Raw genomic sequence first — 130,000 nt, forward strand, 5'->3', positions numbered from 1 at the left:
CCTCACAACACATTTTGCTATCAGGGAACTATCCTTAACACTAACGCACTTTTACATTCAAACCGCTCCGGGTCCTATGTGCAGAATGGGGATATTGCATTGGATCCACCGATCCGTACCGGGGTCTCCACCGACTCTAAAGGCCCCAGCGAGAGAACATGTGAGTGAGCTGTGATGGAGGCGGGTCTTGAAGGAGCTCTGCAACGCGATTGGCTGGGAGAGGGTACTGAGCGTGGATGCATGACTCGTTCTTGATTGCAATGGATTCAAAACGGCTCAACAGTGGCGGGAGCGGGGGCCGGTTCGCTACACAGTGCAGAGGTTCCAGGAATACTGAACAGAACCCGATCTGGTTCCTGAACCAGAGTTTGACTGGATCCCGGACGGGGCTGGTGCTCGGGTTCTCGAACCAGATCCTGAACGGAACTGGTTCCCTTCGCAGGGCTAAATTGTTGGGAAAAGGGCTGAGGGAGTGGAACCATGAGATGGTCAAGAGGGAGCAGACCAGGAGGAATACTTTTATTTTGGGGCGCCCTCCTCAATAGTGTCTGGCTTTACATTTGTCTGTTTTTCTTAGATCTCATTGTCAGGGCCATTGATGACAGCTGCGGCTCTTTGTTCTATCAAAGAGCCTATGATCCACTTGAAACAAACCAATGGACGAACAACAATATCATAACGACAACAACGGATTAACAATACAGGATCTGGACAGAGAAACAGACTTCAATGAACTCTATCTAATGCAATGTGGAGTGTGTGTGTGTATGTGTGTGTGTGTGGGGGGGTTGGGTGTGTGTGTGCGTGTTGCGATATATAAGCGTTTTTACTCGTACAAAAGAATATGCTGACGGTGCATTGCACATAATTTCTGTACGACACTTAGTGAAGAGGACACTAATTCATTGAGACAAGCACTATGTACACAAACACACACACCCACACACACAAAACACAAAAGACACCTCACACACGTAAACAATGACGAGACAAAGTGCTACAGTAAGTATTTTGTCAGTTGACTGAGGTCACTGTATATATGTGTGTGTGCGCGCGCGTGCGTGCGTGCGTGTGTGTGTGTGTGTGTGTGTGTGTGTGTGTGTGTGTGTGTGTGTGTGTGTGTGTGTGTGTGTGTGTGTGTGTGTGTGTGTGTGTGTGTGTGTGTGTGTGTCTATGTGTGACAGTGTGTTTGTGTGTAAGTCCCTGCCACAGGGGCTGAAAAACACAGGTCTAGGTGTATTTGCAGACACATAGACTGTATCACACACACACACACACACACACACACACACACACACACACACACACACACACACACACACACACACACACACACACACACACACACACACACACACACACACACACACACAAATACACACCCACACACAGAATCTATGTAGAAATGCAGAGCAAGGGCAAGCTCACCCCGTAAGCTGTAGTAAGTAGCAGAGAGGAGAGGAGGAAGGAGGAGATACGAGAGACGAGAGAGGGGGAGGAGGAGAGACAAGAGATTGGAGAGGTGGAGGAGAGAGGGAGGCGAGAATGATACAAAGAGAGGCATGAGGACGAGAAGAGAGGATGAAGAAAAGAGTAAGACAGAGATGGAAGAGGGAGAGAGAATGTTGGAAGGAGAGTGTGTGGGTGGGGGTGGGAGACACTCCGACCTCTCCACGCCACATTCCCCGGGGGTTTAAAAAACAAAAAAAATAGATTCAGTGCGAGGGTAAAAAAAAAAGGCAGAGAAGTAGAGAGGCTTTTACACCTTGGGACAGAGCCCAACAGAGTGCAGAGCTCTGGGGCTGTGGTTCTCGGTCGACAGTTCCGGTCCATGGTTCTGGGTCAATGGTTCTGGTCCATGGTTTTGGTTGGATGGTTATGGTCCATGGTTCTGGGTCCATGGTTCTGGTTTGACAATTCTGGGTGCATTGTTATGGGTGAATGGTTCTGGGTACTTTGTTCTGGGTCCATGGTTCTGGTCCATTGTTCTGGGGGCATGGTTTTGCATCTATGGTCCTGGGTCCCTGGTTCTGGGTTGGGTGCCTACAAGGTCGCCATTCTGCTTATACAAAGCGGTTTAACAACACTGCAGGGACCAGCTACAGAGCGATTAGCCTTGCCCCGCCCCCCCTTAACCCTGCCGCCAATAACCCCATCCAGCACAAAAACATCTGACAAACATTTGCGCACTGGGTGCAGTGTCGTGATTGTGTCAGCAACATCTTTGTGTTTTTGTGCGCGTGTGTGTGTGTGTGTGTGTGTTTGTGTTGGGGAAATTTTGTGTATGTGTTAGTGCGTGTGAGATATATTCTGTGCATGTTTTATTATGTGTGTGTGTGTCTGTGTGTGTTTGTGTGATATATTGTGTGTGTGTGTGTGTGTGTGTGTGTGTGTGTGTGTGTGTGTGTGTGTGTGTGTGTGTGTGTGTGTGTGTGTGTGTGTGTGTGTGTGTGTGTGTGTGTGTGTGTGTGTGTGTGGGGGGGATATGTGTGCTTATGGAGACTCTGTTTTGCCCTCCTGATAAACACAGCAGCCTCACAGCCGCCGGCTGCTCACTTTCTATCTTGCTTCCCTTTTTTCCCTTTCTTCTTAGCACAGAGAGCCTTGCCACAAACACACACACACTGTACCACACACAGAAACGCATGCACACTGTTTCACCGACAAACACACACACACACATGCAAACACACAAACAAATACACTGTGTCAAACACACAAACACAAACACACACACACACATATGCATACACACTTTATCACACGCTGACACACACACTGTAACACACACACACACACACACACACACACACACACACACACACACACACACACACACACACACACACATACACACACACACACACACACACACACAAACTATCTCACACACAGACAAGCGCATATGATCATGCACACACACATACACACACAAACACACATAAATGCATGCACACATACACACACACAAATAAATGCACACGCTATAATATGAAGGAACTGGGTTTATAACATTAACGACATCAATTCATATCCCATGAACTTTCGAATCACACGCCTCAGGAGGTTCCAGATGTAATCTATACTAATACAAATTCAACCACTCTCCCCAAGCCAAACATCGTTATATTCACGGGTGTTTTTCTCGTAATGAACAGCGCCGCAAGACAGTGTAGCTCAAGCAAGGTCGTTCATAAGACCCCAGTGGTTTTGTAGTGTTTGAAAGCGGTGCCGTCCAAGCAGAAAGCTGTCTACGTCCGTTGGATTTAGCCAGAACACATCTCACACACGTGACAGGGTGACACACTGATTTACTGTCTACTGTCTAAAGTCCTGGCGCCGATCCCTGACTGCTCAACCAGTTCTGATGCATGCTCCTCCTACTCCTCCTCCTCCCCCTCCTCTTCATCATCCTCCTCTTTGTTCTCCCCCCCCTTGATCCTCCCCCTCCTCTCCACTACTCTTCATCCTCCTCCTCCTCTTCCAAAACATCCCGACCCTCCACCCATTCTGAGGGTTGAGATAGAGAGATGACATGAGATTAAGATGGTGTTAATCATCCCATACCTCCACCCATTCTGATGGTTGAGATAGAGAGATGACATGAGATTAAGATGGTGTTAATCATCCCATACCTCCACCCATTCTGATGGTTGAGATAGAGAGATGACATGAGATTAAGATGGTGTTAATCATCCCATACCTCCACCCATTCTGATGGTTGAGATAGAGAGATGACATGAGATTAAGATGGTGTTAATCATCCCATACCTCCACCCATTCTGATGGTTGAGATAGAGAGATGACATGAGATTAAGATGGGGTTAATCATCCCATACCTCCACCCATTCTGAGGGTTGAGATAGAGGGATGACATGAGATTAAGATGGTGTTAATCATCCCATACCTCCACCCATTCTGATGGTTGAGATAGAGGGATGACATTGAGATTAAGGTGGTGTTAATCATTCCAGACAGGTATTCTCGTTGTCAGGTAAATGCTCAAATAGCAAGTGCTGGAATTATTTCATATCATCATTGACGGTTTTGCATATTTTATGTGTAACTTGTTCATATTTGTGCATTTTTGTATGCATGCGTATATTCTTCTATAGTAAACTGGCTTGCTTCAGATTGCATTTTCTATTTAATACTCCTACTTTCAATCTTAACCGTTGTTAACCTGAATGATGGAAATGAACCAAACGGAAGAATGGACTTAGCCAGGTGGGATGTTTTAAATCCGAGTGATGGAAGGAAAACAAAAGTGTCACAATTCAGATGGTATCACAGCGTTTCCTGCAGAACGGGGCAGTCCAACCCAAACAGCCCGTGTCTTAATGGGCACATGTTCAGGCGTGCAGGTGGAGTGCTGAGTCAGCATTGCACACCAAGCCAGCAGCTCATGATACGGCTGGACGCCTCTGGTAATGACTTCATGAGGACTACTCCCCAACATGAGGCCTGAGCACCGGGACTTCAGGTCTGTGTTTAGGTTCCTTTAATGGGAGGGTATGGCTCAATACAGGTGGAGGTAGGGTCGAGGTGAGTATAGATATATACAGGTGGAGATAGGGTGGAGGTAGAGTATAGCTCAATACAGGTGGAGGTAGGGTCGAGGTGAGTATAGATATATACAGGTGGAGATAGGGTGGAGGTAGAGTATAGCTCAATACAGGTGGAGGTAGGGTCGAGGTGAGTATAGATATATACAGGTGGAGATAGGGTGGAGGTAGAGTATAGATCTATCCAGGTGGAGGTAGGGGGCAGGGAGAGTAGATCTATACAGGTGGATCATGTAGGGTCGAGGTGGGTATAGATATATACAGGGGGAGGGAGGATGGAGATAGGTTATAGATCTATATAGTTAGAGGTAAGGTGGAGGGAGGGTGGAGGAGGGTATAGATCTATCCAGGTGGAGGTAGGGTGGAGGAGGGTATAGATCTATCCAGGTGGAGGTAGGGTGGAGGAGGGTATAGATCTATCCAGGTGGAGGTAGGGTGGAGGAGGGTATAGATCTATCCAGGTGGAGGTAGGGTGGAGGAGGGTATAGATCTATCCAGGTGGAGGTAGGGTGGAGGAGGGTATAGATCTATCCAGGTGGAGGAGTATAGATCTTTACGTGTGGAGGAGGTATGGTCGGTATAGATCTATACAGTTCGAGGTAAGGTGGAGGTGTGGTATACATCAATACAGGTGGAGGTAGAGAGAAGGGAATAGATTGTGGGTATAGATATACAGGTCAAGGTATTGTAGAGGGGGGTATTGATCTTTACGGGTGGATGTACTTTTAGAGTATTCCTTCGTTTTTTGCTTTAGTGCACAAGTGTAGTTTTGTTCGAGGACAGTCAGAGCCAGGGCTGTATTGACATTACCCTTTAACCGAGTTAAACTCACTCGATCCACGGGTGGATTTATAGCATCCAATTTAGCGCGCCCTTATAGGTTGACACACGTCTTTGGGCTGGACTTTATTATCTAGTGACTCAGCCAATCAGCTAGCTAGCCAGTCAGCAGTCAGTCCAGCGGCTCCGCTGGCTGCTTATTCACCCAGACTGCTTGTCAGAGTCAATCAGCCCTTCTGTTAAATCTGCTGCATAGTACGTTGATCCACTAATCAATGCCTTTCCCCAGACTCTTTAAAGGTTAATTTAGCTAAACAAATCAATCAGGCCTGAGCCACCGACCCACCGCAACCTGGTTGAGGTTTGGTACCTTTCTCAAAGATACTGTGGTGGGATATGGAGCAGAAATGGATTTCACTGGGAATTTGAACATGCAACACTTGTTGTGTAATTAGCAGTTAAACAGTCAATCATGTCAGTCAGTCTGCCAGCGTAGATAAGGCTGTCATATAAACTAACCCTGGCAGGCTGTCATCCTGACTGGGGCTGGCCTCTCCCTGCCTGTCAGAAAACAGCACATTTGGCATTTTGACCTCTGCAGGCCACTGTCCCTCTCTGGCTCTCCAATAACACAGGAGCAGGTGAATACTAACCAGCCCATTTGTTTCCCACAAAGTGACCCCTCGCATTTACAGTACAGATAGATATGAACAGATAGGTGTGTAGGTGTATGTATGTATGTATGTATGTATGTATGTATGTATGTATGTATGTATGTATGTATGTATGTATGTATGTATGCATGCATGCATGCATGCATGCATGCATGCATGCATGCGCGCGCGCGTGCGTGTGTGTGTGTGTGTGTGTGTGTGTGTGCGTTTGTGTGTTTGTGTGTTGAGGTAGGGGGTTGAGGGTCTTTTTCCTGTGCGATCTAGGAAGTGTCCCAGGTGGGTACAAAACAGAGCAAATGGAGTGTGAGAGTCTTCTGCATCGTTGAATTCTGGAAGGAACTACAATAACCCCACCAACACACAAACACACAAACACAAACACGGCCACAAACGCACACCCACAAATGCATAGCCACACAGATACACATACACCAACACAATCACTGGACAGTATTGTGTTGTCTTCTAACAACATTCAATTTATTATAAGCCAGTTTTCAAGGTCTCCTATTGTACTTTTGATGTCAATAAAAATGCATTACAGCATGGCATAGCAAAACATAATGTATCATAGTGTAGTGTTATGAGATTGAGTTCCAGAGTGATTGAGCGAGTGAGGGAGTGAGGGAGTGAGCAAGCAAGCCTTTGAGGGAGTGAGGTATTGAGTAAATGAGCAAGGGAGTGTGTGAGTGAGGCACTGATTGAATGAGGTCGTGAGTGAGTGAGTGAGTGAGTGAGTGAAACAACAGCCATTTTATTAGGAAAGGAAATATCTCTTTTTATGACTGTCTGGCTCTTATGCCAAATGGCCCAGGGACCAATGCCAAGGGCCCCTGGCAGCAGCCAGCAGAGCCTCAACCCAAGGGCAGGTCTAGGATGGTAACCAACGCAACGCCACCACAGACACGCACGGGCGTCCGCCGCCATCTTGGTGATCCGCGTGTAGTCCGTAACATTATTAGTGTTTATTCATGGTAAACCTTTTTTATATGAAATAATGTCATTTAAATATGTCCCACAGTAACACTACAAGGTAAAACCAAATTTTTCGACACATAAAAAATATTTATTGAAGCGTATATTTGCCACTTAATTTGGTTTTGTTAATCAATTGAAAAGAATGAGGATGAGGATGAGGTATTAACATTTTTGGATTGCATATTCAAAAGCATTCCTTACATGATACTAAATATAGTAACAATGCAGGTTCCCTTGGTAACCATGCTGTGTTCCTTACCATGTGTTCTTAGTAACCATGTGTTCTTAGTAACCATGCGGTGTACTGTACCTAGTTACCGTGCAGTGTTCCTTACGTGGTGGAACCATGAATTGTTCCTTAGGAACAATACAGTGTACTGTACCTATTAACCATGCAGTATTCCTTTGTTCATACATCATTATGTACCTAAAGTAACCATACATTGATCTGTACCTAGTAACCATGCATTGTTTTGTACCTAGTAACTGTGGATTGATCTGTACCTAGTAACCATGCATTGATCTGTACCTAGTAACTGTGGATTGATCTGTACCTCGTAACCACGTATACAACCTAAGACAATAAAAAGGAATCGCCTTCTGCATTTTTGCTTCTTTATCCCTTCATTGTACCAAACTCGTACCGAACCCTGATGTCTGAACCGAGGTATGAACCGAACCGTGACTTCAGTGTACCGTTACAACCCTAGTGACCATGCATTGCTCTGTACCTAGTAACCATGCATCGCTCTGTACCTAGTAACCATGCATTGTCCTGTACCTAGGAACCATACATTGTTCTGTACCTACTAGGAACCATGCAATCATACCACGGCATTATGGTATTCCAACAGAATCGACATTCGCTATTTGGGCCCAACATTTCATTCACCCAGCAGTGACAACATGCAGCGGGGAGGAAGGGAGGAAATGTGCCGGTCTGCTCATAAAGCCGCATTATGTAAGCCTGTGTTCCTCTTAGAAGAGTGTGTGTGCGTGGGAGTGACTGTCGGTGACTCAGTGATCCTGGACCAACGGTGACCGACGCAACAGGGAAAACACATGTCTCGATCATTCTTCCTGTGTAGCTCTGGGAAATCACCTCTCCTGACGTCCCCATTGGTCCCCATTGGTCCCCCCCCCCCCCAGTAACACCCGACCCTCTGGTCAGGGGCCAGGAACCACTGCTCAGGGCTATGTGGAGCTTGGCAGGAGGGTGCCCTTGGCAAGGACATCCTCCTCATCCCCTTCCACCTCACCTGCTCCCAGGTGGGGACAGCCAATCGGAAGTTTGCGACACAGCCAGGAACTCCCCACACCATCCATCACAGTGTGCAGGCAGGGGACACCTGAAGTTCACCGTCCATTCAGGATCAATGCTCTCACACACAGGAGCTGAGAACTACTTTGGAGCTAAAGGAAGGTTCCACAATGTGAAGTCCTCGGCCTATCATGTCTGCCCCTCTCCGGTGCTTTTTCCTTCAAACTCCTGTTTTTTTTTACATTTCACATTTGCATAATTCCAACGTTGGCTAAAGGTATACATGAAATCACATTTCATTGACATTTACATTTAGCTGACGCTTTTGTCCAAAGCATCAACCATTCATACACACTACAGTCACACACCGCGGAGGTGTCAACCATGCAAGGTGATGGCCCACAAGTGGAGGGAGGTTAGGGTTATGGGGCTTGCTCAGTGACTCCTTGACACTAAGCTAGGAGGCGCCGGGGATGGAGCTAGCAAGCAACCTTCCTGTAACAAGTAAAACTGCTCTACCTCCCGAGCTACTGCTGCACCCTGCCCCAATACTGTATTATACATGTTGTGTAATGTAGTTATGTTATGTATGTAAGATATTGAGGGTCATTATGTCATTCTTTATTTTCTCTGGTAAGCCACTGCGGCGCGTGTTTGTGGTTGATGGCTGATTTAAGCAGCCCGACCTGGCCCGAGTCAGGTCGATGAGACTCTGGGGCTGGGTGAGGCTGCTTTAACCTGCAATCCCATCCACATACACACTCCACAGCCAAGGGTCAAAGTGTTTTATCCTCATGTGCAGTATAAGCCATGGACATTGTGTACATTGAAACTGTAATGACTTAGGTGAGGGCCATCTACGCTCCCAGAGAAGTGATAATAAATAAACCAGGTAGTGTAGCAAAGGTAAGCCTCAGTACAAAGTGTGCCGTTCATATTAAATGTTGCATCTGGCCCTCAGAGTCCCAGCCCAGCTGTAAGCAGCCAAGGGGCTTAAATATTGCGGAAATTCATAATATATGACTTTATGCCCCTTCTGTGGCGGCCCCGGGTCCCGAGTCCCTATAACTAAGGGCCAAGGAGCAGCTGGACATAGGCAGCTGGAACCGATAGACTGGACTAACAGGCAGGACAAGCAGCCTGCAACAGAGAGCCGGAATCACCCAGCGTTAAAAAGCCTGGACAGACAGCCTGCAACAGACAGGACAGCCTGGAGGACCAGCCTGAACACACAGCTCGGACGGCCAGCCTAGGGAATGAGCCGGTGCAGACAGTCCCGAGAATCAGGGGGCAGGCTAGTCTAGTACGGCGTTTCCTAAACAAAGGGTCTGGACCCAAAATGGGTGACGACCCAGTTTGCGCTGGGTCGCAGCCTTATAAGACACAGACCTCTCACAAAACAGCAGAGTTTGTGTTTTCTGAGCCCTGCCCCGGTTTGGAGATCCTTTCGAGGATCACCAGATCCGGTGTGCTCAGAGTGTGAGGTTTGGGACACCATCAAAAAGATGAAGAACCCCCTGTGTTGTGTTTGAAGGTGTTCTGTATGCATCCTTAAGAAGGATGTTCTAACCCCTACCTGCTCCCAAATGACATGCATCTGAATTCCTTATAACAAAATAGTAAATAGTTAAATAGAATGAATCAGCCTTCGAAGAACTACAGACCAAATGGTAACCTGACCAAGCAGGCTGGGACAGACAGAACGCAAAAAGTCAGAGCAGGGGTGGATAAGGAGGAATGATGGATTGCCCGTTGCCTCTCTGGACCAGATGCTTCTTGACAGAACAGAGACGGCAAATTGTGACGTTGTGAACGCAAGCCTGCGGGCCGGCGGCATTCATTACCCTTTTAAACGTCCAGAACATATAAAATGACATCTGGGTAATCTGATTGGTGCCTGGAGACCAAACGAACTCAGACAGTACTCTGTGTTTATATCGCACTCACTCCCTCTCTCTAAGTCTGTCTGTCTGTCTGACTGTCTGTGTGTCTAGTGCCTGAGTGTGTGCTTCCAAGTGCCTGTCGGCTATCTTCCTTCTCCACCTGTGTGTGTGTGTGTGTGTGTGTGTGTGTGTGTGTGTGTGTGTGTGTGTGTGTGTGTGTGTGTGTGTGTGTGTGTGTGTGTTTGTTTGTGCATGCTTGCCTGTGCATGGGTGCGTGCATTCTGATTGAGTGCGTGTGTTTCCCTCAGCCTCTGTTTACCAGGAGCGTGATTTGCTTCGGCGATGGACTCAGGCTACAGCGTCTGCTGCTGATGCCCGACAGACAAACAGACGGACGGAAGGAGGGACGTGTTGAGCAGAGACCGGGAGGAGCTGCACCCTCGCTCTAGGGGCTGCTAGCGGGGAGGGTAGCGACCCCTTCCTCTTGCGATGGCGACGAGTGACATGGGGTCTTTAGTCAGGACCTCGGTTCGACAGACAGAAACCCGTGGTGTGGCACCGCATCCCAGGGGTCAGGCATTAAGGACAGGAAGGACCTCCTTCTCTTAACACCACAGCCGCTGGCTCGGTCATACATTTGACAAGTAGACGCGGGAATAACGAATGAACACTAACCCTACCCTCCCATTAAAGGAACTCTCGGCCCCATGCCTTCTTCACCACTTGGGTTCGGGGGGGGCCCTGTTAAGTTTTCCTGTTACCTTCAGTTGTTTTTTAGTTTAAGGAAGTCGATCTTTTGGTCTTTTCCAAATGAATTATGTTCCTGCCTCGCGGGTGGGCCAGGGAGAGGGGCCGCAACAATATCCAGCCAGGATGAATGCTCTATCTCCCTGTCTGTTTGTCTGTGGTCATTGTGTGAAGCAGTCATGCACTATTGAATATGTCCAATAAAACAGGGATAATAAAATAACTAGTCAGCACTCGATGTGTTTGTGTGTACAGGTCTAACTAATAGCAACATTACTTCTGAAGCCGTTAGGCTTCAGAAGCTGGCTGGCTGGTTCGGTCCCAATAACAACCAGCCAGCAAATACTGGAAAACACTGTAAGGGTTGACTTACTGTGCAAACAGCTTTAGCCGCCTGGTCTATGATTGGGCTGTCTGCATTTGCGATTTAGATGGTCCGGTACCCCAGTGTATGACATTCAGATGCTGTATTTCATAGATGTAAAGCGCTGTAGAAGAGAAGGTTTTGAACCCATACCACGTTTGAACACTTACTTACACTGACCAACCAATCAACCAACAGACAAACCAACCAATCCAGCAACCGACAAACCAACCAATCAATCAATCAATCAATCAATCAATCAATCAACAAACCAACCGTACCGCCGAAAAGCCAACAATCCAACCAATCCACCAACAGACAAACCAAACAATCCACCAACCGAAAAACCGACCAATCCTCAAACCAACCAATCAATCAACAAGCCGCCACTCGATTTCAGCCCCAAATTGGGTGTCATCCGCCGCGGGGAGTATTGTGATTGAAGAGTAAAGTATTGGCCAATCCACTGGCAAGAAAGAAAAGGTGACTTTGGGGTATGACCACATATCCCATGGCGACGCTCGGATTTTTGATGAGTTTAATACATCAAAAAATAAATCAAGAATCATACTATCATGATTCAATAAAAGCTGACTCATTGAAATGAATCACTATTTAATGTGTATATATATATATGTATAAATACATAACGCCATATTAAACATAGGCCTACATATCAGGTGACTTGTTCCACGCAGTATTGAATAGGCTATATTCAATAATTACAAAAATATTCTTGACTGAATTGTCCTGATCATCCAAAATGACAAGTTGGAAGTACTCTGGACAGGTGAAAGAAGTGCTTCATGGCACACGAGCCTTCTTACCTGGCTGTATGGGGCGGTACTGCGCCTACTGGACGGTTCGGCAGGACTGTGAACGGACTCCCGATAGCCCGACCAAGTCTTCAGGGCTCCCGGGCGAAGCACCTGTCGAACGGATGCGGCGGGTGGACTATCCGCCACGGGGCAGAGAGCGATGAGTGTGACAGGGGACAACGCCGTATCTACCAGCACAGCGGAGAGAAACTCCATCTTCAAAAGTCAGAACATCCCGCAAAGCTCTTATTTATCCGATAAATAATACGTTGCTGTATTAAAAAAGATTGATGAGAAAGAAAGAAGACACATCGATCTGCTCAACGCGACTGAAAGGCACTCTTGTGCCTTATGAATGTTCCCGGTTGATCCAACTGTCCAACATCAGGACACGCGGCGTGTCGTGTGCGGCTGTGGCTGATGACTGCGCTCCTGTGACGCCGGATGAGAGTGAACTGCGTGCGTAAGTTTCGCCCCCCCCCTGTGTCTCGGTCCCCCCTTTCTCCTGGATGCTGACGTTGACTTGTGCCTAATAGTCCGTGCACTTGGCCCATTCACTGTGCTGCGTTAGGGAGAGCGCGAGAGAGCGACAGAGAGAGTGTGTGAGAGGGGGGAGAGACAGACAGGCAGAGAGAGGGAGAGAGGGGTAGATCGGGGTTGGTGCAGAATTTAAAGGGGGGAGACGTTGCCGCGCTATAAAATTAAACGGTGTAGTCCACCAAATTGAATGCGCTATCAAGTGATTAAGCTGGAGGAGAACACACTCATTTCGTTGAGTGTAATCTGGAGTGGGTTCAAAATGGCAGACCTAAGGCCAAGGTTGTAAAGAGGAGCCGGAAGGTTATCGGTTCGATATCTAACAGTAAATAGAAAAGGAGATGACATGTCTAAAGCATCGTTAACGTTTCAGTAGTCCAAGTACTGCCATCCTCCATTTATTTTGAACCAATCCGCCAAGAGAGTGCATATGCTGATTATAGAGCCTAATCTTGACTAATAGCCGAGTGAAGGGTTTAAGGCTTTCATACTCCCTATAAACCTCCCCTTGACAAGTTGCTGGACGCAGACTAACTCACGTTGGGTTTTAGTGTATGACGCTATAGTTCCCTCTAGTGTTAACACCACAAGCTTTGCATCTGTACCGTGGACCCATGATCTGGGTGCATCCATTGGATACACCCAGCCAAGCACAATATAATTGGATTCAATCAAAATTTTCCCCTTGAAAGGTCCACACCCGGAAGACCGTGACAGATTTTAATATATAATTTACACCGTTCACAGATCAATGACGGCCATATCTGCTGACCGCATCATATTCAGTATCCTCCAACCGTATTGGCCTATACGTCTAAAAGGTACCAATATTCTAGGCACACATCAATACACAAAAGCGGACGGCGCTGTGCAGAGGCCAAACTTCCAAATCTGCAGGATTCCAAGACTCAGTGACTTCCTCTTTCCCACTACAAAGACCTGGTCAGCGGTTTGACCCAGATTCTGCAGAACTGGTGAATATCCAGTAAAGTTAGCTTAAACGGCGTCTGCTGGCAGCGGTCCCGAAGGCTTAAGTGCTCGTTCTGCAGACCTGAAAGCACATGAGTTATAAAGACCACTTAATCAGTCACTGTGGGGGGTGGCTTTACTCCCTCCTCTTCACGCACACCTAAAGCCGGGTCGCCTCTGGTCTCCCATGTAGGAGAAAGCTTTGCTGAGGCAACGTGCACTTATTTCCTGCTCCGCATAGTTGGTGTTTGGTAAGGAGGAAAGGTTGTACGTAAAGATGATGTCAAGAAGAAATAAGCACCTCATTTTAATAAGGATAATACAATTATTATAATAAATCATTAAACTTATAAGGAAGACAAGAGTTAGTTTTCTCTAAAATTCACTTTATTCTGGATAAACTGCAAAGAGACAAGGAATATCAAGGCATCTTCAACAAAGGACATGAAAAGAGTTAATTTAAAAATATTAAAATGGACCACAAAGGTCAAGCGATCTCGCCATTTTGGTCGAGTGTCCTTGTGACTGACCAACTGCTCTTTCTCTCTCTCTCTCTCTCTCTCTCGCTGTCTTTCAGTATTTCACACCATCATCTTCCACCCAGCGACCAGGGAGTCATACAGCTGCCTTGAATGATTCTCCGGTCTTCAGGAGATTTGTTCTGATTGGTCCCCGGTTACCACGGCGGCGACATCGGCTGAGGGTTCTGAAGGTATGACATCACAACCGCTGAGATGGAAAGCCTATCAAAGAAAGCACACAAGTTAGCGGGGGCGTAACAACGTTTTACTGTTTGAGACTGGGGCCCACCGTTTGGTGCGCTTTGGTGTCACCTATGGCGACAATTCAAAAATTATACACACACACACACACACACACACACACACACACACACACACACACACACACACACACACACACACACACACACACACACACACACACACACACACACACACACACACACACACACACACACACACACACACACACACACACACGTTAGTTGAGAAATTATCCTGTTGGGGTAACTCCACCCGCCCACCACCAGTGGGTGATGGAACACGCTTCATTAAATCTGAGCGGATGGGGCTGTTAATGCATGTCGCCACCAGTTTGTTAGACTGGTTTGTTACATTCGTAATGCCAAATCAGTGGGCACAATCCCCATCGTGTTGCCTCGTTAGGCGATAGATAGTGTCCTGACTGACAAGAATTCACATGAAAATCTGTGGCGATCTTTGCACCTTAGCTTTGAACCTCATGGGGTTAAACCCCTCCCCCGCCAGTGAATTGTATGGCTGGTACCACGCCATCGATTGAAAAAAATAAAACCCTTAACTCAGCCCAAACACACTCAACACAAAAAGCAAGCAAGCGCATACATCACTTGGCTGATTAGATGCAGAGCGTCCCTGCAGTCCCACCCTAGGAGGAATATATTAGTAGTTCACTTCAGTTTATTAGAAGAGATAGGGCGGCCGTTCTCAAGTTTGGCCCTCGCCGTCATCTCCTTACTCCTAATGCATAATTCCTGGCTGGGGTGTGTCTCAACCCCAGTGCTGACCAAGCGACTAAATCTAATTCCTCCTACATGCACAGATGTACCGTTGTTACATTTGACTTTCCTCTGAATGGCTGTCTTTTCCGACAGGTACGCTGCGAGAAATGTGGGTTTGAACCCAGAATCTTTAGGCTGGGAGTTAGACACCCTAGCTGCTCGATTATCCTGCCCCTAAAAGCTTTTTATGAGGCATTAAGCCTCTGTTCTTCCTTGTGTCAGAGGGAGTGGACCTTGGCCTGCTTTGGACGTTGCCTCTCTGTGTGACGCTCATAAACCAATGGTTTCCCCAGGGACCTTGGTGTGTCATAAGATGGGTGGGAAACTTACATGAAGCTGCTCATCATCTGTTTAGTGTCCTCGGAGCTCCTGGAGTTGGCGAAGCTGATGAACGAGCAGTAGACGGCAATCCACGCGCACCACTTCAACTGCAAGACACATACACACACACACAATTGGATGAGCTACACTGCTGTCATCTTAGGGGAGCTTAACAAAAGAAATGCTCAACGAGGCTTAATGTACCTAAACCAAAAGCCAGAACATTCAGCACAGATGAAGGTTACCATGAGTACTGACATGTCCAAAAGCACAAGAAAATGATTTAAAGAGAAATGCAGTGATCTGTCCTGTACATTAAGCCATGTAAGCAGTTTGTTAAGCAGAAATAATTAGTGTTAGTGAACCCTCTGTTTCAGCTTGAATCCAACCCTCGACAAGATTAGATTTAAGAAAATGAGTTCTGAGGTGATATATCTAAGGAGAGGGAGAGGGAGGGGTGTTAACCCAATGGTTACTTCCAACACCAACTTTGTGAATGTTTTTTAGTACCGTCGTTGTGTGGAAATCTAATGGTGCCTTCGGACCAAAAAATAAGGGGCGGCGTGAATCCAAAAAAATTGCAGAGACGCGTTTAGAAGAGAAATGATCATTTAGAGGAGAATTGAACACTGGTTTGTCCAAATTTTACTTGCGCAAACCACCTGGTTTACATGGATTTCGCGTTATTCTACCCGCAAACACTTCGCTCAAGTTGAAATATTTGAATGCTAACTCTGCTTGGTCGTGACAGTAGGGCTGCTTGATTATGAAAAAAAAAAATCAGAATCACGATGATTTTGGTCGATATTGAGGTCAAGATTATTTAAATGATTATTTTTGAGTTTGAAAACATTATGTATTTATTCAGCATGTCTCTCCCAAAAAACACATTGTAACTGAGAACCTTGAGATTTCGCCTTAAAAAAAAATACACATAAATAAAACATTTAATGAAGAAAATAAATAAAAATTGAAAACTCGATTATATTTATTTTGGGATTGTTTTAATTAGATTAATCGCCCAGCCCTACGTGACAGCCAATCAGACCGGGGTGAACCACAACATGGAGGAGAAAGTGATTGTCGTTTACGAACTCCCCGAGCTCTATATCAATATGATATAACATAGAATACAATTAAAATATAGATATCTATGTAATATATTGTATAATATCACTTCCAAAAGCTGTATACGCCTCCGGAATATATTATGAATCCTAAACGACGGCGTTGGGTTCTACAACGTCACTGGTACTTCCACAAGTTAAGACTCATAGTGGGTGTTATCTCGGCCATGGTTGAGAAAGAATTGGGGGAAAGAAACCTTTGCATTCCCAAGATGAAGCCCCTCCTCCTACACTCGCACGAGTAAATTTGTGTAATCACTCCCATGAGTAAAGTTTGTCTACTCGTGCAAGCCAACAGGCGAAAATATCCGCTTTTGGTGTGAACGCAGTTATGATGAGCGATGTTGCATAAGAAATGCTCCACACACCGTGGCGTTAGTTCTCAGAGCAGAGCGAAACGTTCACAAACTGGTTTCTCGCAAATAACATTCTCATTAGCATGAAGTGCATTTCTCTTGAAATAATCGTCTTCCTTAATTTTTTTTACTCTATGTATCTGTGAAAATTTGGGCTTCTAGACATTTGTTTAGGTGCAGTTAGCCTCATCAAGAATTTGTAAAGCATTATAGAAGCTCCCTCATCTGAGCATTACTAACAGAATGTGCTTTAAAATTGTATTGTTTGTCTATGAAAGGTATTGTATAGAGTTATGAGGATTCAAACGTCAGTGAGGAAGGAAAACTAGTTTTAGTCTGATTCCATACGTTTGAATTCCCATACACTTCCGTTAAATGACCCTCAGTTAAACTAGGATACTAACTGAGAGACTAGAAACATTTTCTATTATCAACCAGCCCTAGATACCCAGGCTAACCCATACCCTGTATCCAATCCTTTTCCCTCTCAACCGGCCTTTCCATTCTCGTATGGTACTGGAACCTGTGTTAACGTTTTGTGCCACTTTACCACTGTCACATAAGTGGACTGTACTGTAGTACTGCAAACTGGTACCATGTGTAGTACCTGTGCTGGTTTAGCTACTTGTTTTACTAACATATATGCAAGGTAGCAAGAGAAAGATGGTGAGAGATAATGTAAAAGAGAGAGAGAGAGAGAGAGAGAGAGAGAGAGAGAGAGTGACGAGAAGATGGGAATTGGTCTAGGGGTCACCTTGAGCATTAGTCCACACATGCTGAAGATCATGCCAAGCAGGTTCATATAGTCAGGGGTGGGGTCTTCCAGTGTAGGATTGGCTTCTGTGCTGGGCGGTTTGTACCTGCAAAGAGGGATGAATCATACACATACATTGTTTTGCCGTCCTACTTAACGCGTTAATAAGTGTTTTAAGTAAATGTCAGCAAGAATCCATCGTTGTTTCTGATCGTTTGAGGATTTTTAAATCCCTTTTCATTTTATGCCAATTCCTCTTCAAATTGTACTGTAGACAGACCAGCTTGGGTTTTCGTTAAATACTATTCAGTCACCATGTTTTGACATTCACACAATACAATTAATTTAAGCGCATTCGTAAATCGTCTCAGTAAGCACATATTCATTCAGGGGAGCTTACGTTCACTAAACTAGCTAGAAAGCTGCGAACTAGTACATTTCTATCAGATATACACACCGCAAAATCTTATTTTGTCGTCTCGGGTCGTTCATGTTGTTTGAAGTCATATTATTATATAAAGATTACACGTTATTATAGTTAAACTATGAATCCACTAGTGGGAAAACAGCTGATCTGCTGCTGATCGGCTAATGGCTAATGTCGAAACAGAGGATGTTCCGGGTCAGCACTTCAAACTAAGAGCTCCTTGCTACTTTGCAATCGCATAGGAACCATCAAAAGAGCTTTATTGGCATAGAATATTAATATCGATATGTTCGAGCAGTTTAATAATATATCTAAGGAAATAAAATACAATTTAGGCTTGGTAATTATACAAATTTTAATATGATTTAATATATATACTATTATTCTGGTATACATGTATAATCCCGGCATTCCTCTTGTACCGGAAGAACTACTATGAACTCAAGGAAAGTAAGAAACAATCAAAAACAGCGTGTTATAAACTCTTTGAATGGTTATAAATAAATACTACTGCTACAATCTAAGGAGGTAGCAGAATGCAAGATAATTGCGTTTGAACGGCAAAAGTAAGTCATTCATTGTTTTTAAAACTGCTAAGACTGTATTGTGGGCATCTGTTGTCATTGCACATTTGTTAATGTGTAACTATCTAGTTATGTATCTTTTAGTGTCTGACCCATTTTTCTTGACTATCGGGATAGAGTTTGTACAATCATAATATGACACCTTCGGCCCATTAATTAAAACTGACCGAATTTACAGTTAAAGTGCATCGATTAGCCTCAGTGATCCAAACGTTGACATGCTGTGTGTTTAGTTTAGTACCCAGAGCACAGAGAGTATGTCGTTCCCGCAGCCTAAACCGCAAGCTCCACAGCTGCCCCGGCACCTGCTGAGGACTATCGACTGTAACCAAGGAGCGGTCCGGGCCGTGCGCTTTAACGGTGAGCACAATGCGAGATGGAGCATTTTTTCAGTATTACGTTCGTGTTTTGGATCCAACATAACCACAAATGATTAAGGACGGAATTAAACAAACAGTTTGATGTGTATTCAGTAGACCTGTGTTCATTACATGTTAGGTTATGAACACTCATTCAAGATTATTCAAATGAGAAAATATTGGAGTGGTGGCAGATGCGACCTATGGTTGGTTTGAAGATGCTTCAGTCTAAATCTATACAGTTCTGGCATTTTTGATAAACACTGACTCCCATCAACCCAAACGTTGCGTCACATATTACGTTTGGCTATAAAGTTAGAGATTGTTAGTAGTTTGGTGTGAAAGGCAACGTCTCAAGGGGATAAGCACTAGACAAGTCTGTATCGTGGTGTGCTGTAATAGTGGGATGGATGTGCTGTTTGGCTTACTTTGTCCTCCTCTTGTGGCAGCGGACGGGAACTACCTTCTGTCGTGTGGCAGCGATAAGTCGCTGAAGCTGTGGAGCGTCACCAGAGGCACACCTCTGAAGACCTATAGTGGCCACGGATACGAGGTCCTTGATGTCGACGGGTACGGGTTTGCTATTTTGTTGTGATATTTGTTGTTAATCTGAGGTAAATACTCTGTAAATAAGTCACGTCAGGCAGGGGCGGAGTGGGGCACTAAAAGCCACCGGGAGAATTCTGACCGGCTCGGGCCACCAACGGCCCTCCTCCAAGTCTACGGATTTGGGGAGGACTTAACGAAATATGAAATCTGACAATAAAGTGTAGGTCTAAAGCTTTTATGGGTTTTCTAATAATAAACAGATGCTGAAATATAACATCAAAATAAAATGATACAACTACTAATATATATATATATATTAGCGCTGTCAGTCTAACGCGTTATTACCGCAAACCAATTTTAACGGCGTTCATTTTTTTATCGTGCGATTAACGCTCTTTTGGCTTGGCAGACGTTGTAGATTGTCACCTGCTGTCTAGCAACAACTAGTCACGTTAGAAAAACGACAACACCATACCGGATCTACACCGTAAATAAAACAACAAGCATGCCGCACAAATTTGTTGGGGCAAGCAAGGATACGGAGCGGGGGAAAAACTCCTTAAAAGTGTGTGTGTGTTTGTGTGTCACTCTGTTCGAGCCTGCACGAGAATTCAATGTTGTCATTAGCTGTCCCCGATCGCCGCCTCTGATGTCAAGGCCAAATGATGGTTTGAATGCCATGTTGGTAATTGTCATGACGTATATCTGCTGTTAACACAAACAGACAGCAAAATGCTGTTGAAACGATGTCAACTCAATTAAAAATAAACAAGACAAATCTAAAATTAACCTTGCAGACACAAAAATATATATTTTTTCTTACAAAGTAATAAATCATTTAATTAAAATGAGTAAATTGGATGAATATCATGTGTCGCTGCTGGTTCTTTTGAATAACCATTGTGCCCTTCCCACAGTTCCTTTGACAACAGCCAGCTGTGTTCGTGCAGCTCTGACAAGACGGTGATCCTTTGGGATGTTGCGACCGGGCAGGTGGCCCGAAAACTCAGAGGTCACGCCGGGGTCAGCTGAATTATATTACTCCTAATAATAAATACAATAATGAATTTGTATTAGAAGCTCCTTTTCAAAGCTATTTTTCCAAACTTGCGTGTATGTGTTTTCCAGATAGTCAACTGTGTCCAGTTTAACGAAGAGGCGACGGTAATCCTCTCTGGTGAGCGTGTTCTCTCTGGAGCCTCATCGTCACACACAAACTACAGTGCAGCCACCAAAGGGGGGGATTTAGTTCCATGTTATGAGGCAGCAAACATTCTGTGCTGTTGGTTCTGTTATGTGAATTATTTGGTTGTCTTATATTCTATTCTGTTCTACTCCACACTTCTCATGTGTTCTACTATATTATGTTCTGTGTTCCATTCTTCTTGGTTGGTTCCATTCTATTTGTTGCTACTCTTTTCTGTTGGATATCTTCTATGCTGTTTGACCCTTCTCTATTGTATTCCATGATGTCCTATGTTGGTAATGTGCTCCTTTGTTTCTGTCCTATGCTATGATGGCCTGTGTTCTATGTAGGAGCCGTTATTTCCTGCATGCATGCATGCATGCACCAAGCCGGGTGATCCAAACTTAACACCAGGTTGTATGTTCTGGTTCTCGCCCCTGTAGGGTCCATAGACGGGACGGTGCGCTGCTGGGACACGCGGTCCCGCAGGTTCGAGGCCATCCAGGTGCTGGACGAGGCTACTGACGGGATCAGTAGCCTGAAGGTGTCCCAGCACGAGCTGCTGACCGGGTGGGTCCTGTCGCCTAGCAGACTCTTGAACCCTTTTTTAATCGGTGTGTGTTTCAGCGGGTTGGTGGGACGCGACCAACCGCACACCTGAAAGCTCACTGGAATATATGATCCTTAAAGAATCATCCATTCTAATGTGCTCAGAGTTTTTTTTTTTTCGAAAAACACACAGTTGGTCGCGTGCCAGCGACTCACTGTAACATACTCTCAGGCCCCTGACCCAGGGTCTGAGAAGCATTCATGTATTAAAACAATGGGCGTTCTCCCACAACATTCACGTCCAGTCTTGCGATCCTAGCGGACTGTTGAGTGTACTCACATTGCTTGTTTTGGTGCTGTTGGGCCTTACAGGTCGGTCGACGGCCGGGTGAGATGCTACGACCTGCGCATGGGGCAGCTGCACATCGACTTTGTCAACAGTGGGTCACCCTTGCGTTGTTACAGAATCCTAGTCCTTTAGGAAGGGACTGGAATCAGTGATGAGCAGCGATAATATATTGTTGTTGTTAAATTATTGTCGATTTGTGATCATCGGTGGATATGATTAAAGAGTCACTGTCCACTGGTTTTATGATTCTAGAATTATATTAAAACAGAATTGAAATGTAATAAGGATTATTCAGTTAATTATTATAGAGTTATAGAATTCTGTTGCAACGCCAGTCAACGCCTATGTTACGTGCACTAACGCCAGTATGTCACATGCACCAACGCATGTATTTCCCGTCCACATGCACCTGTGTTTCATGTGCACTCGCTCCCTGTCACCATGTTGTGTACAGGCCCCATCACGTGCGTGTGCTTCAGTCAGGACGGCCAGTGCACTTTGACCTCCAGCCTGGACTCCACGGTCAGGCTGCTAGACAAGACCACCGGGGAGATGCTGGGAGAGTAAGTCCCTGTTCCTCCTTCTCGTCTTCATCCGTCCCCTTCTCCTCCTCCCTCTGCAGCAGGGATAACTTGGGAGAAACCAACAGTTATTGTAATTTTTTTTTTTTTTTTTACAAATGTCTCTTTTCTCAATGTGACAAATGAACAATACAGTGTGCGAGTCCCTACCAGTGGGTCCCACCCCTCTATAGGGGGTGGGAACAACTGACTCTACAGACCTATTAGAGCAGTGCCAGTGGGTGGGACTTCACCAGCAGAAACTAACATCCACAGCGTCTGAAGCTAAGCTAACAGAGGCTGTTGATAAAACTGAAGTACAATGGCGGAAGGTACTGGATCTGACATAGAAGATGGCACCATGCAAAAGTTCACCATTTCGAAAGAAATACAAACGAGGACTAATTCACTGAGTTCACCAACTAATACTCTTCACTAGAAATGTTGTGTGAAATGATTTTCAAGCAGTCTTGCGGTATCAGCTTGGTAGATGGAACAGCGAGGTGTCCGATAGGCGGAGATCTAGATCAGCGGGAGTGGCCAGCGAAGCTGTGCATCGTGGTGCATGGTGGGAGTTGTTGTCTTCAACCAACAAGCGCCAAAAAGTCACTTTCTGCCTTTTCTCGGTCAAGACGGCACCAAATTAGAATTTTATTTTATTATTCGTCTACATATAGGACCCAATTTCAATACATATTCATGCCTCCACCGGTGAAATGCTCCTTTAATGACATGTATCTGAACCCACCTTCAAACCCCTACCTGTCTTACCTGTGGTTCCAGGTACACAGGCCACAAGATGAAGGGCTACAAGCTGGACTGCTGTCTGTCCGGTAAAGATACCCACGTGATGAGCTGTTCCGAGGACGGACACGTCTACTGCTGGGACCTGGTGGAGGTCAGAGTCAACCGCTTTTTCCTTGTATCTCATCTTCCCTGCCCTCATTTCACTTTCATTCTTCATTCCAATGCTTTGATGCAAAACACAACGTTTTACATGAAAGGTGAATACAGCTTTGGAATGGGGAATGTTACCTTAATTCATCTAAAGGTTACATTGAAGTCAAGTGGTAATTGATCTACTTGTTACTATCAATGTATTCATTGTTATTATTTATTAATTTATAGTGATTCATTATTTGTGTGATGTGTGAAATGCACAGGCTCCATCTCGGACCACCCTTGACCTCAAAGCATTGAACCTTTTACTTCCAGTGAGGCAATGGTGTCATTATGGTTCCAACTGTGCATCTTGTCTGCATGGGCTCAGTTGACGCCTTGCACATGGGGAACTTTCTCTTCCTAATCTGGTTTTATTTCCATAAGATATCCTTCCAAACCAGGTCCCGGGGTTCTCCTCTCCCACGGTTTAACATTTAAATGGTCTTGAAAAGGTTGCACCCAACCAAGAGCAAAGCTTTGATCAACAGATATTTTATAAATAACAGACATGTATCTCGCGTTGCTTTGTGTTTATTTCATATTTCTTTCATTAATTGCTTCCAGGGCTCCCTAACGTTGAAGCTGCCGGTGGGGAAGGCCGTTGTCCAGTCTCTGTCTTTCCACCCCACCGAGACCCAGCTCCTCACAGCCATGGAGGGGCGTGTCCAGGTGTGGGGGGCTGAGCCTGAGGAAACCGAGGAAGTGGAAGAGGGCGGCATGATGGGGGCACCATAGAGAGTGCAGCATGTGTGTCTGCGTGTGTCTGCGTGTGTCTGCGTGTGTGTGTGTGTGTGTGTGTGTGTGTGTGTGAATGCGTGTGCATGTCAAACCCATGTTGAAGAATATCACATATTTTTGTACATAACAATGAATAAACTTTTTTTCTTATTGTAACAGTCGAGTCGACAAAGCCCCGTTTTGTAAATTGTTGACTTTATTTGGAACAGAACACTTTTTTTTATGATTTGCGTACAGAGAAATAAGTTAAGTCATGTCAAAGAATTAAAATAAACCAACCAAATAAATAAATAAATTATTTTACATAAATACATTTTACATTATTTCAAGCGACTACTTGGTCAGCACTTCTATTTTGCGCCACACACACAATGTACCCCAAGAGGATTATCTTTCAATAATTAAATACATCTTTTTAGCTTATTCATGAAGTCAAGTAGTTTTGTCTGTCCATTTGACCCTTTCTAGGAAACATTAGCAGTGTTGAAACTACAGACCGACTACTAAGTGCGGCAATGTGCCTTTGTGGATTGACCTCAATCAGTATTTTATATTCAGTATATTTATCTTTTGCAGGAAATATAAAAGGAACGCTTGAAAACAAAAAGCTTGTTTCCAAAATGCTATGTACCTGCATCTGTTGAATCCGTAAGGATACAAGTGTCTGTAACGCTTTGCAAAATTAAATTAAAAGCACCACTGTACACTGTTTGACAGCACTTAAAAAAAGCCTTAAATGAAGCATCATCCAAAGGTTTACAACCTTGGACATTTTAGAAGGCACCTGCTTTCAATTTTAAACCCGTACAAAGAAATAGTTTTACAAGCGCTTAGGAACAGACTTCAGACTTTCCTCTCCCACACACCAGCCCTCACCCTACCACTCAGCTACCCCAACCCCTCACCCTACCACTCAGCCTAGCCTACCCTCAGCCTAGCCCACCCAACCCTCAGCCTAACACTCGGCTCTCTGCCCAACTCACCCTAACCGACCTAACCCTCTTCCCCACCCAGCCCACCCTAGGCACCACCTCTCCTCCACCCACTTCCCTCCCTCACCCCCATACCACCCCACCCCACCCCACCTCCAGCCCAGCCCACCCTCCTCCCTACCCCAGCCCCTCAGCCCACACAGCTGCAGCCGGCGGCCAGCAGCTTCTCCACCTTGTGCCAGCGGTGGGCGTTGTCCAGGAAGGCCAGGTCCTCGTGGTGCGTGGGCCGGCAGCAGGGACCCCCCACCCCGCTGGGCCCGGGTCGCGGCAGCACCCCGCCCAGCAGCAGGTGGGCCCTCGTCAGGTCGTGGTTGGAGCGGACGCGCTCGCAGGCGCCACCGCAGTACTTGAAGAGCACCGTCTCGTCGGCGTCGTAGCCCAGCCCCAGGTCCCGCACCTGGAGCTGGACGGAGCGCAGGCCGCAGGCGGAGGCGGAGGCGGGGGCCGTGTCGGAGCTGGAGCGGCGGGGGCGCGGTGCGGGCTCTTGCTGGTCCGGAGAGGCGCTGTCGGCGCCGCCAACAGCGTGATCTGTAGGGAGGGCGGGAGGGTTGAGATGACATCACAAACTAACTCAAACACAAACTACTAGTGCACAAACTATCACACGCATTTGTTCAAAAACTACTAGCAGACAAACTATCACACAAATTTGTTCACAAACTACTAGTACACAAACTATGCAAACTACTAGTAGACCGACTACCAGCTAACTACTAGTCCAACAATTAAGGCACGCAAACTACTTTGTTTGCAGTTCTCAAATGGTGAGGAGGGATTCCTCATCGTGAGCGCATTCCGATATACACATTCAGAATTGACACCAAATAATCATTAACCATTCCGGAAGAACAAATACACCTCAGTGGAAAGCAAAAAATATTTGTTTTCTATTTCAGGTCATACAGTTCCAAATCTAATGTTGGCGATTCATTGATCCTTCTGTTAGAGAACTCATCATGGAAAGGTTAACCTTATTCAAAGGTCAGAGGTCAACCTACCGAGCAGAGACGGCAGCGCATGTCCGTAGCCCCGCTGGACGCAGAGGAGCAGGAAGAGCAGCGGGAGCAGGGAGCGCATCGTCGGGTGTGTCTGTCTGCGTTCGCCGCCGCTGAGTCCAAATCAACCCAATATGGTTTGCGTTGCGTGGGTGTGTGTGTGTGTGTGTGTGTGTGTGTGTGTGTGTGGACACGAGAAGGTGGTGCTGAGATGTGGACCAGCCACGACCTCAAATATATAGCTCTTCAGATAAGGGGGGTTGGAGGGGTGAGTGGAGAGAGAGAGAGAGAGAGACACCAAGACATGATACGCCAACAGAACGTCCCGCTCACCTGACTGACAGGAAGGCGTAGGAGGTCCGCCGGGCGCTTGACCGAGAATGAGACGCTTTTTGGGGATGGTTCGACGGTGTTAATCCCAGGGCCCTCAGCCCAGACGTTGGCACTTGATTAGCCCCAAGGGTGAAGGGGTCGGAGCCAGTTTGTGTTTTAATAGTCAATTTTTATGTTAGTTAGTTCAAGGAAACGTTAAAAGAAGATATATATAGGAAAACAGCAAGTAAGGTACGTGGATCACAAAGAAATATGTCTGTTTTTTATTCGTATTAATACATTTTTACAACTGAAGTTACAGGACAACAAATGACCATATTGTTAAAAAGAAAAAAGAAAGTGACGTGATGAAGAAAAAATGAAAAGTATATGGAAAATCTGGCGAAAAAGATACGATTAATAATACAGAAGAGAGGTTGAATCTCGGAGCATAATGGAAAGAGTCTGTAATTAGAGGCTAGAGAAAGGAAACATCTCTTATCTGAGGAGACATTCCACAGGGTGAATCGCCCAGCCCAGGCAGAACCTACAACCTGGTCCATAAATTAAGGGATTTCATCAGCAATGCAGAGATGAAGGAGAATATGCAGAATATGCATTGTTCAACTCGGGCAAGCGCCAGGGCAAATAGGTAAAGGGATGGAATGTGAAGGTGATTTTATATTGATATTTATCCATTCTTTGCAAAACGTCTATCACATGTCAAAACGTATTCAGATTGTTTTAAGGTGGTTTTAAAGGAAAGTATTGATTCCAGGATGATAACTATGAAGTATGAATACATATTATGTGTTGTTGTTAATAGTAAAAGCATCATTGTAGTTATTCAAATACTGTACATATATTTGACATCATACTGGAAGGATAATGTTTGCCTGGGGATGCATTCGTTTGGGCTCTCAACACTTCTAATTAGGTTAGATATTTTATCTTATGTTTTTCAAGATAAGATCCGAGAATAACTCAATGATCATACAATTATGCAAGAATCAGCATGGAACACAGATCGAGTTAACTGAAGAATCCATAAATAGAATGAATCCACTAATACGTTTCAACACAGGGGTACCCGAAACTTTAACATGTTGTCACCCAGCTGTGGGGGTCACGACAACCACCCAATTGTTCTGCTGGAAGAACAACAAAACATTCTCATTGCAATGTGTGAAAAGTGAGGTCATAAAATGTATTCCCCTTTTAGTCTTTAAACATACTAATGACCCAAATGAACCAACAAGGCATATATTATTTAACTTTTGCCATCCTGTGAGTAACTTCGGCCGCTGTTGCGACCCCCTTTAGGGGGGTGACCTTGGACTGTATGAAAATGTTGTGGCCCCCAGTTGAAGAACACTGTTTTTGATCGATACAGGTTGAATAACCTCTCAATTGACCTTCCAAGACAATTCCCAACACAATTTTCAACAACAATTGTTGTAAAACATTTCCAAGAAAATGTAAATCCAATCAAGTTAGTTTTAAATGTGTTTTGTGGTGGGTTTTCGAATAATTTTTATGAAGATGATCAACCGCCTAACAACTGATGGCCCCCTCCGTGCACGCTGGGGATTCATCCTGGCAGAGATGGCGGAAAGTTTGTTTTCCTGAAGAGAGAGATGGGTTTCGTCATGGGTTTCCCCTCTCATCCCGACCAGACAACGGAAGGGCTGGAAGGGACCCGTCACATTCCTTCCATGCACAGGCGGGAAAAACACATTTCAGAAGGATAGAGCCCTCTGGAATCGCAACTACAAATCAGGCCTGGTATTGCGAGTGGTCAGGTGTCAGGAAATGAAAGAGCGTTCTCGCGTGAGACGGTCTAAGGGCAGAATGTGACAGACGCTTTTTATATACTGGTTTTGTTGAGAGGCTCAACCAAACCGTGCACGTTTTTAGCTATCAGTTTTTCAGTTTATTGGAGAGGCTCATACACGCACGCCAGAATCCAGCCAATTAGGCAGCACTGTCTCTTCGATATAAGTTTCTGGTTGGCTCTCGCTGTCTTTTTTCTTTTTGATCCACTGCAATTATCTGTTTTCGCTACCGATTGGGTTTTCCAATGATAGTGTTTACTCTTTAACTGTCATACAACCATCCCATATTAATTTTCCCTTATGACGTCATTAAATTTTCCTATTTATCCTTGATCTACCACGTTAGTTCCTCTTCCCAGAAGCATAACGCCCAAAAGTGATCTTATACATCAGTATCCACTGCTTATTAAAAAGACTCCTTCCTCTCCAGCTGATGTACTGTAATTCATGTATGATTCAATATTTTCATGTGGTATTCGAAAATAGCAGTTCGTTCTATTTACTCTGTAGCCTGTAACCAATGCAGTAAAATGCTCTTCATTGTTATGAACTATAGTAGGAGCCACAAAGACTGGCTTTTGAAAGAGAGTTTCCTGCTAGCAGGATCATTAGAACGGATAATGTAAAGACTGGAAAGCAATTTTCAGTAGATTTATAACTTCAATATATCATCATTAAGTTTGAGGGTCTTGCAGCTCATTGGTGCAGCTGTGTCCATGCGTGGGTCCTTCTAGGAAGACACTTTTAGGAATCATATACAAAATATACCCATTAATAACTTTAATCATTCTGAGATTATTTAATAGAACTCTTAATTTTATCTGACTCTGATTTCATAGAATTCTGACTAAAGGACTGGTTTTATCGCATTCCTGATTTTATAGAACTGTCACTTTATAGAGCTGTGACTTTGTAGATCTCTTGAGTTCATTGACCTCTATATTTCATATGAATCTTTATTTCATAGAACTCTGTTTTTATAGGACTATATATTTAGTCCATTTTAACACATACTGTACATATCGTGCTATCTTTTTTGTAAAAGTGCTATTATTCAGTGATGCGTCACATGGATCTAAATTGCTTTCAGCTAAAACATAACTATGTAAATATGTGTAACCTTGCGGAACAAAGGCAATATTTCCAAAAATAAGGACGGTTTTAGCGATCCCTGTGGTGTAGTGCACTTTTTCCCCTGCTAAACCTGAAGAATTTCTAGCAGACGGCTTCTTATCTTAATCACATGAAGCAGGAAAACACATCTATCTTGACTCATAGATTATAAAGAATTTGCCCTGGGCTAAATCGCTGGTTGTCTCCTCAAAAAGACAAATGCTGGGAATAAAGATGAGGAATGATGTGAACGTCTGACTTTGACCCAGGATTGGTGTGTTTGTCTGAGCTGTCAGGATGCGGTCTGGGGGCTTAGGACTGGGCCGGGATCCAGTCTGGGTTAAAAGTAGCCAGACTCTGGGCCAAAGCAGATAACAGGTAAAAATAGACTTATGTATGAGTTTCATAATAAATAGATGTGTAGATGTTGAGTTGATGGTGTCCTCCCAATAGAATCTGATGAGCTGTGACTGGAAGGAATATATTCATTGCTTTTATTCAAAGGAACTTAGGGTCAATTAGGTTAGGGGCATCTTGGTCTAGGATTCCTTATTAATACCCTCTGTGCTCTCCTGGCTGGTTTCATATTGCTGCGGAGGGATGGCTTTTGCAAACTCGTTGTCGCAAAAGCAACTCGTGCGCCCTCTTTGCTGAAACAAGCTAGCGAGCACAGCTTAAATCTGGAGCTAGCTGCAGGGTTTACCCATAAAATAAAGAAACATTTCATGACCTGTCACGATAGCTTCCAGGCTTTCTACCCACCTGGCAGTGCACTACGGGCAGAAATGGCCTGTGAGTCAAGTAGCCCTTCATACGACTCAGTACCCTTGAAGTAACTCTCAGGTTCAAAAAGGTTGGTGACCCCTGGTTTGGACTCTTTGTATAAAGTGTTCTAAAGTTACAGCATTGAATAGATCGATACGTTCTTTGCTTATCCCTGTGGGGACCTTTTTGTTGTTGCAGCACAAGACAGGAGAAGACAAAACAACGCAACACAAATTCATAGACAGTATAGAAACGAGACCTACATAGTAAAAATGAAAATAAATATACACATTCTCAAAAGGTGACCAGAGGCCTGTTTCAGGTAGCTGGTTTAACATACTCTGAGTTTAATCCTGCGCTCTGAGTTGGTTGACTCAGAGTTCAGGGTTGAAAAGAAACTCTGTGTTTTCGGTTTCAGAACAGGTGATCAGCGTTGGGTTAATCAACTCTGAGTATGTTCACTCTGGGTTGAGGGCGTGCCTGTTGACTCTAAAGAGCCATCATCAATGGATCTCTGATAACATGATCAGACATGGACCAAAAGCGTAGATCCACTTACTTTCTCCCACGGAATTGAAAATTCTAATGAACGCGTATGCCGAGCAGTTACCCAGAGAGAGCTTGGCCTGAAATAGCTGAACAAGTCAATGTGTGAGTAAAATAAATAAGTAAAATAAAAAAAAATAAGAGGAAAGTTTAATATCTTCCACTTATTCAATATGTAAATGGTGTGTATGTGTGTGTGTGTGTCAATTTACGCAACCCCGAGTTGCCCCAAGAGGACTTGGCAGCAAATGAAGATGAAGTACAAAAATATAGTTCAAACAGGTAAACTAATGTTGAATTGAAATCAAATCAATTGTGCGGTTTTGCCTGCTGTACCTAATTTAACAGCTATATTCAACATGTGATGGGCCTATATTTAAGCAGTAAATGTAAGTAGTACATTTCCCAGCCACCCCCAACACTGCCTATATATATATGTATATATATATATATATATATATATATATATATATATATATATATATATATATATATATATATATATATATATATATATAAATAAATATATAATATTGCCTTCAAAATAGCGCTTACTGAATATTAGGGTAACATTTTCCTCCATGTTAGCAAATCGAAAAAAAAGCAGAGGCCACCTCTGCAGCCCTCACAGAGGCTGAGATGGCCCTCAGACAACAGAGTATGCGTCCTGTGGCTGAGGGCATCCCTGGGGAGAGCTCCTCTGACCCCCCCCCCCCCCCCCACCCCCCAGGATAGAAGTGCCTTTATAAGAGGTTGGTTATTCAAAATAATTAAATATGTACACGCAACCCAGCATGTTGCAAATTGGATGGGGCAATATTCTGCGCTCAAGTAATAATTTCACTGTCTAATCATCTTCTTCCATGGCGTCATCGCCCTACTTGAACCAGATGCCCTCACCAACCTCCATGCAATTGTAACAATTCAAAATATGCAAAAGGATGCTTTGGAGATCCAAATTTTGGAACATAAGTTAAAGGTGAGTGAGGTGCAAACTGGGATACTGTTCCCTGCTCTAAAAACATACCCGATATGAATGACTTTTTTTGTGCTTTCAGGAAATAAAGAAATCCTCATAAAAAGTCGATTGTATTTATTAGAACACGGGCTGTGGTGGGAAAAGTTATTTTGTTGAACAGTTTACTCAAAGGGTTTTACTTCAGTGAACAATGCAGACGATTATGCGGAGCATGTGCATGTAGAGAAGAACAGCTTAAAAGCAGTACCAGGGTCTTTTCTGCCTTGCATTCTTAAAATTAGTTTCTTGACTTGCAGCAGTTATGGGTCCGTGGTTAGTCAGCTACTCTGATCATGGGAAAGCCACAACGTTAAAGTGAATGTAGTAGCCTACAGAGCGGGCGGGAAGCACGGGGCGGATCATTCTGCACATTAATTGCGTAAAAAAAAACAACTTAAACTTAAAGCATGCCCCCGGTGCGTTTGACAGTTAACATGGGGACTGAGAAGGTGGACTAAATAAATGATAGATTGCGCTAAAAAACGATAGCGCTCGTGAAGAAAATTAGCAGGAAAAGAAAGTATATCCAACCGGGTTCTTAATAATCGTTCCTCACGGAGAGTCCTTCTGAGGATCGCAGCCTCTACATCCACAGGCTCTCGTAGAAAAGGACATGCCATTTCTAACACTTCCTTCTGTCGGAGAGCTGCCTTCAGCAGCCTTATAGACAACAAACTCAGAGTAGGTCTAACCACCTCCCGAGCAGGTTAGGTCCACGGCGTATGTTGCCGCAGCAACTAACTCTCGGTTGCGCTGAACCTGCCTGAAACGGAAAACCCAGAGCTTCCACTAACTCAGAGCGAACAAACTCGGGGTTGCCTCAAAACCAGCTACCTGAAACAGGCCTCGGGTACCTTGGTTTAGTTAGACTTCAGTAACGTTGGTGCAAAGAAAGCAGGAGTGCCATTACATGGTGCTTTCCAATTTGCGAAAAAGTTTTGGAAAATTTAGCAATGGGAGAATTCTCTTCCCATGCACTAGGTTGTGCATGGTTACATAGTGCTGTAATGAAGCACTCTGTTCTGCAACACAGTAAAGATACACAGATCCCTAATATCCCTTAAAAGGGACATATTATGAAAACAACACTTTTCCTGGGATTTGGGCTGTTGTTTTGGATCTCTGGTGCTCCCACACGCATACACAATTGGAAAAAAGTCTGTACATGATTGGGTAAGTACAGACCCAATCATGTAAAGATGATTGGGTCTGTTTGAGTAAGCTATGCATTTCTGAAATTACCCCGCCTACAGTTACCAAACGAGCGAGTCCGTTTCGGCGCCCCCTCCTACGTAGGAAGGGGGCACACTTGAATATTACCTCCCACTTCCCTCCAATCAGAGCATAGCTAAGATTTTGTGGACCAGCGGACGAGCAGCTCTGGCGGGGGGAACTCGGCTTCAGCCCGGCAGCTCAGCTCAGGGAGCACAATCCCTTTCTCTGTCGGACTGCCGCCGAGCTCCCCCCGTCGGAGTTGCTGGATTGCCGCCGCGGCGGTCCGGAGGAGGAGACATGGAGGAGAAAGGGATTGTACTCCCGGAGCTGAGCTGCCGGACTGCCGCCGAGCTACCCCCGCCGGACTGCAGTCCGGCCGCCGCCGAAGCTTCGGCGGCAGTCCGGCAGTATATAGATATAGAGCTCCAGGAGTCCGCAAACGGCAACAAACCCTTCTCCTTCATGCTGTGGTTCAGTCTGACAGCTCATTGGTCAAAAGGCAGCAGCTAATTTGCATTAAAGCTACAGACACCAGAAACAGCGCTTCCTGAAGGGACTGAAACAGAGGCGGGGAATAGCGGTTTTAGCGATTTTTTTCCTAAAAGCTATTTCCAGCAAACAGCTTCAAAAACATGTTTTCTGTAACTCAAATACTATGTTTACTTGTTGGGAAAACACCATAATATGTCTACTTTAAGTAGTAGATATCGCCCTGAAAGACAAGGTCAAAGCTAAATACGACATCAAATCTAGAACAAGGTTCGATACATATCGTATCGATTCCACCGGCATGCTAGGAATTAGTGACGCGACCCAACTCTGTGTCTGCTAATTGGATGTTGTGTACCGCATTCCTGGATGAGATGGTCGGGCAGCCGGTCCTTATAGGGTTTGTCTGGCCCGATCCGGGCAGGAATGTAAGGAGCCGTTACCGGGAAGCCTTCTGTGGGGATTTAACCTCGGAATCCCAAGCTTGCGTCGAAAGATGTTCTTATTTCTAGGCAGTATAACTGAAGATCCCGCTGCTTCCCGTCAGACCCGGGGAGCATCGTCTCCACCTGCCCTTCCTCCTAAATCCTTCAGCGGGAGCCACTTAGCGGCCTCCTCCTCTCTAGCTGGTGATGGAGTAGGGGGGTGGGGGGCACATGTGAGAGGATGGAAATGTTGCTGATCTCAAACAATAACGGAGGCTCTGCAGGGAGTGACAAACTACCGCTCCCGAATGAATGACATTGTACCTCTGCCGATTGCCCCTTTCAATATAAGACACCAATTGGTTTGAACCTCATGGGGTGTTCACCAGGGTGTAGTGAGGTTGCTGGCCAGGTGACGTACGTGTCAATGGTTTTTGGGCAGGTGTTTTGTGAAATGTGTACCTGTTTTTTTTTTTTTTTTAAGACACAGCTATTGTATGAGAAACATGTGCGTTTAACATTAAGGTCAACTTTGCATTTCCTGTTGTCCTTCATTGTATTTGTTTACAGTACTCAAGACGCATCATTGTTGAAACATTAAGGGACTTTTATTTTTTCGTCCTCTTATTTTACCAATTTGTAAACTCATTTTTTTTACACAACATTCAACTGACATCTGCAGAGCAAATTAACACATAACGGCACGTGACTTATGTACTTAATCACGACAACAAAAAACATGTCAATAAAAGTTGTGCTCGAAAAATAACATTCATTAAAGTCCCACGTCATTGTCCCAGTTCTATGGTGGTGTGTGTAAAGTTGTGAAGTGTGGAGTCAACGTGTAGGCCTACAGCAGTAGTAGAATGGTTCAACAGCGTCGTGTCCTGTAGAAGAGGGAACAATTTGATTTGCCCCTGGGACTGTTGCTGTTCTCCTTGAATATGGAGTGGACCGGACGCTGTGTTGTCCTTCAGTTCCTTCGTCTTTCTGGCGCTCTTGAACGGATTAACGCCGCTCAGTCGGGAGGCGAGAGACCTGGAGGGTCGGGGCTTCCGGATCTTCGGGATCTTGCGCCTCTCTGGATCGTGAGCAACACTGTGGCGGGTCAAACTGCCCTTCATGGCGAACGTCTTGCCACAGCCTTCGTGGGTGCAGGCGAAGGGCCGTAACTCGTCGTGGAAGGACTTGATGTGGCTCATCAAGTTGAACTCTGTGGTGAAGGACCTCTGGCAGCCCGCCCGGGGACACTTCAGCACAACTCGCATGTCGGCGTGCACAGCCTGGTGCTGGTGCAGCATCCACGATTTTCTGAACACCTTGTCGCACTGGTCACACGGGTAAACCCGCTGGTGCGCCTCCGTTCGGTGCTTCAGAAGCTCCGTCCAGGTCTTCCCCGTGAACACGCACGCCTCTTCAGGACAGGGATACCCGTTGTGTACCTTTTCATGGCGTCTCTGTTTACTTGGGCAGGGGAAGCGCATTTGACAGCCCTCGAAGGAGCACTGGTAGGGAGGCAGCTGAGTGTGCTGCTCGCACATGTGCAGATTCAGCTGCTTGTTCTTCTTGAAAACCAGCCCGCAACCCGCCACGTCGCAGCCGTATTTCTTCTGATCCGTGGCGTGTTGGCGCTGAAAGTGTCGCAACATGTTGGTGTTGGTGGTGAATGTGTCTGTACAGCCGTCGGCGGTGCATGGAAAAGGCTTCGTCCCGCTGTGGGTCAACTGGTGTCGGGTGAGGTGGTAGGGGCTAGGGAACGCCTTACCACAGCCGCTCTGCTCACAGGCGAAGGGTTTGATTCCCGTGTGTTTGCAGAGATGGGCATCGAGTTTCCATTGTTTATTGTACCTTGCGTCGCAGTCGGGATACGAACAAATGTATCGTCTCTCGGATATTCGTTTAGTGTCCATGTTATTCACGGGTTTTGTTACAATCTGTCACCCGTCCCGCACACGTTTTGTTTTTGAAGTGGCACATCCGTTCCCTAGAACGGACGTGACGTTCCGTTTTCACCCATCAGGCAATGCGCACGCAGCACCGATATCATCTCCGAGAAGCAAGAAGACAAACTTGTAAGTATTATACATTTATTATACAGTTTGATCTTTAATTTACTGTGCGTTTCTTTTTTGTGGATGTAAAACTCGTGTTGTATTTGATTGTATATGGACTTGCAAGAGAGACGGACGTGGTTGTGGGGTATGAATCTACCACTGTTTACTATTTGTCGTTAGCTGGTGCTAACAGGAGGTCAGCCATAGAGCACGTTCACAAGAAGCTGAGTAACACCTAGCTCTACATAGAGCTATATAGAGCAAGTGCTCACAGGGGGTCAACCATAGAGCACGACCACAAGAAGCTTAGGAATACCTAGCTCTACATAATACTGTCATATATTATATAAATATAGAGCTAACAGGGGGTCACCCATATGAAGTAACATGTCCACAAGAAGATGTCCACAAGCAAGAAGCCTAGTGGGTAATATCTTTGTTTTTCAGGAGAAGCAGAACAATTGATATCTAGAGTGGTCGACCAGACACAACTATGGTGAGTCTGCTGTACATCAGAATCTGTGGTACGGAATAGTACTCATAAACAATGTGTTCAAGAGATTGTTTTGTTTACCCGCTGTTGTTTCTTCTTAAAGGGTGAACGTAAAGGAACAAATAAGTACTATCCGCCAGACTTTGATCCGGTTAAGGTGTGTATTTTTACCACATTCTAATGACATTTCTGGGATACTTTTTAACTGACATAGTTTGGTTAATCCCTGTTTGGGTCGGCATCTTTTCAAATTTCCCAGCATGGCTCCCTCAATGGCTACCATGGCACACATGCCCTTAGGGAGCGCGCCCGCAAGCTGTCCCAAGGAATCCTCATCATCAGGTTGGTTTACACAGAGAAACACGCGCTCACTCACACTTGGAGAAACTCAAAGTTGCGGGTTGGAGCTAAGCAATAAAACCAGTGCCTCTGTTAAACGCTTTTTATACATGCTTTCTGTTTTATATATACGTGTTATGTGATTCATACAACACAGTGCCTGTGCTCAAGTCAGAGTCTGTGCCTAAAGTATGTGTGTGTGTATGCGTGTGCCTCGGTAGGTTTGAGATGCCCTACAACATCTGGTGCGACGGCTGTAAGAATCACATCGGCATGGGTGAGTCTCGGGATGATGTGTAGTTCTGACCGGATCAGAGGTTACCATGGACGCCGTTGTGTTTGAACTGTGCCTGTCCTCTGTGCGTAAAGGTGTGCGCTATAACGCAGAGAAGAAGAAAGTGGGGAACTACTACACCACGCCCATCTACAGGTAAACATACGGCGCAGCCGCGGGCCCACAGGCATCCCCAGGGGGTGCTGGTTTGATCCTCAGGCTATTCTTGGGCAAATTGCTCCCGACAAGGTGGTCTTAACAGAAATCATCTTAACAGAAATATTGGCCAACAGTCACTATCTCTGAAGATCAAAGATGATTAATATTGACGTATATTGTATTATTAGTTATAAAGTCATGCTTTATTAGGGACCAGGGGAGGTTAAGGTGTCCATGTTCAGCCCTTAACTGTCTCACTAATGACCTGGCTCTGTGCTGTCTCACCCCATCCCTGCTCACTAATGACCTGGCTCTGTGCTGTCTCACCCCATCCCTGCTCACTAATGACCTGGCTCTGAACAGTCTCACCCCATCCCTGCTCACTAATGACCTGGCTCTGTGCAGTCTCACCCCATCCCTGCTCACTAATGACCTGGCTCTGTGCTGTCTCACCCCATCCCTGCTCACTAATGACCTGGCTCTGTGCTGTCTCACCCCATCCCTGCTCACTAATGACCTGGCTCTGTGCTGTCTCACCCCATCCCTGCTCACTAATGACCTGGCTCTGTGCAGTCTCACCCCATCCCTGCTCACTAATGACCTGGCTCTGTACAGTCTCACCCCATCCCTGCTCACTAATGACCTGGCTCTGTGCTGTCTCACCCTTAATTGCTCCTTAATGACCTGTTTCTGCGTTCCTCGCTCGCTCCAAGTCTCTGGATTAAAGCGTGCGCTGAACGACTGAATGGTAGTCGGTGAACGTGAGTGTTGGTGAAACAAGCCGTGGGAGTCGGGTGTTTCATCCCAGGTTCCCCCCCTGTGTCGTCCCCCAGGTTCAAGATGAAGTGCCACCTGTGTGTCAACTACATCGAGATGCAGACGGACCCGGCCACCTGCGACTACGTCATCGTGTGCGGCGCGGCCCGGAAGGAGGAGCGCTGGGACATGGCGGACAACGAACAGATCCTCACCACAGGTGAGGGTCAGCCCTGCTCTGGTGGACCCGGCGCAGTTGTCCTGGGCTCCATGGATTTGATCATCTTTATTTATATATATATATATATATATATATATATATATATATATATATATGAGGGCTATTCCCCACTATTCACAGAGCCTGAGGTAAATAATTGTTTTAGTATATATATACTACTTGTGAACCCTCCAAAAATAATCGTGATAAAAAATTTGCCGGGATTTATTTGTTTTTATTAGCGTTGCAAAGAGGGACATTTTACGATGAAAACAGTATGATTGACATCTCAATCATGGGATACTGCCCAATATGGTTCACGTGTAGCATATACTAAGTATATATATTCTCTCCCTCCCATTCATTTTACATGTTTTTTCTGTTTAAGTATTTATAAAGACATGCCTGCTTATGAACAGCACTCTGAACGGCCTTTGTGTTTGGTTCTAATCACAATGCCTCTCTCTCCCTGTGTCTCTTGTCTAGAGCGGGCGGAGAAGGAGAAGCTAGAGACGGACCCCATGTACAAGCTGGACCACGGGGGCAAGGACCAGGAGAAGCTGAGGAAGGCCCTCCCCTCGCTGGCTGAGATCCAGGACCAGCAGGAGAGCTGGAAGGACGACTTCCAGCTCAACAGCACCCTCCGCAGGAGCTTCAGGGTACTACACGCTCATGGTTCATTACAGCCTTCAGCCAGCAGGCCTACAGTGTCATAGCAAGACTTCTGCGGGAGGAGGCACAGAAAGCCTGGGCCCCGACAGCATAAACTGAAAGCGGCGTCGTTAAACCTTGTTTCCTGTAAATTAGAGAGTAGGGTTGTCGCTGTTACCAGTGTTTGAAACCCCACTGGCGGGATTAATTCACACCGTCCCAACCGTCATTTAGCTATTTGCCAAATCAAAAAGTGTTGTCCTAATATTGACTCAATGGTCTGGGGTTCTCCCCAGGATTTAGTTCTCCATGGGGGAGCTCTCTCTAGTCCACTGCGGCCATAGTTGTAAGGGGTTTCGGCAAGCGGGGGGGGGGGGTTCAGAAAAGGGCTTGAGTTTCGAGGGGTTCGGAGAGGTCCCATTGCTCGCTGTCGGGAGGAGATCTTTAGCGAAGTCTCTGCCTCTCAGACGGAGAAGAAGGTGCGGGCCGACCAGGAGGAGAAGGACGACGCGGTGAGGAAGAGGACCAACCTCTCCATCCCTCTGCTGGCCGAGAAGGAGGAGGACAAGAAGCTGGCCTCGCTGCTCACCTACCAGGCCCCCGACTGTGAGAGAGACACACACATACACCTACCAGGCCCCCGACTGTGAGCGGGACACACGCATACACACACCTACAGGCTCCCGACTGTGAGAGAGAGACACACACACGCACATATATACACACACCTACCTGGCCCCCTACTGTGAGAGAGACACACGCACGCACATATATACACACATCTACCAGTCCCCCTACTGTGAGAGAGAGACACACTATCTCCTATTTCTCCTATCATGGTTCCAGTGTGTCAAGTTTGATTGAATCCCCTTCCCTCTCCTCCCCCTCACAGCGTACGACGCCCGGCAGCACAGCAAGAGGAAGGAGATCGCCACGCGCTCCTGGTTCAGCCCCCCTGGGGCCTCGGCCGGTAGCAGGGGCCCGGGGGCGTTTCTCCACAAGCTGAGCCTGCAGGGGAAGGGGGCAGCCGTGGCCAAAGCCCTCGGCCCCTCCCCCGCCATCTCCCCCGGCGCCGGACCCCTCATACGCCGCCGCACCGCCGGCCCAAGTAGCTTGACCCCGCCCTGCACCGCCACCGCCCGCAGGAAATCAGACCCCGGCCCCGCCAACATCAGGATCAGGGCGGAGCCACAGCAGGAAGAGGAGGAGGAGCCTAGCTCAGAGTCACGACAGGAAGCGGCAGTAGAACAAAACACGGATTCTGAGGGGGCGCCGGAGAGCAGCGCGGAGCGGGGACAAGCAGGAGAGAGAGAGGGGGATTGTGGGAAATCCACAGGGGGCCTGGCCTCCCTGGTGGCTGACTACAGCGACTCCGACTCCAGCTCGGAGTCAGTGTAGTCGACCTCCGAGCTGGCTGCTCTCTCGCTCTCTCTGCCTCGTCTCTCTCTCTGCCAATAGGACGAGTATTGACTATACTGGACTCTGTGAACATTAGGGACATGAAACCCCTTCATTGAGACGCTGCTGGTGAAGAGGTGTCCGTTGGTTGGAGCGCCCCCTGGTGTCGGGGAGGGGGTGTACGGTCGGGTTTGAATGACTGGGGGAAAGGAATACATGTCGATTGAGACGGTTTACTTATGAGTACTATGACAAACTGCCAATGTTTTGACACGCTAACACATTACGCCTGTGTATCTCTTAGCTGCTGTGTGTCATATCTGTGGGCCGAATAGGATTCACGATTGGGTCATTTATTCAATGAACATTATGTTGATAATTTCAAGCTAATGTATTAAATAAAGTGTAAATAGTTTGTCACTGCATGCTGTCTTGTTTGATATTGCATGTGAAAGAATGAACAAAACAGAACACTAAGAAATTGACAGAGATATAAAGGGAGTCAAAAAACAGAGTCAACGAAGGACCACATTCAGAGGGACGCCCATATGGCGCTCATTACACCTGACAGCCCTCCGAGAAGAACCTTGTTTATTACCCTGATACTACTCCAAGGGGATCCCTTAAACTATGAAGCCCTCTGTATTTGAAAGGCATTATCAAGAAGGCATTATGTTGCCCATATAAAGGAAATTAGTGTGGGGGGGAATCAGTCACTGAAGGCCTACATTCAGAGAGACATTCACGTGTCAATCATTTACATCTTCTGCCACCAGATGAACCCTGGCTACTAAGATGACCCCTAAAAGCTTTAAGCCTCTATATCTGTCTCACGCCATCCTGAGAGGAAGAGACAGGGAGGGCTCTAGGACGGCCACAGAGAAGAAAGGAGCCCCCTGCCGTCTCTCTTTCTCCTTTACTAATACTGGCTTATGTTAAGGTTAACTTGTTAATGCTACAGTCAAACCAAGCACTGCCCACTCTTTTAATGTATTCCCCAATCGCATACAGTGGTATTGTCAATTGTTTTTATGACAACAAATGTGTATGTAATGTATGCTTATAGACAGAGTAGAAGTGATTGTCATTATGCTCCTCCATGTCACGTCTTAATGATAACACATATGGGCTAAAGGTCTATACTCTTTGCTTATACGTAGCTGGCTACACATGTGAACTACCTCCAGCCAGGATAGTCGCCACCAGACGATTTCATCTCATAAGTACACCTTTATTATGTCTGTTTTATGTCAGGTTAATTTATTTAAAATGGGACTATTGGATTTAAATCAAAGAGTACCTCACTACTCTACAACTAATATAACTGCAATGTTTAAGAGGTCAATTCTTTAGGTTGTAGCAGGGTAGGTCAACTCCTCAGTGTGCACAAGCCGTAATCAGTCAGTTGGCCCAGTATCCAGAGGTCGTCACAAGAAGGGTTCTCAACCAAATCAGGTCGGTACATGGTGGGGGTAATCAGAATGTTCAGGTCACAACAGGTCATCCATTCAGTTATGTCTCTCACCCTCTCAGTCTCTCTCGTTGGCTGCTGGCAGGGACCCTGAACAAATGCTGCATTGTGTGTGTCTGAGTGGCTGTGGTGGGTATCGGTAAGTGTGTTTGTGGTCCTGTGTGTTTGTGTGTTAAGAGCAACAGCCACAGCAGCAACAGCCCGGTAAAGTTACAAATCGTTTTGCATGTGTTTACCTTTCACTGAGGAAATTTTTTAAAGTTGCAAGACCACCATGTGCCCGTGGACCGTGGGGGGGGGGGGGGGGGGGGGGGGGGTGAATGGCTGTAGCTCCACAGCTCCATGCCCTCCCTCCAGAACCTCACAGTAGGGCAGAGTGGGACAATGGGTTGCTGGGCTCTGCTACTGGTTTCTTTCCTCCTGCTCCTCTGCACGTCTGGGGGACAGGTCCCACACCGTCACAGGTGAGCAAGGCCCTCTAGTCACTAACTGATTCTTAGTTTAATTTATTATTGATTATTTACCTGTGTATTTGTTTATTCATTAATTTATGGATTTCTTTATTTTGCCAGGCACTGGCCAGGCATAAGGTATGTATGGATACAAACCTTCAGTCTGTTGCTAAGTCTTCATGATTCTACTGACCCCCCAGTCTGTTAATTAATATTCAATCTGTGTAGTCTGCATAATGTCACTAGGTCACCATAATGTTACTAGGTCACCATAGTGTTACTATTCCACCATAATGTCACTAGGTCACCATAATGTTACTAGGTCACCATAATGTTACTAGGTCACCATAGTGTTACTATGTAACCATAATGTTACTAGGTCACCATAGTGTTACTATGCCACCATAATGTTACTAGGTCACCATAGTGTTACTATGCCACCATAATGTTACCATAATGTTACTAGGTCACCATAGTGTTACTATGCCACCATAATGTTACTAGGTCACCATAGTGTCACTAGGTCACCATAATGTTACTAGGTCACCATAGTTTTACTATGTCACCATAGTGTTACTATGTCACCATAATATTACTAGCTAAATATTAAGGTTACTGAGTCAACATTATGAGTCTGCATTATGTTGCAAAGTCTTCATAATGTTACTAAGTCTTCATACTGTTACTGAGTCAACATTATGACTCAGTAACATTATGAGTCATAACGTTACTAGGTCACCATAATGTTAATGAGTCTTCATAATGCTACTTAGTCTTCAATCTCATAAGTGATGTCTGTATCTGCCCTTTAGAAATCTACCACACCTGGACTTATCGGACTTGTAAGACAATTCATTTTTTCCCAATTTAATAAAAAAACATTTTCACAACTCTGAAAGAATTCACTGCACAAAATATGTCAACACAGCATGCAGCGGTTATCAGACTACGGTTAAGTAAAAAGCGGTGGCTGTAAATGATTGAGTCATACTTTTTTGTTCCGATTATTTTGGATACATTATTTGTTCAGGTGATAATGATTAATTTACTTATTTATTTAACGTTGCAATGTGTAAAGGTTAAACTATCTTGTAGCTTAAAACAACGTGTAACCTGAAACGTATCTGTAAACCATGCTGATTGATAGTGATTTCAATATTTTATCATAATTGCATCCTATAATAGATATATTCAACAATAAAAATGCTGACCTCTCTTATTGGCATTCCTAAACCCCTCCCTCCCTTTCACCAGTCAGCTAGCCAAGCTACACTAGTGCACACAGTAACTGGGATTAAGGCCTAATCAAATAAAATTCACTTGACTTAACTTCAATGTGGAAAGATAAGTGCCTTGATTATGTCTATATACTTACCCGTTTCTATTATTTCCCCCTTTATTTTATGTGTTTTCAGCCATGGAAACCCAAAGGATCGGATCAGTAAGGAGCCATGGTACTGTGCCGTCCGCGTCTCTCTATTTACCCCTGCACCATGTAACTTTTCTACTGCAGCTATTTACGACGTAAAGAAATAATCTGAAAAAGAATGTTTCTCAGGAATAACACGTGCCCAGCCAAGAATCAATCCATGCAGGGAATTTATGCATATTAATAGTGGTCATCTGAATATAATTGTAGCTACAACTCATGCCACTAGAGAGTGCTATTAGAAAAACGTACATAGTGCATGTTTAACTCGTTCACGCTTTAGAATCTAGAGGACATGAAAGGAGGAATGGACATCCGCTATGGGGATAGGTTTTTACTGGTAAATATTTTGAATATCGCTTTGCCAAATTCTTTGAAAAATAAAAAATATATTAACCGACATATACAGCTCATATGAGAAAAAATCAAATTTCCCGCATATTCTGTCAGAGCGGTTCACTCACTCAAAGCTGATGGATGGCTGTGGCATTTCTAACATATCACACTCAAACTATATCTCTTATAGAGTCTACGGGGTCATAACTTCAGCTAGTCCACTGTTCTCGTACCCGATGGCTCCAGGTTCATTGTTGTGGCTCCAGACCTGCTGAGGGCCGACAGCCCGGAGAACATCTACTTGGAAGCCGGCGGCCTGCGCGGTCGGCCAACAGTCTCCATCTCCATCAGGGACTACACCAGGTCCATTGTGCTCTACGATGACACGTTCATGATGGACTCTGAGCAAGGAGGCCACACCCTCAGAAGCATCCAGGTTAGGAGATAGGATTACCCCTGGGCTACAAGATTACCTTCTATCAGAGCCCTTTCCATATAGGTCCACGATCACAGCCCGTCTACCTTCTTCCTATTAGATATTCTCTGCTAATATGAAGCTCTGTATTAATCCTAAACAGGAAGTGAGGGGGTCACTGCGGAAGGTTCAAGGCCATAACATGACCATTTTAAGTATGAATAAACTACAACTAACACACAGCAATAACTACTGGAAAAATGTTAAAGGTGAAAGTAAACATCAACGTTAGTTGTTAGATATTATTATCACTCTTCTACAATGGGAAACAGAACTGGTGTCCTTTATCAATTGAGGATTCTCTATAACTAAGTAAATAAAGGTTCCCTGTGAAGGTCAAAACGTTCCCTGTGAAGGTCAAAATGTTCCATGCGGGGCGTCCCGGTGGTTCACTGGGTAGAGCGTGTACCATAAAGGCTCCGTCCTTACGGCAGCGACCCGGGTTTCATTCCTGCCCGTTGGTATCTGATGCATGTCCTTCCCTCTCCCTACCAAACCTTCCTGTCTATCTCTCACTGTATCTGTCACGAATAAATCATAAAAATGCAAAAATATATCCCTTCAATATATATTTTGTCAATATACCCTTTATAAGGGTGCAATGTTCTGTTTGTCAAAATGATGTCCTTGATGGGTATCGACCCTTCCTCCCTCAGCTTCCCTCGGACCTTCTGGAGCCAGAGGATCTCAGGAACCGGTATGTGTACCTTGGGGTGAACTTCCACGGGTACCATCTGTTGGAGAAAGTGATTATGGTGTCCTTCCAGCAGGGGTACATCTTCGTCCAGACTGACAAGCCCATCTACAACCCTGGGGACACCGGTGAGAGCCCAACCCTTTGTCTTCTGATGTTCCTGTGGGTCACCTCTATTAATTACTGATTCTGTTCAACTGTATCCCGTGTATTGTATGTCCCATAATAATTGATCCCATAAAATGATATCTTTAATGTTTTCACAGTTATTGTGTACTTTAAGCTTTTTCACTTTTTTGGCTCTGTGTCTCTCTCCCAATGGCTGTATGTGTGTGTGTGTGTGTGTGTGTGTGTGTGTGTGTGTGTGTGTGTGTGTGTGTGTGTGTGTGTGTGTATCTCTCCCAGTGCGGATGAGGGCCTATGTATCTTCTTCGTCCTTCAAGGCATCTAACAGCACTCTGATGGTGGAGTTTCAGGTACATCCATCCATTCACTCATATTCATCCATTCATCCACCTTTCTGATGATCACAAAAAGCACACCGGACTTCGAACTGCTTGTGTGTGTATGTGTATGCGTAGAATCCAGAAGGCGTTGTGGTGAAGCAGACAATCTTGTTCAGGGCTGCGGACGGCGTTCTCCCAGAGTCCTTCATTCTCTCTGACCACGCCAAGTAAGCGCCGGCGTTAACCAATGAAAACCCTTTCTCTCCTTGGTAACCAATGAAAACCCTTGCTCTAGGCTAGGGGGTTAATGGGTAGAGAATAGAACTTGAACTGTTCACACTGTTTAATATTAACATAAGAGTACTATTTAAATACTGTTTACATAATAATAATAAGTAATAATAAGTCACATTTATATAGCAATTTACATAGTGGAAAGGAAAATACAACTACAAGCCTACAAAAACAATACTATACAATATAAATAATATAAATTAGGAGGAAAGATTGAGCTTTGGGTGTGGAGGAGAAGTGATCATTAAACCGAGAGGTTTTGAGATGTGCTTTGAAGAAAGGAAGAGAAGGACAGTCACGAAGAGGTTGTGTGGAGGGACTTGCCACCAAGGGTGGGGAGTCTGTTGAGGGGGATATCTAAAAGATTCTGGTCAGAGGATCTGAGTGAGCGGGAAGGCGTCTAAGGGGTCAAGACGTCGCGAATATAGGGGAGAGCAAGTCTGTGGGGGACTTTGAAGGTGAGCAGCACTACTTTGTATTTGATCCGGGACAGAACTGGTAGCCAGTGGAGTTGATTGAGAATGGGGGTTATGTGGGCAGATCGTTTGGAATGGGTGAGGAGCCTGGCTGCAATGTTACAGCAGTGAAAGAAGGCAGTCTTAGTGATTTGTGATTTCATATGAGAATCGAAGCTAAGGGTGGAGTAAAGTTGTCTGTCAGGGTTTTTAACAACAGGAGGTGGAGTGGACAAATGAACGATCGATGTTAAGAGTGCTTTTAGGGCCAATTATTAGTTTTTTCTATGCTGAGCTTGCGAAAATTGTTTTGTATCCAGCATTTTAAGTCAGAAAGCCAGTCAGTGAGGGAATGTGGTGGAGGTTCAGAGGGAGAGGGAGGGGTAAAATAAAGTTGGATGTCATCTGCATAGCATTGGACGTTAAGGCTGTGGCTGCGAATAATCTGGCCAAGAGGAAGGATGTATAAGGAAGAGGAGGGGCCCAAGTACAGAACCCTGGGGGACACCAAAAGTGACAAAGAGACATGCGGGATTGATGTCGACCAAGTAAGACCAACTGCTTTCTGTTGGTGAGGTAGGACTGGAACCAATTAAGGGCTGTACCTGAAATACCATTAGCAGACAGACGGGAGATTAAGACATTGTGGTTGATGGTATGAAAAACCGCTCTAAGGTCAAGGAGGATTAGAATGTTAGGTGAGCCAGAGTCACCCGACAGGAGGAGGTCGTAAAATACACTTAGAAGGGCAGTCACTGTGCTTTGACATGAGCGGGAGCCAGATTTAATTTAGCTATTGAAGTACATTGTAGCAGCTACTGTGTACTTGTAAAGAACTGTTTACATTGTAGTAGCGACTGTGTACTTTGTAGTACGTTGTATTTGACCTGTGTGAACCCCCCCCCCCCCCCCACAGTGAAGGTGTGTGGGCAGTGATTACGAAGTTTGACGCCCGTCCGCAGAACACCTTCAGAGCCCAGTTTGAAGTGAAGAAATACGGTACGTCTGTCAATCACACAATCAAGCAAACTTTATTTATACAGCACTTCCCCTGCAAAAGAAATTGCTTGAAGACGGAAAAAACAAAACAGAATAAATATGAACAAAACAATATAGGGCAAGGATAGCAGTAATATGTGGTCACATGAGCTCTTTCAAAACGCTATGTCTGTGGTAACCAAACCAGACAAACCCAACCAACTAGCCAGAGGCAGCATCCCCAGCGATACACAGCCGCATCAGAGTCTGACAGAGAGAGGCAGAGGAAGTGAGGTGCAGAAAGGTGTCCACATCAGACCACTTATTGGTCTCAACGAGTGAGGCTGAGAATAAAGCATGCATTTGAAATTGGAGTCGCTTCCATCAACGTGTAGGGATGCACAACCTCACTCATAAAGAGGGATTAACGATCACTTCGTACAACGAAAAAACGCCAGTCACATTATCAGCCTTTTTTCAACTGTTTTACTTTGTAGTCAGGTTTACAGACAGTCACAGCCGATTTCACATGTCACATTTCAAAGCATGTTCTTCCTTCCACAATGGTTCCTACATTTCAAGCATGGTGTTGATCAACAAAAGTGCCTTCTAGACTTGAGCAAGATAATCAGTTTGCTGATTTTTGCCTCCAGTTCTGCCTGCTTTCAACGTGACGCTGGTGCCCAGTAGCCCCTACCTCGGCCTGGACCACACCCGGCTGGAGGTGGCTGTCTCAGCCAGGTGGGGCTGGAGCTGCTCACATGGAAACTCATACACACACACACACGCACACACACACACACACACACACACACACACACACACACACACACACACACACACACACACACACACACACACACACACACACACACACACACACACACACATGCACAAAAACGCACATATGCACACCTACACACATACAGAGTGACTCATACTCATAAGCTGTCACACACACACACACACACGCACAAATACACAAACACACATGCAGTTATATGTTTACAACTGTGTATATATATATAACTGTATATTTATGTTTACATTTATATGATTTTGTGTGTGTGTTATAACATTGGCATACATACGCCGAGATCACATCTGTGTTGTGGGGACCTGTGTGTTCCAGGTACCTGTATGGAGAGCCGGTCCAGGGGACAGCCTACGTGGTGTTTGGACTGGTGATCAATAATGAGATGAAGAGGCTCCCATCGGTGAAACAGGTTTCTGACGTGAGTGTCGCGGGACCCTAAGCCCCTGACCAGCGATAAGGTAGTAAAACAGTTAGATGGGTGGTTTTGCGAAATGAAAGCTATGATAATGAGGTTGTGATAACAAGGTAGTGATGAGGTTGTGAACACAAGGTAATGATAACTAGGTGATGATAAAGAGCTTAGGATAATCACGATGTGATGAAGAGGTGGTGTTGATAAAGCTGAGGTAACATGTTCAACAAGGGGCGCATATGTGTGTGTGTGTGTGTGTGTGTGTGTGTGTGTGTGTGTGTGTGTGTGTGTGTGTGTGTGTGTGTGTGCATGTGTGTGTGCGTGCGTGCGTGCGTGTGTGCGTGCGTGCGTGTGTGTGTGTGTGTGGGTGTGTGTGTTTGTGTAGCTGGATGGGGGCTTGGCGACGCTGACGATGGAGGAGATCAGAAGGGCGTACCCTGACCTCCGCTCGCTGGTGGGCAGCTCCGTGTACGTGAAGGCCTCCGTCCTCACAGCTTCAGGTACACTCACACCTGGATGTGTGTGTGTGTGTGTGTGTGTGTGTGTGTGTGTGTGTGTGTGTGTGTGTGTGTGTGTGTGTGTGTGTGTGTGTGTGTGTGTGTGTGTGTGTGTGTGTGTGTGTGAGTGTGTGTGTGTATTTGTGTGTCTGTTTGTGAGTGTGTATGTGTTTGTTTGTGTGTGTGTATGTGTTTCTGGTTGTGAGTGTGTGTGTGTTTTTGTTTGTGTGTGTGTGTGTGTCTTTCGTGTGTGTGATTGTAAGTGTGTGTGTGAGTGTGTGTGAGTGTGAGAGAGAGAAAATCATAACAGAAAATAATGTGTGTGTGTCTGTGTCCGTGTGTGTGTGTGTGTCTGTTTGTGAATGTGTGTGTGTTTTTGTTTTGTGTGTGTTTGTGTGTGTGATTGTATGTGTGTGTGTTTGTGTGTGTGAGTGTAAGAGAGCGTATGCATAAAAATCATTACAGAAAAAGATACGTGTGAAAACATTTTAACCCAAGATGTTTTACCCCCCCCCACACACACATTTTTTTATGTAAGGATTTTTATGCATCTCTCTCACACAAACAGACACACATACAATCCCACACACACAAATCCCAACAATCAAGGTCTATGTGGTCATTCAAAACAAACCAAAGTTCAAATGAAGTTGTTTGTGTGTTCTCAAATGACCTTTTGTCCTGTAGACACACACACACACACACACACACACACACACACACACACACACACACACACACACACACACACACACACACACACACACACACACACACACACACACACTGGATATCCAATGCACACACAAATGCCACAAAAATTGCACAGGATATTCCCCTTGGACAACCCCAACCAGATGTTTCAATCTGACTTGCATCTGACAATTAAAAATGTCTTCCTTGTCTCCCAGGAAGTGACTTGGTCGAAGCTTCGAAGACCAACATCAGGATTGTGGATTCTCCGTATATTCTGACCTTCAGCCATTTGCCCCAATACTTCAAACCTGGCATGCCCTTTGATTTCACAGTAAGTTCCATCACCAGGCGTAGGCATAGAGTGAATAGAAGGATTTTAGATTTTAGCAATGAGAGCTGTAACCTTAGCAAGGCACCCAGCTGGGTGGTTCTGGGTTCAATCAACGATTGCTGCCTGTTTGCATTCTTTAGCAATGCATAGGCAGGGTGAATATTTTAACGTCAAGGACAGGAGGTTCAAAAATAATATAAGATAATAATAAATATATCAGTGGAGACAAACGTTTAAAAATATCAAGTGTTGAAACAGACCTCAGATGTGGTGGAAGTTCTTTCCAGATCTGTGGTTCATAAAACACTAGAAGCTGCTTGACGCAGTTTGGAGTGCAACCAAGAGAAGCCTTGTTTATTAATTGTACACCCCCTCCCTGATGAGTAGATCCAGCTCAACTACCAGGACGGATCTCCAGCCAGTGATGTCCCGATGAAAGTGGATCTGGTGGACAGTGTGCTGTCCACTAGCGCCTCGGGCTCCTTAAGAGTCAACATCAATATGCCCAGAACATCTGGACCTCAGACCATCACAGTGAGTTCCTCTGACACCCCATGCACATGATGATGAGGTGTGCACCAGCTCCAGAGCTGGAGTCTGGCACCATAGCGGCCTATTTAGGATTTATTATTATCAATATCTGACTGGAAGGGAATTGGTTAACACAGAGTATCGCAGGAAGGTTGGCGTTGAACATAATTGAACTCATCAACGCGAAATAGGCTCCTCCCAGCTTGACGCTGAGGTGGGCTGGACCTGGAGTCTTGCTAGTGTTATTATATTTATGTTGTTTTCAGTATTTATAGGTCCATGTTCATTGAATTGTACAATTGATTAGTTTTGAATATCATATCTCCGTATTATTTATTGAATCAATTCATTATAGTTACAATCGAATGCTTTTCTAATTGCATAATCCTTAATCCTAATAAACTCCAATAAGGAATGCAGTATTAGGTGGAGGCACTGCATTTACAATTTGTGTACTGATAAGACCATACAAAAACATATATCTGTGTATAAACATGCATGTACATGTTTATATATATATTTTGTTTATATATCCATACGTATACGTCCACTAGGTTGAGACGGCGGAGCCGGGTCAGAGGTCAGGGCAGCAGGCCCGACAGCAGACCACGGTGCTGCCCTACCAGCCCTTCAGCAGGAGCCAGCAGAACTTCCTGTACATGGCGGCCACCGACAGCATGGCGGCCACCGACAGCATGGCGGCCACCGACAGCATGGCGGCCACCGACAGCATGGCGGCCACCGACAGCATGACGGCGGGGAGCACGCTGAGGCTGCACCTCGTCATCAGCCCGGCCGACAGCATGCACCTGCAGCTGATAAAGCACCTCACCTACCTGGTGAGACACACACACACACACACACACACACACACACACACACACACACACACACACACACACACACACACACACACACACAAATAAACACACACACTGCACACACACACAAACAAATAAACACAGACACCTCACACACACACAAACAAAAAAACACATACCGCACACACACCCACACACAATACTTCAGCTTATTTTGTAGCATGGTTTGCTTTCGAACCAGGGAGACCGGGTTTGACTCCTGTTGTGGGAAGGTGTCGATGTTTAAGATCTGGGATGTGAATGAATGGATGTGGGATCCCTGCAGGTGATCAGTAAGGGTAAGATCCTGCAGGCCAGGCGTCTGAGTGTGGAGGGCCAGGTGCAGCTGACCGTGACACTCAGGGTCACCCAGGACATGAGGCCCTCCTTCAGGGTGGTGGCCTACTACACCCTGCCCTGGCTACGCCACATGGAGGTGGTCTCTGACTCCATCTGGGTGGACCTGGACGACGGCTGTGTGGGAGGGGTGAGTCTCCTCGGCTGGTGCACAGTCAAGCATAGAGACACACACACACACACACACACACACACACACACACACACACACACACACACACACACACACACACACACACACACAGACACACACACACACACACACACACACACACACACACACACACACACACACACACACACACACACACAAATAAAAACACACAAACACATACCGACGCACAAAAACATACATACACCCAAGTATATACAGAGACAGACATATACACTCACGAATACACGCCCGAAGTGACATGATTTCCTAGGTCCATTGAAGCACAGGGTAGCATGGTCCTCCTGTTCTGATGTAATCTGGAGCGTCTTTCCTCCAGCTGCATGTGGGACCTGAGGATGGGCGCCACCGAGACCTCCTCCCCGGTAAGACCTTCAGATTCAAGGTCAGAGGTGACCCGGGGGCCAAGGTCAATTTAGTCGCCGTCGACAATGCGGTGTTCCTGCTAAGCAAGGAGAGACTCACACAGAGTAAGGTGAGAATCAGGTGTGCGTGTGGGCATGTCGTCAGAGTGTGTGTTTGTGTGTGTGTGTGTGTGTGTGTGTGTGTGTGTGTGTGTGTGTGTTTGTGTGTGTGTGTTGTGGTGACCCGGCCCCGTGAATGTCTATCATTTGGTAATCACCACACGTCAAGGACCATTTAAAGCCAAAGGAGGCATTTATTCAAATGTCATGTGTTTGTTTGGGTGTTTTGTGTGATATACTACCTGCCCTCTAAACGAGATTGTAAATGTGAACAACATGCACAGCACCAACTTGACCTTTAACCTCAGATGTGGAGCGCGGTGGAGAAAGGGGACATGGGCTGTACCCGAGGTGGAGGGAAGGACGGGATGGGGGTCTTCAAAGATGCTGGGCTGCACTTCTCCTCCAGCTTAGGAGCCAATACCAGCCCCCGACAGGGTGAGCCAAGACTAGCCCCTCTAGCCCAGACCAGGTGGGCCAAGACTAGCCCATATAGTCCAGACCAGGTGAGCGAAGCCTGGTCTGTACTAAGCACCTCTAGTCCAGACCAGGTGAGCTAAGACTAGCCCATATAGTCCATACCAGGTGAGCGAAGCCTGGTCTGTACTAAGCACCTCTAGTCCAGACCAGGTGAGCTAAGACTAGCCCCTCTAGTCCAGACCAGGTGGGCCAAGACTAGCCCCTCTAGTCCACACCAGGTGGGCCAAGACTAGCCCCTCTAGCCCAGACCAGGTGGGCCAAGACTAGCCCATATAGTCCAGACCAGGTGAGCGAAGCCTGGTCTGTACTAAGCACCTCTAGTCCAGACCAGGTGAGCTAAGACTAGCCCATATAGTCCAGACCAGGGGCCGGTTGCACCAACTGGGCGTAACTAAGCCTGGTCGTAACTGCTAAGTAGGTCTTAGTTACGACCTGGCGTTAGAATGGAACTAACGCCGGTTGCACCAACGGGACTTACGACTGGTCTCAACTACGCCCGGTCTTAGCCATGCGCGGCCATGTGAATGTTCCATGTAATGCGCATATCACCGCGTTGCTAGGATACCTCGTGACAACAGCTGTTTACTATTTTACTTGACATGCTGTTGGACACCGAAATAAATAATTCATTCGTTCACTCATTGTCATTCATCAATTGTGTTAATGCCTAACAATAAAACACTGCAAATGAATATAATTAAAATATGTATTTGTAATGTCTGGTTTACGACGAGCAGGCATTTAGACGGGAATGGTTCTTTTTGACAGAAGCAATGCATTGAACATCATCAAATGACAAGGAGCTAAATTGAGTTGTTTTGAGACTGTATGAGAGATTTGTTTAATTTGTCGGCCTATATAAAACATATAAACATAGTTAAAACAACATTCGCAACTGATTATAAGTTGAGAACGGACTAATCGGCCAGCGATATCTTCCCGACAGGCAGTCGATCTGTGAACACTGATCATATCGCCGGCTGTGCTTTGAAATGCAGTTCAGTGAAGCGTACTGAGCAGTTGCATTGGATTGGATGTAATTGCTATAGAAACAGCCTGGAATTTCAACTCTACGCCTGCCCCTGACCAGGCGTAGGATTTACGCCTGGTCTTAGTGAAAAGAACGCTAAGCCCAGTTGGTGCAACCGGCGTAACGGTTAGGTTGGACTTAGAACGCCAAGTTACGACCAGGGGTAGTTACGACCAGGCTTACGCCCAGTTGGTGCAACCGGCCCCAGGTGAGCTAAGACTAGCCCCTCTCGTCCAGACCAGGTGGGCCAAGACTAGCCCCTCTAGTCCAGACCAGGTGGGCCAAGACTAGCCCCTCTAGTCCAGACCAGGTGAGCTAAGACTAGCCCCTCTCGTCCAGACCAGGTGGGCCAAGACTAGCCCCTCTAGTCCAGACCAGGTGGGCCAAGACTAGCCCCTCTAGTCCAGACCAGGTGGGCCAAGACTAGCCCCTCTAGTCCAGACCAGGTGGGCCAAGACTAGCCCCTCTAGCCCAGACCAGGTGGGCCAAGACTAGCCCATATAGTCCAGACCAGGTGAGCGAAGCCTGGTCTGTACTAAGCACCTCTAGTCCAGACCAGGTGAGCTAAGACTAGCCCATATAGTCCAGACCAGGTGAGCTAAGACTAGCCCCTCTAGTCCAGACCAGGTGGGCCAAGACTAGCCCCTCTAGTCCAGACCAGGTGAGCGAAGCCTGGTCTGTACTAAGCACCTCTAGTCCAGACCAGGGGAGCCAAGACTAGCCCATATAGTCCAGACCAGGTGAGCTAAGACTAGCCCCTCTAGTCCAGACCAGGTGAGCGAAGCCTGGTCTGTACTAAGCACCTCTAGTCCAGACCAGGTGAGCTAAGACTAGCCCATATAGTCCAGACCAGGTGAGCTAAGACTAGCCCCTCTAGTCTAGACCAGGTGAGCGAAGCCTGGTCTGTATTAAGCACCTCTAGTCCAGACCAGGTGAGCTAAGACTAGCCCATATAGTCCAGACCAGGTGAGCTAAGACTAGCCCCTCTAGTCCAGACCAGGTGAGCGAAGCCTGGTCTGTACTAAGCACCTCTAGTCCAGACCAGGGGAGCCAAGACTAGCCCATCTAGCCCGGACCAGGTGAGCCAAGGCTAGCCCCTACATAAGCACCTCCAGCCCAGACCAGGTGGGCCAAAACTATGGATTGGTACAATTTTGGAAAATTAATGTTTACGAAAAGATCAAAAGCCATGTTATTTTATATATTCTAAACAATACATATTATTAGTTGCTTCCTTAAGGTTTCTCACTCAGGAGTTCATTGTACAAATCCCATTCCCCACAGTATTTTGCCACCAGTATTGAAATCATTAATGTGCGTTAATTGTTTTGTCCACTCAGGGCTAGGGTGTCCTGCTAGTGCCAGAAAGAGGCGCTCTGCTGAGCTGTGGAAACGCAAGGCCCTGCTGGGTGAGGGATAATACCCTATCTCCATCCTGCACCACAACGACTGTGTTGGTCTGCTTATCGAATGAATAGTAGAAATGTTCATATTAAATATAAACTTATGATATATATGTAAATATTATATATTACTTCATAAATAAATAATTCATATTCTTATAATGAAATATGAAAGCAGGATATTCTAGTGGTTGTGTAACTCAGAACCCAAAGGTTCTGAGTTTCAAACCCCAACATCCATGGCCAATGCGCAGGACCCCTGCTTACGTATTCATATGAGTCAGAATCAAAACATCCCAGGATAAAAGGGGATTTTCTGAACAAATTGACACGCACTCAGCAGGAAGTGTGGACGTTTAATTCCGAACATGCATGCTATACACAATGAGTCAGGTACGAATGGGTGCACAAACAGTGAAGGTGTACTGAAGGCCTGGTCCCGTTGCTCCAGAGGCGCAGTACCGGGAGGAGCTCCAGCGGCGGTGCTGCCGGGCCGGCCTGCGGGACGTGGCCATGCCGTACTCGTGCACGCGGCGCTCGCTCTACATCACCGAGGGCTGGGAATGCATACGCGCCTTCCGCGACTGCTGCGCCCACCTGCGCGGCCAGTCGTTCGACACCAGCCGGCCCACCACCCCGCCGCCTCTGACCACCACCCCCCCACCTCCGACCACCACCCCCCTACGGTTCCCCTTAGGCCAACCATTCTGGAGGGAATTTTTTCATCACAGGGTAGAAGTTGTTGGACTTGCACTACCTGAACGCAGAGTACCACCTGGTCACAAGGCAGGACCTGGTCACAGTGGACACTCTGGTACGGTTACATGATTACCCGGAACAGAATTAATCCGCTGATGCATTAATGAGACATTGATGTAAACTCCATGGCGATTATACATGGGTTAGCATGTTATAAGCATGTACAACAAAACAGACAGACATATATTTAAATATATATACATAAATGGGTTATATGCATTACCTGAAGAATCCTACTCGTTAGTGAAATGACTTTCTGTATGTAGGACGGCAATTACTTCGACATCCTGGGTCGGGGACAATGAGGACGGTGGTAGACGATGATGAGGAGGAAGGAGAGTACATGGCGGAGGAAGGAGAGTACATGGCGGAGTACGACGTGTACCTGCGCTCCAAGTTCTACGAGTCATGGCTGTGGCGGGACGTCCGCCTCCCGGACACGCCGGACGGAAGGGACGGGTAAGCCCACCCCCTTGTACAAAGCCCCGCCTTCAAGCCCCGCCTCTTTGCACAAAGACCCGCCACCTTTGGACAAAGATAGAATTTTTATGGAAGCAATAAGGCATTCACCTAACAAAGCATTCAACTAATCAACAAATTGACCCATCAACCAGTCAATCCTCAATCCAACAGACACACTCACTAACCAACCAGCCACCAATAAACTAGTGAGCTACGCATCAATCAGTGAATTGCTCATGGAGTGAAAGCCACTGTGGTGTGATGCCAGTTTGGGATGCTGACGTGTCATGTGACATACAGGCTGGCCTCCATCACCATGACGACCGCCCTCCCAGACAGCATCACAGAGTGGAGCGTCATGGCCATCAGCGCATCCCACGATACAGGTAGGTAGAGAGAGAGAGAGAGAGAGAGAGAGAGAGAGAGAGAGAGAGAGAGAGAGAGAGAGAGAGAGAGAGAGAGAGAGAGAGAGAGAGAGAGATTTTATTTTGATTTTTGAAAAAAACTTTATTCACCGTTTCTTTCTTTTTAACACAGACAACAAAGACTTTAGATTAGACAGCAATAAATAATAAATAACTAAATGCGTTTTAATGAGTGTGTTTATTTAGTTATTTATTATTTATTGCTGTCTAATTTATTGCTGTAAAAAAAAATCACATTGAGAGTGGAAAATTTAAAGTGACTCATTAAAGCTGATGTTATGAGAGACACACAGGCTAGCATACAGCAGGCACACGGTTTTATATACCCTCTGCATCTTCAACATTGCTTAGCTCTTTTGCTAGTCTCTGTCCAATTTTTTTCAATCTGTAATACTCCTTCTCAGTGAAACCTCCCTCCCCTCTGATGTTCATCTGAAATTTTAGAGCATTTTTTTGTCTGCAAAATATTTACCATACTGGACATTCCTCTTATTTTTTGTTTCTTTCAAGAACACCAGTATACTATGTATGTACTGAGTACATCCCATCCAGCTTTGAAGCAGAAGCCAGTGTTGAGTCAGTGAGGGGCTAGTCTCGCAAAGCCAGACCAAACTACAGCAAGTAGAATGGTCTGGAACCACGCTACCTCGAGCCGTCTGTCCGTGGGGAAACTGGGCGGGCCTGTTTTTATTTCTTTAAACCAATCACAATCGTCTAGGGCGGGGCTAAGCCCGGGAAGCAGCAGCGGTATGGAGCGATTATTATTATTATTATTTTTTTTTTTTGGGGGGGGCTTTTGGGGGCCCTAGTAGTGGCCCGGGGCCCCAAGCAATTGCCTGGTATGCCTAATGGGACGCGGCGCCTCTGCTTACACCTACTGTCTTCCTCCTCCATCAACCCACCATCACGGTCACTCGCTTTGTTAGTTACAACATTTTCTTCTGTGATCTCAATGCTTGCAGCCTGCTGTTTTACAGCGTCCACATCTTTGGAGCAGCCTGCTATCGCCTCAGCAGGCTCAGCCCGATTTTCGGGGGCTATTCCCGGGCAAGCTCTGACTAAATGCCCTTCTTTCCCGCAGCTAAAACACTTCAGAGTTCCAGAGTTTACAAACACAGCATAGTCAAAGTCATCCACCCTTAATTGAAAAACTAAACTCAGTTCACTGTCCTTCTTGTTCAGAATCATGTGCACTTGCCGTCTGTGTGACACTACATGCCGCAGCAGGGGAGACTTGCATCCCGACGGCAGCTTTCTGATTGCAGACACTATTTTCCCGTGCCTCGATAGTTCCCGAACCAGAACCTCGTCGCCGATGAACGGAGGGATGTTAGAGATAGTAATCCTCGCTGCCGGCGGTGTAAGCAGAGACACGGACACAAACAAATCCTTCACAACAATCCCCGATTCCACCAATTGTTTGCCTTGGCCACGCTGTCCACAAAAATGACGACCCCTCCGTTCATCCGGGCCGTGGACCTGATACTGCTGTGCCCGACAACGTCTGCCACTGCCAGACTGCAGTCCTCCATTAACACGGGAAGGTGGTGGAGATCTTGAAGCCATGCCTGCGGCTGAGCTCCCCGAACGCCGCCATACTCCAGGCGCACCGACCAGCGGCCACTGGTCGATCGCCAAAAGAACAGCCCAAAGTAACACCAAAACCCACCAAACACCTCGCAAAACCTTTCATTCAACTATATTTACAACATTTACCGAAAAAAACTATGAAAAAAGTTCGCAAAAACTTCTCAAAATCGCTCTCACACACGCTCTGCAAAACTCGCTCCTTCCGCTCAGTCAGAGAGAGAGAGAGAGAGAGACCTTGAAAATGTATATGAAGTGGAGAGAGAGACTCATACCAAGATACAGGTAGAGAGAGAGAGGTTAGGAGAAAGGTAGAGTGTGAGAGAGAGGTAGAGATTGTTAACAGAGAGGTAATGAGAGAGAGAGAGAACCAGTTATGGTTTCAGGCTTAAAGCTTGGTCCAAACAGAGCCAAGGAAAGCCAGATCTTTGGAATGTAAACAACACGTGTGTTTATTGCCCTTCTAGTAAAGGACTTCAGTGTTCTTAGTCCAGTCCAGTTTGTTATCGATGGACACCCCCAGATATTTGTAGTGTTCAACGATGTCCACGTTATGACCCAGGATGGAAACTGGAGTCATTGGTGTCTTCTTGGATCTCCTCAGATCCACCACCAGCTATTTGGTTTTACTTGTGTTGAGCTGCGGGTGGTTCTGCTCACACCATGTGACAAAGTTGTCCACCACAGCCCTGTATTCAGCCTCCTCACAATTACTGATACAACCAACGACAGCAGAGTCATCAGAGAACTTCTGAAAATGTCAAGACTCTGTCTGGTAGCTGAAGTCTATGGTGTAAAGGGTGAAGAGGAAAGGAGAGAGGACAGTCCCTTGTGGGGCCCCGGTGTTGCTGACCACCGCACCCGACACAGAGTGCCGCAGGCGCACGTACTGTGGTCGGCCAGTGAGGTAATCCACAATCCAGGACACAAGGGGGGGGGATCGTCCAGCATCGTCGTCACCTTGTCAACCAGTAGAGCAGGCCTGATGGTATTGAAAGCACTGGAGAAGTCCAAGAACGTGACCCTAACAGTGCTCCCTGGCGTGTCCAGGTGGGCGTAGACGCGGTTCAGCAGGTAGATGATGGCATCTCAACTCAAATCCGGGGCTGGTAGGCGAACTGGAGGGGATCGAGGTACGGCCTGACCATAGGCCTGAGATGCTTCAAGACGAGTAGTTCCACTACTCATCCATTCACACACCCACTAATTCTCTCATCCACTATTTTTTCTTTTTTTTATTCACACAAATTAAAAAAACAGTGGTTTATATCTAAATATCTATCTATCACTCACTCACTCACCGACTCACTGACACTAACGTAATTTGATCCTCAGGCTTCTGTGTGGCCAAGCCTTACAACGTGAAAGCCTGGAAGAAGTTCTTTGTGGACTTGAAGCTGCCTTACTCTGTGGCCCGCCATGAGCAGATCCAGATCAAAGCCGTGCTCCGTAACTATGGACAACAGAGATTATACGTAAGGGCTCTGTAGAACCCCCTTACAGTACACAGCAAGAAAACAACGCTGTACAACATGATAGAAACTCAGATCCCGCTGACATACAAAGCTTATAACAAGTTTGCTTTACACCTTAAGAAACAGTCGTATACCAGAACACGCTTGAATCACACAACAGAACACACAGAACAGGCTTATACCACAACAACATGCTAAGATAAAAGAACATGCTCACACCTCAGAACACACACTAATACCACAGAACACGCTAACACCACATTACCATGCTCTCAGCACAGAACAGGCTAATACCTCAAAGAATGATAACATTAAAAAACGCTAACACCACAAAACATGCTAACATGAAAAAACGCACCCAAATAAAATAAACAGAACAGCAATGAACACATAAACAGTGCATAACATTCTAAAATACAGTACAGATACAGTTCAATACAAGTTCAAAGCACAAAGCACATATTTATCGATTCATTATTATTATTATTTGTAATAGATCATAAACATTTAACACAGAACAGTAACACAATAAAACACGATAGCAAAACGCAGAACATGATAACATCACAGAAGATGTTAAAACGACACTGCAATCATATTTCCCTATTTTTTTCGTAGTCTATCCTTCTGTTCTTGAATGAAAACTATATCCCACAACTGTTTTATTTTGACAAAGCACATTGAAGCTCATTTCACATATTCAGTCTAAAGGTGCGTTCACACAAAAATAAGGGCATGGTGCAAATTACCACTAAGAGGTTGGGTATGGGATTTGCGAAACGCCAACAGATTTTGAAAATACACAACTCAAATGGTCCTACCCCCTCTCCTTCAACGCTGACTCTGACTCCACCCATTCCAAGTACATGGAAGCGCAATCATGCACGAGCGAACACTGATGCGCGAGAGCGAGCCATTAGCTAGTTAGCTAGCTCCAGTAGCTACCGCAGGATAAAATCAAACAGAAGCTTGCTCTGGGTCACGAGCTTTGAGTACGTGCACGAAGGGGTCGCGCGGGGAGCGGGAGTGCAGTACGACCGTTTGATTGACGTACTTACTGTCCAATGCCACTCGGTGGGTCTGGAAATAATTGGCTGGAGTTTTTCGAGCCCTGCCCGTTCCACAGATGATTGACTTGTTTAATTTTCATGTCAGTACTTCTAACTCAGTGGCTGTAAGTGGGTTATGATAAGGATTTCAAGTAATTTTGCAAAAATGGCCAAAAAGAGAATTCCATACCCAACCTTTAATGCAAAGATGCAAATAGAGGCGAATTTTTAGCTAGAAAAGTCAGAGTAATTTGATGAATGGCGCGGCACAAACATCGCATTGATGTGGATTTCGTGTGATTTTACTCGTGCAAACACAAAGTTCTGCTTTATCGGGTTAGCATATCGGTGTTCACTCCCTGGATTCCAGATTGAGTGCCAACATGGAGGAGAACGTTTATAGGCATTGGCGGACTCCCAGGGCTTTATAATATTTTTATAATATAATATAATGTATAATATCACGGCCAAAAGATGTGTGCATTCCGGGAGATATTATGAACCCATAAACAACGGCGTTTGGTTACAAGACATTACTTCTATTTCCACCAAGTAAAGACTTGCAATAGTGGTTATCTTGGCCATGGTTGAGAATGAATTGGCGGAAAGAAACGTTGACGTTCACAAGAGAGCCCTTCCTCCTTCAATAGTCTTCAAGACACTTGCTCGCAATAGCAAACTCGGGGCTAATGTTTGCCTCTCTTTTGATGTGAACACAGTAATGATACCCTGATGTTTTTTTTTTGGATGTCTATTTTAATTAGACGCTACTGAGTGATCGAATGTTAATATCAGATAATGAAGCCCGCAAATTGTATGTCGGCTGGCATCCTCAACGTTGCATAAGCACCATCTAGTTGCTAGTTGTGTGTTTAAATCACTAGTGGCGCCTGCAATGTTATCCCAGTCATTTACCAGAAACAATGCGTGAATGGGGCTTAAAGGTGCATCTTCAGAATCCTATGCCCCCCGACCTCTCCGTCACAGGTGAGGGTGGTCTTGATGGTGACAGAGGGCATATGCAGCGTTGCCTTCAGTGAGCAACACACACAGGAAGTGGATCTGCCGGCAGGCGGGACAGTGGTGGTGCCCTACACGCTAGTGCCCCTGGTGGTGGGAAAGCTTCCTGTGCAGGTGATGGTGTTGGGACGGGACTTGATGGGCGGAGACCGCGTTGAGAAGATACTTCGGGTGGTGGTCAGTCACTTCCTGTTACAGACTTTTTCACGGTTCAAGTTGTGTTTGTTTCAAGTGTCAAAACTTAGTGTGTCCTGTTTACTGCTTCCGAACTGCTTCCTAACTAAGCCATTCCTTTCCACAGCTGGAGGGAGTGCAGAAGACACTTGTCCGCAGTTTTGTGTTGGACCCTTCTGCTCATGGAGGTAAGATAATTCAGACACTGTTTTCCACTAGCCTCTCAAACAGCAATACTAGCATATAAAGGAGAATGTTGACCACCATATAGCAAATGATAATAATAAAGCAATGTATTGGTTGCACCACCGGTATGCAGCCTCACCGAGCCCCAGAGTCTAATAATTCTGACTCAGGCAAGGTGAGGCTGCTTCAACAAGCCATCAACCAAACACACTCTCCAAAGTGAGCTAAAAAACAAAGGCCCAGGCTGGCTTCACTGCTGTTTCTTCTCAACAGGAACCCAGAACATCCATCCGGGCAAGGTGGAGCTGGAGTCCGTGGTTCCCAACTCCCTTCCTCTGACCTTCATTAACATCAGAGGTCAGCCCCCCCAAACATCCCCAAGCACCTAATAACATTGACTTTTGTTTCATCCTTTTTCATGAACATTTTCATCTCAACTTCTGCACTAATGAACTCCTCCTCCTCCCCCAGGCAGCGTGCTTGCCGACAGCATCGATAACTCCATCAGCGACGACTCCCTGGCCTCCCTGATCCGCATGCCTGGGGGCTGTGTGGAGCAGAACCTGGCCGGCATCACCCTGCCCCTCATCGCCACCCTCTACCTGGACTCCACCCATGGTTGGGAGAGCGTGGGCGTGCAGCGCAGGGTGGAGGCAATCGGCTACATTACCAAAGGTAGGGTCGGTGGACACTGGATGGATTGAGAGATAGAAAGTATTTCCCTCTTATTTTGATGAAGGATGACTTTGTGTCTTTCCAGGCTATGAGAAACAGCTGGCTTATCGTAAAAGTGACGGCTCTTACCCCCCCTACAGGAAGGAAGGCACTAGTACATGGTGCGTTATTAACAATACATTCACTCCTCTCTTCATCCTGCAACCAGCTTCAGCTTTAAACAACAGCCCTCTGCTCAGTTCCTTTTCAAGAGCTAAATGACTCAACTTGTATATCAGCACTCTCCCACGACCATATTTGCCCATGTGGCCAGCCCTAGGGGGCCCCCGACCCACATGTTGGGGAACCCTGCATTATATCCCTGCTCCCTGAATGTCCCAGGATCACAGCGTTTGTAGTGAAGGTGTTCTCCATGGCCTACTCCCTGGTGAGGGTGGAGCAGCAGCAGGTGTGTGGAGCACTGCTCTACCTGCTCAATGAAAAGCAGGAGCACGACGGAGGTTTCAGGGAGGATAACCCGGTTTACACCACCACCATGACGGTACCCACACACACACACACACACACACACACACACACACACACACACACACACACACACACACACACACACACACACACACACACACACACACACACACAGACACACACACACTGTCTACAGCACCACCATGACAGTACACACACACACACACACACACACACACACACACACACACACACACACACACACACACACACACACACACACACACACACACACACAAACACACACTGACTACATTGCCACCATGATGGTACACACACATACACACACACACACACACACACACACACACACACACACACACACACACACACACACACACACACACACACACACACACACACACACACACACACACACACACACACATATTGGGGCTTGTAGATATGGTCTTGCTGTGTCTCTGTTTCTTGTGTATTTCTACTTCTCTTTTTACAAGACACAAGATACAAGATACGTGTGTGTTCGTGAAATTGAATTCACGGTCTGAGCCTCTTCCTCCCCCATCATTCGTTACTAGGGTGGTCTCCGAGGCAGCGAGGCCAAGACCACACTGACAGCCTTCGTGGTCATCGCCCTCGCCCAGGCAAGGAAGGCCGAGATCAGCTGTGGCGGGATCTCTGAGGTGAGGGCCCGGTCGGCATGGTAACCCATTGGTCCATGGACGACGTGGCTGCTGTTTGGTCGTTATCATCATGTGACGAACGATTTCGTTTTTTATCTACCACATATATTTTTAGTGCAAGCTCTAATACATACAGCTATCGAATATTAGTACCGGTTGGCAGACACACTGTCTATAGTACCACTATGACAGTACACACACACACACACACACACACACACACATAGACACACACACACACACACACACACACACACACACATAGACACACACACACACACACACACACACACACACACACACACACACACACACACACACACACACACACACACACACACACACACACACACGGTTACCACTAATACTCCCAGCCATCTTTGGACACAATCACTCCAGTTAACCAATCAGCCAGGAACTCTCTTTAATGTGTCTATGTCTTCAGGAGGCTTGTGTTGTGTTGTGTTGACCCCCGTGTGTTGTGTTGGGTCTTGTGTACTGCGTCTCTCCTCTTTCAGGATAATACATGACTATCTCATCGTAGCAGATGTGTCAGTAGACGATGTAGAGATACTAGGTTGAGGTGCTAATACCAGTCTGCTGTCTGCAGACCGCCACCCACAACGCAGCTAACTACCTGAAGAGGGAGCTGTCCAGGCCACTGAAGAGGCCCTACACAGTGGCCATCTCCGCCTACGCCCTGACGCTGCTGGGGGAAGACCCGAGCTACAACCCCATCACTCCCCTCCTCAACGCTGTTTCAGGTGCTCTTACTCTCACTCTGGCACTTATCTCTCTCTCTCTCTCTCTCTCTCTCTCTCTCTCTCTCTCTCTCTCTCTCTCTTTCTCTCACTCTGGCTCTAATGTCTCTCTCTCTCTCTCTCTCTCTCTCTCTCTTTCTCTCACTCTGGCTCTAATGTCTCTCTCTCTCTTGCTCGAATGTCTCTCTCTCTCTCTGGCTCTAATGTCTGTCTCTCTCTCTCTCTCTCACTCTCGCTCTCTCTCTCTCTTGCGCACACTCTCATTTTAATGTCTCTCTCTCTCGTGCTCTAATGTCTCTCTCTCGCTTTCGCTCTAATGTCACTCTCTCACGCTCTAATTTCTCACTCTCTTGCTCTAATGTCTCTCTCTCGCACTCTTATCTCTCTCTCTCGCTCTAATGTCCCTCTCTCTCTCAATCTCTCGCTCTTATGTCTCTCTCTCTCTCGCTTCAATGTCTCTCTCTCTCTCTCTCTCTCTCTCTCTCCCCCCTCCAGAGGGGAGCTACTGGGCTGACAGTGAGAGTCCTCTCTTCTCGCTGGAGGCCACCGGCTACGGCCTGCTTGCCCTGCTTGAGGGCGGCCACTTGGATGAGGCCGTCATGCCCTTCAACTGGCTCAACAGCAAGCGACGGAGGGGCGGGGGCTACGGGTCCACACAGGTAAGCCCCGCCCCCACCCTAGGGCCCTCTACCCTATATATGTTCAGGACCACTTCCTGTTGGGTCGCATAGCGAACCAATCTGGTTTTCCACTTTGTCAATTCCCATTCCCATTGGTTTAACAATTTCATGAGAACGTGTCGCTTATTTTACCCCGTGAAAATAATGCTTCCCCAGTTTGGGAACCGCCAGAGCACTACAAAACAAGAGCGCGGCCGAAACTCACTGCCTACCCATGTCCTCTCTCCCTCGGGTCTGTTCTGTGTTCTGCTGCTCTCTGTTACCCCCCCCCCCCCCCCCCCCACCAGCCCACCATGGTGGTTCTGCAGGCCCTCTCAGAGTACCTCCTCAAACGGGCCGCTGACCGGGACGTCAGCCTGCAGGTGGACCTCAAGGTCCCTGGCCGGATCGACCTGCGCTACCACTTTGAACCCCAAACCTCCTATGTGGCGCGCTCTTCCAGGGTGAGGCTCTGGCTGGAGACGGTCCTGGCGTTCCAAAACGTTCAGAATTTATTCAAATTGTGTTTTCTTTAGTGTAGCTCTATAATAGTAAAGCAGGTAAAGAACTGCACGTGTAACACACATAGACTGTAGACAGCACAGGTTGAACTGTACTGAACTTGAACTAACCCTGACATGGTTGACTTTCCATGTGTGTCAATTGGTGGAAACTATCGCAGACTTCAACGGAAGCGCCTGTAAAACACGTACACAAGTTGTCGAGGTTAAGACTGTGTATTCTATAGTATTCTCATCACTGCGGTGTTGCTAGGCACCACTTGACTGGGAGTTTGAGTTGGAGGCCAGAGAATCCAGTAATAGTAAGCATAGTAATATTACGATTATAGTAATAGTGAAGCACAGTAATAGTGTAGTTATAATAATAGTGCAGTAAAAGTAAGAGTAAAGTAATAGTAAGTGTATATTAATAGTACATTTCAGCAATAGTAAGAGTATAGTAATAGTAAAGTTCAGCAATAGCAATAGTAAAAGTATAGCAACAGTACTAGGAGTATAGCGTTAGTAAGGTACAGTAATAAAAGTGTATAGTAATGGACAGTAATAGTAATAGAATAGTTAATTACAGTAATAGTGATGGTTAAGCAATGGTAAGGGTATAGTATAGTCTCATGTTCTTCATCTCTGCTGTGTTGCCAGGCACCCCTGGACCAGGAGTTTGAGGTGGAGGCGCAGGGGAATGGACAGGGAATCCTGGAGGTAACCATCTTCTTGGAAGGAAACTTCAATTTCTCCTTCATCACGTTATTGTTGATACAGCCTAGATGTCACCACTTTTTATATTTGACCTTGTGCTCGTTGAGACTCACCTAAATCGGTGCACTTTGACCCCAGTTGGTGACGTTCTACAACCAACTCCATGACGTGGAGGAGAAGAGCCCGTGTCCGCACTTTGAGCTGGAGGTGGCTACAGAAGAATCCAGCGGTAGGTCTGCTCTTCGCCCTGAATGCTAGAGATGTCTCTAATCAGCTATGACGCGGTACGTCGATACGGGCGTGACCACTGTCTATGACCTATGACAGATACATCAAAAGCCCATCAAAGTATCCCAGCCTTGTACGGGGTGGTTTGTTGTACTGAACCTAGTCTTGTGTAAAATGGGATTTCTGTGACGTTCATTTATATGTTAAGACAATTTTATGGTCAGTTAAATTTTTCAGAACAAACGTTAACTGGGTTCTGAAGTTTTCACAATTGCTCTGTTAAGGTTAGAAAAGAAAGTCAAAGTAGAGTAAGGTTTAACAAATAGAATGTAATGACAAATATTAAACATACGTCTATTTATATTCTCTGTTTTACTATGGATTTCGTGAAGTCATTTAATACATAATAACATGCTGGCCATATCACTGGAACCTAAACTACTGACTACTGTCCGTGTCTGGGGGTACTGGGTCATGGGAATCAAGGTCGAAGGTCACAGGTCAAGCAAGAACATAACATGTGTTCTCCTCTTCCTTTATAGAGAAGCCTCCAGCGGATGTTATAAAGTCTTACCAGATCACCATCCGCGTAAGGTACCACAAATGATATTAGTATAATACTACTACACCTACATCTACAACCACTACTACTAGTACAACTACTACTACTACCACTACTACTACTGCTACTACTTCTACTGCTAATACTACTCCTACAACTACTACTAGTACTATTACTACTCCTACTATTTCTACTGCTGCTGTGCAACTTCTACCACGACTGCTCCCCTTTAATGTCTAGCCGCTTTCTTGACCTTATTTGTATTCAACGTTTAAAAAGGACCCTGCTTCAATCCACTAACCCGTGTCCCCAGGGCCCTGGCACCCAGAGACGTCAGAATGGTGGTTCTGGACATCAGCCTTCCCACAGGCTTCACCCCAGACAACTCTGACCTGGAGATGGTAATGCACAGGGAAGATGGGCGATGATCCTAGGGAACCTCCATGCTAATAAGAATGGTAACCTGACAGTTTACGCCCTGTTTTTGGTGGTAATTATGTGAATTGTACCTACTGTTTACTTCTTGGAATGCTGATTCTACCTGCATGTTACCTCTATCGTATCGTTCTATCGTATCGTTCAAGGCAAATGCTTCAAGTTAATAATTGGTAAGATGCAGATCAAATGATAATAATAACATGAGATAAAATGAAGGGTAAAATACACGTAATTACCACCAAATTGCCAATCAAAGTGCTTCACATATAGTGTTTGTGTATAGTGTGTGTGGGGGGGGGGGGGGGGGGGGGGGGGGACTGAAGCCAGAAGGACTGAACCACATCAACAATTTGTCTGTTTGTGAATGCAGAGCTCATATACTCAGTACACACGGTCGCAAAACACAGTCAAATCCTCATCCAGGCGGCGTATCTCAACACATATCCAGCTGACCATTCCATCCCTAATGTTTGTATTTGTGTTTCTGTTTCCAGCTCAGCAACTCGGTGGACCGCTACATCAATAACTTCCAGGTGGTGGACAACCTGAGCGATAGAGGCTCTCTCATCATCCACCTCTTCAAGGTGAGAGCGCCACATAGCTGTCATTAGACGTAATGTTCTTACACTTGACTATACGATCAATGTGTTACCAGTCCATGCTATACAATGCAATTACGCTTATATCCTGAATCACCAGGGCTCTTCTTCCGCTGAATTGCATTTAAATGATATACCTGTCTTCCAATGCCCTCCGTCCCCTCCATGGCCTCCCCAGGTCTCCCACAGCGAGCCAGACATCCTCATATTCAGGCTTCAGCAGAACTTCAAGGTGGGCCTCCTCCAGCCCTCCTCTGTGACAGTCTACGAGTACTACAACCCAGGTAAAGGAATTGACAACTGCAATTGCAACTGAGGTGGGGGGAATCCATGTGAACCAAAAAACTGTTAGGAAAAATATGGGTACTACAACCCACGTGGGGAAATCATGGGAAATACAACCTAGATTGGGGAATACTACAACCAAGGAAGACATGTACATGTTAACTACCAGCCAAGTTAATTAAAACATGTGAACTACAACCCAGGTAGATAAATACATGTGAACTACATCCCAGGTAGATAAATACATGAGAACTACAATTCGGATCTATAAATACATTTGAACAATTTCGGTAACTATCTCTAACCTCACAACTTTCAGTTGGTTGAGACACATTTATTTTGCGAACGTGGTGCCACTAAGATCAATGGACATTGGGAACCACTGATCTAGATGATATAGAGATCTATTAGAGATGTATTATTATCATAGAACCTATTTAGGTTATGATTGCCCTGGATATATGGCGCACGCGCAGTGGAATACAGCTCTGAACTACCTGAATACATGGTAGTATTTATGACGTGTCACATAATAACTGACATCAGGTATACTTGAGAGAATTGCCCTCAAACGCCCACAGAAGATATTTCAAACAATATATCAATTAAAGTTAATCCTGTTACAGTAGATTATTTCAAAGAAATAAACCGTTTGGTAAGTATGCCTTGACCTTAGAATTACAGGTATTGCAAAGTAGTACGCTAACCAGGGTGATGAAGTGCGGAAACAAAGCCATAGTTTTGCTAAGCCAACCGTGATTGACCCTGTGCTGGCAGACCACCGGTGCAGCCGGACGTACAGCCCCCCCGAGGACAAGGAAGCCCTCAGTCAGATCTGCAGGAACCATGTCTGCCGTTGCACACAGGGTGAGGCCTCACCCCCCCCCCCCCCCCCCCTTTCTTCCACCTACCATTTACAATCTTTGCGTGTAACTTTGTGTACGGCATTCATTGTAAATACTACTACAATGTTACATCCTGTTTTTTGTGTACTACAAAAAAAACGTTTGTAATGCTTAGGTGACTGCTGTGTTACAAAGAGTGACAGTGAAACCATTCCTGTCAACATTCGGACGACGCAGGCCTGCGAGAGTTTGCACTATGGTACAGTATTACATTATCATTCTCTGGAACATTTCCACCTCATCGCACAATCACAATAATCTGTAAATGATCACGTTGCACTCAAAGCTTTGTTCTGTTCTCTTGCTTCCAGTGTATAAGGTGAAGGTACTGAGTGTCAACCAGAGCTACTATGATAGATATGAGATGGAGATCACACAGGTTATCAAACTTGGTAAGCAACCATGACTGGGAGTTCATTAGTTATGACCCGGGGTCCTCACACACTATTACCGGGGTCCTCACACACCATGACACCATTTGAGTCGGACAAGAATGAATGGCTGTGTTTAAGGATGCTATATAGGTTATACAGGGTCTTTACATACCAGGACTGATTTCCTCAGGTACCTTGACTTGGGTCCTCACACACTGTGACCGGGGCCCTGTGAGGCAGACAAGAATGAACTGCTGTGTGTTTAAGGGTGCTATATAAATACATTAGCCTTCTCTACCTTACTCTGCAGGCCTGGAGCCTGACGTGGCAGATGGCGCGAGCAGACTGTTTATGTCGCATGGAGGCTGCAGAGACCACCTGCACTTGCAGCAGGGCTCCCACTACTTCATCATGGGCCCCAAGGCGGACCTGTGGCACACTGACACCGGGTGCGTCCCTCTGGTTTATACTTTACACTCCATCAAGATATCACTGAGTGGCTTTGGTCTAAAGAGGATAAATTACTATGGGGTAAATAGTACTAAAAGATGTTGATGATGATGATGATGATGATGATGATGATGATGATGAAGATGATGATGATGATGGAAAATAAATCACAAATAGCCCTTTGCCACCAAATATGCTCTGGTTCTTGAACTGGCTCAGTTCAGGATTCTTGTAACCATGGTGCTTTTTAGCGCACCAGCCCACGTCCCCACCAGTTTGAGCGAAACTATTGTGATCAAGCCAGTGTGATGCACAATGCCTAGCAGTAGTAGCACGCTCTTCTGTTCCAAACCCAGCTTCCTCAAGATCCGAAAACCACAATAAAAATAAAAAAAACGTCGAAGTACGAAACGACCTGAACGGTTCTAAATGAGGTGCACGAAGCAGAGCGGCTCCCGTTCTGTGTTAGTGGAAGAGGGGCATAAGGCCGCTGTGTGTGTGTGTGTGACCTCTGTCTGCAGCTTCGTCTACATGCTGGGCAAGAAGACGTGGGTGGAACGCTGGCCGTCCGAGGCGGAGTGCACCGGCGACGCGGCCTTGCAGGCCAAGCGTACCGTCCTGGAGGCGGCTGCCAGGGATCTGTCCGTCAATGGGTGCCGGCAGTAGTGCAGGCCCTGTGCATGGCTGGCAGCAGACCCACGTTGAATCATGTGCATGCTACATGCTGATCATTGGTTGTAACAATGTGTTCTGAATCGGTTATCATTGGTCAAAAGGTTTTTTAGTTACTTATAAATACATAAGACTACATGTGTATATTATATATATATGCAGATTCGTTTTTTTGTCATGAAAGTAATAAAGATCTCCCCAGGCTTGTAACAGGCGCCCTTTAGTTTTATTTATTACAATTGTTCTGTGTGTGTGTGTGTGTGTGTGTGTGTGTGTGTGTGTGTGTGTGTGTGTGTGTGTCTGTGTGTGTTTTATCTGCAGGATGACCTAGAATGCCGGTATCTTTTCCTCATTCTATGTGCTACCTATCTTCGTGTGGTTTGGTGGATCCGCCTCAGGATAATTCTACTGTGCCTTCTTAAAGATGAGTGAGCAAAGTGGCTTTCTGTGTCTTGCCTCCTTCGTGGTTACTGGCCTTCAGTCCAGATGCTTGTCTGGAGGGCTTCCTTCTTTTGTTGAAGAGGACCGATAAAGAAAGACGCGACAGGAAAAATCACCTTCAAACGAGAGGAAGATATGATATTGTCTCTGGAAAAAAATCGAACAATTACAACAAAGTAGGCCAATATTGGATTGTGTTCACATTCTTGTCCAAGTCGTCAAACATGACCAATTGATTTCATTTTCGAAAGACAATGACTACAGTGTTGACACCGAGTTTCATTCTGTAAATCTACCCTGAGATGCTGCCGGGTTCTGTCCAGTGGTTGGCACATCACACACGTTATCCACCCGCTTTTCGTAGTGGGGTTGCTGAGGGGGCTACAGCATCTCCTAGTGGCGGGACACTTTAACTGCAAGGCAACAAAAAACTAGTTACAGTTGTTACAAGTTATACAACTTTGAACACCATGGTTGTTTTTATTTATTTAATTTAATTTAATTTAATTTATTTTTTTATGACATTTTAGAACATTTAGTTATTTTTCTGTTTATCTAATGGATAAACGCAGAGCACATAGAAAACAACATGGGGGATTAGCTAGGCCTATGTCTTCAGAAAGGATTACCTGATTTCTTTAATATTGGCCCCAAAGCCAAACAAAAAACACACAGTCGGCTCCAGGCAGGCAGACCAGGGCCTACATAATTTAGTAAGTAACATTATAAGTTACCTTATTTATTGTTTCTGTCACAGATCTAGTGCGACATGCTTCGAAAGTTTGAATGAGAGCAAGAAGATGTCTTTGTAGTTTCTAAAACAGAGATGCACTCTTTTTTGGAATGCAATTTTCCAATAATTCAGTTACTATTAATGATTTTCGCTGCTTTGTGTTTATCTGTCAGGACTGTTAATCAGGTGCATATTGTATTTTTCGTTCAGCAGCCTATTATGGAAGATATAAGCAAAACTACATGTTTGGAAAACTCACAACACTGGAAATCTGAAAAACAATGTTGCTCTTTGCGAAGATACTTGCATGGCCGCCATTTAGAATTTCCAAAATGGCTGCCATAAAATACACTTTATGCTCTATTTCTTCCTCTAAAATTGTTCCTCTCAAATTAGAGTTAAAAGGCACGGGAATCAAAACATATACACATTTACATGTTATCACTGGCCTCATCATCAACTTCTACATTGTCTGCATTATTGTCACAGTCATTACATAAACAAATTTCTGGGCAAACCAAGTGGTTCTTCCTGCACGAACCTTAGGCTAGAACACTTGGGGCCTCTACGAATTCTCTTTTTTGCATAGGAAGATGACCCGGAAAGGTGGTTCAAATTAATTAATTCACTAAAAGTGCTTAGGAAAGGAGTATTGATGCATCCTGTAACCCTCCTTTAGCATAGGTTACTCCTGAGCAACCTTTATGAAAGGAAAGGAGATAGTGGGGCTTCTACGAATAGTCAAATCTCCTAACCTTTATGCCTCCTTTCCTTAACCTTTGAGGAAAACATCATCGGGTCAAGTAGAGATGAAAAGCTTCCTTTCGAACGTAGGAAAAGACTAGCGTAGCGTCTCCAGTGTGAAACTACAATTTTCCGAAGATTGACTAAAACAAGCGCTCTTTGATCCATGCGTTCTTGTCGCATTGATTTCAATCAGGTTATCGCCAACAGTGAGAATCACTTAGGTCGGACTTGGCCAACGGGAATATTTTAGGCCACTTGAATTCCAATTCACATGTGAAAAATAAGAGGCTAAACTGAAATTAACTGCCAGTAGTCTTTCTTAAATGTGAAGTTGGCATTTTCTTTTCTTATGGTGTATTTAATGTGCTTACCAACCAGCAATAAATGAATTCATTTATATTCAAATAATTATGTTTCTGGAATTGGTATCCATTATTATCAATTGTATATTCTTCTCTTCTATTCTTCTGCTTTACCGCCTCTCTCATGCGTCTTCGCGTAGTGTCGTTAAACTTTGTCTGTGGCATTTTGCTTTAAACATTGCCGGGGGTCACCTGTGACCCCCACGTGACAACGGGGAGGCTATAACTTCCGGTGTTGTCAGAGGATCTGTTCCTTTACATCTTCTCGCTGCGCAGGTACTGTATTAAACCTTTGTTTAGAGAAAGGAAGGAAATTCGCTTACAGCTGGAGAGAGGGAGTGTCATGATCCGCCCCTGGTTTTCTCATTCACCTGCCTGCCACCCTGATCACTCCCAATTAACCCAACCACCTTCACCTGTGTTTCCCCTATATCAGTCCTCTCCTCCCAAACATTCCCTGCCAGATTGTCTCTTGTGTTTCACAGTGCTTTCCCGCGATTCTACTCCTGACTTACCACCGCTCCTGCCTGCTCTCTGATCCCTGCCTGTCTGACTCTTCTGCCGGTTCCTGATCCCCGCCTGTCTGACTATTCTCCCGGTTCCTGATCCCCGCCTGTCTGACTCCTCTGCCGGTTTCTGATCCCCGCCTGTCTGACTATTCTGCCGGTTCCTGATTCCTGCCTGTCGGACTATCCTGCTTGCCGATCCAGAATCCAAATAAACTATTGACTCTGTTCCGCGCTCGTCGCCAGTCTGTGCACTTGGGTTCAGCCAAACGCGCATGTTACAGGGAGAGACGTCGGAGAACCTGACGCAGTCTATTCATACGCCGGTAAACAAACCCAGAGAAGCCCAATCCCTACGAGAGCTCCCCGCGCTACGGCCATCCGGAGGCGCACAGATTTTTTGGCCGTGATATTATTATACAATTATATTATATACTATCATATAAAGAGCTCCGGGAGTCGCAAACGGCAACAATCACTTTCTCCTCCATGCTGCAGTTCACCCCAGACTGCACTGCACTGAGTTGGCCGGTTGAACGCTGATTGGCTGTTACCTTACACATGTCACTCAGTGGCCAGGCTGTTGAACGCCGATTTGCTGTCATCACGCGAATGTCGCGTCAAAGTTTAAATATCTTTAAAGATTGATAGAACATGGACCCTTTTCCCAGAAAAGGGTCCTATGTTCCACGTTTTTCCCAAAAAGGGTCCTATGCTCCCCGGTATGTATGGCTACAGGGGAACATAGGACCCTTTTTGGGGAAATCGGGGAACATAGGACCTTTTTTTTTTTTAAAAGGGTCCTATGTTCCCCGAGCGGGGAACATAGAACCCGGGGAACATAGGACCCGGGGAACATAGGGATGACCCCATGTGAAGTTAGCGGACATGGCAGCTTCAGTGGTTCAACCATATATGTTCTAACCTGAGTCGGATCCTGAAGAAGGAGAGGAGGCTCCTGCAGAACCTCAGACTCCGAGAATTCAGCAGGATGCTTCTGGATGGTTGGTCAAAGAAAAACTTTCTATTTTTTAAGGAACTTTTCAACGTCATTGTTTTCGAGTTTCCCGTATAAGTTAGACGCTAGCTGCTGGCACTAGATATATAGAAGACATTAGGGTTGACGCGGTGTTGACATTTTCACACCGAGTAATACACTTGCGTCAACACCGGTATTACCCTATACACGGTAGGCCTATAAACTTTGAAACTTACTAGGTCAACCGCCATCTTCTCCGTCAACTTTCCTCTCACACTCTGTGACAGTGTCTGAATCGCCATCTAATCAATACTTCATTCACTGCCTCTTCCGTGTTCATTAGAATATTATGAATAGTCTGCGTTGGGTTCAGATGCTTGAATCAGACGATTGCAGGGACAGACCCTGTGATTCAGTATGCATGGTAAGGTGCTCTTGGAAAATATGTGTCATAGTAGTAGTGCAAACGAAATAAAAATAAGTATGTAGTAGCCATCTTTAGAAGCTAGGCGATTATGTAGTAAGCCTATTGAATTTACACTAGTTATAACTATATTTTTCTTCCATTTCACAAAACGTGAAATTATGTCACCCAGGGGCCGTATTCACAAAGCATTTTATCTTGCCGCTAGGAGTGCTCCTAACTCGCGCTAAAACATTTTACGTACGAGTTTTTTCTTAAAAGTTATTCACAAAGCCGCTGAGACCTACTCTTACTAAGAATGAACTAACCCTGCGTTCACACCAAAAGATGCAAAAATTTGCCGCGCAGCACGATCCCATTCAAAGTGAATGTAGAGACGCGTTGCGGGTTTGCTGCCGGGCAAAATTTGATTTGTAGCGCAGCACGCCCGGGCCCGCTGCCGGGCCCGCTGCCGGGCACGGGCGGCGGGCGCGTTCACGTATTTTGCGGTGCGACAAATTGATATTGAAATTGAAGAACCAGAGCAAGTTGAAATATTTCAACTTTTCGGCAGCAAACGCGTGATGACAGCCAATCAGCGTTCAACAGCGTTGCCACTGAGTGACACGCCGTAACAGCCAATCAGTGTTACTCCCTTGGAGTGACCTAGAGTTCACTACCGTTACATTTATTTAGTAACTCGAAAAAACCCACAAATCAGCATTCTGTAGTGTAGTTGTGTTTACAGTTAAACTAAACTATGAGTATGCTAAAGGGCTAGAATAACAACCCCAAACAAAACCCAGTTGGGTGCCAGGCAGCACCAACCTTCCAGGCGCCGAATGGTCTCATGAACCCATAAACGGCGGGCATTCCGACGCCTCTCCCTCTTCCACAACAGGTAAAGACATGCAATGCTCATAATGTCGGCCATGGTTGTGAATGAATTCAGAAGCACCGCGGGCAAAACTTGCCCCGCCTCGAAACTTCCCGCGCTGCAAAACTGTGGCGTTGCTGCGTCGCAAAACCTTTGTTGCGCCACAAAACTATTGCTGCGCCGCAAAACTTGATTTGCTGCGCCGCAAAATTCGGCGCCAACGCGTTCGGGCAGCAAATGCATCTTTTGGTGTGAACGCAGGGTAGGTGACGCGCCGTTGCTATGGATTACGTCAATTCTCGTGCATGAGTTTAGGAGCGGTGAGTTCGGTGATTGGTTGTTCAGACGAGCCCACTGAATCACCGAAAAACAAGGAAATAGCCTAGGCTAGAAATGAATTCCTATTAAGTAGTTATAGTGCAGTTAGCAGAATACACGCATGATGACAATTTTGTGCAGACCACGATAATGACGTTGTAGCCTGCACGTTCAAGAGAGAGAGAAAGCAAACAATAAAAATACGTAAAATTTAAAATAAAATAAATGTTATGAACTACACAAGTGTTGACTGATTTGTGCCAAGGTGTTTACCTAAAATGTGTTTTCAAAGTGATCCCTAAATGCCAGTCCACTCGGTTCCAGACGGCCGAATTCATTGTCATGTTGATCGCCATCATCATCATCATCATCATCATCGTCTGGCTGTGGAATGTTCCTCCGCTTGCAGAGGTTGTGCAGAATGGCACATACAGTGATTACTGTGCTTGCCCTCTCTGGGGTGAGGCGTATTTCGCCGTGGAGGACATGAAACCGACGTTTCATCCGCCCAATTCCTCTCTCCACAACATTTTGTGTATGTTTTTGTGCTCTAGCATACATGGAGGAAATCAGTAAACAATAATAAATATGGATTCCACAATTAAAAGGCGTCAAAGAGCCAATACGATGTGTTTTACGCATAGGACTAAGGTAATCTGCGTAATCACTTACATGTTATACTTTAACTGTGCTCCCGGTTGTGGATTGAGGTAGGGTGTCTAGAGCCACGTCTTGCATGGATAGTCACTGTCACCCAGCAAGTGACACCCAACTGGTACATCTCAAAAAGCTGCCTCAGACCGCTCACCATTAAAATGCGCGAATCATGGGTAGCTGAAGCTCCAGGCCACTTTGCAACGACATCCAGTAGGCTATGTTAAAATTTGCATCAAAAACAACCTGCGTGTTGATGGAATGCACTTTCTTCCTATTGAAAATATGTGTCATAGTAGTAGTGCAAACGAAATAAAAATAAGTATGTAGTAGCCATCTTTAGAAGCTAGGCGATTATGTAGTAAGCCTATTGAATTTACACTAGTTATAACTATATTTTTCTTCCATTTCACAAAACGTGAAATTATGTCACCCAGGGGCCGTATTCACAAAGCATTTTATCTTACCGCTAGGAGTGCTCCTAACTCGCGCTAAAACATTTTACGTACGAGTTTTTTCTTAAAAGTTATTCACAAAGCCGCTGAGACCTACTCTTACTAAGAATGAACTAACCCTGCGTTCACACCAAAAGATGCAAAAATTTGCCGCGCAGCACGATCCCATTCAAAGTGAATGTAGAGACGCGTTGCGGGTTTGCTGCCGGGCAAAATTTGATTTGTAGCGCAGCACGCCCGGGCCCGCTGCCGGGCACGAGCGGCGGGCGCGTTCACGTATTTTGCGGTGCGACAAATTGATATTGAAATTGAAGAACCAGAGCAAGTTGAAATATTTCAACTTTTCGGCAGCAAACGCGTGATGACAGCCAATCAGCGTTCAACAGCGTTGCCACTGAGTGACACGCCGTAACAGCCAATCAGTGTTACTCCCTTGGAGTGACCTAGAGTTCACTACCGTTACATTTATTTAGTAACTCGAAAAAACCCACAAATCAGCATTCTGTAGTGTAGTTGTGTTTACAGTTAAACTAAACTATGAGTATGCTAAAGGGCTAGAATAACAACCCCAAACAAAACCCAGTTGGGTGCCAGGCAGCACCAACCTTCCAGGCGCCGAATGGTCTCATGAACCCATAAACGGCGGGCATTCCGACGCCTCTCCCTCTTCCACAACAGGTAAAGACATGCAATGCTCATAATGTCGGCCATGGTTGTGAATGAATTCAGAAGCACCGCGGGCAAAACTTGCCCCGCCTCGAAACTTCCCGCGCTGCAAAACTGTGGCGTTGCTGCGTCGCAAAACCTTTGTTGCGCCACAAAACTATTGCTGCGCCGCAAAACTTGATTTGCTGCGCCGCAAAATTCGGCGCCAACGCGTTCGGGCAGCAAATGCATCTTTTGGTGTGAACGCAGGGTAGGTGACGCGCCGTTGCTATGGATTACGTCAATTCTCGTGCATGAGTTTAGGAGCGGTGAGTTCGGTGATTGGTTGTTCAGACGAGCCCACTGAATCACCGAAAAACAAGGAAATAGCCTAGGCTAGAAATGAATTCCTATTAAGTAGTTATAGTGCAGTTAGCAGAATACACGCATGATGACAATTTTGTGCAGACCACGATAATGACGTTGTAGCCTGCACGTTCAAGAGAGAGAGAAAGCAAACAATAAAAATACGTAAAATTTAAAATAAAATAAATGTTATGAACTACACAAGTGTTGACTGATTTGTGCCAAGGTGTTTACCTAAAATGTGTTTTCAAAGTGATCCCTAAATGCCAGTCCACTCGGTTCCAGACGGCCGAATTCATTGTCATGTTGATCGCCATCATCATCATCATCATCATCATCGTCTGGCTGTGGAATGTTCCTCCGCTTGCAGAGGTTGTGCAGAATGGCACATACAGTGATTACTGTGCTTGCCCTCTCTGGGGTGAGGCGTATTTCGCCGTGGAGGACATGAAACCGACGTTTCATCCGCCCAATTCCTCTCTCCACAACATTTTGTGTATGTTTTTGTGCTCTAGCATACATGGAGGAAATCAGTAAACAATAATAAATATGGATTCCACAATTAAAAGGCGTCAAAGAGCCAATACGATGTGTTTTACGCATAGGACTAAGGTAATCTGCGTAATCACTTACATGTTATACTTTAACTGTGCTCCCGGTTGTGGATTGAGGTAGGGTGTCTAGAGCCACGTCTTGCATGGATAGTCACTGTCACCCAGCAAGTGACACCCAACTGGTACATCTCAAAAAGCTGCCTCAGACCGCTCACCATTAAAATGCGCGAATCATGGGTAGCTGAAGCTCCAGGCCACTTTGCAACGACATCCAGTAGGCTATGTTAAAATTTGCATCAAAAACAACCTGCGTGTTGATGGAATGCACTTTCTTCCTATTGACGAACACGTCCTCGTCTTTTGATGGCGCAATTATTTTTACGTGCGTCCCGTCAATAGCACCGAACACACCGGGCAAACCTGCAATTGCCATGAAGTTGGCTTTGATCCTGTATAATTGTTGAATGTCCAAAGGAAAGTTTATGGCACGGCTGACTGATGGTTGCGATATTTTTAAATCGTCGGCATTGCAAAGTTGCATTTCCCTTGTTGCTAAATAATGTAGTGTGGCCAAACATTTTATTTCGGGACTAATCGGATTATTCCTGTTAGTCTGGGATGTTATTGCATCGCGCACTAACTCCACTACAAGTTTAATACCCTAACATTTCGTCTCGCAGGTATTTTACGATTCTTTTTGAATAGGTCTTACTGAGTTAGGAGTCCTCTTGAGGACTTTTAAGCTCTCCTAGACTTAGGTGCTACTTTAGGCCTAAAATACTTTGTGAATTGCTCTTAGTGAAAAAAGTTAGGAGTCCTAAATTTAAGAGCGACACGCCCATTATTTTTAGGGGTTACTCCTAAATTCACCAGTTAGGACCTACTTTTAGCCCTAAGATCCTTTGTGAATACGGCCTCAGATGTGTTTGTGTTGTAAACTTGAGAATGCCTAGCGCTACTGGACATTCACCTCAGGCTAGGAAAATGTGGCCATCTAGAGCACGTGGGAGCTATTATTGGTTGCAAATACTGGTATGCCAGGTTTATTTACTTAGCATTATACATGCATGATTTATTTGTATTTGTTTGTATAGGTGCACATGTGGAAATTGTGCCACAATGCAGTCAGAGCCTGAGAACGTATGCTGTCAGGAGGTGCCTCAGGTAACATTAGCAGCTACCTAACCCTTACCTACACTTATGTTTGCAGTGCATGATTTGTGATAACATGCCTCTGCAGATACTCACCTTATATTATCCATAATAGGTTACAAGACGGCAGGAACAGCTGGATGAAAGGCCTCCCTGTATGATAGACCATCCAGGTGTAGAATCGGTTTGTCTAAATGTGTTCTCGCTGCAGAACGCGTTCAACATTTACAGAGCTGACGACGGTCCTTTGCGACTACGGGGGATGGAGTAGTGAGTTTTACCTATAATAACCTACTTGACTGTTCATACACAATAAACAAAATAAAGTCAGCCAATGCCACAATTTCACATCACATTTTAACATATAGCCAATTTTTTCATAAGCAGATACTGCATATTACGCATTAATTCACATAAAACATTGTACAGATACAATAAACATTTATTGAACGCAGTCATGAATATTTGTGCATTTAAAAACAGTTTTAAGTGAAGAATTTAGATGAGATGAGAAATGAGAAAATGTGAACAGAGATGTTGACATTGTAGAACCTGTTGACTAACAATGTTACATTTTCTCAGTCGTTACAGGTATTTAGCCTATAGAAATTTTGTGAGCTGGTGCTGGTGCTGTTATCCCATCATGCGTTGTTGTTCGTATACACCGGGAGTTTCCTGACGCCCATGGAAGATACGGAGGCTTCAAACCACCCTCCCTTGATTGAATCTGGAGACGTAGCTGGCGATGACCTCCTCCTTGTCTGGATGCTCATATTCTGAAGACAGTTCCGGCGGGATGTTTATCTTCAGAATCTCTGCTCTGTACGATGCTGGGTCGACAAAGACCTTCTCCATGATCATGTCCATCAAATCATTCACATACTTTGTGCAATACACACAAAAGGGAATCACTAGTTACTAGATTATTCAACAACTGTTCATGCATTGACATTTTGCACTTTGAATATTTGGTATATTTTCAGGTATTTATGTGCATTTATTTGTTTATTTTATTGTGTTGAAGTTTGTCTCATGTACTTTGTCTCATGTTCAATCCTCCTCCTCATCATCCTCATCGTCATCCACTTATCCGGGGTCGGGTCGCGGGGGGAGCAGCTCAAGCAGGGGGCCCCAGACTTCCCTTTCCCGGGCCACATTGACCAGCTCTGACGGGGGGATCCCGAGGCGTTCCCAGGCCAGTGTTGAGATATAATATCTCCACCTAGTCCTGGGTCTTCCCCGAGGTCTCCTCCCCACTGGACGTGCCTGAAACACCTCCCAAGGGAGGCGCCCAGTGGGCGTCCTTGCCAGATGCCCGAATGTTCAATATAAATGTTTATTTTCTGAGTAAAATTAAACGTTGACACTTACGGAATGTCGCCTGAGTCTTCACTGGTTTGGCTCTGCACTCTCCCTTCCTGGCCTTAGGAAAGGTCAGTCTGAACATAAGATCCCCTAATGACGTAATGGCTTGTCCTCTATCAGAATTCTCATTGTAATGCAGTGCAGCCAGGTAGAGTCTATGACATTAAAAAGAAAAATCAAACATGAAAATAATTGCAAGAAATGGGAAAATGTTCACAACAAGTAATCTCAGCTTAATTTACCTGCACAGCATTCCTAGAAATGGATAGACCACATTTTTAGGAGCGAACCGCAGGATCACGGCGTGGAATGCCTCCAAAGAGGACGTCTGGTGGTGGGGACTGAGCTTTGCTATATCCCTCAGGACTGCCTTCTTGGTCAGCGCCTTCTCCAGCTTGTAGAATGCAGGAGTTGCTGAAAGACAAAAGTATCATACATTATATCCTACTTATTGGTAAGTATCCAAATGATTGGTTGTACCAAAGTCCTTGAAGGACACAGTAGCCTGGACAGCTGTTACAAAAAGTATTCATTTATGATAGCAGGGCATTCTTAGGCATAAAACATGACTGCACTGTTACAGTGTAAACACTACCAACCTTCACTTCTGTAATGTGAACGAAGACTCTTCAAAGAGAGTTGTGTGCCAACATGGTGTCTCTGAGGTGGCTCAGTATTGCAGCCAATATCCCTTGTAGCAGGTAACTCCGATGATGCATGATGCTCTGAGGCCTATCGGAAAAAAAACATGTCAACCTTATCTTGCATGCATAGCTCTGTGTCTGTATCAAGCATAATTATAATATACAAATTATATTCACCGTGTATATATAATTACTATTCACATTAAAAGGAATTGTATACATTCTCCCTGTGCCTTTAGATACCTCCCTTCCTCTCTCTGTATGGGAGCTTAATTGGTATTTGAATTGCCATTGTAGCCACGAAATCTGATACTCAGGCCATGTCTATCGAATGACTTCTTTGTTATGTAGATTCCGTGAACTGTCTTGCAGTCTCAACGATGGTCACTCCAACTCCCCTATGTTACATTTGGATTAACTACCCACATTGCGAACGTTTCCCCATAAAAATCTCGTTCACCCATTGTCTCACTGAATGTATCCTTGGTAGCTTTGAAGCATGTGCTCTCCCGAGCTTTTCATCGTTTTCAATGGAAAAACTCACACAACAACACGCTCAAGTTCATGCTAATCTACTAAAGAAACAAACAGCTAATTATTTGTATACTTCAATGTCCCTCGTCTGCAGGTATTCCACGCAAAGTTGGAAGGGACCCCTCGTAGAGATAAAGTTTCACAGCTAATCCTTCCGTGTACTGACCGAAGTTGGCGAAACAGTCGTAAAATGGTTATAGCGCAGACCAACAGGTTTTTGCCAACTGTAGCCGGGACTTCGCCTTCAAGAATGAAATCAATCCACGTCGCTCTTTCGTTCTCTGGGACACGATGGAGAGATTTGTGGACGTCCATACAGCCAACAACAGAACGCCTCTTGTGAATCCTCGACATGATGAATTCCAAACATGCAACACAATAGGCCGTATCTTACTTATACTCTGATTGAAGGGGGGTGGGGAAGTGGGAGGTCATATTCAAATGAGCGCCCCTTCCTACGTAGGAACGGGCGCTGAAACTGACTCGCTCGTTTGGTAGCTTGAGGCGGGCTGCTTCCGGAAATGCGTATGTTACTCAAAAAATCATGTACAGACGTTTTTCAAAGTTTGTATGCGTGTGGGAGCACCTATACCCACAAAAACACTCCAAATCCCAGGAAAAGTGCTGTTTTCATAATATGTCCCCTTTAAGCCCAAGCACCCCTGGTTAACGATCCTCAGGCTTGCCTCGTTAAGGGGAGGAAGTCCATGTAAGGCTTTGGGGTGGAGCCAGCAGGTTGCCAGACCTACCACTCCCCTCACTCCTCCCTGGCGTCTGCCACAATATATATTTATAAAAGAAAGAAAAAGAGTTGTAGCTGGCGTTTGTTGGTGAGGGCAGTGTGCTCGCTCCCGCTCCCAGCACTCGTATGCCTAATTTCTCTGTTATTGTTTGGTGTGTTAGCTGTTAGCTTTGCTCTGATCTAACCATCAATTTATTTTCCCTACAACTTACCGGTGAAGGCGGTGCTCTCGCTCCCGCTCCCAGTAACGTTTTAGTTTGGCTTCCCTTTTTTAGCAGCAGCGCTCACGCTCAAGCTAATTAATATTTGTTGATTTAATTTTCTGGTGAAGGCAGTGTTCTCGCTCCCGCTCCCGGTAACGCCGCATTTGGCCCTATTTTGATTGACAATTAGTAGCAGTGATCACGCTCAGGCTAATTAGTTTCTGTTCTTCAATTTACTGGCGAGGGAAGTGCTCTCGCTTCCGCTCCCAGTTACGCTGCCTGTGGCTGCCTCCATAATGGCCCACCTACGTGTCGCCTGTGCGGCTCCTCTCGAGCCTGAGGACGGCCACGACAGCATGATGAGGTTCCGGCTATGGGTGCCCCCCAAAAAGAAGGCAAGGGGCGGACTGGCTTCCAAGTTAACGATGCCCTATCTCTGGCGGCTTCGGCTAACCACTTTATGAGGTTATGACAGAGGGCGATGCCTCCCACATATTGGACGAGGCCTCCTGCTCCTCTGCACAAAGCTCTCTGCAGGGGGCAGCAGACACCTTCATGGCGGCCGTAATGCAGATGGCTCTGGCTCGCCTACAGCTCGATGCTGCGCAGACGGAGTCTGCCCAGGCCAGCGCCTTCTTCAGGCGCAACCCTGCCCCGGCCACATTCTCCGTCCCTCCTTCAGAGGAGTACTTGAAGGAGCTTCATGCTTGCTGGAGGGACACTAGGACCCTTTCCCACTCAACGTCGGATGCCTGGACCTTGGCTGCCATGCAGAATGCGGCACAGGTTGGGCTGGGCCGCATGCCACCAGTCGAGCCTGCCATTGCCTCCCTAATTCTTGCTCCTGATGAGGCTCTGAGGCCCAATGCCAGGTGTCCTCTGAGCCGTCGCTGCAGAGTCTGAGTGAGTCATTACAGGCTTTTGCCCTCATGTCAAGGGAGTTAGGACGCACTATGTCCATCCTCGTACAGACTCGCCACCAGGTGTGGCTTGCGCCACTGACAGAGACATGTAGGAGGGTCCTCCGTGCGGTGCCGGTGGAACCAGGGGAGCTTTTTGGGTCAGCTGCCCTGGAAGCACTGGAGGGGGCTGCCCGAGCTAGGCAGACCAGGCAGAAGCTGTCCGGTCTAACCATGAGTGTGTCCGTTCCTAGCAGGCCTGGGGGCCCCTCGGCTGTCCCCCAGCGGCGCTCCCAGCCACCTGATTACTCCGGTGGCCTACGGAGGTCTCAGCGGCCTGCTCAAATGCCTCTGGATGGCTTTCGGGCCCCCGAACGCCTACCTTCCTGGCAGCCTTGTGCGCCACAACCAAACCTGCAGGCGCTAGGCCCATGGGGCCAGTCGTCAGTTGTTTTTCCCAGCAGCAGCTCAGTTACTGGGCTGCCTGTACTTCAGACCCTTGGGTGGTTTCCACCTTGACCCCAGGGTACGAATTGCAGTTCTGACGCCGGCCCCTAGCCTTCAGCCAGGTCAAAATTACTGTTGTCAACTCTGGACCAGGAGTCGTCCACCCTCCTGGCCAAGGGGGCAATCGAGCCAGTGGATCCTCTGCTGCACCCCAGAGGGTTCTACTCAAGGTACTTTCTCATAAAAAAGAAAGATGGCAGATTCCGCCCCATTCTCGACCTGAGGGGACTCAACAGGTTCCTGAAGGTCCTACCATTCCACATGATCACCGCATCAGACACGCTGCGGGTGGTCACAAAGGGAGTGTGGTTCACCACTGTGGACCTGAAGGACACATACTTCCACGTCCCAATTGCACCGCACCATCAGCACTTCCTTCGGTTCGCCTTTCGTGGCCGTCATTTTCAATTCAGGGTACTTCCCTTTGGTCTCTCCCTTTCCCAGAGGGTATTCACCAGGATGGTGGCGGCAGCTCTCGCACCCCTGCAGAAGCAGGGCACGAAGGTCCTGCCGTATTTGGACGACTGGCTGATCTGTGCACCGTCCCAGTGTCAGGCAGCCCGGGACACGGCTCGGCTACTCTTGCACGCAGCCTGGCTTGGACGGTAAACTTTGTGAAAAGTCGCCTGGACCCATCCCAAAAGGTCCCATACCTGGGGATGGTCCTGGACTCAGATGCGATGAGGGCCCATCTGTGACCTCGGCGTTTAACCTACATCCTCCTCTGCCTCCCCCTCTTCGGGTATGGCAGGATGGTGCCATTAATTTTTTTCCTTCAGCTTTTGGGCAAGCTGACAGCTGCCTCAGCTGTGGTGCCTCTCTGCTTGCTGTCTCTGCGCCCTATGCAGATGTGGGAACAGCCTCCACTTGGACCCCAGTGGCACAGGCACCAAAAGGTCAGGGTGTCTCGCCAATTTCCTCTTCTCTCTGTCCACATGGAGAAAGAGGTTGTATATATCTGTGGGTGGACCCATGGGCATCATTCCATCCCGCCGGGAGCTGGTCACAACAGACGCCTGCCTCTTGGGATGGGGCGCGGTTTGGCAGGGCAGGACTGCCCAGGAGCAGTGGCCGGCCCAGAACCACACAAACATCAATGTACTAGAGCTCAGAGCGGTACAGCTAACACCCAGATCAACCACCAAGGGGGAACCCGGTCTTCACGGCTACTCCGGGTATCTCGGAACCTGTTGACCAGGGCATATCCCCAACTGGCCAGCGTGCGGGCGGTCTTCATACCGGGGAAACGGAATCAGGTCGCAGATTTCCTATCGCGGCAGAAGCCCCCACCGGGGATTGGCGGCTTCATCTGGAGGTGGTGGGGACGATATGGGGTCTCTTTGGCAGGGCAGAAGTGGACCTCTTTGCTTCAGAGGAATCTCCACATTGCCCCCTCTGGTTCTCCTGGACGGAGGTGACCAGCCCCCTCGGACAGGATGCCTTAGCTCACGACTGGCCACAGAGTCCTCTGTATGCCTTCCCACCACTGCCCCTGATTCTTCCCATACTCCTGACGGTGTTTCTGCTACTGGCCAGGGAGACTCTGGTTTCCACTGCTGCGCAGGCTCTGCTGCAGCTCTCCATGGCGCCTCCCCTGCAGGAAGGACCTCCTTTCGCAGCTGGGGGGTCAGATTTGGCACCCAGATCCCCGTCGCCTCCAGCTCTGGGCTTGGCCGCTGAGGACCCGACTCACTGCTGAATGTTTGCACTGCGACCGTCAGTAATACTATTGAGTGTCAGGGCACCATCTACCAGAGCAAAGTATGCCAACAGATGGAAGTTGTTCTCTGACTGGCAGTAGACCCAGTACGCTGCTCCGTGGCCACTGTTCTGGAGTTTCTGGAGTAGATGGTGGTCGCTCTCATTCCACCTTGAGGGTCTATGTGGCTGCTATTTCCTCCCAGCATGGGATGGTTGACGGAGCTACAGTGGAGTGCCACAGGTTGGTGTCCCTCTTCCTTAGGGGGGCCCTGAGGCTGCATCCCCCTAGGACTCTGAGGACTCCAGCTTGGGACCTTCCCCTGGTGCTGGAGGCCAGGTCATCACCTCCTATTGAGCCTCTGACCCAGATAGGGTTGTAGTGGCTGTCCATGAAGGTGGCTTTTCTGCTCGCCATCACCACTGCGAAGCGGGTCGGGGAGTTGCATGCCCTATCCGTGGCAGATACATGCCTGCAGTGGAACCCTGATTGCTCAGGTGTGGTTTTATGGCCCAATGTGGCTTTCTTGCCCACAGTGCTTTCACGCACCTATTTTAACCAGCCTATCCAGCTTGCAGGTTTTAACTCCCCATCTGAGGGGAATGAGTCCGAGATCCTGTTCCCGGTACAGGCGCTTAGGGCTTACATTTCTGCTACTGCATTTCTGAGTCTGAGATATCCAGTGCTTTAAGCAACGCCTCTGGCGGTCATCCAGGATTCATAGAACCGTAGTTACATTCGTAACTTTCACTTGTTGTAGTCCAACTTCGGAAACTGTAGTTTCACTCTAGAGACGCTAGAGGTCAGCGATACTCACCGTCGCGCAATGAAGTCGGATGGAAAAGTGGAGTCTAATTCATTTTAAGTAGTGCTGTCTTTTATATGTTCGAAAGGAAGCACCTTATCATCTCTCCTTGACCCGATGATGTTTCCACAAAATTTGGCTATTCCTAGAGGCCCCTGGCTTTGCCTCAGTATGCAAGGCAAACAAAGCTTGAAATGCTAACCTTCACTCCTCTGTTAAGTCATCTTCCTATTATAGGGCCATCGTGCCGGATACCATTGACATCAATGTGTTTATGCAGAGCTTGTGTTGGAAGAATTTTTTGATGTACTTTTAGGCAATCAGGTAGTAGAAGTTATACTGGTGATTTTTCATTTTTGCAATGCTGTAAGGTTTACATAGATTGATAATGAGTTCTGAACTCGAGAAATAGAATAGTGCAGTGACTGATGGCTTACAAGACCGACTAACAACTTTTTATAAGGGAGGGTTCCAGTCCAGGAATCACGTGCTTGATAAGGAATCTGCGTCTGCGCCTGCCCGTGTGATGCTAACAAGCAAGCTACGGCAGAGCGACTCCTCCGTGTTCAACCCAACTACTTTTTCAAACAATCCATGCATGGCTACAATCCTCTCGGCATGTTCCCTAGTGTAGTGGTATGAGGCAACACGGCTACTTGGACACAGGCTTCTGTTTCACCACGCCCTCTCCGGCCCGTTCGCCAATCATTGCTTGTCGAGGGGATAAAAGTAGGCCGTGCCCTTCCTCCTGAACTCTCGCTTCCTGCCTCTTCGGCCCGTCCATTTCCGGGTCGTTGCCCTCGCCGCTCACCTCAGAGCACAGATCTGCCGAGATCCTCATCGCAATCGGGGCAATGTATTGGGGTCGTTTACCGCCGCTGACCAGAGCATAGTCTGCTTGTCGCATGGTGCGTGGTGGTTGTCTCCCCCGCTACGCCGATACTCTTCACCCCTCTCCCTCTTTAGAAGGGACGCAAAATAACCAGACTGAGAACCGGGATTAGGAACGCATAACCGAAGATTGAGCCTTCCTTGTTTATTTATTACGTCATTGCTGAATTGTCATTGCTGCTGCTTTGTTGCCACTTCCGCCGACTTGGTTCGGGGCTCTGTCTGCTGCCCCTGGTCGGCTTGCCTCCTGCTGTTAGCCCTGTGTCCCGCTGCTGCTGTGCGTGGTGCGGTGTGTGCGTGTGTGGCTGCCGCTCGGGTGTGCCGCCTGCGAGCTCCGCCGGGACTCACCCCTGGTTTGGAGTGTGTGTGCGTGTGTGCGTTTTGAGTTAATCTCTTAAGTTTTGTGTCGTTGTTCATTTAATTTTCATTTGGAAGGGGAACTTCTCAATCTGAGCCCTTGTTTATTTTTGTTTAAAACATATGTTATGATTACTTGTTGAGTTGATATCTCTGGTCAGAGACTCTTTCATTTTCTTGTTTACTTTCATTTTGAGTGATTTTTGGTTACTTCAAATTAATACTCTTTAGTGTATTGATTTGATTTGTTATGTGATATTGTCTGTCACTCTGCCCTCCTAACTGTGCCCCCTTTCTCGTAGAGCTGAAGGCCGACGGTGGTGTCGGTGGTCCTCCTGGGTGGTGGTGGTGATCCCTTGTGTGCGTGTGCTTTGTTTTAGATTTTATTCGTTTGGACTTCACGTTTTTGCTGTGTGTGTGAGGTGCTCTTGTTTCTTTCGTTAGATTTAATTTCCCCCTGACGACCACTCTCCCAGCCGGTAAGCCTCAGCTTGTACTCACTTCCTTCCCCAGTTGGGCTGACTTCTCTTTTTCATCTTTTGTGCCAAACCGTGTTCGTAATAATAAAATGCTTTGTTATTTTTGACCTCTGTCTCCCGCCCTCCCTGATTGAACGAACCTGAGTGTCTTATCGTCAGAGGTGACGATTATAATCATAGTGTATAGGTCCTTGGGCCCTAACCCAAGGTGGCGTTGTCGGTAACATAGAGAAGATACTCTGACATAAAATAGTAAAGCCTCCTCGTGTCGCCACACTAGCATTAAAACGTAAATACATGAACAATTACACAACCACCGTTCTTACCTGTAAGGGGGGTATAGAAAGAACAACGTGGACGCAGTGTTGTGGTCAAAGTCCCAAGTTGTAATGGCCGGAGGTGGAATAAAGAAACACTGCAACAAGTTTCCTAATTTAGCTCTTCAGAATAATGTTGTAGCAAATAAAGAATAATGCATTTTTTAGATAAACATGGAAATAAACAAAAACATATTTTACCAGCATCACATTATAACTTCAAAGGGCAGAGCAATGGGTAACAGATAAAAATAGTGAGAAAAGTCCGTTTTTGCATTTTGTAGCATTTCTTTACTTATCTACTGCATTAAGCATTTTAAACATTTTACTACTACAACACATTTATAACCATTACATGTGGAGCTCAGACTTGACGTGGAGGGCCATCAGGCAAGTAACTCTCTTGGATGGAGGGACTGTCGGGCCTGAAATGTTTTGTCTCTGTTCGGCAGAACATATTGTTCAGAGTTCACCTAGACTCTGCATCTCTCCACCCCCTCCCACCCCTCCTACACACTTATTGTATGTTGTACGTCCTGGCACATAATGTACACACTTATTGTATGTTGTACGCAGGGGTGGACTGGCAATTTGGCAGTCCCGGTGGGCCGTTGACCCAATGTGGGCCGGTCCGGTCCGCTATGTTTTTTTTTTTTCTCTCTCTCTAAATTCCCTCCAATTGGGCCAGCCAATGGGCAACAGAGGGCTAGCAGTGTGTGGCCAGCATCGACCCATATTATTGGTCTATGTTTGTCATTGTCAATCAATCATAAGCTGACAGGCTCAGAGAGCCCTGACAGTGCTGTCAATCACAACACAAACCAGGGTGGGCTGGACCGCATGGCATGGGCCGTGGGAGTCGGGACGGAGGCGGAGCTGAAAATGGATAAGCATAAGAAACGCCCGGGTGGTGCTGAAAAACTGCGACTCTCTGGAGGTGGAAGCTGCTAAATGTTCAAAATGTACAAACCTATTTGCTGCCGGTGTAAGTACCATATTGGCTCGGCTACCAGATCGGCTCGGGGTCCGTCGTCTGCTGATTACGTCACACAATACGCTATCTACAGCAATAAGGTCTTTTATGGCTTAAATTAAAGAGCCTGTATGATCTTTCATTTTGAACATAGACCATTCCAAACCTATCTGTATGGATAGTTTTCTTCTAAAAACAAAACATCCCTCGGAATCATCTTGGCTGTTAAGATAAGCCGTCCGTGTTGCCAGATTGGGCACATTTTCAGCCTGATTTGGCTACTTTGAATCACGTTAGGCTGGAAAAACGGGACATATGCCCGAAACTAGACAGACCTACTCGCGCTCACACATGTGCTCGCTGTGGTTGCTATGACGACAGCCAGAGCTACAGCACAAAACAGCCAATCACAACTGTCCCTTAGCAGCCAATCACAATGTAGCCTACGCCCATTCAAGCGTACAGCCAATGATATTGTGTAACGTAATCAGCAGACGACGGACCCCGAGCCGATCTGGTAGCCGAGCCAATATGGTACTTACACCGGGACCAACACCCCAGCTGGTGCTGCTGCGCCGGGAGACGAGCGAGTGGAGGCATATATGCTAAGTAACGTTAGCCTGGGGCTAGCTAGGCTACATTTTGAGAAATGTCCAAAACAAAACGTTTTTACAATGAATGTGATTCAATTCAATTGAATTCAAAGTGTTTATTGTCATATGCACAAAGAGATGTTCTCAGTTGTACAATGAAATTAGGTGATTTGATGTGAAGTAATTAACTGCATACTTGTGACAACATATTAGCCCAGAGTTGAAGGGCTGTGACTGTAGTTGTGGTTGATTTTGTTTAAATATGCCGAATTGTGATATTATGGGTTATTATTGTTCAGATGATTTAGCATTGCTAAAAGCTTCTAATGTCAGCAGTCTCTTGTTGCCATAGCATCAGTAAACATTGATATGGACTAATGAGCTGTAAATGGAGATGCAGAATCATGCTGTATTGTAAATACAGATGAGATACTTTGAATTTTAGCACAAAATACAAGTAAACCTATAGGAAATAATTCGTTTAATTTGCAATATTTGCCATTGAATTTATTGTAATCTTTCAATTCATTTATTGTTTACTGAGGTGATGACTATTTAATGTGGCGAGAGGAATGCAATATGTATATGTTTAAAGGTTTATGTGAAGAAACATACTATATGTGTGATAAAATGACAATTGGTAATTCATAAATGTCTCTTTATATTCTCTGCTACCATCATCTCCTGTCAAACAGGTTTTCCTGACCTAATATAAGTTATTCTATGATATATGAGAGAGAGAGAGAGAGAGAGAGAGAGAGGGGGAGAGGGAGAGGGAGAGAGGGAGGGGGAGAGATATTCGTCTTAATTTTGCGAGTTTACTATGCAACTTGTTTCGTCTCAGATTGAAACAAACAACCTGGTCTCACAGGAATCCGTGAAGTGACTACGGACGAATAACTCGAAATCCGTGGACACATCACGGAAACACGCAGATTTCCGTGGTGTGGCCACGGAATTCGCTCCAATGCAAGTTAATGACGCTGCTGTTGCGTGGCTCACACACGGATCCTTGTTTCAACGAGCGAGTCGACCACGGGGGCTTAACTCAAAACCCGGGGTGGTCTCACTGAAACACTTAAATTGTCCTTGTTGTCTCCACGGAAGTTGCTCCAATGCAAGTAAATGACAATGATATTCCTTGGCACACACACAGATTCCCGTTTCAATCTGTGTGTGTGCTCCCGTTTCAATCTGTGTGTGTGCCACATTTGACCACAGCGGGGGCTTGGTGGTCTGACGGAATCACTTCAATTGTCAGTGATGTGGCCACGGAATTTGCTCCAATGCAAGTAAATTACACTGTTATTCCGTGGCTCACACACGGATATCGGCGTGTTTCCGTGATATGGCCACGGATTTCGAGTTAAGCGTCCGACCTTAGTCATTTCACGGATTTCCTGTGAGACCATGTTGGAAACAAAGGTTTATTTCCTGGTTGAAGATTTTCATATTGATGATTTTAATTTCAAACATCTGCATTTCTTTTAAGTTCAATTAACAGTTATGCAGGCAGGCCTTAGGGCTCTTTTGAGACTTAAGTCATCCTTCATGATAGATAAATTTGTTCACTAAGTGTCACTACGTCACAAAAAGTCTACATGGCTACATATACTTGTCACTCAGTACACAGATACTGAGTACAAGTTCTGTTTGCTGTTTCTTGCAGGTCATGAATTTGGTCATGACCTAGTGTAGCTGGCTGGCTGCGGACGAGGAAGTAGGGCAATATATAAATATAACCATAAATAGAGAACTGATATTTTTTGTTTTTATCTATGGCTGTGTGAAAAAGTCTATTGTCTAATATGAGAATGCATATCTGTTCAGACCTGTAATTCATCTCTTAGACTTTATCTCGCAGCTACAGATAAAAAAAAAAAAATTCTCTATTTATGGTTTCACAATGAGTCACAGTTGAAACAAATGAGTTTCAGCTCTAATGCTGCTACTGTCTGTAATATGTTTCTATTTAGATTTTTGTCAGGATTTTTTGTTATTATTGTCCGAGTCTGGTTTTAACTAATGCTGGGCTTACACCAAAAGATTTTCACATTCACAGACTAAAAACTGCAAGCGAGAATTTAGCGTTGGATCAAGTGTGATATTTACAGTTTTTCTCAGTCGCTTTGGTACATTTCTCAGATCAGAAATGAAATTTGCAAAGCAGTAAGTGCATTTCTCAAAACAATGTGTTCAAATAGCAAAACACCATGGATTGCCTGCAAAAGCCTGTCTCTTGCTCAAAATCCTTAGTTCATCTCTCAAAAGTAAATATCTGTTTCAATGAACATGTCAGTGCCATCAGAATGACAAGTCCTTGTGTCATTGTCTACGGATAAGACAGTCAAATTGCTTAGTCATGTTGTCAACATAACAGTGTACTCTGGAGGGATGTTCTGATGTAAACTATGGCTGAAGTTTTGAAGACAATTATTGTAAATTGTAAGTTACACCATAGTGTATGTGGGAGATTGATTGCAAAAGACTGTACAAGATTCACATTTAAGATTGACTGTAATTTATTGAGAGACCATGTCATTGTGATACAGAAAGGAAAAGACAACACTGCATAGCACAAAGAAAAAAACAAAATTAGAAACGTGAACATAGGATAATCTCCTTAGGGAAAATTGTACATGCAGTACTGTAGGAATTAGAGTGCAGTCTTCCTACACCTCCTGACATTCCTGTCTGTTGGGCCACAAATTCTCATCCACATCACAACGAATATCTTCTCTTGCGATGCAGCGTGGAAAGAATCTTTTAGCGTGTCTTATCCAGCCTCTGCAGGCATCTGCTGTGATGTCATCACAGAAGGGTCATCTGTGAATGTGGCTGGTGATCATAAACTTTCCATCTCCATGCTGAGAAAAATTCCTCAATGGGATTAAGGAATGGGGAGTAGGGTGCGAGGAACTCCATCAGCATCCTGTTGTGGGTCGCAAACCATTGCCTTATGATGTTGGAGCGATGGAAACTAACATTTGTCCCAAACTATCACGTACTTTGGCAAGTCATCTCCAATCTGACCCCTCTCTGGTTCAGGGATGAGATCCCTGTAGAGAGTGTCTAAAAAGGTGACAAGACGCTCTGTATTGTATGGCCCAATAAGGGGAATATGCGTTAGCACACCATTCTCAGAGATAGCAGCACCCATAGTTATGTTCCCGCCCCGTTGGCCTGGCACATCAACTGTAGCTCTGTGGCGATGATATTTCGACCACGCCTTCTGTGTTTCGTTAGGTTGAATCCAGCCTCATCTACGTAGATGAAGTTGTGCGTTGGTTCACTTGCTTCCAGTTCCATTGCACGCTATATCCAGAAAAGACAAAATTAGTTTTATGAATTACATGCATTTTCATTTTGGACAAGATACAGTTACATCAAATGTATACAGCACATATCGCATCTTCTTTTCTACAGCCATAGCAAATGTGTAAATGTCACACTTACAGTACTGTATATCACTATACGATGTTGTACTGTTTACTGTGAGGTAAAGTTACTGCATGCTCATACATGTTTTACCTGTACATACTGATAGCGCAGCTCCTTCACTATTTCACCATTTCTTTCAAATGGAACATTGTACAGCTGCTTCATACTCATTTGGTGTCTTTTCAGCAACCTGTCAATGGTTGAGATGCTGACTGTTTGGATGTTTTCAAATATGTTGTTGTCCTCTATAATGGCACTCTTTATCTCCCTTAGTCTTATGGCATTGTTTTCTACAACCATGGTGCAAATAGCCTGCTCCTGTTCAGGTGTGAAAAGGGGCCTTCTGCCACCCCTGTGAGGTTGTCTTGCCATCCTATGTGGAAAAAAGTACATTACAGTAAAAGTATACTTACTGAATATTGTAAAATGCAAGAAGAATACTTTACTGTAATATGAAGCATTACAGAAAGTATACAGTACAGTGCCTATCGTTAGATTACATACCTGTTCTGTTGACGAAAAGTCTGAATGATTGAGGACACAGTTGATCTCCCAACATTTGGCTGCACCCTTCGACCAGCCTCGGCCATTGTAAGCCCATGATTGATAACATGGTCTACAAGTGTGGCTCTTATCTCATCAGGAATGTTCATTCTGCCTCTTCCTCTGTTGTGCCTCCCAACTCCTCTGCCACGCAGACTTACTCCTCTTCCTCTTCTCTGTTGACCCCGTCCAATTCCTTGTCCTTCCATTGTTAAACATTGTAACCTTGTGTTGTGCTCCAGCTATATATATACTTGATTGTTCATGAGATGCACCTTTGAGATACTTCAGTAAAACTGGTTGATCATTGGTTGATCTAACGCTTCAAACATTTCCCTTCATTAGAGAAGGTCTAGATTCACCTGGGGGCAATTGACCAATTCAGGACAGATTTAGAAAAAATAACAAAAAAAAGAGTCTAATGCCAGTGTAGAGAAATGTATATAAATATGCTTGACATATTATGAAAACTTGTTCAACCATTTTGCATGTAAAGACTTATGCAATGAACTAATACCCAAATGTTGTGGGGATGAGACTATTCCATAGAGACCATTACAATATATTTTGATCAACATGAAATAATCAATTGATAATGTAGGAAAGAGCAGAGAATTGTACATAATCATGTGCATGGATGTACCAAAGCATTTGCAACGTGTTCATATAAATGAGAAACTGTTTTTTTCATGTGCACAAGTGACACACTGATGTGAAGATTGAACAGGTAGTTTTGAGAATTTCATTTCTGATCTGAGAAATGAACCAAAGCGACTGAGGAAAACTGTAAGAAGGGTTTGGTAGATATGTAGACATGGGGGTTGGAGATGCAGCGACCGCAGGATGTCTGTTAACTTCCTGTTCAGGTTTCACACCTTTCTTGTCAGCAGCACAAGAGACACAAACTTGAAAAACAAAAACAAAAAAAGCAACAACTGCTATTTGCAATGCTGTACTATTATTCGGATGGATGTACTTGATTAAATTGTTTTAATAAAGTACATACAGGGTTCTTCCCGTTCGTCTCGTCCCACCCCTAGTGCTGATAATGTAGTGGGCTGGTCTGGACAGAAAATGCCAGGGCTGAATTTTTGTCCCAGTCCACCCCTGGTTTTACGTCATTGCACTTACTGTACTCACTTATTCTGGCCCTCCAATTTTTTTTTGCAATAAAAAGTACTTAGTTGTGTTGCATCTTCTCCTAGCTGTCTTTGTTGTATATGGGGAATTGGTTAACCTAGCGATTGTAAGTGCTTGGTACTTGAACATCCTTACTATACAGACAGCGGTATATTGTTTCTCCTTCTGACAAATGTACTTATTGCAAGTTGCTTTTGATAAAAGTGTCTGCTAAATGCCCTAAATGTAAATGCTTTCAGTTTCCCATACTTTCAGATGCACAATGACCTCTCCTTTGCTGAGCGTTTGCAGATGTTTTTAATTTCTTTGTATTTCAACATACTGTGAGATGATGGATCCTCCCTGCATTCTGACTGTGTGTCTGTGTTATGAACTTCAAGTTATTTGTTCTATCAAAGACTTTTCTCAACACTGAAGTAGAGGAAGATGTTTTGCAAGATATCAATCACCAGTCGCATTGAGGAGAAGATGAACTACAGATGACATGCATTTTTTTTTATCTTTGTCACAGATGACCAAGATTATACTTGTGAGAAATATATAATCCAAATGTGGCATTATTCAGGTTTTAAAGAAGAGCTATGCACAAACACAAGAGACGCTGTCTAGAGTGGAACTATGGACACAACTTATGAACAGGACTCTGAAGTCAATGAGGAATATGTGAATATGCCTGTCATCAGGAATGTGATGATGAAGAGAAAATATGGTGAGAGCCTTTGTAGAGGAATTATTTATAAGAATGATTGAAATAATATTGAATGGTTACATAAAAAAAAAGATATATATATATATATATATATGAAAAAGACATACAGTATATATACATTTTGAAAAAATAATACACATCCATATAACCAATGAATGGCTTTTACTTTGTGTAATAAACAATAATGTATTTATACCTGTACCTTGTACCACTGATCAGGAGGGAAGCCATTGAAGTGTATTGTGGTGGGCTTTGCACTGCTGTGTATTCTTCAAGCCATTCTCAACGTCTCTCTGCGTCTCTGTGAGTCTAAATAATAATACCGTAATCTATTAATATTAACAATAAGAGGCTTTATGTGTGTTTTTCAAAAACGTTGTTTTTGAAAAACAGAAGTTCCGGGTGTTTTGATACAGGTTTCACCTTGTCGTGAAACAAGAACAGCTTCCTAACGTTTGTAAACTTCTAAACCCTTGTCATCATTATACTCTTTATTCATAACTATTTTAGATTTATTTGAAGGTTTACTTTGTTTTTCAATCAATATGTTCAGTTTGATTGATGAAGAGCTTTTGACTAACTGTGTTGGAGCTGATTTTAACTGTAGGACACTCTGTCCCTTCTTAGACTCCCAGACATGTCAGACAGACGAGAGTGATAAATCCATGAATTTAACGGGTGAGTGTTTCTAAAAATTAAGGTCATATAATAGTAAGGTGAGTGCTGCAAGCAGCGCTCAACTATTTTTGTTCTTAGGCTTAATTCTTCTTTCCTTTCTTTATGATTCTCTTCAAATTTTGGGAACCTACTCCTTCTCCTTTTTTATATTGCAAGTCAATGGGCGGAAGGTGAAGCCGTCCACCCATTCTATGACATTTTAGTTACTTCAGACTTTGCAACTTGGTCAATTTTTAAACCTTTAACCTTTGTTCAATCATTTAACAAATCAACTCAATCACTTTGATCTTCAAATATTGATAAACAGATTTTTGGTTTTGTTTATACTTTCTTCAGAATCAACAATTTAATTCCATACCCGCTTCGTTTATTTAAATTTAGTCTCATTGACTTACTTGGCTATCACAAAAACTAACCATTTCGGACGTTGCAGAGCCTAACAACGTCAATATTTAACCTAGAAACACAATGTTAAGCTTAAACGTTTGTTCTTGTTTCACTGGCGCCCCTTATATATCTGGCCTTTGCGCGTGGGGACCCCCATTTATATGGCTAGAGGCTAAGGTCTTACTACATGTCTGGTGAACTACCAGTAGAAGCTAAATGCTAGCTTAGTTGAAAACGCTTTCACATCATGCTATCTACACAAACAATATGTATCATATGAAAGTTGTGAACCCTGGGAGTCCAACTGTATAAGCCATATCATTTTGTTAGCTTATCTTGATTAACTAGATGTGAAAGAATAATGTAAATTACACACTTTTACTACAGGTGATGACACACACACGATTCCATCATTTCAAACTTATTTGAAAGTTCTATCTAAAATGTATTCCAACTCACTTTAACAATTTGTTTATTTGTTGAAATGATGTGCATGTTTACATTGTTTACTCCATTTATACTTTCGAACTCTGTTTGAATCATTTCACTTGATTAAAGTCAGTCCACAATTCTTTACTTCTTAAACTATTGGCTTTATTAAAACATATTTTCAACCTCCCTTTGCACTACAGCACTCACATTTTCTGCTGGAATTGCATTTTCTAGTTTCATTCTATTGGGTAAAGATAACTCTTTTTATCCAATAAAAGGTTTGTCAGTGTTTGTAATTTCAATATAATATTCCACATCAATAAACATCTAAAGACTTTAAAAAAGGTCATGGGCACAACTGTTTGTGTACAGGAAAGGAATCAGACTTTGACCTATCAATGCTGAGTCGCTTACCCAAGCGCTTCTCTGTGCTTTCTCTTTTAGCCACACTTTTCTTCAGTTCACTAATATGTTACACACGTCTTGTAGTCATGACATTTTTTCAACCAATGAAAAATGTCTGGATGGGGAAATCTATATTTTGGTAAGACAAAAAATATTCAGCACAATACTGTGTAACACAACTACAGGAAGGCAATCATTCTCTATGGTAACCAGTGACACTGAGAAATGTAACAGCAGTAGCTCTGTGACTTATCTGAAGCTACGGCCTCCCATTATCCTCTTTAAACTCCTCTGCACGAGCATTTCCACATTTCAGTAAAGCTTTTATTTTGATCTCCGACACAAGGTCACATTGTGGTCTATACTACACAAGGTGTTTTTATCAAGTTCTATTTTGTTTTTCTGATTATGTTTTGTGAGTAACAACTTCCTAGGAAGATAACCAGTTTATGTTGATGATTAAGGTTTCCCTCTTAAATTCAACAGATGAAAACACAAAACAGGACTGGCTGTATTTCAACAACACTTTCTACTTAATGTCTTCTACTATGAAATCCTGGAAGGACAGTAGAGAGGACTGCTTGCAAAGAAACGCAGACCTGGTGGTTATCAACAGCAGAGAAGAACAGGTGTGTGTGTGTGTGTGTGTGTGTGTGTGTGTGTGTGTGTGTGTGTGTGTGTGTGTGTGTGTGTGTGTGTGTGTGTGTGTGTGTGTGTGTGTGTGTGTGTGTGTGTGTGTGTGTGTGTATGGAGCGTGTGAAAGAGTGGATGCAAGTTGCATTCTTCACTCAATCACCCATGTTAACATGATAAAACATGCAACAATTTACACAGGACTTTATTATGAGATGGCAGATTGAGTCCTGGATTGGGCTGAGTATCAGAGGCACAGAGGGAAACTGGGAATGGGTGGATGGTACAAACATTACTTTAAGGTAAGGCTTATGACTCTGGTTAAGCAGCCGCTCTTCTCTGATAGAGACAGTGTGCTATCCATACATGGATTATCACCTCATGGTAATGATGATAATGATGGGTTTCAGTTACTGGGAAGTCGGTGAACCGAACCGTTATAAACAAGAGGAAGACTGTGTTGAAGTAGGGAACAACAACTGGGCTGATGTGTCGTGTAATGATTTAAACCTCTGGATCTGTGAGAAGAAGGCATCTCCCACAGCACCAATCGAAGCAGGTGGGTGGACTTGGTTTGGTATGTTTGTTCACTTTAATACTTAAAGATCCCATGGCATGCTACTTTATGTAGGCTTTTATATACCTGTTAGTGGGCCCCTAATACAGTACTTGAAGACGTTCAAGAAATTCAGCCTGGGTGCAGAATTACAGCCACTACGAGCCAGTCCAACAATAAGCTTTCCACAAACGTGATGTTTTATAGAGGTGGGTGAGGGTGGTGGGTGGGGCTGTGGCCCTCAGCAGCTTGCAGCCATGGTACCATGCGCTTGTGTTTTCAGTGGATGTATCGCAATGGCGAGGCGTACACAGCCTTTGGCCGTGTTCTGTAAATATTCTAGAACACTCCGGGTGCTCCGGCGGCAGTCCTGGAGCTCTATATCTAAATAATATCATATTATACATAGATATCTATATCATATAATACATATTATCACGACCAAAAGCTGTGTGCCCCTCCAGACGATATTATGAATCTCAAACGACTGCGTTCGGGTTCTCCGACATCTCTGGATCTTCCACTTCCACATCAATCTGAAGTAGATTTAACCGTGACATGGAGGAGATAGGGATTTTTGCCTGCAAATGTCTCCCGCCGGAGCCTCGCTGCCCGCTACCGAGGCACCACCGCCTCGGCAGGGGGCAGCGGGGCTCCAGCGGGACACAATCGCAGGCAAAAATCCCTATCTCCTCCAAGACGTGGTCCATGTACTTCAGGGAGTCAAAGCCAAAGTCCCTTCCCCCAATTACTTCTCAATCATGGCTGAGATAACCCCCACTACGAGTTTCGTTGTGGGAATACCAGAGACGTCAAGCCGGCCACACACCGGCGCCGAAGTGCCGCGGTGCGCATTTCACATGCGTCAATTGTCGCCCCTATAGCACCAATAGGAAGCAGCGCGCTGCAGCACCGTAGTGATATGCTTTGAAAGAAGCAGATCAACAAACTTTGTCGGTATAGGCTACCATAACGTTATACCAGTTGTTTTATGACTATATATTTGGCCCTGAGGCCCATGATCCTCTGTTTGTGGTTACAATGATAGTCACAATAATTCATAGTTACTTTAAGTACTGTCGGGCACTTTTACGGTTTAGTCACTTTACACACTTTATTTACTTTCATTGCTCATTCTTTTTGCATTGTGGAATTATTAATCTAGTGCATCAACAAGCACCTAGCCGCCGCCGGGGTGGGCTAGTACGTCCGAAATATTGAAGCCGTTCTTTTTGCCGCGCAACTTCGGCTCTGGTGTGTGTTGGGCTTCAAGCCCAAATCACACCGGCGCTGAACGGCGCGCGTCAAACCAACTGCCCCCATTATTTCTAACCTACAACCCCACACCGACGGCAGCTAGACGCCCCGCTATCCTTCACGCCACTGTCCTATTCCCTAGCATCGCCGCCCCTGAAAAAGCATTTTTTTAAAGCTGTTTGGTACATCCCAGCTTGATACAAGGTCCTGTACACATGGAGATTGTTGATGCACTTGATGAATATGCAAAAAGAATGAGCAATGACAGTAGATAAAGTGTATAAAGTGACTAAACTGTAAACAAAGTGCCCGACAGAACATAAAGTAACTATGAATTAATTTTACTATCATTGTTAGCACAAACAAAGAAAGGGTGCCAACAAATTCGAACTGCACATGCCCTGAATTGATTGGTCGACAGAATCGACACTTCTGTGCGACAGTGGCCGTTCATGTGCACTGCGTTCGGAATTCTTCTTCGTCAGCGGTATATATAACACCAACATGATTACCGCCATCTGTTGGGTGTGGAACATAGGTTCAGTGTTTGTTGGTGATCATGGAGGCCGCAAGAAATGTATTTATTGTAATTCGTGCACACAAGCAACACCCTGACAGATGATGGTTGGATTATTTTATATTGAGTAAAACGTTCTCACCGGTCAAAACTTTTCCCGTGTGGTCCGCAATGTTCATGCGCAGCACTAGTAAACAATACGTCACCAACTTAGCAAAAGGCAAGTTTCTTCTTCTTTTTTTTTGGGTTATTGGCGGCATCATTCATCATTTTAAGGCGAGTTTCGGATGAGGCATGCAGCTTCGTTTGGAATGCGTCAGAATGCATTCTGGGATGAAAAACGTCAGGAATACCTGTGATAACTTCCGATGTGACGAGTCACGCACTTTCAAAACTCGCGGTAGTTTCAGGACAACAACTTCCGCCTGCTTTTCTGGGCATTTGCACTCGAATAAGTGCGGACATAAGACACAAATTACATAACTCCTTTCAGAGAGGCGTGCCTGGTGCCCTCTCCCAAACTATACATTAAAAAGAGACGCTTTTGTGAACTTTCACTTCATCACTCATCATGTATTTTTTATTTTGAAAGAGAGGCTAGATATTGTTTAATATGAAACTACAATTGGCTTGCATTCAGCACCTTTGCTCCTCAGCCTGCATCAATAAGGGGACATCCAATGTGTTGAATTCGTCTGCTACAATAAAGGCCTGATTCCATCAGAGGCGTACGCGCCGCGGGACGGCTGCGCCGCGGTCACCACTGCTGATCGCTTCCACTCTAATGAATGAGACCATTTCCACCGGGAGCGCCGCGGAACGTTTCAGCAGCGTCCCAGGAGCGGCGTGCCGCGCCGCACCGCAGCGCTATCTTTCCGTCCAATTCTATTTTTGCCGCGAGCCGCTGCTAAACCGCGTCAATTTCGACAGAGCAGGTCGAGCCGGGCAGGAAGTGAAAAGTAAAAGCCATAGAGCATCCGGTCAATTTTCAAAATAAAACACAATACACTAATGTAACTTCACATCAACATTATTACGTCATGACCGGTGGCACCAGGTCAGCAGTCAATCAATTAAAAGGGTCTCGACAACATGGACGACGAGAGACTCATTGTCGAAGTTCAGCAACATGAAGTCATTTATGTACCAAATCATCCTTTTTATAAGGAAAATGTCAGAAAGGACAAAGCGTGGCATTTAATTGCAATAGTTTTGGGAGTGGAAGGTGAGTACATTAGGTTTAGGATTATCGCGTGATCTCGTGATCTCGCGTGAATACGGCTGGCTCGCAAGGCAGCGCTACGCTGCCGTTACGCGCCCGGTAGGAATGGACGCAGGGCAGAGGAGCGGCGCAGCCGTTCCGCGGCGCGTATGCGTCCGGTGGAATCCCGGTGTAACGCAAGCGCCACTTGGTATGCCATCTTCCTTGTTGACGAGAAGTTCACCTGTGTCCGCCTTGACGTGATGGGAACTTGACGTGAATATGACGAGTTCCGCTGGATCTTCTCAAGCCTCGTTGATAAATGCAGTCCAATGCAGACGATCTGAAACTCGCCTAGTATCTGGTCCCATGTGCCAAAAGGAAGTAGAATCATCAGAGCCTCATGAGGTGTCGAGAACTTCCGAACATCACGAAAATGTTTTCCCCATAATTCTCAGCGATCTAAGCGGTTCAGAACTAACAAACACATTACCCGCAAGGTAATTCTGTCCAACAGCGAAAGCTTCATTTATTGAAGTACTTGTCGCGAAAAAGTTTGCCTTCCCTCATGGACGTCCAACATTGTTGCTCTTTGTTTTTTATTGTGTTGTGTTCTTCTAATTCATTGGATTTATTAGCAGGCTACACTGTGTCGGGCTGCTTTGAGGTCACGATGCTTACGTAGCTGCCGCGGCTATCGCCATCCGACTTTAACCCCGCCCTACCATAAGGGTACTTTTGGCGGTGGAAACGCGAGCCGTAACTTAGGCCCCGTCCACACGAAGCCGAAACGAGCGAAACCGTTACGGTTTCGATCTATCCGGTTTCGGAGTATCTCCGTAAAGACGGAGTCAAGCGAAACCGGGTAGATCTGTATAAACGCTGTAGTACACATGCCAGGCCCATAAGGGGCGCTGCTTCTGCTACAGAAATCCAGAAGGAAAATAAATAATAAGAAGAGGCGAGCATGCGCATAAAGGGTGAGACTCGGGCGCGGGCTTAATAGTCATTGGCTAGAGGGTCGAAGGGGGGGGGGGCGATGACGTCATGGTTTACGGTTTCAGTCGGTTTCAGGCGTCCACACGAAACCAAAACGAAACCGGGTAGAATTGAAACCACCTCCGAGGGTGGTTTCAGAAGTTTACGGTTTCGGTCAGTGGATTCACTGGCTTCATGTGGACGGAAGGCCGAACCGTACAAGACCTTTGCGGTTTCGCCATGAAATCGGCTTTGTGTGGACGGGGCCTTAGCTGCGCCTATCCGCACCTACACTACCGGACCTAGTCGTACTTGGCTTAGCTTTATGGTTTTGTTCTTTATGGTTTGCGCCTTATTGTTTGGTTACTTATGGTTCGGTGCGTTATGGTTTGGTTCTTTATGGCTTGGCGTCGTATGGTCAGGTGCCTTATGATTTGGTTCTTTATGGTTTGCTTCCTTAAGGTTTGCTGCCTTATGGTGTGCTTCCTTTTGGGTTCGTGCCTCATGATTTGGCTTATGGTTTGGTGCCTTTTGGGGTTGTGCCTTATGGTTTTGTGCATTATGGTTTGGTGCCTTAGCTAACCATTATTATTTGGTTATTCAATGGAATCCTGATCCCTTGTATTGTGCATAAAACAACTGTGATTTATTATACAGGGTCAGGTTTCAGTTTTGATCTATGAGAAACGGTCAGCTACTTTTTTCCATTTAGTGTATTTGTGTGTCTCAAGAAAATAAAAACAATTAATCAGTTTATATGACTCCTGAGATTTTCCCCCTTATATTCTATTGAAGGTCTTTCACAACAGGGCTGGCGCCGTTTCGGCCACAGTTTCTACTTTTTTTCTGTTAGAAAGCAGAACTGGGAGGGCAGTAGAAATTACTGTCTTCAAAGAAACGCAGACCTGGTGGTAATCAACAGCAGGAGAGAAAAGGTGGGTATTTGGATGGGTGTGGGCAGTGACAACAAAACTGAGTGTGACAGTGATTGCATGCACGCAAGTTTAATTTTCTACTTAGCTGAGAAAATGTAACTCTTTTTAAACAGGAGTTCACTTCATCGATAGGAAAACACTGGATTGGACTGAGTGACAGGGAAACAGAGGGGGAATGGAAATGGGTCGATGGGTCAGGCCTAACTTTTCGGTGAGGCTTATGACTCATGAGGGCAGTACTTTGATCGCCTCATGGTATTAAGTGGTGGTAAACGTTCTAGTCTTTCTGGGTTTCAGGAACTGGGGAAAAGATGAACCAGACGGTGGCGATAAAATCGAAGAGTGTGCAGAACAACGTAGGAGGGAGCTGCCCAAAATCTGGAATGATGCCTTTTGTAATAAACCAAACTTCTGGATCTGTGAGAAGGCCGCTGGTATGGAGCCTCTGGAAGGGGACCTGTATCCAGACGGTTTGTAGACTTTGTAGCGTGTGTTCCTTTGTTGAGAATGATCATTTTGTGTACTCGGCCAACATAAATGTAACCTGCTCGTTAATCATGATCAAATCACGCTAGTGTTGGGAAAAATAACCTGATGAGCACATCACATGGCAGGCACATTAATATATAGTCGACTCTTGCTCTAAACCCAACGAACACATAACACAAACATGATAATATAGTCAGGTCAAGGCCAGAGCCGAAGGCCCCATTTCCCAGGCAAATGGTTGACACTCAGACAATGCACCAGTCATCCTCAAGAACGGGAGAGCCACATTAATTTATCACACAGGAGACACCTCGAAGCTCTCCCCCACTAGAAGGAACACATGCAGATACTAGGGGCCTGAGAGCCACATTAATTTATCACACACGAGACATTTTGAGAGCTCTTCCCCGTTAGGAGGAACCAAGAGATACCTCTGCCCACACCAGGGGCCTGAGAGCCACATTAAATTATCACACACGAGACATTTCAGGGGGGCACTCCCCGTTTTAATTTATCACACCGGAGACACGAGGAACTCTCCCCGTTACGAAGCTCTCTCAGGGCCTTCCGCCTGCTGGGAGCCAAAACACACAGAACCGCACACACCTCAAACGCACACACCTCATCGAGAGGAGGATACAGCATAAAAACTGTACCACACAGGGACTCTTCACCTTCTTCTGAAGCAGACCTTCCACGGAGGCGAAGCTCCGGACGAACCATCAGCGCTGATTAGGGACTTAGACATATTCGATTTCTCACGCTTTATGACTCTGTATAACCGTTGCCACTTTACTTAATAAATCCAAGGTCCTCGTGCCGATAGACTTTATTACCTCTCCGTCTCATTTCATCTGGTCCAGTAACTAGACAGACCGTTTTTCCCAACACTAGTGATAATTCTCTTAACCATAGATGATCCACACCTATCCACAACTAACAGTACGTCCCTAAAACCATGCCATGCTTTGGGTGTGTCGTATTTTCTGGTCACGAACAGATCCCTGAAGAGAGAGACCTGGCTCTTGGAACCGATCCATGCCCGGTCTCTGGCTCCATGGCCCCCATCCCCTCATTCTCTGGTGTGGTCCCCGTGCCTTGCTCCCCTGAGGTCCACAACGCTGGCTTTAACTCTTCAACAATCCTTCACCCAGGCTTCGTCTGTTGACCTTGTTGTTTATTGCATTTGGTACCTAGAAGGTGCTCTAATTGAAACTTTTTGTCACTGTTATACTAATAATATAAAATGATCTTTTCATGTTAATGTATTCTGTTTCTGACCTATTTCTTGGCAGGTAGCTGCATACAAGCTAGTAGGGCAGGCCTGACATTACTCTATAAACAGAGGACGCATACACTCTATTTCACCGTTGCGCTCAGCCTCCTGTCTAATATTTCACCATTCATCAAACAAACATTTTTTAACGACTAATGATATGACTGTGTTTGTTGCTCTATATTATCCAAAGTAGTCCAGGCAGGCTAAACAGATTATATGCAAAAGTCCTTAAAGATGACAGATTATGAAAAACACACTTTTCCTGGGATTTCCTGGCATCTCAAAATGAAAATCTTTTACTTGTTACAAACCGCAAAAATAAAGTAGTCAGAAATACTTTAATTATTAACACTAATATATAAACCCAATAATTCCAAAAAACAAACAAAGTTGATCACAAATTTTGGGTGTATCACATATATTATGTAAAATAAAGTAGCGAATGGTATAAATATATTTCTTGTGGTAGTATAGAGTATATAAAAAAAAAACATTATATTTAACCGCAATATTATATTGGATGAGTCCCCAGCCCGCTCATGAAGCACTCGGGGACACCGCATGGAGGCGGACGGACCCTATATACTACGCCATCTGAACGCCGCCCGACAACCACTGGGTAGAAGAGAGGGCGACGGAGCGTGACATTTCCACATATGGTTGTGTAAAGATGTACTGGCTTTTATTCAAACAGATTTTATATCTTTCTATAATTGATGCATAAAGTATGTATTTATATATATATATATATGGAAAGAATGACGAAGCAGGTCGGTCCTTCTGCGGCCTGGTCCCCTTCGCCAACTGGCGATGCTGCTGTCGACGGTATCGGAGAATCTTTAACACGTCGTCTGTCCCACATTACACCCGTCGGCCACGACAGTTGGAAAAGTGTCATGGCCGACAGGCAGAGGCGGGCAGGATATGTTGTTAACAGCCGCAACTCCCAGTGAGGCAGACGATCTGATGCCGCTGCATTCCTTCAACATAGATGGGCAAAGTAATAAACTTGGTAGATGACTGGTTTGAGCAATTGCTGAAAGAAAAGGGAGGAGGGCCGCTTTATATACACGGTGCCGTGGGGAAGGTGGGCGGAGCCCACGTTGATTGGAGCGTTGCTGAAACTTACAGTGTGCACACGTAAGCCCATAAGGCGATCCTAGATGGCTATGCCTGCAATCATAGAACTAGAGTTGTAATCAAATAGCTATCTTTTTTGTTACATTATAACATTTTTCTGAAAACTAGATTGCATGTTATAGTTAGGAGGCTAATTGATATGTGCCATGCACCATAAAAGATAAGATACAACTTTATTAATCCCCCGCAGCTGCAGTGGAGGGACACAGGATAAAATAACAATGCAATAAATACAATAAATACAAAGTGCTAATGCATAAGTAGACGCTTATAGTTAAAATAGGGACAAAAACAAGACAAACAGAACCAACATCAAGATGGGTGATGCATATACACATATATACGCATACCTAAACACACACACATGCATATGCAAACACATACATACACAAACACAATCATCATCAGGCACTGTTGAACAGCCTAATGGCTGCCGGCACAAAGGAGCACCTGAAGTGCTCCGTCTTGCACCTGGGGAACATGAACCTGTGGCTGAAGGTGCTCCTCATCTGCCACAGCTCAGCATGGAGGGGATGGGAGGGGTTGCCCAGGATGGACTTTAATTTGTCCCTCATCCTCCTCTCCAACACCACCTCCAGACTGTCTAGCTCAATTGCACCAACAGAGTTGGCTTTCCTAACCAGCATGTTGAGTCTGTTTGACTCCCAAGCCATGATGCCTCCTCCCCAGTGTAACCGGTTCGTTCTGCGTTGTGTTTCTTTCTAATTATGAATGACGTGACCCACGATGTGTCTGGACTCGGGCACTCCGACGTCCATTTATTCGATCTGAATCTGAATACACACATAAACAAATAGCTTCCTTAGCCCTTGTGCCCTTACTCCAACTCTCTTCCCAAGGGTATCGCAACAAAGGCCCCAACTACATACAATATTACAACAGAAATGATTGAAATAAAAGGAATAAAAGACATACCTGAATACACACATAAACAAATAGCTTCCTTAGCCCTTGTGCCCTTACTCCAACTCTACGAAACACACAGGGGGGGAAGGGGAACTAGCATGACTACACAAGGGTCAGTTATATGCTAAAAAACACAAAGTTCCCCATAACACAGAAATCTATCTAATAACTATGGATAGATTATAAACCCCAGACTTCCAATTAAACAATATATAATCAAAATAACTAATATAAATAATGATCAATTATAAGATGGTCAAAGATTTGATTACAATATAAATGTACACACCTCTTCCCAAGGGTATCGCAACAAAGGGAAGAGGGCAGGGGGCGCGGGAAACTTATCGGGTTCTCTGGAATGTGGGCGGGAGTATAGAAGGAGGTGGAGCCAAATCAAAAAAATAAATAAAATAGAGCTTAAGGCGGCATGGAAAGCTAAACTTCAGGTAATACAGAAAAACAAAGGCAATTGTGTAATTATAATTTAAAGGATATAACTAGGGTTGCCAACTTTCAGAAATTAAAATAAGGGACGCCCACCACGGGCCCGACTCCTGTGGGGCGGGGCGCCCGCAGCAGTGGTATGTTTTATTTTGTGCTGGTGTTTTTAGTAAAGGGTTGATCAAGAAAGGAATTAGTCATACTTAAATCTTGAAATGCCTTATTACCACATAACATTCTCTTATAAAGTGCAGTCAATTAAATCTTGAATGAAATCTCTTTGTGTGGCGTGTGCAGCAATGAACTTTTAAAATATAAACTAAATAAACGGAATGGCCCACTCCATTTGTTGGCCATTCTGGAGAAGATCCTTTCCACACATCCAGTGGATGCTGGGATGCTCAGGATGTGTCTGGTGATAGACAGCATGTTTGGCAGGTCAGCTACTCGAAAGAGAGCCACCCACCTGGCAGCCACACCTTTGGACTTCCATTCATCTTCAGCATCTTCTTTGAGCCTCTTCAGAATGGGTTTTGCTGTGGAGCATTCATCATAAAGTTCATCCATGTTGACTTTATGGATGAGGTTGAGCTTGGTGGTCACCCTCTCAATGTCAGTAAAGGTCATGGTGCCATGGTGCAGAGAGAGAGGTTGCAGTGAGAACAACCAGTAGTCTTCAGAAAAGTTGAACCATTTCTCAACATATGAGAGTGCTGTGTTGAGGAATGCAGTAAAATCTGCCCTTGCCATGTCAGCATCAAGTGGACGGAGATGCTGCAGCTTCAATTTAGTTAAGTAGCCATAGAACTGTTAATCTCGTCTCTGTGTGAGCTTTTGCTTGAAGTTTTCCATGATGGAATATAACTCAACACAGGTGGTTTCATCACTCTCCAGCTTCTTTACAACTTCCTCAAAGAGAGAGAGGATATTATTGCAGAGAAGAAGGTTGCATGCTGTCCTGTTGCATGCTGTCTGATGTCAGACAGCCCACCGTGCGCCACTGAAAACACTCGCCGACATATTTTACAACTTGCCTTGTAAACATCTCCACTGACGCTGTCCAGCCAAGGATGTGCGTCTTCCCACTCACGTCCGTACTTCTGCAAGCATTTACGCTTTTGAGGACGTGGTGGAGTATCGGGTGTAGCGGACATTTTTAAAAGGCGCAGGTTTTGTGAGCAGCGCCGGTGTGTGGTGTCTGTCGCTAGGCAACCGTGACCACCACACGCATGCGCAGACACACAGATGACCGGAGCGGGTCTTGCGTAGATCCCGCCGCGACAATTTTGCTGACCGTAGTATTCCCTGTGTTTTGTTTTGATCATTATTGTTAGATTTAGAATTTGTGTGTGTGACAGACATGTGTATTGGACATTTATGGAAATACGGAACAAATTGCGTCCCGTATTGGTTCAATACGGGACGCAACATTTAATTGCCAAATAAGGGACGATTCCGTATTTTACGGGACGGTTGGCAACCCTAGATATAACACACCCTGTTACACCAGCACGCCCCAGCGAAAAACAGCGTGCTGGCTACCACAGACGTCCTTAGCAGCCTGCCACACACGTCAAACGACCTGAGCCTCCTGAGGAAGAAGAGTCTGCTCTGACTCTTCCGGTAGAGGGCCTCTGTGTTGTCAGACCAGTCCAGTTTATTGTTGATGCTTACTCCAAGGAACTTATACGAATCCACCGTCTCAATTTCAACCCCCAGGATGGTAATAGAACATAATAAATAAAACATAGGATTTGCATGATTACTTAAGATTCTATGTTGATTAGGAGCATATATAGAGCCAAAATGTATTATTTGGTTGCAAATTACATTTTGGCAATGCAGGTATCCCCACAAATGGCAACATCGGTGTTCAAATTCCATGTTATACGATTTTTTATACTTTTGCTAATCTACATGATTTTCTTGACATAGTGCACCTATCAATCCGCCATTGTTAAAATTTCTCCAAGTGACTTTTCGATAGCCTTCTTTGCTGTAGCAGTTTCTTCTACCAAGGGAATAAATCTTGTGTGATGTTGGATCCTCACTGCATTCTGAAAGTGGTTCTGTGTCATGAACGCCAAGTGCCTTGTGCTGTTGAAGACTCGGGTTTCTTACAACCAAAGAAGGAGAAGATGTTTTGCAAGATATTGAACACCAGTTGCAACAAGGGAAAGTTTATTATTGGAAAAGGAACATCATATGACTTGTGACATTAGTAGTTCCACTTCCACTTAAATGTGGCATAAAGCAGTTTTTAAAGAAGTCCCCAAACTATAGTGTGGAACCATGGACACAGCTCATGAGCTGGACTCTGGAGTCACTAAGGAATATGTGAACATGCCTGTCTTCAGGACTGTGGTGGTGAAGAGAGAATTTGGTAAGAGCCTTTGTAGAGTAATTATAAATATATAAGGATGATTGTAATAATATGTAATGGTTTCATAATAACAACAAAAGAAATATATATACATTCAGAAAAAAATGTTTTCAAGTACACATCCCTATCACCAATGTATAGATTTTACTTTGTATTTGTGTTTGTATGTGCGTGATATTTCAGTATGATCAATATGTCGTGTGTATTCTCACTCTTGTGTTTGTGTGTGTGTGTGTGTGCGTGCGTGCGTGCGTGCGTGCGTGCGTGCGTGCGTGCGTGCGTGCGTGCGTGCGTGCGTGCGTGCGTGCGTGCGTGCGTGTGTGTGTGTGTGTGTGAGTGTGTGTGTTGTACCCCTGATCAGGAGGAAAGCTATTGAAGTGTGTTGTTGTGGGCTTTGGACTGCTGTGTATTCTACAAGCCACTCTCAACATCTCACTGCGTCTCTGTGAGTCTAAATGATGCTTCCTTAATCTATTAATATTAACAATAGTAGACTTTGTGTATGTTATGTTTGAAACCATAATCTATTTAAAGGAGCTGTAACTAAGTCAGTCAGCCATCTGTCAACTATTATTAAGTTAAATGCTCTGTGAGAATATCTGTTCTGGTTAACTCTGATTCTGCATCTGTGAGACAATTTCGACTTCAGATGGTTTATGGCTAATCTCTGACAAGGCTCTTCCCTGATTGGTTCAGGCAGTCATGCCTGTTACTTACATGTGGGCACATAGTGTTATCATGGTGCGGTATCACCACTTCTCAATGGCTGAGAAACGTAGACAGAGACGAGGGGGTGGGGGGGCTATTTCTCTTATTATTTCACAGTGTTGAGTTTGTTGCCTCCTTCCTATAGCATCTCTTTAGGCTACAATGGAAGTCAAGCAGGCAAGTTTGGGAGATTTTGAAAACACTAAAAGATATTTGGTTTTGAAAACTTGAAGGTCGGGTTGTTTTGATACAGGTCTTACATTTTATCGAAACAAGAACAATGTTTGTAAGCATCCAAACCCTTGTCATAATTGATACTCTTTATTCATAAATATTGCAATTAATTTGTAGGTTTACCTTTTTTTTTCCAGCCATAATGTTCTGTTTGATTGACAATTGTGGTTAACTGTGTTGGAGCTGATTTTAACGGTAGGATACTCTTCCTGTCTAAGACTCTCAGACACCTAAGACAGACGAGAGAGAGAAATTCAGGAATTTAATGGGTGAGTGTTTCTATCTATAGTTCAAATCTTTGACTTTCCTTGCAAAATGTCTGCTGCTTTTGTGGTTTAATTTAGAATATCTCTCTAATTTCTATAAACTTCACACGTTATGTTATCAGGCTTACAGAGCATCCGTGTGTTGAACTATTAACCAAATAAAATGTCTGGTAGGGTTTGTAATTTCAATAGAATTTGCACATCAAGAAATATCTCAATTGTTTAAACGATGTCATGGGTACAAATGAAACAGACTGAAATAGACTATATAGTCACTCAAACAAGCCTCCTCTTTGCTTTCTCATTGAGCCATACTTTACTTCAGTTCACTAAGCTGAATGGTGTTACACACGTCTTGTATTCATAACATTTTTGCAACAAATTAAAATTACATTTTAGTAAGAGAAGAAAATAAGTAATGGGTACAAAACTGTAACATTGATCGCGACAGGAAGTCAGTTATTCTCTATGGTAACCAGTGACACTGATAAATGTACCAGCAGTAGCTCTGTGACTTGTCTGAAGCTACATCCCCCTATGATGCTCTTTAAACTCCTATGCATGACCATTTAGAGATTTCAGTCAAGCTTGAATTGTGCTCTCCAACACAAGGTGAAATTATGATCTATACTACACATGGTCAGGTTTCGATTGTTCATCTTTCTTATCAAGTTCCACGTGTTTGTTTTTTTATGTGTTTTTTGTGTGTCAAAACTTCTTAGTAAGATAACAGTCTCTGTTGATAATTAAGGTTTTCCTCTTACATTCAACAGGTGAATACATACAACAGGGCTGGCTGTATTTCAACAACACTTTCTACTTCATGTCTTCTACTATGAAATCCTGGAAGGACAGTAGAGATGACTGCCTGCAAAGAAATGCGGACCTGGTGGTTATCAACAGCAGAGAAGAACAGGTGTGTGTGTGCGTGTGTGTGCGCGCGCGCGTGTGTGTGTGTGTGTGTGTGTGTGTGTGTGTGTGTGTGTGTGTGTGTGTGTGTGTGTGTGTGTGTGTGTGTGTGTGTGTGTGTGTTTTAGTGTGTGTGTTTTAGTGTGTGTGTGTGTCTGTCTTTCTCTGCGTTGTCATGTCAAATCATTTATTTTACGCAGGAGTTTATTTCAAGATGGCTTGATAGGCCCTGGATTGGACTGAGAGGCACAGAGGGAAACTGGGCATGGGTGGATGGTACAAACATTACTTTAAGGTAAGGCTTATGACTCTGGTTAAGCAGCCTCTCTTCTCTGATAGAGACAGTGGGCTATCCATGCATGGATTATCACCTCATGGTAGAAACATGAGGGTCGTAAACTTGCTATTCTCTCTGAGTTTCAGTTACTGGGCAGTCGGTGAACCCAACCATCTTATTGCAGGTGAAGACTGCGTAGCCTGGCACAACAATTGGATTGATGTGTCGTGTTATGATTTAAACCTCTGGATCTGTGAGACGAAGACACGAACAGAGCTTTTGACTACGTTTGGTATGTTTGATCTTTATGGCAAGGCTTTATGTAAAATGTTCTTCACTTCAAGCTGCTGCAGGTCCGTTCTCCAGTGAGTTAATTACTGCACTCCCTGCCAGATTTGTTAAGGCTGCCAAAAAACTATGTGTTGCCCTGGCTGCTAACACAAATGATACTTTAGGCATAAGGGTTAGCCTGGTCTGCCTGAACGAGCACAGAAGCTAAACAACAAGCCAGTGCTGGTGCTGAGATCAGGCAGGTCATTCCATCTACCCCTCCAGGTTCCAGTGTCATCGGCCGAACATTACACTATTGTGTTGTGTTTTGCTAGGTAATGATATCGCTCATTACATGTTGATAGCTGCTTGGAATAACTGTCTGTACCATAACAAAACGTAGTTAGGGGTCCAAGCCAACAGGTTGGAACCCTATTGTTTTTGTAAGGATTTTTCCTATTATTATTCTTCCCCCCGTACTTGTTGGACTACAGCCCAAACCGTAAATGGTGCACACGCGCCAATTGCATGACTAGATCCAGGTACGGCACCGCTACTCAGATAACAAAATCCACACACGCCGAACACTAGGTGGCGCTATACCAAGGGAAAACGCGTTTGGGGCTATAACTCCCACACCGAACCTCCCACATTCAAAAACCCACATATTCACGCCCATTTGCGTCTATAATTTTTTTTCGCTAAATCGCGAAAACCGCACAACTGTTTTTTCGCTACTCCTCCCACATTTCTTGACCAATCGACACCAAACTTTGCACACGGCATCTTCAGACGCACACGCAAAGAAATAATAGACAGTTTTTTGATCCGACCTTCGACGACGAAATGGTAGCATTTTGAATATTTGTTTATTAGCTAAATTAGACGTGGAAAATTAAAAATCCCAAAAAATCCCAAATTAGGCATCGGATCGAGTCCAAATTCTACAGACATGTTGGTGCTAACCTTAATGACGCTCGATAAAAATTTCGGACAATTTCGCCGTTAGGGGGCGCAATAAACGAGGAAATTGTATATCTTCTACAAAATTTCGCCGCGAAAACGCTACACTGACTTCTCGCTACTCCTACCACAGTCAAATCCTTTGTATCCACAGGTTCAGGGTAGCGTTTTGAACACATGCTTCGCGTTGTGCCGGCGAAATGCACATTTCTTGTCGCGTTGTGCCGGCGAAATGCACACTTCTTGGACCCCTGCATAACTGCTTGCAGTTCTAGTTACAATACCTTATCTTAACCACACTGTACCGTAACAATACTTACTTACAATACCTTACCTTGACAACACCCTACATAACAATACTTAGTAACAATCCCTTACCGTAAACATATTTTACTGTAAGAATTGTGAGGAACAGCCCCTCTGTCTGCTGGTTTTGTGCCATTCAACTTGAAAAGCCTGAGATTGCTGGCGGTCTGAGGATTGGAGCCATTGGATGCTCTGATTGGTTGTTTGCTGCTAGCACACTGCTGATACACAACCAGCAAATCAGCACGGTGTTTGGGAGGGGCAGACTAGCGCCACGAGACTAGCACCACCGAATGTTAAGGAGACTTATTGCATATCGCGCAAGCTCAGAATGTACACGCTACTGTTTAGTTGGCAGTAGTCTTTGCGGTGTGTTTGAATGCAACTATTCTGCCGAACGTGTCAGACGGGAGGCAGCGGAGTGGTTGGATGAAAGTAGTTGAACGTTGGTTTGAGTCTGGGCGGTGTGTGGGCCCCTTTATGATTTGGTTCCTTATGGTTTGGTGCCTTACGGGTTAGTGCTTTAGGGTTTGGTGCCATATCGTTTTTGTTTTGGGTTGTTTTTGTGTTTCTTTTATGTGCGTGAATGAATATGCATATATTATTTCAGATAAATGTCTTACGTCATAAAAAATGCATAAATCTTTAAGAAAAGAGCAACATAACTTACCGTAACCATAAGAAGCCATATAGATGTTTAGCCATGACCAGGGCTGGACTGGGACAAAAAATCGGCCCTGGCATTTTGGACCCGGACCGGCCCACCACAATTAATCGACCACCCACAAGTACACATTTATCGTGGTCCCTTAAAGATAACTGGTCTATTGAATTTAATTAAAATGTGTTTATTTTGAACAAGTGTATAATACAATAATATTAACATAAAACACACACACACACACACACACACACACACACAGCCTCACTTTAAACTCCACAACAGACAAAAGACTTCATCAAACAAGGCAACCTTTAAAAGAGTGAGCTGAGACAGATAGAAAGGTTAAAACGATAGTTTAATGGAATTATATGATCACATTAGTAGTGGTGTATCTGTAATGAAAACAATGTGGAGAGATAGTTGCGGCACGCTACAAGAGCAGCTCAATAGCTCACTCGCCATCTCTCCAGCCATGCCTTTGTTTTTCTTTATCCTTTTCTGAGGCAGTGCAGCCTCCACTTCAATGATGGTTCCTTCTTCCCCCTCCTGAAGTTTTCCATTTGTCCATTTGACAAATGTGTCTGCAGCTGCCTTCACGGTTACAACTTGTGTGGCAGTGACCTAACTTGTGTGGCAGTGACCATACGATGGGCAGAAAGGATGTCCATACCTTTTGTCTGCAGGTACTTGGAAAGTGGAGAGGTTTGCTCAAAGACTCTGAGGAATACTTGTGCAGTTAAAATTGTTTCATATTTGAGGAGACCCTCTTTAAAGCCTCGGGCTCTTGCACGTACAGAGGGCTATTATTTTGCTTGCTGTTCAATGACTTCCAGTGTGAGCACTGCATCAATGTGTTCAATGATGCAGTTGTCAGGTTTTCCAAAATGTCCAAATACTTTTTCAAGAGCGTTGTGCTTGGCCCACCACCGTGTCTCACCAATTGGAGAGAGGCGTCTGTGGCTTTTATCCTGAGTTTGATTCTCCCATAGAATAACCCTCTGGTAGAAGTCCTTGAGGAACACGGCAATGTCATTTAGGAGATGGAACAGTGACCCGCTCTCAATGTTGGTTTGGATAGTTTCAGCCAGTACAAGATTGAGTACATGTGCATAGCACCACACATGTACATGGTTAGGAGACTGGGAGGTCATCAGTGCTGAAAAACCTTTGTACTGTCCCTGCATATTGGATGCCCCATCTGTTGCATTTGCAATGCACACTTTTCAGACGCTCAAAGAGTCCGGAGAGCAGGTCCACAAAGTATTGCCCAGTGGATGCTTGGCACCTCAACACAGCACCAAGCCTTTCATGCACATTGTCACATAACTTAATATTACAGAAAACTGATCATGACCTGTTATGTCCTGTGTTGTGTCTAGCTGAACAGAAAACATTCCAGCTTTCTGGAAGTCACCGGCAATGGTCTCTTGAATGAGATGCCCAACCGTATCTATGGCAGAGTTTGCCGTTGTTTTGGAGAGTAAGGTGATGAGAGACCCTCTTCCTCTTGTTCCACTGGATTGGTGCAAAGTTTTGCTTTTGTCTATGCAGTCATCAAGATGCTCCCTTAAGCAAACATCATATTTCCCCAATAACAGGATGAGCTCCAAAAAGTTACCATGGTCTATGGTGTTGTCAGCCAGTGTATATGCTGCCTCATTGTCCACATGCCTATAGCTCAGTCCCCTTTTCCCAAGCAATTTAACAACCTCCACAACGCGCTCTAAAACCTGGCTTCTCTTTTTCACCTGTTCCCTATGAGCAGACATCTGACTGCCAGCAAACATGCTCTTAACATCCTTTTTTGAGCACCTTGAAAAATAAGCTTCAGCACAGGTTCGGTGTGCAGTGCTCTCTTCGTGCTTCTCTGTACGCGGATGTACATGTCTCCAATCTGACATTCCAATAGTGAATATGCTGGCATCAGTCCTCTTCCCAAATGCCAGACAGACAAAACAGAACAATTTGTGGCGTTCCGTGCAGTATGTGAGACACTTCCTGCTGGTGCCATCTTTACAACTGAATACCTTCTGCACAACTAGATTGCTCGTATTTTGTTGTGGGTGGTGATCCAAGAATGCCTCTAAAATGGAAGGCTCAGGACGGACAAAGAAATCAACGTCCTGCTCCTTGCTCTCTCTCTCGACCGACTCCTCCTCTGTGGATGGTGGCTCAACCTGTTTCATAAATTAGGAGACAAATACAATTGAATGAGGTTAAAAGGATTTGTCAATTAAAGAGGTGGAAAGATGCATTCAAATATAGTTACGTATATAGGCAAAATGCACAAATTGTTGTTTTACTAAGTAAACCAATGTGAAAAAAAGTTCACAAAAGTAATGGTGTACTTAATGTGTATCATTCTAAAGTACAAGATGGTATAGAAAGCAGGTTTAATAAAAGATACATTACTCAACAGCTTGTAAAAATTTAAATTCTGTGGTGGTCTAATTTTCTGAATGTTTCTAAAAGACAAAGCCTAAGGCCTCAAAAACTCAAAGTGTTGTGAAAGTAGAAAGTGAGTACTTTAAGTTGCATATTTGAGTGAATATACTTTTCTGCAATTACTGTTAACTTTGAAATATATTAATATATTTCTAATGTTCAGGTCAAATGACAGTCTGTGTTTTTAAATTGCTTTTCCACATTTTGCAGCGTTTGCCTCCAGGGCTTGTCTTTTTTGGCCGGGCCGGGTCGGGCCGGGCCCCGAATTATTATAATAATTATTTTTTTTATTTATTTTTAAACCTCGTCGGCCCAAAAGGCCTGCCGGCCCATGCCCGGCATGCCAGATGGTCAGTCCAGTCCTGGCCATGACTCATTTGGTTAGTCAATGGAATCCTTATCCCTTTAATTGTGCCGAATACCACTGTGATCTATTATACAGGGTCAGGTTTCAGTTGTGATCCATAAAACAGACCAGCGCCTTTATTGAATGGGGTGTATTAGTGTGTCTCAACCAATGAAAACAATACACCAGTTTCTATGACTCTTGAGATGTTCCTCTTATATTCTACCCAAGGTCTTTGGCCACTTGGCTGGCGGCGTTTCGGCAACAGTTTTTACCTTTTTTCTGATACCAAGAAGAACTGGGAGGACAGTAGAAATGACTGTAAGCAAAGAGGCGCCGACCTGGTGGTCATCAACAGTGACGAAGAACAGGTAGGCGTGTTGGTTAGTTAGGTTCTTTATTGTCCCCAAGGGGATAATTGTTTTTACACAGTCAAGTCAATTTGGTTTCAGGGCAGCATACATTTGAAAAGATACAACACAGTGTAGCGACACTGTGAGGCATACAGATAACAAATAAACTATTTTCCCACATATACAACAGATAACAGGCATGCAATAGCAAGTTCATTTGCCTCTGACAGGCTGGGGGTGGGGAGGTTGATTATCTTGGATGCTATGCGTGGGATTTTGAGGATTCTGTTTTTGCAGGTGACAGTGAGCAGGGTGAAGAAGCAGGGGGAAGAGTACATTAGGATGGGTTGGATGCTTTTTTAGAGGAGTAAGAGGAGGTGGGGGGCCACAGACAGTGATTTCAGTTTGCGTATGACATAAAGCCTTTGATGTGCACGTTTGTGTGTGGTAATGACATGTGTTTGTGTGTGTGTGTGTGTGTGTGTGTGTGTGTGTGTGTGTGTGTGTGTGTGTGTGTGTGTGTGTGTGTGTGTGTGTGTGTGTGTGTGTGTGTTAATGTGTGTGTGTGTGTGTGTGTGTGTGTGTGTGTGTGTGTGTGTGTGTGTGTGTGTGTGTGTGTGTGTGTGTGTGTGTGTGTGTGTGTGTGTGTGTGTGTGTGTGTGTGTGTGAGGGGGGGGGCAGGGACAGCCAGACTGGGTGGGATTGATTGTATGCACTTTCTACTCAGCTGTGTTGTCTTGTTGACATATTATTCTTTTTTTAACAGGAGTTCACTTCATCAATAGGAAAACACTGGATTGGACTGAGTGACAGGGAAACAGAGGGGGAATGGAAATGGGTTGATGGGTCAGGCCTAACTTTTCGGTAAGGCTCATGACTTATGAGCGCAGTACCTTGATTGCCTCATGGTATGAAGTGGTGGTAAACGTTCTAGTCTTTTTGGGTTTCAGGAACTGGGGAGCAGATGAACCAAACGGGGTCGATGGAGTGGAAGAGTGTGCAGAACTACGTTGGAGGACGCCGCCCAACTTGTGGAATGATGCCTTGTGTAAAAGAACAAACTTCTGGATCTGTGAGAAGGTCGCTGGTATGGAGCCTCAGGAAGGGGACCTGTACCCAGATGGTTTGTAGACTTTGTAGCTTATGTTGATTTGCTGATCATGATAATGTTGTGCAATGATGGAGCCCAGTGACGGAGTATATATAAAGGAAATCACGCTAGTGAGAGCCATTCCCATGGATGATCCACACCCATCCACAACCAATCATGCTAAACTATGCTCATGTTTTTTTTGTTTTTTTTTGGCTTTTTACTGTAGATAAAAATGATGGCCATTCTTGGGGATCCTTGGTTCCTATGACCGTCTTCCTATCTGTCGTGGCCATGCTCATCATCTGAAAGGTATGTTGTTACAGCTGATATGGATGGTTTGATTCTTTGATTATTTGATAGTATTTCTTCCGGCAGTTTTTAGTGAACATCCTGACAATGTTTGACAGATGAAGAGAGAGACCTGGCTCTTGGAACCGATCCATGACCGGTCTCTGGCTCCATGGGCCCCATCCCCTCATTCTCTGGTTTGGTCCCCGTGCCTTGCTCCCCTGAGGTCCACAACGCTGGCTTTTACTCTCCAACCATCCTTCACCCAGGCTTCGTTTGTTGACCTTGTTGTTTCAAGTTCAAGTTTATTATAGCCATTTCAACAGTATATAAAATACAGTTGATAGGAATTTGTTTTGGTGTGCTCACATGTATTACACAGCAACATAACAACACAACATTACAATTAACAATAACACATGCACCTTCTGGACTACTGTTTAATGCGTTTGGTATCTAGAAGTTGTTTTGATTTTAACATTTTGTTACTGTTATTTTAATGATATTAAACAATGTTAATGTCAATCTAACAATGTTAATGTCTCCAGACGCATTCGCATTGTTTCTTTCCTACTTCTTGGCGGGTATCTGTGTACAACGTATGTGTGCCTGAGGTAGTGAGATGCTATTAACGATACAGTAGGGTAGATTACATTACATACAGACTCTGTTTCTACCTCGTGCTCTCCCTCTCGCCTAATAATTCACAATCAAACATTAAGTGTAATAGATAAAAAAAACGTGAAGCACTCATTGATAGGAGGGTAATCAGATTATTTGCAAAAGTTATTAAAATATTGCTAACTATTGGTGGTGTAGTATTCACTGTTCCTTGTCTTTGAACAAAAGAACGAAAGAAGCTCCAAAAAGACGCAGAATGCTGTGTGAATACTCCAGCCGTTGCGCACATTCGGCAAAGCAGGACATTGCAAATATCCGGTGTTTTGCAGTCAAACGTGTCATAAAAGTAATATTTCTAAGAATTTTTAATTAGAATTTTAACCACCTGCACCTTTTTGAAACTTTGTGCATTTATGTGCATTTACATGCAATATCTTAAATACATTGCACTTTCTAAAAAGCTTTTTTAACTTTGCCTTTATTTTCTATTTTAATACTAAAATGCCTTTTTAACTTTCTATTTTACCCATTTCTTTGAATATGTTTTCTTTTACTTATCTATTATTTTATTTTATTGTATGACAATGTTTATATGTGAAGCACTTTGAGTCTGCTTTGTGTATGAAAAGTGCTACATAAATAAAGTTGCCTTGCCTTGCCTTGCCTAACTGTTTGTCCAAAAGTTGATAGGAAAATGTCTCTGATGTGTTTTATTCACAGCAGGGTGTTCGCCTCATACCTATAGCAGCCAACCACACAGGTCAGCACACCGGGTCAGGGCACAGAGGTTCATCCAGGACTCTGACCCTCCAGCTCTATACTGCATGTGTTTACTGAAAGCCTCAGTTTCACTACAAATAAGTGACGGACGTTCTGAAAAAAAAAGGATTATCTGAAATTAAGTACCAGTACATACAACATATGAGAACTGCCAGATGATCTAGGTTATATCTTCTCTTTCTTATTTTTAGAGACAGTGCCCAGACACGGGAAACCTCATAGCTGTACAACGTTTTAAAAATTCACGCTCCAACTGGTATTGAAGTATAGTCTTTACTGTTGGCTTCATTCAACTATAAGAGGAGGTCACTACATTCATGAGGTCATGGCTGTAGTAGGTGAGATAACAGTCATAGTGTGGTGTCTGTGTTCTCTATGCTAAGTAAAATTTGCTCTAGGCCTGGCATAATCTAGGATACAGTAGTCCTACTATGTTACAGCAGAACCTTAATCCAGCGGGCCTGCTATGTTGTAGCGAACCTCTCTGAGGGGTGACTCAGTGCCTGGGTCGGTAACCATGAAATGCAGATGCTGGAGTTACGCCTTGCTTCCTGTCTCGTTACGGAGATATTCTACCAAACATTCAACGCATTCAAGTGCAAAAAGCTCTCAGAAGGTGAAGTGTATTTTCCGCTTTGGATATGTGGTTTGTTGGACACGTCGTTCCACTCCTCAGGCCTTCCCAGTCCAGGCAGTCTAACCCTAACCCTGCCACGACGACAAACCCTGAGGAGCCACTTGACAGTGAGGGTCTGTTGGCCCTCCACCAGGCCTGGGCCCTGTACCAGGTGGGGGGCCCTGTACCAGGCGGGGGGCCCTCATACCAGCCGGAGGGCCGTTCACCAGGTGGGGGTATAGGGGGAGGGACCGGGGGACTGAGGCTGATGGTTGGATGGATACGGAGGGGGCATGGAGGCTGGAGCCAGACCACCGAGGGGTTGATTACTTTGGTGATGGCCGATGGACCAGGGAAGAGGGGGGCTCGTCATGGAGAGGGATATAACACATGCACCTTCTGGACTATTTGAAGAACTATTGAGTAGATAGTTATTTGTAGACTCAAAAGGTTATCCTAAGAAAGCTACTTGGTGATTCATAAAACATTATAATACATGGTTCTTTAATGAACCGAGTAGAGGGTTTTTGTGGAACTCAAAAAGATTTTCCTATAGCATGGCACTTTAGTTCGTTTTTTGCTTGTACTTATAAACTTTATTTCTTAGTATGAATCAGGACACTCCCTATAATAACATATTACAACAGATTCAAAAGGCTATTGAACAGGTTTAAATAGCACCAAATATAGAATAGAAGAGTATGGAATATGATGCAATATATCAGGATTTTACCCCCACCCCCCAAAAACGGTATCAAAACATGAATTATAGGCCTACATCCGAAACACAAAACAACCCTTACAAAAAGCCACATGTGGCATACAACAGAGGCTACACACATTATTTGTTTGTGTTGTTCTTTGTTTGAGTTTTGATTGAGCATAGTTTAAACTGATTTGTTGTTTCGCGTGAGCGTAGTGAATTTCCGATTTTTTTTTCTGATTGAATAGAGAGCGTGTGAACTGGTGGCTGCCGGGCGGAGGGTGGCGCGCCAAGCTAAAGGATTGTGTGGGGGCGCTGCCTGGGTCACCACGGGTCACAGACCAGCCGCCTCACAGTGCGGCTTCGCGGTGTCGACACTGTGACAGATAGGGCTTGTTGTGTGGGTCCCAAACATGACGCATTAACACACGGCTCCCTTTTAATCCACTGTTGTGGCATGGTTGGTTTTCACTGGAAAACAAACAGGCTACACGGTATAGCTTATCAAGCAAACAGGCCTACGTTGAATGAATCTGTTAACTTGAATCAATAGCGAATGTAAGATATATATATTTTGCTGAGATTTTGATCTGATTTTTTTTGTAAATGATTGTGCTAGGCTGATCCATTATATAATTTGACACAAACTGAAATAACAATGAATAAAGCATGTTACGAATAATGTGTAAAATAAAGTTAGGCCTACTGCTATTTAAGGAACTATTGTTTTCGTGGACATTTGTCTTTATTATAGCCGACTCTTAATACATTTAAGATATTTATTTTTTTAAGTACAAAACCTCGAAGATGAAACACTTATTTTGGAAACCTCTCAGCAAAAATAACAAATTTGGAAATAAGTTGTAGGCAACATTGTAAAAACAAGAGTAAGATTTGTGGTTGACATATTGTTTATTTGTTATTTTTGCATCAGTGCCTTTGCTTTGTTGCTCGTGTAAAAGTGTAAATGTGTTTCATTGCGGATCGAGCATTCTTACATTCTATGAACTAGTGTTCATGTTGAGAGCATCATGCGCCATAACGGGAGCAGATTTTAGTGCAGATATAGCACCGAGGCCCTGCAACTAAATACAGGAAAGCCTGAAAATACACTTGCATAATAATAATAATAATAATAATAATATATTGAACAATCAAGGAAAAAAAGTAGAAAAAGCTATAAATAAATACATGAATTTGAATTCAGAAAAACCGAACGCTTCAGAGTACATATAAGCATTGTGGAATATTGGACATCACAGGACACATAGCCTACATATTATTTAATATAGCCTAGTGCAGCAAAAATAAATTGGGCTGAACGATTTTATTTGAGTAACTGCAGAATTGTATCACGAAATAGGCATATCAAAACTCAAAGGTTTAAAAATAACTGGGTGTTTATGAACCACATGTTATTTTGTTTTGTCGGCCTCTTTCTTTGTCCCATGAAGGCTCACCCTGACGCAACATGTGTCTTTCATCATCATTCAACAACGCACTAAAGTCTGACCAAATAACTGATCTGTAGGCCTATTCTTCAAATCAACAAGAGATTGTACTTCAAAGTTCGTCTTTCAAAGGGAAATGCATTAAAAGTGTTTAACGAACCATTTTATGAATTGCATTGTGTCTCCCCCAAAACAGCAAGGTCGCGCTTATCTCCTGCACTTGGCAAGAGTCCAAAACCCGCCACTATTTTATCAACTTCTCTTTCCGTAACTTCAACTGCTTTTTATGTTTTTTTTAATATATATTATATATATAAATCTATACATGCCCTGTATAAAGACGAAACTTTGAGGATTAAAACCTTCTTAGGAGGAGAATAATCGAAGAGAAGTCTTTTGGCGCATGGAACCAGCTCCAAATGGTGAGACGGAGCGCACACAATAACGCTGTTGTTAACCTTGCTGTGAAAATATGTTTGAAGAAAACAGCCGATTGTTGCATGAAACGTATTCAAGTATAAAATAATGCCCTTTGTTGGGGGAAAAACTTGAGCAATGTGCGGGTACAAAAGTCCCCTGTGGCATTTACCAGCGCCCTTTGTGAAGTTTGCGCTTTGGCGTCTCCACTTGGCGCATTACCCAGGCCCCTTTAAAACGCGATTGTTTCTTTCTTTCTAATGACATTTACCGGATCAAAACATGCTGTTAATTCGATCAGAAAGCTTCACCCTTCATAACAATAGCAGTATAATTTCTCCCAAAGTTTGTTAAGTTGACCGAAATTAGGCAAATGAATAGGGGTCTCCGGGCTACCCATCTCGCAGGTGACGGAATAATGCTCGTGCACACCAGCTGCATTCTTCTTTATTTCTCCCTTTCTTTCACAGCATTATTAAAATTTAGGCCAATGAAACTATTCATGGGCCTGAATAGACATTTTCCTATAGGATAATAGGATACAAATTGAGCCCCTCCGAAGACTCTCCAGTGGTGGGTAACCCTCGTGTGCCGGGGCCGGCTGGAGACGCCCGGCATGACGCAGACGACGCTCGTGTGCCAGGGCTAATCACACACCTGCCGAGGACTCTGAGCAAATAAAGAATGTAAACAAAAAGCTTGCCATCTCTCATAAAAGATGAACGTGTCACCAAGTCGTGTGAGAAACGCCGAGAACAAACGGGGGACTCCGTCTCCAAAAGATCTCCCCTGAACATGGCGGAACAGCCTATTAAAGGCTTACTTAATTACTCTAATGATACTGGACAGGCCTTACACCTCGGACCGGGCTCGGAGGAGAGTTAAGATAGCTGGGTTGCATTTGTAAACAGGCGATCGTGTGAGAAACGCGAGATGGAAGAAAGAGGGCTCTTTTCCCGCCGGCTTTGTTTTCAGCGCGCACAGCGCGCCCCGTCGGATCACTTCTTATTTCCCGCCTGGGTTGTTACTATGCAAATAATATTCCAAAAGTAATCACGTGTCCTTTGAACAGCCACGTGGATTAACAAAGCAGGTTTGCCCCCTGCTAGCCCATGGCATTCGAATTTCTTTCTTTTTTTACTATTTCTTGGACTGATCCTAAATGCACACATTTACCAAAAGCTTGGCGCTAATCCCGCGGAATAATTTGCCTGCTGAATGCCTGAGTGCCTGGATGACGCCTATATAACGGCTTCTTCGTATTTCTCTCTCAGTCTGCATCTTCCTCTTCGGTGGAAACTTCTCTGTCTCCGTTCCCTGTGATCCCGGGACCCTGCGCTCCGACCTCCATGGCGTCCAAACTCAAAGAGCGAAAGGTACGCACAGTGCGCCCTGCACAGCCAGCTTCCGTTTGGTCAACAATTATACTGTGTTTGTGAAATGTTGGGATCTTTTTAAACTTGCTGCGTTTATTTAAACAAATATTTGACACAAAAAACGGCCGGTGATAAGCCTGCACTATACCGCGCGTCAAAAAACCCATAAGTAGCCTAGTTTGTTTTGCCTCTCAGACTTTTTGTGGAAATCAAGTCGTCTCCGAAACTATTATTTTGCTTTTTAAATTGCCATGCACAATATGAATATGATCTTGAATGCTACATTATACAGTAACCACGGTTAGAAATCGCAGCTTGGTGCTCAACTGGCGCGTAAAACAAATCGCGGTTGACCGTTGCGCCCCGGACGTCTGCGCCACAGCTTACACCAGATATCCAACGCCGTCTCTGGCACGGCTTAGTCTATTCCCATTTCCTTATGTTTTTTAAGGTACACCGGTGTTATATGTATTTTGAATTTCACTGGATTGTATTAACGACCTGTTTTTGAATCCGCAGAGAACCCCAATCTCTCACAAGGTGATCGAGAAGCGGCGGAGGGACCGCATCAACCGCTGCCTGAACGAGCTCGGGAAAACCGTCCCGATGGCCCTCGCCAAGCAGGTACTGTTTTCTTCCATACAACATCGCAATACGTTCATGTTGAGCAGTTTATATAAACGTGGCCACGATTACAAAAGCTAATTTCTGAGTGATTTCTTTGACCTCAGAGCTCCGGGAAGCTGGAGAAGGCGGAGATCCTGGAGATGACCGTCCAGTACCTCCGTGCGCTCCACTCCGCAGACTTCCCCCGCGGGAGGGAAAAAGGTATACGAAATAACATTATTTAGTATTTGGTCAAATTTATAAACCTAATCCCACAAAGAAAAACAGTAGCCTTTCTTTATTTCATTATTTTGGTCGATGTTTGTAATACATCCACCAATAAGGCCTTCAGTAGCCCTGCGTAGACTATTATTAGTAATATTATTAAGTATTCACAAACTGTCTGTGGATACCTATTGTTATTCTAGCGTTCTTCTTCTTCTTCTTCTTCTTCTTCTTCTTCTTCTTCTTCTTCTTCTTCTTCTTCTTCTTCTTCTTCTTCTTCTTCTTCTTCTTCTTCTTCTTATTATTATTATTACATTTGATTATGATTATTATGATTAGCATGAGTTTTCCTTCAGATATGAAACGTGCATCTGACTCTTATTTTGGTGCCGTCCCCTCCCAGGCGAGCTGCTGGCAGAGTTCGCCAACTACTTCCACTACGGCTACCACGAGTGCATGAAGAACCTCGTGCACTACCTTACCACCGAGGACCGCGCCGAGACCAAAGACATCAAGTACGCGCGCATCCTCGCCTTCCTGCAGTCCAAGTCCCGTGCGGTCACCGACCCCCTGTTCGGCTCGTGTCCCGCCGGCTCACCGACGACGACGTGCGCCGAGCGTCCCGTGGAGTACCTCGGCCCACTGCACTCGTCCCCGGAGCACCAGGGACACAGCCCGCAGACAGACTCGCTCTACCAACAGAGTCCCCCTCCGGGACACTTCTCGTGGGCACCCTCGGCGCGCAGTCCGACCGTCTCTTACCCGCCCGTGGCCCTCTCGGCGCCCGCGCAGCCGCACGGCGGGTTCCTGCAGCCGGTCCCGGGACTGGACCATCATCACCACTACTTCAACTTCCTCAGCCACACGCACGCCGGCGCGTTTACGCTGCACGGTTCCGCGCAGCACGCCATGTAGATACCGGCTCGCCTCCCATCCGTCTTTGTGTCTTTATTTAAAAAGAAATGTATATATTTTTTCATTATACAAAAAATGAGTGTGAATAATATGTGAATATAATAAATATTTCTTAGTGAAACTTTGCTCGACTGGATCTTAAACAACGTGTCATGAAATGTGATATGTGATATTATACGTGATGTTGAACTTGATATTGAAGACTTTTCTGTAATTCCCTGATAGTTAGAGGGGCTTTCAAATGTAACCTCAACTTCTGAAACGCACAGTAAGAATCTTACGTCCACTATATACATGGAATATAATAATAAGCAAAGAACAATGATGTTTGTGCAAGGTGAATCTCTGTAGGAGCAGACCTACTGAGACTCAAGGCCTCCTGAGCTTTACAGCTTTAGCTCTAAAAAGCCCTTAGCTCTCCATCTCCTCTCAGACGGCTTAACACCATTCAAACTCCGATTTTATCTGTTAGTAAATATCTATACAAAGTAAATGTAATAGTTGATCATATATATCTATACATGAATATATCTATATATACAGTGTATATACATATATATATATATATATATATATATATATATATATATATATATATATATATATATATATATATATATATATATATATATAGGCATGATCAACTATTATATTAACTATTGATAAACTATTACTATAATAACTATTTTCACTCCTGTGCAATATCCGGAGATTAAGTAGAAGAATCTTTTTTTTAAAAAAAGAAGTCCAAAATTATGGTTGGACAAATAAAAACTAAAAAGTCAACGAAAGATATATTGTTAAAGAAGAGAAAATAGTTCAACAAAATATGTCCAATACTCCAAACGTTCCTCCAACTCTAGTGATGATCGAGCTATGTTTGAGGAGTTGGGGGATTCTAGAGATTTAAACCGGACGGGAGACGCCTGGTAAAGATCTGCTACTTCTTAACCCTCCGTGGGTCCAGCGGCGGGGGACGACGTTTAATCTTACCTGTCAGTCACGGACTCAAATATGATGAATCAAAGTAAAAAAAAACTCTAAACACTAACAATCCCCTCTCTCTCTCTCTCTCTCTCTCTCTCTCTCTCTCTCTCTCTCTCTCTCTCTCTCTCTCTCTCTCTCTCTCTCTTGCTATCTCTCTCTCTCTCTCTCTCTCTCTCTCTCTCTCTCTCTCTCTCTCTCTCTCTCTCTCTCTCTCTCCCACCTCCCATCCTTCTCTCTCTCTCTCTCTCTCTCTCTCTCTCTCTCTCTCTCTCTCTCTCTCTCTCTCTCTCTCTCTCTCTCTCTCTCTCT

The 130,000-nt window shown here is 45.0% G+C and overlaps 9 protein-coding genes and 5 long non-coding RNA genes across 19 annotated transcripts; 9 read left to right on the forward strand and 5 right to left on the reverse strand.

The window, feature by feature from the left end:
• Positions 1–13,945: 13,945 nt before the first annotated feature.
• Positions 13,946–18,320, reverse strand: wdr83os (WD repeat domain 83 opposite strand). Its single transcript, XM_060047150.1, has 4 exons — positions 18,153–18,320; positions 17,696–17,801; positions 15,468–15,565; positions 13,946–14,319 (listed from the first exon to the last, which is right to left on the reverse strand). The coding sequence occupies exons 1-4, from the start codon at positions 18,200–18,202 to the stop codon at positions 14,253–14,255; spliced, it is 321 nt and encodes a 106-aa protein (XP_059903133.1). The 5' UTR covers positions 18,203–18,320; the 3' UTR covers positions 13,946–14,252.
• Positions 18,321–18,527: 207 nt separating this feature from the next.
• wdr83 (WD repeat domain containing 83) lies at positions 18,528–24,094 on the forward strand. Of its 2 annotated transcripts, none has more exons than XM_060047148.1 (10): positions 18,528–18,688; positions 18,940–19,066; positions 19,515–19,635; positions 20,532–20,637; positions 20,743–20,791; positions 21,244–21,370; positions 21,722–21,789; positions 22,153–22,261; positions 23,042–23,156; positions 23,765–24,094. In XM_060047148.1, exons 2-10 carry the CDS (start codon positions 18,964–18,966, stop codon positions 23,933–23,935), a joined length of 969 nt encoding a protein of 322 aa, XP_059903131.1. In that variant the 5' UTR covers positions 18,528–18,688; positions 18,940–18,963; the 3' UTR covers positions 23,936–24,094. The 2 variants fall into 2 exon arrangements, with proteins under 2 accessions (XP_059903131.1, XP_059903132.1); XM_060047149.1 differs by having other exon boundaries at positions 18,535–18,688; positions 18,945–19,066.
• A 966-nt stretch (positions 24,095–25,060) lies between these two features.
• Positions 25,061–26,007, reverse strand: LOC132453719 (artemin). The gene is made up of 2 exons (XM_060046665.1): positions 25,929–26,007; positions 25,061–25,458 (listed from the first exon to the last, which is right to left on the reverse strand). The coding sequence occupies exons 1-2, from the start codon at positions 26,005–26,007 to the stop codon at positions 25,061–25,063; spliced, it is 477 nt and encodes a 158-aa protein (XP_059902648.1).
• Positions 26,008–34,229: 8,222 nt separating this feature from the next.
• On the reverse strand, positions 34,230–35,553 carry LOC132454010 (transcription factor IIIA-like). Its single transcript, XM_060047152.1, has one exon. The coding sequence runs from the start codon at positions 35,551–35,553 to the stop codon at positions 34,432–34,434; it is 1,122 nt and encodes a 373-aa protein (XP_059903135.1). The 3' UTR covers positions 34,230–34,431.
• A 37-nt stretch (positions 35,554–35,590) lies between these two features.
• Positions 35,591–40,412, forward strand: yju2b (YJU2 splicing factor homolog B). Its single transcript, XM_060047151.1, has 10 exons — positions 35,591–35,715; positions 36,145–36,193; positions 36,294–36,347; positions 36,450–36,532; positions 36,751–36,806; positions 36,899–36,959; positions 37,796–37,938; positions 38,425–38,597; positions 39,057–39,195; positions 39,482–40,412. Exons 2-10 carry the CDS (start codon positions 36,191–36,193, stop codon positions 39,985–39,987), a joined length of 1,218 nt encoding a protein of 405 aa, XP_059903134.1. The 5' UTR covers positions 35,591–35,715; positions 36,145–36,190; the 3' UTR covers positions 39,988–40,412.
• Positions 38,975–39,534, reverse strand: LOC132454011 (uncharacterized). The gene is made up of 2 exons (XR_009524851.1): positions 39,404–39,534; positions 38,975–39,269 (listed from the first exon to the last, which is right to left on the reverse strand). It is a non-coding gene; the product is annotated as an uncharacterized LOC132454011 (long non-coding RNA).
• Positions 40,413–41,836: 1,424 nt separating the features above from the next.
• On the forward strand, positions 41,837–71,411 carry LOC132454012 (venom factor-like). The gene is made up of 44 exons (XM_060047153.1): positions 41,837–41,922; positions 42,031–42,048; positions 42,723–42,752; positions 43,326–43,364; positions 43,922–44,111; positions 44,807–44,972; positions 45,250–45,320; positions 45,426–45,517; positions 46,956–47,038; positions 47,671–47,758; positions 48,150–48,252; positions 48,632–48,746; positions 49,655–49,770; positions 50,158–50,304; positions 50,856–51,140; positions 51,448–51,648; positions 52,010–52,165; positions 52,463–52,592; positions 55,005–55,073; positions 55,519–55,881; positions 56,144–56,285; positions 56,589–56,674; positions 59,636–59,775; positions 61,812–62,021; positions 62,146–62,206; positions 62,478–62,561; positions 62,676–62,879; positions 62,965–63,040; positions 63,261–63,420; positions 63,947–64,051; positions 64,662–64,815; positions 65,308–65,471; positions 65,780–65,935; positions 66,632–66,691; positions 66,827–66,917; positions 67,459–67,510; positions 67,792–67,879; positions 68,411–68,500; positions 68,694–68,799; positions 69,578–69,667; positions 69,821–69,904; positions 70,017–70,097; positions 70,390–70,528; positions 71,051–71,411. The coding sequence occupies exons 1-44, from the start codon at positions 41,843–41,845 to the stop codon at positions 71,193–71,195; spliced, it is 5,310 nt and encodes a 1,769-aa protein (XP_059903136.1). The 5' UTR covers positions 41,837–41,842; the 3' UTR covers positions 71,196–71,411.
• On the reverse strand, positions 54,228–54,720 carry LOC132454015 (uncharacterized). Its single transcript, XR_009524853.1, has 2 exons — positions 54,581–54,720; positions 54,228–54,535 (listed from the first exon to the last, which is right to left on the reverse strand). It is a non-coding gene; the product is annotated as an uncharacterized LOC132454015 (long non-coding RNA).
• Positions 57,587–59,566, forward strand: LOC132454014 (uncharacterized). Its single transcript, XR_009524852.1, has 2 exons — positions 57,587–59,271; positions 59,332–59,566. It is a non-coding gene; the product is annotated as an uncharacterized LOC132454014 (long non-coding RNA).
• A 3,296-nt stretch (positions 71,412–74,707) lies between the features above and the next one.
• Positions 74,708–80,658, forward strand: LOC132453667 (uncharacterized). The gene is made up of 3 exons (XR_009524765.1): positions 74,708–74,994; positions 80,336–80,405; positions 80,509–80,658. It is a non-coding gene; the product is annotated as an uncharacterized LOC132453667 (long non-coding RNA).
• A 12,166-nt stretch (positions 80,659–92,824) lies between these two features.
• LOC132454016 (uncharacterized) lies at positions 92,825–96,286 on the forward strand. The gene is made up of 2 exons (XR_009524854.1): positions 92,825–93,514; positions 96,177–96,286. It is a non-coding gene; the product is annotated as an uncharacterized LOC132454016 (long non-coding RNA).
• Positions 96,287–97,091: 805 nt separating this feature from the next.
• Positions 97,092–122,283, forward strand: LOC132454018 (C-type lectin domain family 4 member E-like). Of its 4 annotated transcripts, XM_060047157.1 has the most exons (10): positions 97,092–97,234; positions 97,454–97,537; positions 97,862–97,912; positions 99,623–99,765; positions 99,971–100,071; positions 100,180–100,328; positions 105,074–105,213; positions 105,327–105,424; positions 105,511–105,683; positions 106,703–106,846. In XM_060047157.1, exons 1-10 carry the CDS (start codon positions 97,144–97,146, stop codon positions 106,708–106,710), a joined length of 1,038 nt encoding a protein of 345 aa, XP_059903140.1. In that variant the 5' UTR covers positions 97,092–97,143; the 3' UTR covers positions 106,711–106,846. The 4 variants fall into 4 exon arrangements, with proteins under 4 accessions (XP_059903140.1, XP_059903141.1, XP_059903142.1 ...); XM_060047158.1 differs by lacking the exons at positions 105,074–105,213; positions 105,327–105,424 and adding an exon at positions 121,458–122,283 and having other exon boundaries at positions 106,703–106,902; XM_060047159.1 differs by lacking the exons at positions 105,074–105,213; positions 105,327–105,424 and having other exon boundaries at positions 106,703–106,970.
• On the forward strand, positions 111,713–121,803 carry LOC132454017 (macrophage mannose receptor 1-like). Of its 2 annotated transcripts, none has more exons than XM_060047154.1 (11): positions 111,713–111,872; positions 112,234–112,317; positions 113,033–113,083; positions 113,854–113,996; positions 114,190–114,284; positions 114,407–114,558; positions 119,492–119,631; positions 120,380–120,477; positions 120,564–120,736; positions 120,933–121,015; positions 121,114–121,803. In XM_060047154.1, exons 1-10 carry the CDS (start codon positions 111,782–111,784, stop codon positions 121,010–121,012), a joined length of 1,107 nt encoding a protein of 368 aa, XP_059903137.1. In that variant the 5' UTR covers positions 111,713–111,781; the 3' UTR covers positions 121,013–121,015; positions 121,114–121,803. The 2 variants fall into 2 exon arrangements, with proteins under 2 accessions (XP_059903137.1, XP_059903139.1); XM_060047156.1 differs by having other exon boundaries at positions 114,413–114,558.
• Positions 122,284–126,628: 4,345 nt separating the features above from the next.
• helt (helt bHLH transcription factor) lies at positions 126,629–128,829 on the forward strand. Its single transcript, XM_060047161.1, has 4 exons — positions 126,629–126,958; positions 127,478–127,582; positions 127,690–127,786; positions 128,193–128,829. The coding sequence occupies exons 1-4, from the start codon at positions 126,932–126,934 to the stop codon at positions 128,702–128,704; spliced, it is 741 nt and encodes a 246-aa protein (XP_059903144.1). The 5' UTR covers positions 126,629–126,931; the 3' UTR covers positions 128,705–128,829.
• The last annotated feature ends 1,171 nt before the right edge of the window (positions 128,830–130,000 follow it).

This window comes from Gadus macrocephalus, chromosome 3, assembly GCF_031168955.1.
Source record: "Gadus macrocephalus chromosome 3, ASM3116895v1".
Taxonomy (NCBI): Eukaryota; Metazoa; Chordata; class Actinopteri; order Gadiformes; family Gadidae; genus Gadus; species Gadus macrocephalus.

Excerpts from the sequence above, each read along its gene's own strand:
- wdr83os (XM_060047150.1), bottom strand. The coding sequence starts at position 18,202 with ATGACTTCAAACAACATGAACGACCCGAGACGACAAAATAAGATTTTG. Across the intron at positions 15,566-17,695 it reads TGTGTGGACTAATGCTCAAG|TTGAAGTGGTGCGCGTGGAT; the intron begins GTGACCCCTAGA and ends TGTGTCTTGCAG. Across the intron at positions 14,320-15,467 it reads CAGATGATGAGCAGCTTCAT|GCTTTCCATCTCAGCGGTTG; the intron begins GTAAGTTTCCCA and ends TTTCTTTGATAG.
- wdr83 (XM_060047148.1), top strand. The coding sequence starts at position 18,964 with ATGTCGTTCCCGCAGCCTAAACCGCAAGCTCCACAGCTGCCCCGGCAC. Across the intron at positions 20,638-20,742 it reads AACTCAGAGGTCACGCCGGG|ATAGTCAACTGTGTCCAGTT; the intron begins GTCAGCTGAATT and ends TGTGTTTTCCAG. Across the intron at positions 21,790-22,152 it reads GCACATCGACTTTGTCAACA|GCCCCATCACGTGCGTGTGC; the intron begins GTGGGTCACCCT and ends TGTTGTGTACAG.
- LOC132453719 (XM_060046665.1), bottom strand. The coding sequence starts at position 26,007 with ATGCGCTCCCTGCTCCCGCTGCTCTTCCTGCTCCTCTGCGTCCAGCGG. Across the intron at positions 25,459-25,928 it reads TGCGCTGCCGTCTCTGCTCG|ATCACGCTGTTGGCGGCGCC; the intron begins GTAGGTTGACCT and ends CCCTCCCTACAG.
- LOC132454010 (XM_060047152.1), bottom strand. The coding sequence starts at position 35,553 with ATGGACACTAAACGAATATCCGAGAGACGATACATTTGTTCGTATCCC.
- yju2b (XM_060047151.1), top strand. Across the intron at positions 38,598-39,056 it reads CCCTCCGCAGGAGCTTCAGG|ACGGAGAAGAAGGTGCGGGC; the intron begins GTACTACACGCT and ends TCTGCCTCTCAG. Across the intron at positions 39,196-39,481 it reads CACCTACCAGGCCCCCGACT|CGTACGACGCCCGGCAGCAC; the intron begins GTGAGAGAGACA and ends TCCCCCTCACAG.
- LOC132454012 (XM_060047153.1), top strand. The coding sequence starts at position 41,843 with ATGGGTTGCTGGGCTCTGCTACTGGTTTCTTTCCTCCTGCTCCTCTGC. Across the intron at positions 51,649-52,009 it reads ACGACGGCTGTGTGGGAGGG|CTGCATGTGGGACCTGAGGA; the intron begins GTGAGTCTCCTC and ends TCTTTCCTCCAG. Across the intron at positions 65,472-65,779 it reads GGGGCTACGGGTCCACACAG|CCCACCATGGTGGTTCTGCA; the intron begins GTAAGCCCCGCC and ends CCCCCCCACCAG.
- LOC132454018 (XM_060047157.1), top strand. The coding sequence starts at position 97,144 with ATGGACACAACTTATGAACAGGACTCTGAAGTCAATGAGGAATATGTG. Across the intron at positions 99,766-99,970 it reads TCAACAGCAGAGAAGAACAG|GACTTTATTATGAGATGGCA; the intron begins GTGTGTGTGTGT and ends CAATTTACACAG. Across the intron at positions 105,214-105,326 it reads TCAACAGCAGGAGAGAAAAG|GAGTTCACTTCATCGATAGG; the intron begins GTGGGTATTTGG and ends CTTTTTAAACAG.
- LOC132454017 (XM_060047154.1), top strand. The coding sequence starts at position 111,782 with ATGGACACAGCTCATGAGCTGGACTCTGGAGTCACTAAGGAATATGTG. Across the intron at positions 119,632-120,379 it reads TCAACAGTGACGAAGAACAG|GAGTTCACTTCATCAATAGG; the intron begins GTAGGCGTGTTG and ends TTTTTTTAACAG. Across the intron at positions 120,737-120,932 it reads AGGGGACCTGTACCCAGATG|ATAAAAATGATGGCCATTCT; the intron begins GTTTGTAGACTT and ends TTTTTACTGTAG.
- helt (XM_060047161.1), top strand. The coding sequence starts at position 126,932 with ATGGCGTCCAAACTCAAAGAGCGAAAG. Across the intron at positions 127,583-127,689 it reads CGATGGCCCTCGCCAAGCAG|AGCTCCGGGAAGCTGGAGAA; the intron begins GTACTGTTTTCT and ends CTTTGACCTCAG. Across the intron at positions 127,787-128,192 it reads CCCCCGCGGGAGGGAAAAAG|GCGAGCTGCTGGCAGAGTTC; the intron begins GTATACGAAATA and ends GTCCCCTCCCAG.